Genomic DNA, 143,376 nt, shown 5'->3' on the forward strand with positions numbered 1-143,376 from the left:
CCTAAAACATCTGACATTTGCTGGGAGGAAAAACGAGGTAATTTTTCTTGTCATGAAGGATCTATCAGTGGTCCATGGTGACACACATCGTATTTATTTTTGCGCTGTCTTTGGTAACTTTCCTGTTGTGGATGTATTTGTTTCTTGCCTGTGGACTAAGAGTAAATAGCCTGTGAAATTCCAGCCGAGTCGCAGATTTTGCCTGAGACCCCATTGCTCTGCCTTTTGCATTTTTACCTGCACTTGTACAAATTCAGAGTATAAAGCTATGAAATGAGGACCCTGATGCTCTGCACTCACCTTGCACTTTGCTGCAAATTGATGACATAAATTTCAGGCCAATGAATAATGTGGGCAATGGAGTTGAAGGCCAGAAGATATAACAGGAATTACTTAGATGATTTCCTCCATAGCTCAGGTCACACATGGAGTGATTCCTAAGCTGGAGGACATTACTCTTCCCATTATGCAAGGCATACTGGTTCAAAAGTTCAACTGTTTGGCAAAATTCACATGCCACTCTTGTGCTCTGTGTGAGGAAGGAGGATATATTTGGATCTTGCAGTAAGATGTCTGCGTGCTGAAAGTGTGCGTCATAAATCTGAGAATTTGCCCCAATACTTGAGCCTATTCCTTCCTCTGAGCCAGATGTCTGAGGTTTTTTGGAAGAATCTGAAATGTCCATAGAAGATAGAGGGGTGGGGTGGTGGTGGGGTTGTTGGTTTTCATGCAGAGGGGAGTGCGTACTGCTGCTGTCCCTCTTCTCAATTTTTTGTTAGAGTGTGAGTACAAGTGCCATGGTAACATCAGGGATGTCACCTTTTTCTTTTCTTTGACCTGACTGGAACTAAAAAGTACCGAAAAGCCCAGAAATCTGCATTGTGGTCAAATTCTGCAGATTCGGCTAATCTATTGAGAATTGAGATAAGGCTTTGAGTGCAGTCCAGCACTGATCTGAAAGCAAACATGACTGAGGACAGTTACGCTTCTGGCTAAGCGCTTTAATTGCTGAAATCAGCCTGAAGCCACCTGTTACTGTGTTCTGGGTCAGGATTTTCCCCTAAATAAGGTCTGATTCTACTAACATTTAGAAGGCTTTTGGTACTTTTTTTGGCCAAGAACAAGGATTAGTAGCTGAAGCTAAAGGCTGTGGTGTTTCTCCCAGCCTTTATTATGTTAATACAGAGAGCATGCATTAAAAAAAAAAAAAATCAGTGGATAAAACTTCTACATGTCTGTGCCCAACCTTTGGAGGACAATACAATTTTGACCTGAATTCTTCAGTGCTTTAGGGGGTCAGCAGTGCTTTTAGAAGCCCTCCAGGACAGGGTGGGGCTTGGATCTGCGAGATCCAGGAAGACAACAGAAAAAGGAATATCTTGCAATGTTCCAAATTCCAAAATCAAATGTCTCCAACACAACAGCAAAAGGGAAGCAGAAGCATACGAATGGTTACAGCCAATTCCAGACTTACTGGATGCATCCTGCAGCCCTGCCTTCATTTCAGCCTGCCACACACAGACCCAGCGATACAGAGCCAAGCCAAGTCCTGAGATCTCCTTGCTACCAGAAATGATTTGTAAACCTCTTACTGAATCAAAATGTTAAATGTAATAAAGAAAATGTTTTCTTAAGCAAGCTGTTCGCAAGTCAAGACCAGATGTATGCTTCACACTGGTTAATATCCAGCATGACATGGCTAAGCAGGTGTACGGATATTAATGTCTTCATATTAGGATGCACAGTAAATATGATTCTAGCAATATCACAGGGACCAATTGGCTATTAAGCTAGAGGCTAATTTTTTTTCTTTTTTTTATGTTGCAATAAATCTTAGTTTTCTACAAAGCCTCGGCAAATATTAAATCAAATCCCTTTCTTCTCATCCCCCCTCCTTAGTTATTGATTGGGGATATTATATATCAACTAACCACAAGGAGAGCATGCCATAACTCTGATTGATCGCCTGTATATTTCTGGCACTAATTCTGTGACAAGCGCATGCTTTGCTGCCCACCCTTGTCTGTGCTTTTTGTCAGTGGCCTTCTCCCCTGGCCGATTCATAGATTAAAAGATGAGAAGAGCATGATGTATGAGGTCTTTCTAGGTGACCTTCTGCCTGGGGAGTTGGGTAACCTACTGCACAGGGCAGACAAATATTTCCCTCTCTCCCAGAATAATGTTCCTCTGTGCAAAAATATGGCTCTTGAAAACAGAAGGAAGAAAAAGAGGAAAAGGGGAGAGCAAGACAGAGAGAGGGAAAGGAAACAAGAAATGCTGCTAGGCTTAGGGTAGGAACGGTGGAGGTCTTCAAACAGGGTATGATGCCTCCACCACTAGGGTCATAGAAGTCTCTGTGTAAATACCAGTTGCAGCAAAGCACTGTGTCTGTTACCAGAATGCCCTGGTTTGGGATCAGTATCACCTGCTAATGTACACGACCCTTTCCCTGCTGCCCATCCCTGCAGCCCATACAAGGATCTCATTGCTCTTTGGCTCTGAACCTTTGCTTCCCTATTTCTCTTAGAGGGAGGACCCCAACTCTCCCGGCAAGTGTGTTTCAGATCTTTGTTGAGAACAGGGAGGCTGATAGAGAAAACCATTTCTTGCCCATGGTTATTTTTGCCATATTAAATAACAGAAGGAAATGCTGTTAGGAATATAACATAATTCAGAATCATCCCTTAGCAGATTTCGCTTTGGTGGGATAAATTTATCCCTGTCATATTTCAAGAGCTGTCCACTGCCGATTCCTAATGAATCAAACCAGCTCTGAATAACAATAATTTCTACAAATCTGCTTATCTGGGCTAAATGTTTATCCCTTTAGCTGTAAACCTCTTGATCCAAAATCATTGTTATAAAACATATGCAGGGAGTGTCTGCAACAAGCATGTAATTGAAAGGCACTTACTAGCTCAGTTGTTACAATGCTCAGTAGAAAACCGGGAACGGGAATTAAAGTGCCTGTTACCTAAAGATTCTCCTCTCCAAGATAGCACATGGGAGGCTTTAAAATCACTCCTTTAAAAAAAAAAAAACAGTGTAGGGTACTGGAGGAGAGCCATTTGGTGAGTGTGGGACACAAGCAATTTGTGCGGTGTGATAATACACCTTCTGGTGGGATGAGCGTATACTTGAAATTCAGAACCAAGAATAAGTCATCAGAGACAGGAAGAACATGGGAGGAAACAGTCTAAAAGAGAAGTTGGAGGAACATTACTCTGAAACGAAAATTCTTGGGCTAGGTGGCTGATCGAAAAGCAAGGAGGAAAAATGCTGACTGTGGTCTGTAATTAATCTGTTGGGGATGGCTAAAAAGCCTCTTGCTTAAATTGTAATGTATAGAGTAAAAGGATTGATCAGACTGATATATCTCAGATTATAGTTTTTGGCCCAGAAAATCATAAAAAAAAAAAAATCTATTTCCAAGCAAATGCAGTGAAGGAAAATAAAAGGGGATGTGCAAAGTGCAACCTCTTAGCTGGCGATATGTGAAAACCATTGTGGCAGTCCTAGAAGAGACAGCCAGGGATTATTTTTCTAAAATGTCTCCTTTGTCTTTTAATTTAAAGCTCATGCACTACGTGAGCTCCCAGGGCCCCTTTCAGGATCTCGGTGTGACACTTCTTGTAGCAATCCGAGAGAAAAATATTGCAGTTTTCATTGTGGCCCAGCGGAAAGGGATGGCATGGGAGGAACCAGCTTAGTGCATCACCACAGAGAGCTTTAAAGGGTGAGCCCCATGTGGGATGGGGATTGCAGCATCACCCATCAGGCTGGGGATGTACCAGCTAAAGAAGAGCATTTCACTGAGACTGGGGGCTCCTAGAGTGCTAAAAAAATGCCACAGCAAGTGCTGCTGTACTTGCATGGCTGTAGCCACTCGGTGACATTGATCACCAAGAACACAATGGGATGTGAGGTGGCCAATGGCCCGTTTCTCCCATTATTTCAGGTAGACTGGACCTATGTTATTTACAGCTCCAGAAACCAACAGTCAAGCCTTGGCTCTCATTCATGTGTGTCACTTGGTAATTTGTCTACAGTGGATATTGCTTCAGTAGCATTCATATAAACAAATTAAGGGAGGAGAAAGCAACAAATGCAGCTTAAGACTAATTCCCCTCCACCCACTGAATCACTGAGGGCCTTTACGAGTGTTCACAGCCAAATTACACTCCGGCGCACAGGATTTAATTTGCATCTGCCAACTTCAGAAGGGGGATTTAGTCGGATAGGGCATTTGCATTCCATAAAAGGAGCTGATCTCTAATTAAAGTAATATCATGTTGGAGTTTCCACAGTGATAACTGGGAAGACAAAACTCACAGGACCAGGCAGGAGGAAGGAGCAGGATCAGTGCAAGGGAGGAGAACGTCTCCCTTTAAAAAGCCAAATGCATATGAGCATATTTCACAGTGTTGGGAGGGGTTACCTGTTCGGTAGAGAGTAACATTTACCTTGTACTTGCATACCTGTGCAAGGTCTTGGCACCATTTCTGTGGCTTTTGCACTCAGAAATGCACACTGCTTGCTCTGCTGGGAGTTGGGCAAGGTGGTGTGGGCACACTTAGTGCCACAGCAGTGACCTGCTGCATGGGGTGCTTGCAGGATCAGGGCTGTCGTAGAAAACTTAAAAAAAAAAATAATCTCAGTAGTTCTATATGCTCCAGCCTTTCTTTGTATGTGAAGTGAAGATGCCTTTGATTTTCACTCTTCAGCCTTGATTAGGACACAGCTTGGTATACATCCACAACTTTGGTCACACCAGTTTAGCAAGAGTGGTATGAGGGTTTACAGTTAATGAAGTAGGTCGGAAAGCGCCCATGTGTCTCTTCATACCATCATCCCACAGGACGATGCTGAGTAGTCCTGACAGCCAGATTCCATTGAGCAAGTACAGAAAAACATCCATCAACAAGCTAAGCAATGATCCGTTTAAAATTTTTCTTTGGTTATGCTGAATCAATACATATTTTTTTCTAATTCCTGCTGAATGCCATGTGGAAATTCTTTCAGGGCAGCTCAGGCCACGGGAGATAGAAGTATTTCTTACCTGCCATCAAACATTCAGGAAAATCAGTAAACTGTGGCAATTATTTTCACAGATCGATAGATTTTAAGGCCAGATAGGAGCACAATAGCAATGACCAGCTCTGATATCCTGCTGTAGAAATAGCAGAGTGATTCCCTTCCTGAGCCCAGCTCCATGTGCTTAAACCATAATGTCTTCTAGTAAGACATCCCAGCTAGATTTAAAGACACCAGATGATGGGGAATGAACACCATCCATCGGTGAGCCCTCTGATAATAACTCACCCTCCTTGTTAACACTGTGCTCTTTATTTCCTCTTTAAATTCTTCTAAACTTCATCTTCAAAATATTGTAAGTGGTCTGCTGGGTTGGTGAGCTCCTAGGACCAGATGTGAACCTGCCAGAGGCCATCCTTGTTCCGCAGCTGATTTTGGGCTCTGGTCAAGTCCCAGTTTACTCTCTGCAGCAACTTGCAAGTCCCTTCTCAGGACATGTTCCACTTAAGTTGATGTCTTGCCTCTGACAGCATGTCTGGGGAAGACACAACTCTCTTTTAAGGCAGAATCAGAACAGTTAGGTTCTGAAATGGTCATGCCTCAGAGGGAAACATGGGCCACATGCTCCAGTTCCTCTCAGAGGAGCGGTGGTCGCACGGCCAACACTTGCCATGCCCCTTATCGACCAGGCATGTGGTCAATATGTGGTCAACTCCCTCTGGGTCACAGCCCCGTAGGGTCTGCTCACAATCACAGGACCCATTCAGCCCCAGAATACTGTGATGGGGTCCCCCTGAGCCTGCCCTTTCCTAGGGCAAGAAGAGCTTACACCTTCAGTCTGTCTTGGTAGGGCAGGTTCTCCAGCCCTTTGGTCAATTCGTGGCCCTCCTTTGGACCCTCTGTCCATGTGTTTTTAGATCACAGGGACCAGAGGTGAGGACAGCCTCTCACACACCCAATCTGCTGTGTCTGCCACACCAAACAGAGGTGCTAGGGCATGAACTGAAGTCCTTGGTCAGACAGCAAGTGTCTGTTTGTCCAGGCAGCCAGGACAGCAGGAGGTACACCGGGATGTTTCTGCTCCAGCCCGGCTCCTGCTCGTGGCTGGTTTTCCCCCAAACCACAGCCGACAGCGAGATCAGCAGAGCAGCCCCGTCAGGCACAGAGGGAAATCCCAGCCTCATTAAAAGCAAGGAGTTTTGTTTTTATCTCTGATGAGACCAACATTTCATTTGGAAACTTTAGAGATGAGAATATTCATAGCCTTGTTATGCATTCTGCACACAAAAACTCCAGTTTCTAATGAAAAGCCCAGCTCCAGATCACTTTTACATAGCTAATTTTAATATCATTTTTTATTTATTTCACAGTGAAGTGCATCTGGCTTACAGTACTTACCCAAGTAAATATCCCATTTCACCTCTCTCCCAGGAAACAGATGTACATAGATCAAACCAAGAAAGACGACTGTTTATTTTTTCCCCTGTGACTCAATCCTTTGCATATGCCACAGTGTGTGGCATTTTCCAATCCTCAAAGAAGGCAAAAACACACATGACATTAAAGCTTGCTTTCCCAGAAGTTAGTGTTTTTAAGATGAAAGCACCCAAGCAAAATATCCTTTGGACAGAAATAAAACAGGTAACTTTTCAAGCTAATAAGAAATTTGCGGTCAAGTTCTGATCTCCATTACAGCGATACACATCTGGGCTAATTTCCTACACAAGATAAAAGCCCCTGCCGTATCTGGTGGGTGAAACGAATTCTCTTGTGAGATAAGCCAGTTTTTAATAAACTCCCTTAGCAATCAAAGCCCCCAAACCCCTTGGGATTTGCGTTTCCCAAGCTTCTGAAAACAGGTGGAGTGTTTGTGGGGCTTGGGGCTTGCTGCTGGGGCGAGGAGTTGGTGGGTCCCAGCTCATGGACTGGGTGTCCCCATGGGGGTGAAAGAATCTGCACCCATGGAAACCTTTGAGAGATGGGTTCCCCTTCAAATCAGCTCTAGCAGGACAAGCAGAGCCCGTTCAGTTTTGTGAATAAGACAGGCAGACCCGGTTTCCCCAGGAGATAAAGGCAAAGCTCGCGTTCTCTCCTATGTCTTGGCATCACCCAGCAGAGAGGCACAAAGAAACGCCTTCCTCTGCTTCATCCCCCCCGAAACAGCATATGGAAGACAGCAGAAGGGGAGGGAAGACCGTGTTGTTACGGTGCCGCAGGGCAGCCAGCCTCGGAAATGGCGGGGTTTAAATAAATAAATAAAGGGGAATTGTAATCATGGCTCAGCGAGCCTTCAAAACTATCCAAATGTACAAACTTCCTCGCGAGGAGGGGGAAAAAAAAAAAGGCAACTCGTCAACATGCTCTGCATGCTAAGGCTCCCGTTGTTCCAGCAGGCTGCAGGCTGCTGTAGGAGATTATAAAGCCAGCTTGATTTCACAGCAGGATGCAGGGGGACGTGGAGGGGAAAAAAAAAATACCTGTGCAATTCCAATTAACATAAATTAGCAGGGCCTGCTCTGCGGAAACAAACAAACAAACAGCATTGGTGGGAACAAAGGGCAGTGCAGGGCCAGATTGCTTCTTGTTTGCCATTGAAGCTGGGAAAGAGCAAATGCCAGCGGTGTCCTGGGGGAGGAGAGGGAAGGTGAATCCAGCCAGCAAAATGCCTCCAAAGCTCTCCGGGTTTGTAGGGTGTGTGGGTGGCTTAGGGTGTGTTCAAGCTCCCTGGTTCAGCCCCAGAGCATGAGGAATGTCACCAGATTCATCCCACCTGGGTTCAGCTGTCCGAAATCGGATGCCTAAAGCTGAGCTGGTCACTCCTGGCTTCTTCATCCATCGTAAGGAAGAACGCAGTGTCCCCAGGAGGTGACATCTCACCAGTCCCCTGCCAGGTGCCAGGAGAAATTCAGCCTCAGGGTCTGCCTTTGAGGGCTCTTTGAGCACCTGTGGCTCCAGCTGTCAGCAAGAGGAGGAGCCAGGCACATCAGACATTGTGGATCTAACACCAGGCATCTGTTTGCATCTCCAGGTGCCTCAGCACCTTCACACACCTTGCCGTTCCTCACTGGAAAGGTGAGACGATAGCAGTGCCCTTCTTCAGATCAGGGCTGGGCACGTGAATGCATGATAGGTTGCAAAGTGTTGGCAGCGCTCCTGGGGCTGGAGGGCTGGAGTGTGAGTGCTGCTGAGTGCTGGCACCCAGACAGAGCTGAGCACGACCCGAGGCTGGGGCTGAAGCAGGCAGATGCAAACGCTTTGCCCAGATATTTGAAGGGAAAGGAGCAGTGACAGGAGGTGGCAGCCCGGACAGGCTCATTTTGTGCCCTGTGCCTTTCCCAGGGCCGGAGCTTCAGTTAGGAGCTAAGCTGCAAAGCCTGGAGGGTTTGTGAAAATAGATTGTCTGGCAGTCTGGAGATGAGTGAAATCAGTTCATATGCAGTTCCTGAAAAGCCCTAAAATATGCAGTCAGATGGCCTCACACCAACCTTCACTCCAAAGAAACAAAACCCCGTGTATCTCATTTTCTGCAGTATCAGATTCCAGTGCCATTCTGACCCTCAGCTTTACCCCACTAAAATCGGTGGTTTTCAGTAGCTTTATAGACGGAGCCCACGAAATCAGGCCCAAGTGTTCCAGTGCCTAGGTTCATATCCTCCGATGGAGACCTCAGCAGTACTTTATTGATTTACAACCAGCAGGATCAGGTCTTCTTTTCATGCGTAAAATATAAAAATTACTGCTTTCGCTACCACTTGTGTTATCTCCAGTTAGCTGCACTGACATGATTTGTTCTCCCATAGTCTCTGTTGCATAACTAATTGTAGCCAATAAATATAAACACAAAAAATAATTAGCTTAAATCAGCTAGCAGCGCGCGCCAAGCACATCCATTCAATAATGGAGAGGACACGCAGATTTCCTGAGATTAAAACATTTCGTTTTTATTTCAGTTTGGTGGTTTTTTTTTACTAAGTCCAAGGAGCTCTGGGTACAGGTAGGGGATGGAGGTGCATGTGAGAGGGCTGTAGCTATAGTGACGTGCACCCAGATAAACCCTGTTGGCTCTGTGGGTATTTCAGAGTTTAATTCCGTGTCAGCTCTGTTTATCACTTCTTTCCAGGAGATCCTAACATTTTGACATTCCCAGAGCATATGTCTGAGAATTAATGAAATATCGAAACAAGTCCCCAGTAAGGGCTTCCACTTGCGAGGGGGGAAGATGAGCAGAGCCCCTGATGCTGCTGCTTGTTCTTAATAGCACTGAAGCTGCCACCCCAAGGACTAGATTGCTGGCGCTAACCTAATAGTGGTAATTAATGGGGACATAATATCATTTCCGTGAGTCGCTTGAAAACAAAAACGGAGGCAGGCAGGCTCAGGAGGAGAGGGGAGGGCAGGAACGGTGCCAGGAGGAGTGCAAGATGTGGACAGGGGCTGGGTGCTGGGTGGCAGCAGAGGTGCCCAAGTCCTCAGGGCAGCTCTCAGTGCCCATCTGTGTACCTGCTCCTTCGCCTTTATCAGACGGGTTAGCAGGATCAGTGCCCAAGTTCTGGGCTGTCACCGTCAGTGTGAATCTGGAGACACGGGCTTTTTTTTTTTACCTTTACTGTTTAGCTTCTAGGCAACACCTGCCATCACCCACTGATGGAAAAGTGTAGTTATTACCTGAAGGGTTCCTGGCTGCCCTGCTGCCCTACTGGAGCACAAGGCTATCCAGTCACAAAGCCTACATGGAGCGCTGCCAGCATTTGGAAATGAACTGGGCTGTTCCAGCCTTTGCACAGAAAAGCCAGAAAATGTGACCGAGGGTACGTCGGGCTGGGTGTCTGAGGCAGGACCCAGGGAACCCACTGCTTATTACCTCTGCAGCCCTCCTGGTATTTCAGTAGCTCCGGCGACTTGGAAGGTAGACACAAACTTTCTGAAGGTGTGGGATCAGTAATGCTGCCTGTGAGGTATTGTCTCCATGAGAGCTATCCTTTTACGTTTAATTTTTAAATTTGCTGGGTTTGTGGTTATTGCGTCTTACATCACCGTCTTTATTTCATTGGCTTTATTTCCCTGGGGCTGAGCTTCGCTAGCAAAGTGTCCACCTGTGTGAAAAACACAGCAGAAGCCAGGTGTAGGGGTAAGTGTGCTGAGCTTCTTTCTGCAAGCTAGGTGAGGATGATTGGACCTCTAGATAATCCCCAAATGTTTCTAAATTTGTAGTTAATTCATACTGGTGTCCATAAATCCGGCTGTTTCTCTGAAGTGTCCGCACTCTGACTGCAACAAGAGAAAAATCAGAGGAAGGCGCCTTTCTCCTGAGAACTTCATTTACTCCTCATGATCCAAACCGAGAGGTGAAAGAAAGTGTAATGAAGCTTGGCCATGAGCTCTGAGGATTGATCCAAGCCTCTTTTAGACTGACCTTGGCCGCTGACAAGTTCAGGGCCAAAGTAGCAGTGGGTTATAGGGAAGGGGAACGCGAGGATGGGGATGCTGGGGGTCAACAGAGCCATCATGTGCTCTATCCTGCAAGATATTCAGACTTAGGAGGAGTTTCAGCAACATCCAGCAACTAGTGGGAAGTTTCCAGTGGATCTCAGGCGTGTGCTTTGTGCTGGTCCTGTCACAGGAAAGGGTTTTGCAACTCGGAGGAGCAGCTGAGCTCTCCCCAGATCCGCAGCATGTTGCTGTATCCGGGCAAATTCATTCTGGAGGCAAAGCTGTAGGTTTGCAGAAAGATCTGGGCCCTGATTATTTATGTCACGCTTAAAAGTTGGAGTTTTCTCAAGCAGAATTGAAACATTGCACAAATATGCCAATTTACACATCATTTTCTATGGGAAGCCGAATTGTTTCATTTCAGCGGTCTCGTTTCATTTCAGTGGTGTCCTAAATCTGTTGTTTCAAGACAGTAAATCTGTGGTTTTTCTATATTATTGTTATGCTTCATTTCATTTGATCAGTTTTATTATATCATAATTCACATTGTCTCATACTTTGGATTTCATATCACAATGTTTAGGATCATCTAAACAACATTTTTACCTCATCGGAATGATAAGTTTTGAAATTAGTGAGCTCGGATGATGTACCCGCATTGAAACAAGCCACCGTGTGATGTCCAATGCAGAAAAATTCAGAATTCCCACTACACTGTTTTTTTATTATTATTATTATCATTTGGACTTTTTTTCTGAACCAGAATGAAGTCTTAATGGGACATGGTAACATTTCCCAAACCATTGGAAATCCCATTGTCAAGCCAGTGACAATCCTACCCTGCAGTTGGTCTCACAGCGTCCCTGGGACGTGCAGGGAAGATTTCCCTGTTAGTATCGGGTTTGTGAATGACTCCTTGGGATCTCACCACATATCCCCCTTTCCCCAGCTATCAACCTGTTCACACGTGGGTGTATGATCATGCCATCTCTAAGGTGAAGCACTTTGCAGGTTTTGACAGCACTCTTTTTTCTTTTTGCTGTAGCAACTTCGTTCTCCATAATTTTACCATCTGCCACTAAGAACATGGGTAAGCCATCCTTCAGCACGGGGAGAACTGGGAGGGGGATTTTTGGTTGCAAGACTGGGATTATGAAGGATCCACTCATGGTTCTTTCCAAAACCAAACCCTTTGGGCAATGTACAGTGCAGATAAGGAGCCCTGCCCTCGTGGTCTGGATCTCTTACTCTGCGGGAGCCCTAGGGCAGTGCTTGCACACATAAGCAAAATTGTGCTGTCAATTTCCAAGCTCTTCAGATTATGGGCAGATTTAAAAATGTGAAGTCGTCAGAGCTTTTTAGATTTTATATTAGCAACTTGCATGCAAATACATGCAAATAGATGTAAATAGACAGACACTTCTTGCAACCTAGGTTATTAAAGGAGCTGCCGCTCATAAGAGGATTTTCATAATAAGGCTAAGGATCCCACAACATCCATTAAAACACAGTTTACTGTAAATTACGCTAAATACGGGGTTGTTATCCCTGACAGAGCTTTGCAAAAGGAAGGAACAGGGAGGGAAGCTGTTCCTCCCCACATCATCTCCTGTCTCTCTCCACGTCTTGCAGTCTCTTGGCAGTGCTAGCAGGGCAGCCCAGTGCAGAGGAGAAGACAGTTCCTGTGGCTGCAGCAACCCCTGGGGCAGGACCCACCAAAAAAAGCCACCGCCTGCTTTTCACAGCAACATGCCAGGAGCTCAGCTGTGCCTGGACAGGTCTGGTGGCCTCATGGCAGGAGCCCCAAGAGAGCAAGTGACAGGGGATGCTCTGCTCTGCCGACACAGCCACCACCTTGCAGCACTGCTGCAGTCTGCGTGCTCTTTCTGCAGCCCATTCCCTCCTTCTTTTGGCCTTGAAGCACCCACCAGCAGCCCCAACCCATGCTGCGTTACCAACACCTTCTCTCTTCTTTCCATCTCCCCACGTCCTCTGCCTCGCCACACACCACTGGGTAAACATTTGGGGGATTCACCTCATGCTAGCACTCAGGCAAGGCCCCAAAGCCCCCAAAACCTTCCCTTGCTTAGGCTGCGACCTCTCCTTGCCCTGCACTGAGACGGGGAGGGGGGGTGGGGTTACTGGCTCCAGCTGAAGTCCTCCCAGTGTCTCTGGGAGTGAACACGTGGGGAATCAGGATCATCTTTTCTACATTTTGTCTAATAATCCATGCAGAATAGGGTTATATTGACCTTCCTAGCTGACCTTCCCCTCCTCTGGGAGCAATGGATCCTTTTCTGTTCTGACCACTGCTGCGCCCAGGAAGGGGCTGAGCACACTGCAGCTTGTAAGCACCATTACCCAAAGCACAGCCTGAGAAACAGCTCCTTAAAAGCAAAGCCTGACTTATTCATCAGGAGGAAGCAGGGCAAAGTAGAGACCCCACACGAGCCTTCCTCAGCTTGGTTTCACCCCTCCATCCCAAACCCAGATGGGTCCAGTTCGTTCCACCTCCCCGAGCGAGGAGCTCAGCTTGGGTTTCACGCAGCATTTGCTCTTTCCCTCTTGAATACCATGTTCCCAGTTGCTCAGGTTTCTAACACACCGTGGGCAGTTTCTGTCTCCAGCCAGCCAGCCTCCTACCACCCATCGTCTTTTTTACCGTGGGCTATCGACTGCATGGGGAAGAAATACCCTTTGATGTGAGGAAAGGGTAGGACACTGTGGGCCAGGTGGAACTTGCCCCAAATCCCCTCCCTCCTCGGCAGTCCAGCCGTTGTTCCTGGTGCTGCTTTGAAGCTCAGTACCGGAGGCTTTTTTATCTGCCTCTGCTTTACCTTTCTTTGCTAATTCTTCAGGAAATGTTTTGCAGCTTTTTTCGATTTAACTCTGAGCAGTCTGGCAGGAAGTGATATGAAAGACAAATAGGAAGCCAGGTCACTGGGGATAAAAATGAAGCTCAGCCCCAGTTTGCTGTAGCTGCAGGTAGCTGGGGGAGTTCACTGCCCCAGACTGCCCCAAAGGTCACGGGGAAGAAGGTGATGACTCCAGGGGGTTATTCAGGACACTTGCAGTGACATCTCCCTCTGAAATGCCTGCAGAAGGGACTGTGGGCTGAAGGCCTGTGCAGATGCTGTGCTGCCCAGCAGGATGCAAGGAGAAGCTGCTGTAAAGTGTCTTGTGCTTGTGCTCATAGCTCTCGTGTCAAAGCAAAAGCTCCAAAACCCTCCATCTTCCCCCAGAGACACAGGGACACCACCCTTGCTGCCTCTCAGCTGTCCCCTGCAGTGGCAAAGATCTCAGGTTCAAACAAAATGCCTTTGGAGAGAAGCTCTTTTATTAACTGGCATGCCTATTAAATTACCTTTTATTGAAGAAGAACCCAAATCTGGGAACTCAGGTAAGACTTATAAGACGAGAGGTGCCAGAAGAGGTGAGAAGGAGGGATGTGCCACCTCTGAGACAGCCCTCACCAGAGCCAGAAGGACCTGGCAGTGTCGAGTGCTGCACCCCACTTCTTATTGCCCAATTTGGTGGCAGGTGGGGTCTCGTCTGGCCTTCATTTATGCTCTGCCTTCCTCACACCTTTACAGGCCACACTGGATCCTGATGGGATGAAGACATTAGCCTTCCCTGCTGCTCTCCACAGGAGGCAGAGCAGAAGCGTATGTTACGGTACCAAAGCAGCGCTGCGTGCGCGTTGGGGAGCTCGCACGTTTCTTCCTGGACGAGGCATCTGACAGCAGGGCAGGATGTTACGGCGGTGTGAAGCTGTCAGAAAAACTTATTGCAACATTGTGCACGCACAGCTGGGGTGGCGGGAGCCACGCTGACCCGTTTAGTTTGCAGCGGTGCTGTGGCTCGGAGACAAGGGGCATCTTGCTGTTCCCAGGATTTTCCAGCACGTCGGTCCTGAGAACCAGGCCAGCACATTGTTCAGAGGGACAGTTAATGCAGCTCTGCATGGCACTTCCCTGGCCCTGCACGCTGCTGTCACTGTCTGTAGCCACATTAGACTTTGTCACCTGAAGGGGATGAAGGGGGGTCCCTGCTCTGCTGCTTCTAGGTCTGGGAGCAGGGGCATCAACAGCAAGCCCTGAGGATCTAGCAGGGAGAAAGAAAAAAGCAAGGAGAAAAGGGGAGCTGAGAAGACAGTAGGAGAGGGAGGAAGAGCAGGGAAGCCAAGCAGCAGCTACCAAGTCCACCGACCAAAATGTCAGGAGCTGCGGGCCGCAGGCACCCAGCAAAACCACACTAATCCTGTCCCAGTGCAGCAGCGTGCAAGCGCTGTGCAGTACCCGCTGTTCTGCAACAGATGTTTTCTCCTTCAAAACTATCAGATCACTTATGCAAACACGGTTTAATCCCTGCAATGCCCCACTGAGGCACTGTGAGATGATTTTAAGAGACAGTAGTCCAGTTGCCCCACAATCAGGAATCCCACCCGTGCTGCACATCTGCTGTCGCACAGGGCTTGCTTGGCAGCTCCTGTCCACTATCAACATCAGCAGGCTGCTGTACTGCCCCATGGCTCATGATTTATTCATGCCCACAAGCTCCATTGGCAAGAAGGGCTTTGCTGTCCTTTAGAGCAACAGCACAATGGATTAGAGTGACAGGGAGGTTTCCGGGACCCCACACGCTCAAGGAGCAGTCAGAAGTATTTGCATGTTGGCTCTGTGCTTGCGAGGGAAGTCATCTCCTCTAGAGCAACTTGACAGGTCACGTTCCAGTACGCTTGGCACTAAGGTGACCTCCCACCTTGGCTTGCTCCTGAAGCACAATAGGAAGAGCCACTTGTCTCACACCTTTCCCCTGTAGTTTAAAAATGAGCTGTTAGTGAAAGGGAGCTTTAACGGACTGTTGAAAGAGATCTGTAAATCGAAGGAGCATCTGCTTAGGAAATTGTTGGATCAGAGTCAGGCTCAGAAGCAGCCCTTCAGCATGGAGGCTGGGTTCACTGGATGAACCAGAACCTGTGATTATAGGACAGCTGCCAAGAATTACTTACCTGAACAAACGGTCAAGGGACAGAAGAGTTCCCCATACACACACTCCAAAGATATTTATTTTTTTTTCATAGAGAAAATCAAGCATTGCGAAGTGATCAGTCACAATTTAGAAGTATTTCCATTTTGAAAAAATGCTCAGCCACTTTCACAGAATTCAGGCTGCTTGCCATAGTCCATCTTGGGTGTCCTGTCATGTTCTTGAAGGCTGAGTAGAGTACATGTCATTTAACTTTAGCTATCTAAAAGTTAGGTGTTTGCACTGCTCAATTCAAGCTGCCCCAGAGCTGAAGGAAAGAAAGAAACCAGAAGCAGCCACAGATGTTTTAATGCCTCTGCCTAGGTCAGCACAACAGCTGGGCCCCACACCCTTATGTAAAAGTCCCTTCAGCCATCTCATAGATTGCCTATGCATCAGGAAAGATGTAGCAGTAAATTCAGGAGTGTGTCAATTCATATATTTGGTGTATATAAGCTGTAGGTGAATGTGATATAGTTGATTTTAGAAGTGGCTAGATTCTGGTTAGAAATGTTTGCCCTTGAGTCTTCTGTTACTAACAAAGTCATAAGCCTCTGTACCTTTTTAAACGCTATAGGACTCAAAGACACATGCTGGCTTAACACGATTACCCCAACTTCCAGTCCTCTTCTTTAATCACTAGACTTCACTCCCAGGGGCTATTTGTAATTCGCAGTTGGAGTTTATGCACTTCCTTTTGAACAAAGAGATTTGATTTTTTTTTAGTTTTAGTTTCCTTTTAAATTCTGACAGGTTGAAAAAAAGTGTTTTGCACGAGAAGCTGAAATTTCTCATGGACAAGGAGATGCTTCTGCCAAGCTGAACAGAATGCCTATATGAAAACTGAAGGGAAAAACTGTTTGCTGTTCCTGTAATTATTAGTAATTCACTGTTGTTATTATCATCACTGTCCAAGACAGTGCTTCATTGCAGCAGACACTGCACAAATACAGAACATCAGTAAAAGTAAAATAATTTAGTGCAGTGTACTGCATTCAGTAGTAAAATTAGAAAAATATTTTTTTTAACTCAAGCTCTTGAGCATGTAGCCACATTTCTATTTCAAGTCAAAAAGCATTCAAAACTCAAAAAAAAAAATGTGTAAGACGTCAGAAAAAAAGTCCTTTCTGCTTCTCCAAATCTGCCAATTAAGTATACTGAGTTGAAGTTAACTGTTTCTGAAGGCATTTAGTGAAAAAATCCTACCTCAGAATTAAAACTGTGACACAACCCAAATCACGAGGCTGCTTTTGCCAAAAAGTGCTCACCACACTTTCCAAAGTATCGGTTCTGCTCTGGCCGAGGTTCAGGCTCAGCTGGGTGACATTTCCAAAAAGTTAAAATGCTGTTGTCAAACAAGGCACATTTTTCAAGCTTCATTCCTTGTTTATTCCAGATTTGGATTTAATTCCCCTTTGATTGCACTGCTGATTTAAGGTGCTGGGAGGAAATTTCAGCTTTATTTCACCCAGAAGCACCAAGTAAAGCATCTGGCCTACCTAAAGTACCTGTCCTAAGAGGAGATGGATTGCCCTCTGAGCCTCCTGATTCTCTCCATTGCCTGTATAGGTAGCCTAACTCCAACTTGGATTTAGATGACCAAATTAGAGCCAATAAATCTTACCTTTAGTGATGCCAAGCCTACCCTCTGGCTGACGACCCTTCTGCTCCACTTAGCCTTGCCACTGGGCTGGAGGGTGCCCTCGGGAAACTCATTGCTTTTCCCTTCTGCTGCTCATCTGCTCTGTCCCAGCCTTCTGCACCTCTGGGGGCCTGTGTTGGGTCTCCTCATACTGCAGCGAGTTACAGCAAAAACTGCAAAAAAGGCCCAGCTTGTTAGTTGTCAGCTGAAGTGTCATCCGTGCCGCTCACCTGTGGTGAGCTCAGAGCTGCAAGGACATGGGCCACAGTAGGACAGTGCTGGATAATCCATGCACACGTTCCTCTTTACCTCCAGCTGGACTCCCAGGGGCACCTGGTGGTCTTGCTGTTGGCACCTACAATGAAATATTTAGGCTGGCTTCTGTTCATGTCAGGGATGCAATATATTATATATTGCCACTCTCCTCTGCACTGGTGCAGCCTCACCTCAAGTACTGTGTGTGGTTTTGGGCGCTACAGTATAAAGAGGACATAAAACTGTTAGGGATTGTCCAAAGGAAGGCAACAAAGATGGTGAAGGGTCTGGAGGAGAAGACCTATGAGGAGCGGTTGAGGCCCTTTGATGTGTTCAGCCCAGAGCAGAGCAGGCTGAGGGGAGGCCTCATGGCGGCCTGCAGCTCCCTCACGAGGGGAGCAGAGGGGCAGGCGCTGAGCTCTGCTCCCTGGGGACAGTGACAGGACCCGAGGGAACGGCATGGAGCTGGGACAGGGGAGGGTCAGGCTGGGGGTTAGGGAAAGGTTCTGCACCCAGAGGTGGTTGGGCGCTGGAACAGGTTCCCCAGGAATATGGTCACAGCCCTGAGCCTGCCAGAGCTCAAGGAGCCTTTGGACACCACCATCAGACATCAGGTTTGGTTTTGGGGTAGTGCTGTATGGAGCCAGGAGCTGGACTCAGGGATCCTTGTGGGTCCCTTCCAACCTGGGCTATTCTGTGATTCTATAAAGGCTATTGCAGAGCAGAGGTTCACACGTATGATGTGTTACTGCCAAGGGAGTTTGCAATCCAGAGAGGAGGCTGGTGTCATTTCTTGGTAAGATGAGGCCCCGCACAGCACAGTACCACAGCCTCTGAACAAAATTTGAGTCAGGTGCAGTTTCACAGCAGTTTCAAAGCTGGTCTTGGAGTCTTGTTGGAGCATTGAGGTTAAGTTCTGTGCTCCTACAGGGAAAAATACTTTTAATTGCCATGTGGGATGAGGCTGCTTGGCCTTTGATGGCTTCTCTGAAAGATAAATTTCAGTGGCTCCAGTTACAGCAAAGAAAAACATATCTAAATACAAATGATACATTTCAGTTTGTAATCGTGCATTAATTAAGGTAGCCAAGCAATGGCCACATTTTGTCAGTGACTAGAACATATAACAAGCCTCTCAGGTAATGAGTTTCACTCGCATATACAGCAGTTCTCTGAAATAATGAGCTTTGGAAACAATCTGTAGGTGCTGACTAGATATTGATGTTATGAACTCGATGACCCTGTTCCAGCAGGTCGTGTTTTTCACACAGCATCTTCTCTTCAGGTACATGCTTCCTCTCATCAGGGTAGTAATTCAAACACTGCAGTACACTGACACGATCGGAGACATCCTGCTTTGCTGCCATGCTGTACAGCCAGAAGCAGAACCTCTCTCCAAGTCTTTAGCCTTTTGGGTGTTTTGCAGGATAAATTACAACCTGGTTCCTAACCTGTGGGTTTTCACTGCTGAGATTAAACTCAGTCACTTGTGCAGAGTCAGAATTTAGGGAGACCCCAGTCACATTGCAAGGTGGGGTCAGACTTCAGCACTTCTTTTGGTCAGTCGGATGTTGGTGGTTTAAATAAAAGGGAATCCAGCTCTCTGTAGCTCCTCTTCTCTCAAACTCATCCAATGTAGAGTGTGCCTGTTATGGAGGGACTTGTGCTTCGTGTGTTGGTTCCTCAGTATCGTCAGATCCTAAGGCTATATCGCACTGAAGGCTTTTTCCTGCCCAGTGTGCTTAACAGCATGCCGTCCAGGGGAAAGGCTGGAAAAGTCTCTTTTGCCCATATCCCACCACATTTCAACAAGAGCAACTCTTCAGAGACACCGCCAGAAACCTTTAGGAGGTGAAAATGTCCATTGGAATCACCAAGACTGGTTTGATATTTTCCCCCGTGAGGAAATTCAGATCAAGATGCTTTAGAGTCAGACACATCACCTGCCTCACAGCTAAAATAGAATCAGCTGAAGAGCTTAGTAACCTGTGGGATCTGCGCCTGATTTGCTTTGATTTACTGCAAGTAGCTCCTGGCAGAAACGCAGGCTTTGCTACCATCCTCCCTGGAGTGAACTGATGCATCTGTACACGTGCAAGAGAAAAAAAGCATTTAAGCACTGGCTTGCTTGACCTTGGGAGGATGGATGGCTCTTTGATCATTTCTGAGCCCAGTTTCACCCAGTGTCCTCCCTTCTCCCAGCAGACAGAGGGAGCATTTGAATGTGCTCAGTAAGCATAGAGCAAAGGAAAAGGCTGGAACGGGTGAGCAGAAGCTCCCCGGCATGGCGCTCAGCCTTGGCAAGCAAGAGGGGGCAATGAAAAATGTCAGAACAGCCAGCAGCAGGGCTCAAACCCAGGAATTCCTGTAAAGGGATTACACAAGGCAGGAGCAGATGGACTCTCCTGAAAAACAAAACCAAGCGACCAATACTGCGTGTATGCATGCTCCTGCAGAGAGGAGATGTGAGCAGAGGAAAGAGTAAGGGCTCTAATCTGATATATAGAGGCAGTTGGAAAAAATTCAGGGCTCCTGACCCAGAGCCCAGCAGTGCGCAAGCAATATTTTTAGAGGGGCCTCTCTAACTTGTTCCCACTCTGTGTGCACCAGAGATAAGAGGGAGAGAGACTGGGATCCGTTTATTTAGCTATGTAAACAACTCAGCTGACAGCTAAAATTACAAGCTGCTAGTGAAAGCACTGGCTTATGTGTTGATCCACCATATACCCATCCCTATCTTGTTTCCTACTGTGCACATAGCAAAATTAAATAAAGCAAGAGCTAGAGTCCAGCCATCCTGAGTTACAAAGGCTTGTCTACACTACAGAGACAGGGTTTGATTATGAATACTCTGAAAAGATAACATATACTTTAATTAAAATGTTGTTTTTTTTTTCTTTTCTGCACCACTCCTTAATCCACAGAGGTATCCTTTGCTTGAATAAGCTGCCTGTTGCTGTGTCTCTGTAGCACTCTCTTTCTTTTTTGCTCTCTCAGTAAGAAAAATCTGCCTTTTCCAGCCACATCGCAGAGGATAATGTTAATATAGAGACGTGGGGACTGTATTCCCCTCCGGTGTAAACAGAAATAACGTTGATGCCATCAGTATGGCAGAGGCAATGTTGACCAGTTTAAGTCCCAGTTTGCAGGGCTGTGCAAGGCCAGCCTGCCAGGAACCCCCAGCACCTTGTACGTCCAACAGCTGGTGCTGCCCTGTCCACTGGGGTTAACAGGAGTCTTTCCTGCCCCACAGGGCTCCCGTCAGTGCACAGGAATAGATGAAGGTCTCTCATGGTGAGAATCGGTTGTTCTGGTGTCTTTGTGGGTGTATTTTTTTTTTTTTTAGTGTAGTCTTCTTGCACAGAGAAAAAAACAAGCCCTTAAAAAGGCACTGAGGGAATCACTCAGGTTAGACAATATTGCAGTTGAAAATGCAACACTTTCTTTGATTCCCATCAGTTTCCAGGTATTTACTTAATTTTTTTCAGCTTCTGTTGGTCTTTCCTAACCTTGCTATTCCGTGAAAATCTGTTTAAGACTTAGTCCACACCTTATCCTGGAGAAGTAACAGGTATATATGTTGCCACTTGCAACACAGAATTTCTTAACGTTTCTGAAAAGCCCATCAGTGATGGAAATTTCACCTTCCCCAGACTGCCTGCTCTGGCACCTTCCTGTCCCTGCCGTTAACAAGTTGTTCATTCCTATCATGAATTTCAATCCACTTTTGTTTGTTTTGTCAAAGACGGACAAAGGGATTGTTTCCTTCTTCTGCAGAAGCCTATTTAGATGAAACAAATCAAATTCAACTAATTCTGAATTTACATTTTTTGCAGGGGAGGGGTAGTCCCTTCTGTATTTGGTTTCTTTAGAAAAAAGAGATAATGCTTTTTGCCTAAACAATGAACTTTTTTTGTCATAGTTAGCGAGCATTTCCAAAAGGAAAACAAGGCATTTTCTGACAATGGCCCTGTCTTCATTCATCACAGTTGCCAATCCGAAAGCTCTCAAAGAGCAGAACGCTTACTGGAGAACAAAAGGAGAGCCCTGTTTTACACAACACCGAACACAAGTTCGGATTCTCAAGCAGCGGGACTTCTGTTTGCATAAAGGTGGAAAATGAATGCAAGGCTTGTGGCACTGCCTGTGGTCTGGGCTGGGAGGCAGCCCTGACAGAAGCCCATTCTCCTTTTCCTGTGAACGGAGCTAACTAGGTCATGCCTCCAGCAGCCAGAAGTTCATCACCCAACAATGAAAGTAGCAAGCTGAAAGAGGGAACATAATGAGGAAAGAAGAGGGGTGGAAGGAGTTCAGATGAGCAAAGACAGACAGGAGCAGCTGGTGGGTTACAGATGTTTGAGAAAATGCGTTTGCTATCTCTAAAAAAACTCAAAAGACGTAGATAGCTTTTGGACTGCAATTTTATTTTTTGCAAAACTTGAAGTAAGCCAAAAAAAGAAATAAAAAAAAAAAAGCCTTATTTTTCCGATTGGGCTCAAGCCAAGCAAGAGGGAGGAAAAAATGAGAAGGATATGCAAAGAACCAAAATGTTCAGTGATCAAAATTGGAGATATTTTAACCCAAACAACATCTTTCTGCTAAAATTCTCACTTCAGTTAAAAAGCTGTTCCAAGCTTAAATATACACAGAGTAGGAGAGAGAGAGGGATTTTAACTAAAACTATTTTAACTGGTTTGGTATGTTTTCTTTTACTGGTGTCTTCCACTCTTCAAGAATATGGAGAAAGATAAAAAAAAAAAAAAGTGTAACTCCAGTGAAATGTGAAAGTCACACGAATTGGATATATCTGTCATGATATGCTTTTCTTGTGAAACACCAAGAAAAAATCCAGACTGAAAACCACCTGCAACATATAACGATGCAAGGAGCTGACAGAGTATGGAAAGTCCTATTTATCTGTCTGTAATCCTAGTTAAAATCATTAGTGAGGTTTTAACTTGCCCTGCCACAGCTTTAAGTCTCCTAATCACATCAACCCCTGAGCTTTGCTAGCCATTTTGGAAAGATGATTTATCTTAGGATTAAACTGTAGTCGTCCTCCTTCTACTCTAATTTTTAAAAAGCACCTCCTATGAACTAATAACAAGAAGCCATTCTTACGGTTCAATTTCCCAGCCATTATTATATTAAGAAATATCATCTCAGTTCAAATGGCTTCAATTTTCTAATCCTGAATAACCTAAAGGATGAGGAGTGACCTTGCTTTATATCAAATAAAATGTAATGCAGTGGCAGAGTTTAAATCCCAGACAGTTCATCAGCAAACTCCAACATCACCACGTTTCTTAGTGAAATGAATGTCTGAAGTTGTCCAGAATTCAGCAGAGGGGTGATGAAGGGAGTATTACACCTCTGTCAGCGGGGGCCTGGTGGCAGTACGGATGTGTCTGTTAGACATCGGTGTGCACTGGTTGGAGTCCCCATGGAGCATCTGTCTGTCTGGTGCAGAGGGCATGGGGCAGGGTCCTTCGGCTGCTGTCAGTCCTGGCGCTGGGACAGGAAGGCATGCAGAGCATTGTCTCAGCTGCTTTTGCAAAGAGATTGTCTCTTCATCATGGCACCCATGTCCACAGGGACAAGGACATGCTGTCTCTCTCAACCTTCTCAGGCCTATCGTTACCCATAGTGGGTCTGTGACGTGCTGGAGAACAGAGAGATTCACAGTAGCCAAAAATCAATCCCATAGAACTCAGTCCATGCACAGGATTCAGCTCCGGGCCCTTAATTTAACAATCACGTCTCCAACTTCTCCCACCCACTTCTCCCAATGTGGACTCCTGCCCCAGAGACAGCCTTACCTGTTCCCTTTGTCCAAAACACCTTGTTGTACAAAAAGCACTTTTCTAAGAGTAGATTTATCAAAACAAACATTTCCACTTTAAAAACTTCTCTTCCTATCATAGGAAAAAAAAAATCCCCAACAATTCCCTGCAAGCTCCACCTCATTTCTTCCTAGTTGCTCTTCCTGCCCTATCCCATGATGCCCAAGAAAGCTATGTATAGCCACTCTCTTAAATTTTCCTTTCCAATTCTGATGAGAACTATTTCAGCTAAAAAAGAAAAAAGAAAACCCAAATGTTTTTCCATCAAAAATATTGTATTTTTTTCAGGGCATTGCATTAGCCAGAAAAGGAGTAGAAATGGCAAAACGCTATTATCAGCCTACAAAGAGTGATGAACTACCTATATTTGCTAGATGCTTGTTCAGAGTATGCCTGAGGTCTCAGACATTTGCTAGGTGTTTGTTCTCTCCGTATGCATTTCAGGCATCATGCAATGTTGTGCACACGTGAAGTGAGAGGCAAGGGCAAGACCTGAATGGTTTACCGTAAAAATCATTTGGCTGGGAATTTGATTTCCTTCAATTTTCAGAATTCTTTTCCACTAGGGAGCAACAACCATATTGTAACTGAACTGACAATCATAGTGTCTTACTTAAAATGAAATTGTCAAAATATTGTGTCAGGAATCCTGTATAAAGTGATTTCTTAGGCTGTCACTCATAAGTGCCATCCTAAAGAGTCTGGTTACTATTAACAAAGATACTCAACACATAAATAATCTCAAAAAATAAATAAAGCTAAAGTTAGGAACAGCCAGAAATGCTAATAGCAGCAGTAATCTAACCTTTGGGAAGATGTTTAAGTAAAAAAAAAAAAAAAAAAAAAAAAAAAAAAAAGCAAGAAAATCTAAATTTAAAAACAAATCTTTTGAAACATACAAAATCTAATATTAACGGAGCTAGCAAATGCCATTAGCTCTGTCTTCCCATACCATCTAATTATATGTTTGCACTGTGCAAATAATGATACTGATTCAATGTGCTCCACTTTATGCCCACTTTTATAGTGCTTAATATCCTCACAGGAATGATAGTGTTCTAGCAAACTGAGATCTTCCATACCTGCATTAGGAAATGAAGAGCTGGAGCAATACCCAGAACGCAAAAGTGCAGTGAAGGAGACTTTGGTTTCGCATGGACCCAACCTCGAGTTCTCCAGAACCCCTCTCTCAAAGCCTTAATCCAAGAAACAATGAAGTTGTGAGAAGGGATTTTGTGCATAAAGGTCCAAGCCCAGGATTCCAGAGCTTTGGGCCAGGGTTTTGTTTTTGTAAGATACAACCTTGTGTACCAAAGGCTTTGTTAAAAACCATCATTAGCAGACGTAGCTTCGTGCTGGGTGATATTACACTGATTTGTGCCACTGCTAGTCTGGGTGGTATAGGGGTGAAAACCCTGATCAGGGTGAAATTAGCCCATGCTTGGACATGTATAATTCCCTGGGACTGCTCTGAGCTGTGTGCTTGATGTTTGCAGGAGAAGCTTGGTTTTCTAGATGCAGCTACTGCAGCTAATGCTTCCAGTGCTTCCAGTCCCAGGATAGTGCCCACTGTAGCTGCCAGGGTGAGCCTTCACCCCATGTAGAGCAACAAAAAAAGATGTCAAAAAGGCAGGGAGAAGGAAACCTACACCCTCCCTGCGTGCCAAGCCTTCCAAATTACTATAACTACAACATTGTCCTACAGACTGACAAGGTTTCCCCGTCAGCTGCCAAGCTGACCTTTTCTCAGTCACCTTTCACCTTGGTGGCCAGTGCGATTTTGCTGCCTTCCAGCCAAAGTGGTGTAATAATCGGGCAATGTGATTTAAGTAATAAAGAAATTGCTGTACATGCTGTTTGGTTTCTGGAGAGCTGGGAATAGCAAAGGCTCAAGTTGCAGACAAGTGCATTAATCTTTTCAGCTTTCCTGGAATGAAACATCAGAGGCTTTAACCTATTCTTTATTGCTATTCCAATGCCCAGGATGGTACTTTTAAAAATAAACTCCCGAAGAAGGCAGGAGGGGAAAGGAGGAAGGATCTTGAAAGCTGTTCATTAACATACTGTACAGCAAATCCTCAACCTCTGAAAAAATGGAGCTAATAAAAAATCAGTAATGTTATTTCTGATTATTTGATTAAGAGGCTGGCAATATTCAATATTCTTCTGGAAGCTCTGGCTCCCAGGGGTAAAAGAGATTTCAGCTTCTTATTTTAAAGAAAAGATAATGTTTTGGACTTGTGAGATTCAAGTCTGAAACCACGAAAGCAGTTCATGAAGACCAAGGAACCCACTGGAAAGGTAAAACTGAACCTCGCTATTGATTTGTATTTACGTAATCTCACTATTTTTAAAGCACATCGCCCTTGTGAGCTGGGGCCCTGCCCGAAGGTTTTTGGAGACTGGTGGTTCTGTCAGTCCTTCCTGGACAGGAACCTAATATCGAATTTTCTCATTATTTTAGCTGTGTTTACCACTATTGCTCACCCTGTTAGTACCAATGCAGATCATATAAAATATATTTCTAGCTGCATGAAGGGTAAAAGGATTTATGTATACAACTTAATGAACTTTGTGAGCTTCTGTCAATGGTATGGTCACTAGTGGGATTAGAATTTAAGACTTTCTGCTATAAAATCCTTGGCCTGAGCCACTGGTGTTAAAGGAGGGCTCTCAGCAGCCACTCGAATATTAGTCCCTGAGATCTGTGGATTCAGCATGAGCCAGGGAAAGCAACAGTTCAATTCCTTGGGGTGGGACACAAAGTCCATTCAGGTTATTTCTGGAGATTATAGGCACAATTTTGCCATCTGAAAAGAAGGGCTTGCTCTTCTGTGGAGGTGGAGCCAAGCAGAAGGTGAGTTAGGAAGCTCAATCTGTTCACATGCTACTGCTGCGAGACCAGCAAAGCCTTGGGAAACGTGCTCAGGCAGGAGGGTTTTCGGAGACGGCAGACCTATCGCAGAAGTTGCAGCATCTCATCTTTTAGCAGAAAAGATGAAATTATGTGTGTTGGAGGGTAGCGAGAATGAATATTCCCGAGCTTGTTAAAATTCCAGCCCTCATCTTTCAAAGGCCTCCGTTACTGTTTCAGACATCCATCAGCCGCTCAGAATCGGGAGCTGTCGTAGCTGGCTGTAATTGCAGAGACGAGCTGCCGCAATTACAGCACCTGCTGCACCCTCATCCAAGCAGGTGGAAGAATTGATGATGAGAGTTTTTGGTTTTCCAGCCTCCCGCAGGGGTTTCGTAGAGGTATGTTTCCAACAGGTCTACGGAACTATGTTCTGTTGTGCCACACTGATATCTGAGAAGATCCTCAGTGGGATTATCTGCTTAGATCTGAATAAAATTCTGCCTGGAGCTAAGTCTTTGTCTCAGGGGAGCACGGCAAGCATGGAAAGGGAGTTTGCAACAGAACTGGAGAGCAAAGCCCAGGTTTTCATCTGCTGTCCTCAGCAAAGGAAGCCAAGAGCAGAGAAACAAAGGGATGGGTTGCGCCATGAAATTCGTATTCCTAAAGAAGTCTCCAACTCCCTGCTGGAAGTTATTTCTCCATGGCTGAGATGGGGTGGCTGCCACAGTGTTTGCTCCAAACACATGGTAAGGCAAGGCAATCTCAGCATCCCATCCTCAGTGTACCCTCAGTCACTTGAAGCCTGCGGGCAGTACCCTTCTGGAGGCTCGGGAGGACAAGCGAGTGTTCAGGAACCCCGCTCTTCTTGGCTCATCTCGGCAATAGGAGCCCTCGGAGCCCTGAGAGCAGCCCGTGATCAGATCTGAACAAGCGCAGGACACACAGTGTAGGAGGGCTGTGATAGTGTCAGAGACCTCCACTGGCTCCTTCCCACACCACTGAAGCGGCAGATGGCTTGGTTTAAAGGACACAGCTTGCCTGGTAAAGAGTGGGAGTCTGTCCTGAACAAGCCAAAGCCCTTGTTAGTATAGATGGTTCCTACAGAGCTGCAGAGAGCATCTTACCCTGTCCTAAATGCAGCTTTTGAGTTAAGTAGGGTAAACTAACTACCTTCAGGAGCTGCCTCTTTCTCTGCTGGACATTATAAAAGTTTAGACAGCAAAATCAGAGAGATTTAATTTTTAGGAGAGATGACCTGTAGATCCTTGTAGATCTGCCACCAGCTCAGCAAGCCCATGAGTGCAGCTCTTGCTGACTTCTTACAACAAAGCAAGAACCTCAAGTCTTTCTACATTGGGCTGAAAAGAGTTAAATGAGTTAAATCCTTGCTTTCACCATCTCCTATGCAAAGCCAAAGGTACCTTCGATGCCCGTTGTAATGGAGAGTGATTATGGGAAGTAAATTTTGCAATGGAATTACCGTAATTGTATCTTCTGTTCCAACAGGTATTTTGAGGAAGCCAGCATTTTAGATAATTAGTGTTATTTTGTGTAAATAGCGGAAAGAATACAGGAGGAAGCAAGGTGGTTCTCTGACAGGCATGTGGTAGCTAACAGTATGGGTTTGACTGAACCTGCTGAAAAGTTCCCTGCGAGAAGAAAGTGAACTGGCACGTGAGAGCCTCTGCAAGGCAGGCAAGTGGAGGGTGTCTCCAGCACTTCAGGTGTTTGATTTAACCAACAGCTACTGCAGTGCACTTTTTTCTCCCCAAATTCAAAGCTTCTTGGTCTGACATTTTAGCTGCCTCAGGCCTTCTCCATCCCAGGCTCTTGTTCATGTGTCAACTGGAACAATTAAATACAATAGGAATGGCGTTTTTACTGGTGTTTCTGCCCTGCCTGTGTCGAGAATAAATGAGGCAGACTGAAAATAAAGGCAAAATAAAAGTAAAGTATGATTTTCATCCTGAATCTCTAGTGAGGTTTGAATTGTGTTTTCAATAAGATTCCACTCTGAACAATTCCTGCTCTTTCTACTTGATGCCGACTGTCTCTGTAATATCATTTCACACTTCAGTTCTGTAACCTTGATGTTGCAGAGGGTAAAAGTACCCATGTGAGCCGCGTGGGTCAGGTAAGCCAATGGAAGCAGAGATGCAGCTTATCCAGGACAATTCATATGCAAAAAAAAAAAAAAAAAAAAGACAAAATTCAGCTTCATACAGAGAATAAATGAACTTTAGATAGACTCGAGCTGACACATCCTTGAAAACTGTTGAGCCGTGACAGGTCAAGGCATTACCTCTCATCAGCCGAGCTGCACAGGAGTTCTCCCCCACCCTGAAAACTCTGGCTTAGCAACATTTCATGGAGCTGGCACCTTGCATTTGCAATGGGATGGGCAAAGAACAGCCAAACAGCTGCTCACCACATCAGCCAATACCTTCCCATACAGAGCGGGGAAAAACAGCCCAGAAGCCATCCTTTGATGGCTGCTGGAACTTCCCGTTTGGCAACATCAAGGTTTCTACAAACAGGAAAATGACACAGTCACTACCTTCAGTGCAGGTAGAACATAAATAAATGAGCAGGATGCACATGTGAGACCCCGAACCGTGCAACGTTTGGCATCAGAAAAAAGCTTTCCAGGTATAAGTATTGTCATGTCTTTTTCACATACACATAGGAAAACAAAAAATCTCTCCCTCAGGCCTTCCAGATTTTGGAGGAGTCCTATTTCCAAGCATTGCTTTAATCTGGTGCAGAGAACCTGACCCTCTTGTGTAAGCACGGGGGAGTTCTGGATTTACAGACCTGTCCTGCAGCTGCAAACCTCCCTCCTTTGTGCTCAGGCATAGCGGTGTGGCCCAGGAGCCCTCCTAGGGACAGTGGTTGTAAAATTTTCCCTTTTACAGAATGTTTCCTAACTTGTGAGCAGCTTGGTCATTGAAGTCCTCCAGGGTGTCCATCTCCAGGGGCTCCATCATGCCCAGATGCAGGCATTTGAGTTTTCCTAAACCTGGGCTGTTTCTTTAGAAAAAAGAGCCTCCAGCCTCTGGTGGTAATCTCTCCTCGTGCTCCTGGCGAGAAAGCCATTTGCACACCTTGTTTCGATCGTGCAGCTAAATGTATGAGGTTACGTGGCATAAATCTGGGCTGAAGTGCAGAACCCCAGCCCCTGAGAAGGAAGTCCTATCAATTTCAGAGAATTTCTTCATATTGTCTTGGAAAGAAGCCAGTTGAAAATGCCTGAAAATCCTGAGGACACGTGGTGTCCTTGCACTCTCTTCTACGTGTAGACAAAAGCAATAGGGGGTGAGCAGAGAGAAACCACATGTATCTTAAAAATAAAGTGAAGACCTGAATTTCCCATGACAGCTTTTCATTCCCTGGCATGTACCGCTGCAGGTAACAGCACACCAATGGGCTGGAGCTCGCCAGAAGAGAAGTACATCTTTTAAGTCAAATATTTGTCATGCCTGTGAGAAATTAATTGCTAGTTTTGCATAATTAACTTCCTAGCAGGCTGCTTCTCTAAAAACAAAATGACCTGAGGGACAGTAGAAAATTCTGAAATTTTAAGTAAATAAGTGATTTCAGTTAAAGAGATCAATGAGATTAAATGATTCGTTAAGGGCCTCTTGCAGATTTTGAGGAACACTTGCTGGAAAAACCTGAGCAATTAGTTGTGGGTTTGTGTGTGGGTTTGTGCATGTTTGGGGGTTTGCTTTTTTGTTTGTTTGTTTTGTTTTGTTTTGTTCAGATTTGGTAATCTCTCCCCATCTCTCCCCAGCAGACATGAGGAAGAGGTTGGGGAGCAGGAGACACAATCGGGGTCTTTCTTACTCCCTGCAGGTGGCCAGGGGCATGCTACAAAGGGAAGGCTGAACTACCAGGGGAAAAAGGTTCGGTCATGACAACAGCAGAGCTCTCCAACTGGCATGTGAACTTCTCTCTCACAGTGTGAGTGTTGTAATCTTGTATGCCAGGGCGTCAGCAGAGGCTGGGGATTTATTATTTTAGACCATGGGAGTTCGAGGAGTAACTCCATTACCTGGCAGCAGCAGCGATGTCCTTGTGAGCCAGACACGGCACAAGGCAGGGCACGGGGCTGTGTTCTGCAGCATCAAGATAAGCATAAATAATACAAATCATTTGATGTGCTAAAATGTATTTGTAGACTTATAAGCAGAGTTTGTATGAAGCCACTTTTACAATCATAGAACCAGTTTCAGTAGACAGGAAAGCTTCAGGTTTGCACATACAGTTTTCATGCTGATAAGTGGGATTAATACTTTTATAATTATCGATCCATAATTTTCTGTGTATGCACTTAGTAGCAACACACTGCCACTAATGCACATGCAGGCACACACCCATATATACATATTTACTCCTATTTACACACAAAGAGCTTGAAACATACTGGCAGAGATCCTGACCGTGCATATACACTGCATGTGGACGTTGTATTGTTACCGCCCTCCCGCTGCACATGTTCCAGATGCAGCTGTAGCTCTGCAAAGAAGAGCCGTGGCTGTGATGTGTCCATTCCCAGCAGGTCTTCTCCGTCTCCAGCTTTAAATCCCATCGCCTGACTTTAAAGGCAGTGTGGAGCCGAACCTAGCAGATAGCTACTGCGCGGATGTCCCACGGTGCTGCTGCCTAAATTTTGTGTGTCAAAGGAATTGTCAGAGCCAGCTAAGTGACTTAGGAACTAGAAACGTGAAATATTTCGGAAGTCTTACTTACAGGACACTGTCTACTGACAATGAAATCTAGGGCTTAAAAACAGAGCTTGGATCTTTTAGATCTCATGAGATAGAATTTGTGGTCCTAGAAATTAGGGAAAAAAATATTCTGACCTTAAAAAGGAGTGCACAGCTCTGAAAACATGGAGAGTAAATTAATAGAGAACCCTAGGATGCCAAGTTTATGGTCACTTCTTGGCTGTGTGCCTAAATGTGAAAAAGATATGTTCCGTGAATATCTTCTAATTAATTGCCTAAGGAGCTCAAAGCTACCAAACAAAGGGAAAATCATTTTTTTGAAGCTTCGTAGCCATTCCTTTTATGGGTCCTGTTAAACAGTAACATCTGTTTGCAGAGCTGCAAGGCTTCCTCCTCTTCCCAGCCATGGTCCCTTCTCTGCTTTTTCTCCCTCTATTCTCGGGCAGTCCCTATTTCCAGCTAAGCTCCACCTGAACTCTGTCTCTTGTTCCCTGTGATCAGCTGGTAAAAGTGTGCTCCCAGGTGTAGTCTGGCCACAGAGCAAGTGGATTAATAACTGGGATGGAGATGTATCTCTTCTGCTTATGTAGTAAAGAATGAAACAAAAACTAATGGTTATTTTCAGATAGCCTGACAGTGATTAATTGCTGTTCCAGCAGATGCTCCAAATAAAAAATGTTGTAGCTCCCTGATTTATACTGGGTGCAGAGCAACTAAGAGGAAACACATTGCAAAGATGGGGAGGGGGGCAGCTCCTACCCCAGCCGACATGCCACGGGGGTAACCCCCAGTATTGACATTAAAAACAAAGAGTCCAAGGTGCCCCCCTGCTCTGTCAGCCCTCCTGAGAGGGGGCAGAGGGGAAGGCAAGAGGCTGCAGAAGAGGTAGAAAGTCTCAGTCCAATTGATGGGAACGTAAAAATGAAAGGGAGAGGTGAGGAAGGCGTGGGGAGAATTTTATGATGGCATCACTTGTGTAATAACACTGTGGGATTTTTATGTTTGCAGATGGGAAGAGATAATGGCCTGCTTTATGAACGGGGAGAATCAGTCAGACATTGCCACGGTCGTACCAAGAATGCGGACTGTTTGTTTGATATAGTGTATGATTAAGGGACACGACAGGGATATCTAGAAACCATCATGTAGGCAGCTAACCATCCATCTTTCTGACTTGTGTGCACAGCAAATTACAGAGCCCAACTTGAGTGTGTTTGTGTGCAAACAGAAGCTACAGAGCTGGGCGCATTCAGTTCTTAGGGCTGGTTTGAAAAGCTGCAGAAGGGGAGAACAAACCCTTTGGGCAAGCTCTGCCGGAGCAGAATGTTCCTGGGGAAGTGATGCATCAGGGCCTTACACAGGGACATGCCCACGGGGCCCTGGATGTCCCCAGAGGAGCCGGTCTGTGCTGGCCAAGAGTGACATCTGGAAGTGGGAGAGCTCCTGCAGCAGCTCGTTGGTGATGGCAGCTCCTGCCTTGGCTGAGCACAGAAAGGCTTTGGGTACCATTCCATCCACCCTCTTGTTCCCTGCATCCACCTTCTCCTTACTGGAGCTGAAACACCTGCATGTGCACTAGGGCACAGCGTGGTTCCTACTGTGTATGGACCTGGTCTCACACCGGTGAGAGGTTTTCCAGGGGCCGTAGTCACCTCTGCGTGCATTCCTGCTGGACCGGAGAGACATGGATCAAATTTCCTGCTTTCCCCAAGGCATGTTTGCTTTTCTAACACTCTGCTTTAAAATAAAGTCATCCAGATTCTCCTTTGCCTCCACTGCAGGTTTCTCATCATGGTAGGAGATAAACTATGGAGAACAAAATCCCTATTTGATCATAAGAGCATTCCTAGGCTCTTTCATGCACAAGTCTTTTTAAAAAACCTTTCTCGTTTCAGAGCTATTTTCTGAGACTTGAAGAGAAAAAAACCCAAACCTTATAAATGTCTCACAAGCACGTTGAAGGTCCCTATTAACTTTTCTGCTTTTCCTGCAATAATTATTTCTGTCTATTTTAATTTTGCCTTGGTGGAGACGAACTCGGAGGCTGCTTCAGACGAAGGCAGGCGTTGCCCCAGGCGCTCACGCAGACCGAAACGCGGAGCCCTTGCTGCTCACACTGCACCAGCCCGTGGGGATGCCAGGGTGGAACAGTGCAACTCCCCCGGCATCATCCTAAGTTTATTTTAAAGGCTGAAGAGCCACAGGCAGAGCCTGGCTCCGAATCCAGCTGCCAAGGGTTCAGATTTTGGCTCCGTCATGACTTAACTGTATTCATGGCAATTAATTTTAGCAGTCAGTTTGTATGCACAGAGATTCTTGGGGAATCCAAAAACCCAACCCCATTTATCCATCTGCACTCTTGAGCCTCATCCTTGTGCAGTGGGACGCTGACCCAGCTGGGGCACGCACCCCCCACAGCCCCAGTAACCAGGCAATGATTATTCTTCTGGAGGTGCCCCAGCAAAACCTGCCAAATGCTGATGTTGTGCAAAACTGAAAATTGCACCGGTGCTGAGGGGGCTGCCTAATTACAGCACTATAATTAGATAGGCGGATGGGCAGATTTCCTCTGGCCGCTGCCTGGTGGGATGGGACCTTGCAGCTTTACACATTCTCCCCTCCAGAGCCAGCTCGAGGCTGGCTGTGCTGCATGTGCTGGAGCTGCCACGAAGGAGCATGGTCACTGTTTCTGTGCCTTCCCACACTCTTCAGTCTACGAGCAGGGCACACAGCTCCCCTGCTGCCCTGGGGCTTGGCTCCGAGCTCCCTACTAACAATGCTATGGTTTTTCCATCTCCCCATCTGTCCTGTAGGTAGGATCAGAAATCAACTGGAGGAAACACTAAGTTAACAGGGTAATAAGCAGGGTTGTTCAGGGGATGGATGCCACCATGGAAAGGGGCAGGGAGGCTGGCAGCTTGGAAATGTAGGAGCATGAGGCTGTCTCTGCACTCCCTTGGCCTCGCTGCCCCTACTCCGTGCTGCAGCACGCCAACAGGACAGAGGAGACTGGGGCTCAGCTGGAGGAAGCCACAGCCCATCTCTGGAACTTGGTGACACTCTCAAAAACCCAGGGACAGTGAGCCCTAGTACAGAGATGTGTCTAGAGTCCCGACCTCAGCCTCCATGCCTGCCCTGAAATAATTTCTTCATTTACTGAAAACACAGAAGGGAGGAAAAAGTGCAGCCTCTCGGAGCTCTCTGCTGGAAGAGCCACAAACTATTCCTGTTCCATCTGCTTTAATGTCAGGTGCTCGCACAGCAGCGGGTATTTCGCTGGCTCCTCTCTGATCACTCTCAGACAGGGCAGGTTTCCATCAGAAGCTATTTGACAATTTGTCTTTAATGAAAGACCTGGCACATTACATCGCTATTTTGCTGTGAGCCTGTTATGTGGCAGCCTCAAATTCTAATTGCTCTGGCTCCTTTTAATGTAGACTCACAATGTAAGGCTTGTTCGTAGTACTAAAAAGGGAAGGGACTTCCCTTTCCTGTAACTTGTGCTCTAGTTCTGTTTCAGGTTTATCTTGTCAGGATCTGGCATTTCTACCTTTTTAAGGTCTACCTTTTTTAACTCTGATCTCCTCGCTCCCCCCTCCAATGTACTTGCTGTTTTGAAAACAAAATGAAACAAAAAAGAAATAAAGAAAAAATACAAAGACAGAAGTGATAAATTTTGCTCAGGCAAATATATCCTTAAGTAGTTCACTCCTCTTCCCAAAATAGACCCTGTCCCACACAGGCTGTCTCCTGCTCCCTGCCCAAGCGGTGGTGCTTTGCTGCACCTGCAGTCCCTTCCTTGCACCTCCAGCAAATTCACTTAGGTGGTAACTCCTTGGTTCCTTCTTTTCTCCATCTACTTGGTATCAAATGGAGATGGTGGCATTAGAGAGCCAGAGAGCCCCTGCCTGAGGGGAAGATTTCTGCTCCGCTGTGCTCGGTGCTGTACAAACAAACCCAGGGCAGGAAGATGCGCCCTGCCAGGCTCTGAGTCAGCTCCCAGGGAAGCCCATTGCTGGCTCCAGCATGGGCAAGAAAAACTTTGGGATAGGAAATTTCTTGAGGATTTCAGTGTGATCTGACCTTCTAGTCTAGAAGTTTTCTAAACTGCATTTTTTTAGTAGTGGGCATGAAAGGAAGGATGAAAGCAGGAAAGGTTAGATGAAAAATAGCAGTGCCCAGCTCTGTTATTTTATGATTGCAAGAGGCTCTTCTGTCTTCAGAAGAAATGGAAGGAAAAAAAGAAGGAAATAATAGCATGCCTCTTCAGTGGCAGCCCAGCACAAAGGATGATGTTAGCCACAGTGCAGGTATGGTGGACATCAGTCACGTTGGCCACCATGTGGCTGCTGGTGCCAGGCGGACATGTGGAGAAGGTGCCAGACCTGGGCTTGCGGCTCCTGTGCCAAAGGAGCAACGTTTGCAAGAACTATTCACCTGTGCCTTGCCAGGAGGCAAAGGAGAGAAGTTCCTCTTGCCTATGGTAGCACCAGCTGGGGTGATTTGTATTCATGGGACATGTGATGGGATTGCATGTCTTCGAACCCTTGGCTGAGGTCCTGGAATTTTTCTGCTATGGTACCTAAGGAAAGAGAGGCAGAAGGGCATTAAATAAGATCCACTGACCAACATGGGTTTTCCTGACAGTAGCATCATGAAGGATCTTTTGTAATACTGAATTTCTGATGTCATGGAAGACATTTTTACTCCATGGTGAAAAATTGCATCAATCTTTTCCTCGCATCCTACCAGCTCTGTAGGGGCATAGCAACCCCAACCAGAATTAGAGGTGTGAGCACTGTCTAGTCTTGGATTCCATCCACATACCAACAAAGCCAACTGCTGATTGTCTGGTGCTAAAAAAAAAAAGCAAAATACATTCAGGCTTTATTTTCCAGCAACACTTTTGTTTTTCCTCTGAAAAAGACAAAACAGAAAGGGTCCGTTTTATTAGGATACCATTCACTGTTGAGAAAAGATATTAGGAAAATAAGCAAGCGGTGCCCAGCTTATGACCTTGTTGTCCACACGAAGATGAATGACCCAAACCTGCTCAATCCCTGATTATGCACCAGCTTCCACTGGAGAAATGTGTTTGTTCGCTTTCACTGGGTGGACGCAGAAAGGCAGATCACGAGACAGGCCAGCAGAGAGAGAGAGATGAAAAAGCGAGAGCAGCCCGCTTCCAGTAAATGCTCTCAGACTCACATTTTCATTAGTCCTAAATTCAATCACAGTTTAAAGGAAGCAAAAGATAAAGAGCTAGGGAACATTTAAAGGATTCTTCAGAGGGAGAGAGGCTTGCTTCACCATTAAAAACCTGACTAGAAGTTATTGTTATTATTCTCAGTGCCGCTGTGCCCAGAGGCCTCAGTCAAGATGAGTTTCCCATTGTGCATGTGTTCGAGGGGGGCTGCACGCATCAGCTGCTGTGTGGCACCGCTGGAAGTGGGCACTATGAGAGCTGCTGCAGTCCTGCCAGGAGCTCAGCACCCAGCAAGGGGCTCTGCTCCCCATTTTCTGCAACTTAAGTAGGTATAAGTGACAGAGGGGTTAAGCCAGTACAATAATGGCATCAACAATAGCGACGGCAATAAAGCAAGAATTATTATTATCATCACTGTCTTTGCAAGGGAAAGATGCTGAGGGGATGCTGAGGAGTCTGGAGCACCCAGCTTCTCACCACTGCTCTGCCCAGGTGCCCCTGTGGGGCTGGGGCTGGGGCAGATCGCTGCCTCTCTGCTTGCCCTCACTTACTTTCTCTGCATTCAGGCTAAAAGCCTCTCTTTCTGATGTCCTGAGCACATTGGGTCACTTCAAAGCACAGTCACCTCTGTACTCCTGGGTGGCAGTGCAAAGGAGCTGGGCTCAGACTGTCCAAGTTGCTGATGGGTTGGAAAATTGGCCAAAGAGCCCTGCGGAAGTCACTATAAGAGCTTTCAAGTTTAGCCCCCAGGATTAAAACTGCAGCCCCTGAAACCTTTACCAGCATCAGACAAGAAATCAGTGGCAGAAAGCAAACCCTAAGCTTCTTGTGTCAGGCTGGTTTGTCAGCCTTGGGCTCCAGAAGACCTTTGATGAACCCTCCCAGTCCTTGGTCCCACCCCTACACCAGATGCACGTCACCAGCATCGCAGCAGCTCAGCCACGAGCCACACTCCGAGGTGCTCTTCACCAGCCCATGCCTTACACATCCTCCAGCATTCAGATTGTTAGAGAGTTGGTATTGGGGTCCCAGCAACAGAGGGACATCCTAAGGCTCTCGGCATGTCCTGACACCCTTACAAACCAACGTGACCCTTGAGGTTGCAATGTAGCTGTATGTTAGATCCAACTGACCACCAAAAGCTCTGGGATGGTCAAACACGTGCCTGATAGACCAGTCCCACTGCCTGTTGGCATTTCTGTAGTTTCCAAGGAAACCTGGTGCTTGTGAGAGAGGACAGACAGATGGGTAGTGTTTGACAAAGGAATTCTGTGATGCTTCACTTTTAAACGACTGTTGCTGCTACCTCCTCGGCCTTTGCCCCTTTGAATGTGAGCTGTTGCTGCTTTGCACAGATGGGGCTTTCATGGGAAGGAGTGGGAAAATCCCAAAGCTCTCACGTGCCTGTTGCCCTTCCTTCCCTGCTCTCCACAGATGAAACAAACAAAACAAAACAAAGAAGCTGTGGCAGCTGGGGCTGCTTCTAATTTTAACGAGGTTTCACCTTCAAAGGAGCATCCGTCGCTGAGCAGCAAAGAGCAGCGTGCACCGTTCAGAAGCAGTTTTGCGGGGACGCACAAAGAATCCTGCCTCTGAACCTCTGACAGCTTTCACTGCACACAGCAGAGATCAGCTGGAAAGATTTATTAGCCAACTTCAAAGCCTGAATTGCTCAGGAAGCTTTTGCTCTTGCCTTATTACTGGAGAACTCTCCAGGTCAGAAACCTTTACTGGGGAAGAAGGGGTTTTTCTTTGGCTGTTTTGTTCTACTGCTTCTGGATGTGTGAATCTAATGACATGACTAATGTCTTCCAGCTTGATAGACATCAGTAAAAACAGATGGGAGAGGACTCAGGGATGTCTAGACTGAGATTTGTCTTGAAAATGAAGGCTGGACCCGGTCCCTAGATAGCAGAGTGCAGACCACACTGCGCTGGGCACAGAGTGCATTCCCCTCTCATTTCCTGCACAGAGAAACGCAGGTCAGCCCCAGCAGCCCTCTTGCTGAATGCCAGCAAGGTGCTGATGATTCATTGCAGAGCAACAAGTTGCCAAGACAGAGGAGGTATCTGCAGTGACACCAGGAAAAAAGATAAATGGAATAGCATGGAATGACAAAGGTCCTTCAAACACATCCCAGTGGTGGTTGCAGAGCACAGGTCTGTCTGAGATGGTCTGCGGTCCGAGCAGGCTGGTGGTCAGTGCAATACCCTGCCAGCTTGTCCGTGTTTTCCTCAGGAAGGAAATAACATGAATATAAATCAGACCTCAGTTTGTAATTTTCTGATTTTCCTTTGTTCCTATTTTCGTTAAAATCATGTTTTTCTGAAGTGACTTAGAAGCCCCTCTTCTGCCCATTTTCAGGGGAGTTGGGAAGATCAATGACAAGGAAAAGCTGCACGTGCCACCAGTTGCCTGCTTCTGTGGTCACTGAGGTAATTGTGATGTCAAGACCTTGGGAATCCAGCCTTTGGGCTCCCTTTGAAATGGGGACTTTGTCTCTTCAGTCATTTTGGACTTTCAACACCCTAAGTCTGTAAAGAGAAATAATCCATTGGAGTGTAAACTGGAATCTTTAGAGTTTTATCTTTGTGCTTAGCATTTGTGACTGGACCCTGGCAGTATTTATTAGTCCCTCTTCACAGCCTCACTCTTTCTCATTGAGTCACGTGGACAATATTAAATGGAAATTCATTCTGTAAACTCTGCCCTATTAGGCCTGAAGCCTTGGGGATCAGAGCAGGCTGTAATTATGGCCTTTAGGCGTGAATTACCACATGCTGAATTAGCAGATAACTGTAACAAGGTAGGTGAGCAGGTCTCTAATGTCAGGGATCTGAGGAAGGCTGGGTCCTCTTATCACAACAGCCCATTCAAGAGAGTGGCACTGCCCACCTCTTGCTTATCTGTTGCCTTTGGAGCTAGGGAGGATTAGAGAATGCCTCTCTGGAGATAGGGCTTTGTCAGATGGCTCTTGTTAATCAGCCAGGACTGATGGGCTTGCAATAAAAGTGTGATCGTGGGCATCACCACGGGAATCACCACTCCACCTAAGCCACTGCACTATCAGATGCAGCCAGGGCCATGGGTCTCATTAGAGAGTGCAGAATCCCTTGAGCAGGCTCCATTTGTGGGGCTCTCTGTTCAGTCCTGCTAGGTTTAGGGCTCTCTTTGCTCTGATAAGGAACAATCAATAGCTCCTTAATCCTTAAGGTGCCTTAATCCTTTCCGGGGCAGTGTGGATTTCCTTACCTAGACAATGGGGAGGCCTCTCTCCAAGGCCTCTCTCAGTGAAGGACCGTGGCAATGAGTTCCACCCCTCACGTTGCAGCTGCTTAAAATCCTTTCCCTATAAAATGGGGTAAAAGGAAAAGACAGAAGTGTGATCTGAACTCCAAAAGCCAGAAAAGACCAAATTAATCTCCAGCATCAAAAGAAGCCACAAAGTGCAGCTGATCAAAACCCACCACCAAACCACCATTGGTTTCCAAATTCAGCTTTTAGGAACTTCACAGGTTTTTCTCCTGTCAAAACAACAAGCCCAGCTCCGAGTCCCTTGATCCTCAGACTAACTCTTAGGCCCGTGAACCTTCATGGTTGTTGTGGCCATCCATGCTTCACTATAACAGACTGGTCAATGCTTCCTTTTCCAAGGAGTTCCGTGGTGCTGCCTTGTTCTCCACAAGGTGCAGAGGTAACCTCCTTCCCCTCAGGAGAGGGACTTCTTTCCAGCCTGCTTTTCATCCTCCAGCACAGGAGAACTGACACTCTTATTTCACTGTATTTGTGCTTCAACCACTGTGGGACTTCTGGCAGTTCCTCCATCTTCTCGCCAGTGTTGCTTTAGGGCCTGGAGAATACATCTCACCGAGCATGAGATGTGGCACCTCAGGATGTGAAAGCCAAGCCCTGTGACAGACAACATCGAGATGAGGCCTTTTGACTCCAGCAGCCTCCTGGTGATGTGTGATCCACCCCTGCCGGCAGCTGCTCTGAGTTTTGCCAGGCAACATTAACGAAATTTTGCCTCTTTACCTCCATCCACATGGGATGTTGTAGCTCTGGAGGTCCCCTGTCAGCCCCCACGGGGCCAGCCAACCCTGCCTCGGTAGCAGCCTTTCCCTAGGACTGAAAATGTTGATTCAGTACCACGGAGTGTGTGCATCTCTAGGGGGAGAGAGGCAGACACACACACCATGTCCTGACTTTAAATGCATGAGTAACTTATCAGAGGTGATAAATGGGGATTTGAATTCCGAGATGTAACTTATCTCTAAATACATATCTTCCTATTTAGCTGCGTTTACATCCGCCCGTATCTCACTGACTGCAATGTGCCTTATTATATAGCAGTGCTTCCTTTGATGTTCTGAAAGGCTGTTTGTGCTAGTGATGAGAAAAGCAAGGTAGAAGCAGGCTTTCCAGTGCTGGAGTTTTCTGTTGCATTCTCCTTTTGACTGTCTTTCATTTAATGCGTCTAATAAATGGTAGTTTACCGGAATCAAAGAATTCAAAGCTTCTGTTCTTGGTGATGAATACAAGGAATAAGAGGCTTTTATACCCTGTGAAATCTACAGAAAGACTGAGATATGGGGACAGCTTTCCTATACATGTCTCGTAAGTGAGTGCTTATCCTGAGATAGATGCAGTGATCTCTGCAAGAAAATCAACATTTCCAAGCAAGCACGGTGCTGGCACTAATGCTGAGAGGAAGTGGAATCTCAGCATCTCAGAGCCCATTGTGTGCTGACCTGAAAAGCTTTTCAGCGCAGTCAGGATGGGATTTTTCAGGTATAATACAGATCCGGCTGCTGTTTTTCATTGGTTACAGATGAGTGTTTAATTTAAAGGGGGTTTGAAAGTCCACAGACATTCCCCCTTCACCCCCAACCCTTGGCATGAACCCTGTTGAAGTGAGATATCTGAAGCTGAGCAGGAAAGGATCATCAGAGCTGCCTTGGGGAGAGCGGAGATCTGGAGTCAGTGCTCGCGGTGGGAGCTGGTCAGGGTCACCAGCGACTCCGGAGACCTTCATTTGCTTGGTACAGCTTGGGCCTGAGCTTGGTCACATCGCCCACAGCCAGCAGGGACATACCCAAGGGAGAAATGCTCACTCCTTCCTCGAATTTAAGCTCAAAGCTTATCATGCAACTAATCAACAGAGAGAGCTGAGAAAACAGGAGCATTACCCCTCTCATTGCACAAGAAGAGGCTCAGGTTCAGGGCTGTTGTCCTGATGGGAGCAGGGTGTTGTTCCCTGCTCAGGTCTCAGTCCCTCGTGCCTTTGGACACTTAGTCCCGCTGGCAGAGCTGACCCCAAACTGCTCCTGCCTCCTGGGTTCTCACCCAAGCCATGTCCCACAACACCGATCACAGTCACCCCCTTGAGCACCTACCTGGCCTTCACACTGCTGTGCCGGATCGAGCGCTAGCTGGGCTGCTGAGCCACCCTGTCATGGTGCAAGCTGTCCCAAGAAACAGCCACTAATCCCAGTGCAGCGCTTCAGGGATTAAGTATCTATCTCCCCTGAGGTGGGGGAGAGAAGTGGATTCGGTCACCTCGTGTGGTTGATTTGGTGAGAGGAGCTGGGCACAGCTGATTTTGTCCTGATCGGTCTCAGGGGCAGGAACAGAGACTGCCCAACCACAGTTGGGTAAAACTCACAGGAACCTTCCCAAGGCGGAGGGAAGTTTGTGGCATCCCTGTATTTCTCATTCCTTACATAATTAACTTGGTTCATTTATCCTAAGTTTAATTTTACAACAGGAAAATAGTTGGGTTTCTCTATAGATAGATGAACGGCTGGGTGGTGTTTTTTATGAACCTTCTCGGTGAAACGTGCCTTATAAATTATTTCCTAGAGCAAGAGAATTTGCACATTTAAAACAAAAAGAAGGAGCTGAAGAATTAGTATTGGCTCCTTTGCAGCTCTTGTTTGTGTTCATGCGCTGAGGGCTTTGTCTCTCTGCCGTACTTTCCACTGACTCCAGATTACCGCCTCAAAGCACAAAAGCATTAACACGGCAAGACTCCTTCTTAATAACTCTGCAGAATTGTTCTGCAAATGAACAAAGATAATGTTGGCCTGACAGGTTGAGATTGGGCGGCTGATGAAGGCTGGGGCTGGGAAGAGAGATTTCTCCGATAAACTCCAGCATCAATCGGAGAGAGCAGCTGGAAAAAGAGTAATAAATATATTTTCTCCTTTTACATGTCGTAAGTTATGAATATGAAGCTTCAGCCTCTTTCCATTACAGCATGAAGCGAGTCACTTATCCTGAAGCTATCTTGTTTCAAGCTTCCGCCTGCTGTAGTTATTCAGCAGAGGAGCATCACGCAGCATTGCAAATGTCAGCCAGAGCTGATTCTTACAGCTCTCCTCTCCGCCTTTCCCTGGGAAAGTTGCTACCCAGAGACTGCAAACACTCGGCTGAACCGCTTGTTTCATTCGGTGGTGTTTTTTGTGGCCAGGATTCAAGGCGAGTTTTGACTTGGACAAACAGACTGTGCCACAAACTGAATGATCAAAACGGAAGGAAAGGGAAAAGAAAACGCATGCTTTTGAAGTACCTGGTGCAGCGGTCTGTTTTCTCAAGCCTAATGCTTTTCTTTACACTGGCAAAAAATCAGGGAAAAGGTTTGCTTGGCGTTACAGCAAAAACAGTGGCCAAACTCTCCATCCCCCAGCAGTGCAGACACAAGAGCTGCCTGAAACTCCAGGACATGCATAAAAAAATACATATATATATATATATATATACATATATACATATATATATATATAAGGTGCACATCAAGAGCAAGTGTTCACCAAGAGATAGCTGTAACAGAGGACAGCTGGTCTACTAAATCCCTCTATTTATTGAGAACTTCTCTCTTTTCCCAGCTCACCTGTGCCTGTAGGCATTTGCTGACCTGAAGAAATGAAAAGCATCTTCTGCTGGGGCTATGTGGGTTGGGGCTTTTTTTTTTTTTCTTTAAAAATAGAAAAGACAAGCTCAAGATAAATTTTCTGACAGGAAACAGGAAATCTACCAAAATAGTGACTGATGTATTTTCTGTTTTATCAGATATTTGGTCTGAAGTCAGGGGTGCTGGGGATCTGTAAGTACCTCCACATCTGCGGGACACTGGGTGAAATGCTCCTCAGCATATTCTGCATTACCCCATGGTCACAGCAAGTGCCTCAGTTTCCCCAGCTGGTCTGTGGCTGCCTTGTGGTGGAGGAACGCCTTGTATCTTGTATTAGGTGAAGGTCATCAAAGAAGTCAGAAAGAAAAAGAAAAAAAAAACAAAAACCTCTCTTGGAAGAGTGCAGGGAAGGCAGAGAAAACAAGGAGCGGTTCAGCCAAGTTCTGAAGGAAGCAATGATCATGCCTGAAAGATCCTCTTTGCTCTGGAATTGGTATTTTATCCCAGAGAAAAGGAAATTAAAATATCAACTGGTTCTGGTGACGGTCTCCGCCAGGCCCACACCTCTTCAGGAGAGAGATGTGAAAGCATAAGCTGTAGGGCGTGGAGAACCCAGCTGCTGGCTGTGGCTTTCTGCTAAATATCACAATTGGTTTTTAAGTCTCATAGCATAAAGCTCTCGTTCCTGAAAGCGTCTGATTACAAGAGAATTTCTTCTCTCATTACACGGAAAAAAAAGCAGCAAACTCAAAGCTTTCATGTATGGGTGTAGAAAAAAAGCTTGGCTACTTCATTCAAGTAGACTTATAAGGGTTTAGAAACCAAAGAAAACGCAGAGAGCAGACAATATATATTGTTTCAAAAACTTCATGATTTTCTGAAGTTTGATTCTTTCTTTTGTGCAATTCTCTGTTCTGCAAAACCGAGCCCATTTTGCTTGATTTCAGCCAATTAACCCCAACATACCTCTTGCATTTGGCCTGACTGCCCGGCACAAGTCCATCCCTGGAGACTCAAGGCAAAGCAAAAGTGGTTTTGTTGCTTTACCTTTTCTGTATAAAACAGAAGCTTTGAGCAACAGTTAAGACCAAGTAATTACAGACAGATATATAGCATTACAATTCAAACCTGCACTGTAATGGCTCCATAAAGTCACCTAGGTTTAGATATACATCAAACCATTTTTCACATTGCAAATGAATGCTTTTTAAGAGCTATAACTTTCTGGGAGTTCATGAATTTCCTGGATTCATAGCGCTCTACTAGATGGAGGAAGGCACAAGAGAAACTGCAGTGCAGAAAGAAAAAGGAAGGAGAGCGGCAAAGGGAGCTGAAGCAGAGAAAAAAATAAATCCTCAGAGATGAGATTTCGAAAAGCTGCTTGAAAAAAAGCTGGATAATGTATGACATACCCTATAAATACCACTTTGCTTTATCACCCCTCCTCTTTCCTAGCCCTGCCCAAAGATTTTGGGAGCCTAATCTGAAATATGAAGCCTTTAATGGCCAAGAGCATGCAACTGTGTCCTCTACCAGTGCTGGAGTCCTTGTTGGGGATGTGAGTAGCTGGGTTTGCAGTTCCCAGGCTGTGCCCACACCTACGTGTGTTGGCCACACTCTGTCTTGACCCTGAAATAAGGCAGATGCTGAGCACCTGCACACTGACCTGAAGCATTTCATGGACTCTCCACCCCACAGAGGCCACCGATGAGCTGAGACCAGCACCACAGTCCTTACATTATTTATAAGAGTTTGGGGGACTGTAGAAGTGATGGCTAAATTAATGCACAGGTAATTTTCTGCTTCCCTCCTTCTAGACCCACTCTCAGTCTGTGCCACCTACCACATCCTCATGTCCCCATGACCTGGTGGCAGCAGAGCACGGTGCTGCTGAGCAGAGGGCCAAGACTTCTTCCTTTCAGACCAGATGGATGATGAAAGCCGGCTATTATTTCTGCATTTTTAAAGTGAAAGGGCACCGATATGTATTGTTCATGCTGTAATTTCCTATCCCAAAAAGCATTTTCAACCAGGACAATTTTGGCAATTAGGGGAAACCTCAGAGAAGGACAAAACAGACATCTCCATGCCCGAGGAAGCGCAGGGTGTGTGACTCATGTCGTACCATCCCGCTGGAGTTGAGTCATTGTGTTGGCAATACTGCACAAGAGCAGCAAACTGTCTTAAAACTGAGCATACTGTGTGCTACATATCAATGGAAGTGCTTTTACTCCTTTCTAACATTCCCTTAAATTCTCCTCCACCCTGTTGGCTAAACCAGCAAATCCATCTTTCTCATGGAGCTAAATCAAGATTAAGGGGGCTTGATAGGTAATTATTTTTAATTATAATGTGCTTTTTTTTTTTTTCTTTCTGAGTTACAGACATTGGCTTGCTATTCTCACACAGGGTTGGGAACTGATTTCCTGCTGATCTCAGTGAGGAGCACAAGCCTTCGTGTCTGAAGGGAACAGAATCGTCTTCTCTTTACAGATACAGCTTGAACCATACCTGCTTTATGAAGCCAGGACCTGGGGAAAACACATGCCTGGGAACCCTCGTGGGTGCTGCAGGGAGCCAGCAAGGGCTTTCATCTGCTGCTGCGAATTTTGATTTTTCTAAATTCTAATTTGCTTAACTAAGAAGAAAGTCTTTCACCTTCTTCTAGGGCCATAATTCGCTCCCTGGGGTTGGTAGTACTTTTTCGAACATAATGTGGGCTATTTTCTATTGTCAATCGACAAACTAAGGAGACAGGCAGAGAAAAAGAATCCCGCAGAGGCATAAAACTAAGATAAACAGGTGTGAACAGGTAATGTATGCTGATATGGTGAATGCACTCGAATCTGTACATTTAACAGACCATGGCAATAGGCATCTATCTTTCCCCCTACAGCTTTTTCTAAATGTGCCCCAGTGTCCCAGGAAGAACATTGCTTTTCATGGGAGGGCGTGTAATGAAATGCCCTCATCCTGTTTTAATCAGTTTTGAATGTGGAAAAGACAATCATGATCTGAGAACGGCAGTGTTTCCCTTGCATGTGAATTATGTGATACTGTAGCTTCATTAACATGCTTTACAGTCTTATCTTTATTCATACTGGCAAATTAAATTAGCACTGTCTTTCAAATCTCTGTCTATTTTTCCCCCTAGGCAACCACCAGCAGCACAAAATAAATGACAGTAGCGGGAGTGGATTGCTGTGCTCTTGACGCTAGTCCCTGGATTTTAAGCAAGCATCCCTCCAAGAAATCATATTTGTTCTTGTTCCAAGAGATGAGCTGCATTACAGCACGCTTGTTGCAACTACAGAGCTCCACATACTGGCACGGGACCTAGGCCAGCACATGGGGCACCAGGCTGGCCACGTGGAGCCCCAGTGGTCCTTCCCTCTTTAGTCTCCCTGAATTCAGGCTGTATTTTGAGATTTGGGCAGGTGCTCCCTTTGTCCCTTCATGTGCCTGTCCCTCTGTTGGATCCTTTGAGGTTTTGATAGCAAAGCACAAAGCACAGTTATGGCGAGGATGGAAAGTCAGAAGCAGCGAAATTCTGGCAGCACAGGCTGGTTTTGCTGGGTGGGAGGTTTTTCTTCAGCTGATGCTGAAACATGGATAGGAAGGTGTAGAAAGTCTGTTGCTAACCTAACCCTAGCTGTTCGGGGGGCTGTTTAGAGGAAGCATCTTATTGGGAATGTGTAAAAGGTGGGAGGAGGTGGATAAGACTTTCCCCACCTCTGTCTTCAGCGTGCAGCTACCTGAGCTGAGGCCTGGAGTGGATTTGTCAGCTCTGCAGTCAGGCATAAATGGAGCTTCATAACTTTGCAAGTGCAAAGCATTAGGAGTAAGTGATTTTACATTAAACACTAAATATTGCAGCTATTAAAGAACATTCATCATCCACACAAGGTGCCTGAACAGAAATGAGCTGTAGCATCTCCTGCAACATTGACTGTAAACACATTAAAAACCATCCCGGTGCTGTCAGTCACTTGAATTTCAGAGGGGAGACCTGGCTCTCCGGGGAACAGCAGCTCACCAGTGGTGTGAGGTGACCTCAGAGCCACAGTACCACCAAACTCACTGCTCTTTAGCTCTGTCCCTGGCTGTGGTGCCCCAGAAGGGATCATCCTTTGATGCTGCCACCCCCATGGGAGCAGGCAGCAGTGAAAGAGTAGGCTACGAGATGCCACCCGGTGTTATGATCAGCAGCAAATGGCCACCTCGCTGTTGCTCCTAGCTGGCTTGTACCACAAAGATATAAACCCCAGGCAATGCTGTGCAATTACTAGTGATGGAGATTATGGGGACACTGCAGCCTTCTTCTCCAATCTCATGTGAATAAATCCCGGAAACTTTGTTCCCTTTTCCTGAGCAATACCTCTGGGCTGTACGTTGTTAGCACCCATCCCGAGAGATGGCCCAAGCCTCCGAATTAACAAAGTTTTCATTTCCTTCTGCTTTCTGACCCCAGGTCAGCCAAGACCAGCCATGCATTGTGCTGGGAAGATTGCTCAGTCCAAGATGGTGCTTCAGATAAGAGTTTGGATGATTATGATTAATATGAGTGCTTTATTTGTCTGACAGGTGGACTGATAAATAGATATTGTTGCTAGGACTGCGTTCCTTCCTGGTATGATAAACAGTACAGACAGCCTGAAACGCTGGTGCTTCTTGGAGATCCGTGAAACCAGAGGTCAGGGCAGCGTGTACCTTGCCCTTTGATTGTACTTGGATAAAGGACTTCAGTCCTTTAAGTGAACAGTGATGATTTCATCACGACCTGACATGTCCCTAGTTTCCAGTAAGGAAAACAAACAAAACCTCACAGTTTGAGAATACAGCCCAGACATGCTGAATGCTCATAAAAGGGCAGAATCCACAGATCCAATAGAAAATGTATCTTAAAATGTCACCAGAAACTGTTATGATCTTTGGTGAGATTCTTTTCCCCTTTTATCTGATCTGCATTTATTGTTCTTTCTGTCTTTACCTTACAGGAACAGAAAAAAATTTGGAATTTGTCCTCAAGCAGATACCGTGCCTGAAGCTGCCTGAACTCCCCATAGCTGCTGCGTTTCCCATGAACCAGGTGGGCACGTTTCCTTGCTCTTCTGATCCTTCCACAGCTCCCTTGGCCATCCCACAGCCAAGAGGACACCCACGGGCTCGGAGCAGGGAGCACACCACCAAGCTTTCAGCTTCAGCCCTGAAAACCCTCTTGCTGCTCTCCACATCCCTGCTCCATGCCATGCACCCCTGCATTACCAGGACTCACCAACCTCCTCCCTGAAGCCCTGGCTGATGTTTTAGCCACCCTCTCCCTTGCAAGGTTTATAAACCCTTTGCCAGCCCTGATGACTATTTGCTGCTGGGCTGGCTGTGCATGGGGACCAAAGGTTGGGAAAGTCTTTTTGCAGATTGCTTCAGGAATATGCATAAGGGAATCTCACAGTGATTTCTAGAGCCTGCTAATCTGTATAACTCAGACTTCAGAGAAGATTTGTGATGCTCATTATAGCTTGCCTATCTTATTGGAGCAGCTCATTCACTATAGGCTCTTGCAAAAGTGTCTGGGAGCCTCCCATTTCTTAATGAATTTTTCCGCCTGGTAGTGGAGGGAATGCTGATATTTCATTGCACTGAGCAGGGGTGTCTGGAGATGGAGATGGATGGAGCTCTGTCTAAGGAGACAGCTAAGTGAGGGAAACCTGGAAGTCTGCAGCAGAGCTTGGGAATCTAGCAAGACTAATGTGCAAACACAGGCACTGTTCTCCACTCAGGCCATGCATCATTGCCCGTTGTCAAAATGTGAGCTGATTTAGGTACTCTGTATGATGAGGAATAGGTCTTCTCAGCCATAATTAAGTTGGTGTGTGTTTTTTTTTTTTTCCTGAGGTTGATGGCATCAAGATGAGATCAGCTTTCACCTGTCGTGTGTTCCTCTCTATTGACCTCTAAAGCTATCTAGATGGCTGGGTCATATGTACAAACTGAGACTGGGAAAAATTGGTACCAGATGAAAACCCCCAAAGCACAGGTGGGATTTTTTGCTCTGATGTTCATCTCACTCCATGCCTTGGGGCCAGCAGGAGTCTGAACAAGCTGAAGGCTTTTAGCTAAGTAGCTTTAGACAAGTTCAGACTCTTTAGTGCTGTCTGGCCACTAGAGACAAGAGACATGTCCTCTCCTTTCTCTGATTAGTTAAGGGTGTTAGTAGCTTAGCTCTGAGGTTAAATAGCTTTTCAGCAAATGTTGGAAGAATGAAAGGTTCCTGTTTTTCTAGGAGCTCTGTTGAATACCGAGCACTCTCCAAAGGTGATGCTGCTGCTTTTAAGAAAAGGAAAAATAAAAAATAAAAATAAAAAATCTCAGGCACTGGTGATTGCCCAAAGAGTAAATTAGTGTACTTTTGGAGTTAGACAAAGCTTACCAGGGTCTGGCCTTTCTGGCCTGCCCATACCACCAGTTAGGCTCTCTAGAAGGGGTTGGGTGATGGGGAGAGGTGGGCAGGTTAATACCCTGTTACTGGCTTGTTACCACCAGGTTTAGGATAAGCTTAGTTGCTTTTTGCTCTTTGAACAGCTGAGTCTCCCCCAGTGATTTGGCTTTAAGGGGAGATTTAAGTGTTCAAAAGCACTATTTACATTTCAAAAACTGATCAGGACCTGGTGTGAGATCAAAGTGGAAAGTGGGGTTTAGGTGTATTGATCAGATGCCCAGGATGCTGGGGCTTTCTGCCTTCCTGTACCTTGTAAAGGATCAAACAAGAGTTTGGAAATATAAGAACTGTCAGCATGAGTTTTCTTTTGTAGGTAGGAAAAGCTTGTAATCCCAGGTGTTTCAGTGCTTACCTCAAAGAGAAATAATTGAGCTACTTCCCAGGTTAATTAGCAACTACACCTGACAGGGTCCTCATCCCTTCCTGCCCAAGCCTCCTTGTTGAAATGCTGATCATTTACCAGTCCTGGCAACCAAATCTGGTTCATTGGTGGAATTCTTTTGTTCTGAGCTCACGTTTTATACCAGCACTGCTCTTAGGCATAGATGGAGCTCAAGCCAGTATTCTTCCCTAGCCACAAGAGGCCATCCACCAAAATTTGGATGGGTATGAGACTGGTGGCCCAGTGGGATTGCACTAAAATGAAGCCTCTCCAAGTGACCTGCAAGGGAGGAAGCTGTCCAGCAGTATGTGAGCAGCCAGTTTTGAAAGTGTGCTTTCATCCTGTGCTTCATCCACTCTGCTGATACAGAGGAGAAGGGTTGGGGCTCCTCTGGTACATATCAGACTGCTGATTTTCTGGCCTGAAAGCTTGGCAGGGTGATACTGATGGATGTCAGGTTACAACACCTGCATGGCCATCAACAGCAGGCAGCTTTCTGCCTTAGCCAGCAGTGCTGGAAGAGGCCAGCAAACAACCTTGCATTCCCTTCTGTTGTGGTAAGCAATAATGCACGTTTAATGGAGTGCTGCTATTTTGCACAGGTAAGCCGATGACACCCAGGCTTCAGCCCCCGGGCTTAAAACAGCCACCAGTGCATGCTCAAGCCTTGCTTTGCAGCGTGCTACTTTCTCTTTGCTGCATGCTCAAACAGCAACCACGGGCGTCTGGCAGCAGGAGGACTGCAGGAAAAGTCAGACAAAGCATTCAAGTCCTGCTCAGGTGGATTTTAGCCAAGCAAGAAACTGTTTGACTGAACCAGTGTGACTATTTTCCTCCCGTAGTGAAATGACAAAGTCTTTTTCCTTTGTGCCAAGCTCCTCATGGCTGTAATAAATTCCTGTGCAGAAGCAGAGCATGGCAGGGCAGCACCGGGGGGCTCTGCACCTCTCCCTGGAGCAGGAAATCTGTCGTGAGCTGTGTTATCAGAGTCGCTTGGAGCACACGCATGGAGAGAATAGCAGAGGTAATTGTTTAAAATCCTGCAAAATAACATGAATCTGAAAGCTGCTTTCTCTCCTGCTTGGCAATGAGTCAAAAGGCCATGCCTGTGTTATGGTGTACGAGAAGAAGTTTTCTGGGTATAAAGCAGGAAATACAACTGCAGGGACGCTGCTGTGATGCTGGGTGAGTGGCAAATGGTGCCAGTAATGCAGAGTGAAAGAGGGGAAGGAGAATTTGTCATGACTCCTAATCAACAGCTACCAGAGGATGTTCTGGAAGAGAGGTTCACCTGAGAAGCTCTCGATGCCATGCAGAAACAATGCTGGTCAAAACTGGGATGGCTGCTACTCGTTAATGTGCTTTTTCAGGAAGGTGTGAGAAAGGCGAGTACAAGGACTGACAAGCTTCAATCCTCCTAAAAGCAGGAAGATGTGTCTGGTGCAGGGCTGGCTTGATTTGTTTTGGAGATGCTGGGCGGATGGCTCCTATTAGCTGTGCCCTGGGGGTTGATGCTCCCCGGGTCAGAGTCTCAGCTTGCGAGCCACAGTGGTCTGCTCTGCCTCTAAGAAAATGCTGCCAATGTCACAGATAAATACAGCACTGTGGGCTTGGAAAAAATATATATATTTACTTGCGAAAGGCAGCAGCAGAGAGTTTACCTCCTTCTGCAGACTTTTCATTGTGGGAGTCCCCCCAGGGGATATGAAATTAAACTGCTGCCTCCGTCTCTCGCTGGATGAGCGTTGGCAGCAAGGCACAGAGGAGGACATCAGCTGTGCAGCGAAGGGCTCTCTCGCCACTGCCATCGTCTCCTGGGCTGCTTTCCTGCTGTGCAGCCGCTTCCACCAGCCATGAACAAATGCTCTCACAAACCACAAGCTCCAAGCTGCAGCACTCTGGCCGTGATGGGCACGGGGACAAAGCAGTATGGGGACATGGGGTGGATGGCTGGGTCACAGCAAGCTCATCCCAGGATGCTGGCAGCATCATTTCTGCTGCTGGAGCCAGTGATTAGAGACCCATCAGTTCACACCGGGGGAGATCCCAACCCCTGAAGTGGTGACTTGTAAACGTCTCCTGATAAGGAGCTTCATCCCCTTCTGCAAGACCCCAGTGTGACTTGGAGGGTCAGGTACTTGGAGGACAGTCCCCAGTGCTCCTGTGCTATGGGGCTAAGCAAGCACCAAGCCATTGGCCTCCCCTGCAACCACCCTGCCTGAGCCTCTGGTTTTGGGGTGGCCAGCCTGAGCTGTCCTCCGGGCTTGTGCTGCTTTCTGGAGGTGGTGAAGGGTTCCCAGCTCTCAGCTGTCTCCTGCGGAGCTGCTGAGTAATGCTCAGGCTTGTGGAATGGGCTCCCTGTGTGACTGGTCACCTAATCGCATGGCATGGTTCATTCCCTGGCTGGGTGATTGCCCAATAGCTACTCAGAACGACAGGCACTCGCACTGCATAATCCCAAACCCTTGAGATGCGGGGATTTACAAAAATAAATCTTTAGCTCTTGGAATGGTTTCTGTAACAATCACAGCATCGCAAAGCCTAAAGCCAGCCCAGCCCTTCAGCCTCTAATTGCGCGGATTTTGTCCCTGCTGTAACAGCCAGTAGGCAAGGACTTGCTGGTCACAGAAACAGGTAGGTGCCATCTCACAACCACAATTAAATCAATCAAGCCATGCTGCAGGCAGCAAGCAAAGGTCTCAGTGTCTGAGCCCTGCGGCCTGAGCAGACACTTACCTGCCCGGTGCCGAGCCTGCTCCCCTCGTGCTGCACTCACCCTGCAGTGCTGCTCCCCGAGCCCCCTGCCCTCCCCTGCATGTGGCTTGTTTTCATGTAGATTAACGGGGACTTTGGGCTGTGGTTGAATAATTGATCAAACCCATCCAGGCTTTGCAGACTTGAACACAACATTTTACGAAGTTTCGTTCCCACACAGCACTTCAAAGTCGAGAGCTGTGCTGCACGCAGGCGTTTGCTGTCTGATCTTCTGGAGTCCTTAAGCTGTGCATCATTTTGTCAAATCTTGTTACGCTGGGCATGTTGTAATGATATGAATGCATTCAACAAGTGGTTTTCCCTTATGAAAAAAAGGACTGCGTGCTTTAGTCCCTTTTCAAATGGGTTCTTTTGGGTTATTTGGAGGATGTTGACTTCTCTTCATTTAAAGAAAACAAAACCTGAATCTCTAGCTGCAGTGGAGGACAAAGGTCTCTGGCTCCAGCACCAGCTGCAGAGGACACAATTTCAAGTCTGTTTTGCATGGCAGGCTTTATAAGGAGCTCACGAAGGATTTCAGGAATTTATCCTCATTCACCCAGCTGTGCTGCGTGGGGTGCATGCAGTCGTCTATGGGTGTGTTCACACACATGGCCATGTCCCTGGCAGGGGCCGTGGGGAGGGGGACAGGGTGGCAGCGGGTGCCCAAAGTGGCTCCCTGTGCAGTCTGAGCCATGAGGTATAGATGGGTCACGTATGTAGATGCATGTAATTGTTGAGGTCAGATATCTATAAATAAGGTCTAATGTAAACCAAAGAAACACTAGGAAACCTAGGCGTGAGCAACCAGTGCATTTTGTGTGCATCATTGCATGTGTCTATGTATTTAAGAGCCACAGATTTGCACACTTGGAAGCTTTTATACCTTCTGTGTAATTCAGGCAGGGTCAGGAGTTTCATCCGGGTTCTGCAATGGAGGAGCCTGCAATGGGAAATTGGAAGTTGCCTGTATTCCCTGCCTAATCCCTGCGCTACCCTGCAGCAGACCAAAGCTGCTTGTCCACTATGCCTTGATACAGGCAGGCATAAAGTGACCATGTAATCAGTGAAGGACAGGTATTGCTCCCCTGGCTGCTGCCTGGGAGGCACACTGTGAAGGAGAAGAAACATCCTGGTTTTCTTTCTTACCTCATGCCGATCTTGCTTTTCCCCACCTACAGCCTCTGGTTAAGCATTAGGCTTAGATCAGTGGTGACTTGTTGTTGCTCTTTAATTCATGCAAATGTTCTTTTTAACTAGCTTGGAGTCTTAAACAGCCCTCTGGGGAACCTTTTGTGTTTATGATTATTGAAACAAAAGTTTATTTCCTTTAAGCACAGAACAACTAGGGAATAAAGGGAAAGAACCTGTTTTCTTTTCCTGCGTGTACTGTAAGCGTAAAGGTCAGAACCAAGCTGACATAGCAGTGGGCATCGCAGCACTCTGAATTCCCCAGAACAAAATAAAGAAATAAAGCCATAAATGATTTAAAATATATATTATATAATTATTATTAATATAATAATATATGTATAAATATATTATATATATAATATATATAATATATATCTAAATATATGATAATGTATAGTGATATAATATTAATATAATATTAATATAATGTATACTAATTGTTATTATTATAGGACTTGGCTTCCCAGTCATGCAGCAGCACAAGGTTTTACCTGTCTGTATCTGGGGCTGTAAAGGGCTCATGGTCCCGGTCCTGATTTCTTGTGTAGTCCCATTCCTGCTATGTCCCTGCCTTTAGAGCATCCCCTGCTCCCTGCATGAAGCAGCACAGCAGTGTGCTGGGTCCCGAACAAGGATAACTGTTGTACCTGGCTACGTGGTGGTGCGATGGCTGGAAATGCTTGATCTGGTGCTGGAAGGCCACACAAATACACCATGAGAGGGTTGTTCACCTTGAGAAATGGATCTGAATCCTTTACACCCAAGGTCTTGGTAGTTACAAAGCCAACTTTCTTCCTCTTGCACAGTGGAGATGATGTGTTTGTGGGCCGACTGCCTGATCTCTGCTCCCATGGGGAGGGTTTCAGCATCACTCATGTGGTGGCAGCGTGGGCATTGCTGCTCGATGAACTGCCTCCGATGGCCAGGTTAAATGTGCTTTCGGCCTCTGATTGGATTTTTTGCTTTAACTCAGCTAAGGTCAGTTTGGGCTGGCTCTGGCTCTCCTCCACCTGCCAATGGCCACCAGCAGCTGCCAAGAGCCAAGTGTGAGATGGAAAGCATGCAGTGCTGCCGGCTCTGAACGTTCCCATGGCTATTTGTGGGGTTTCCTAAACCACCATGACCTCTTGCTAAGGCCCTCTCCAGGGGCTGGCCTCTCCCATTAGTTTCTCTAGGCCTGCAGCTGTACAAATCTCCAGATCCTACAGCAACCCATGGCAGAGCTCCATGTCATAGTTTCATGAGAACAGCTTCCACTTGCTTTCAAGCCTGCTGCCTGTTAATTTCAATTAATGTCCCGTAATTCTCTTCTTACGGGCAGCAAATAACTTCTTGTCTTTACAGTCCGTGACTGTTGGGTTTTCACAGATGACTTCTGTTTCCACCTCCCCACTTGTCTCATCTCTATAAACTTGTGCCAGCACCAGAAGAAACTGCATGGAGCCAATGTCCGAAACTTCCCAAGACAGCCACTGATAGGGTTGACAGTCTTATTTTGCACTGAATTAACTGGGCTCAGCATCTTTCCCTGTCTTCTCAGTATGCCAAAGTCAAAGACAGAGGCCCTTTGCTCACAGACCATCTGTGTAATAGATCACTCTGACACCAATTCACTTGTTCTTTGTGTAATACGTTATAATCTAGCCATTCAGACAGACATGTAAAAAAGAAAACTAACATGGCCTCTAAAATCAATGAGCCAGTAAATAGAGGGCTATAAATAATCAGGAGAGAGGATTTAATTAGCAGCAAAACTCACTTGCAGTACACTGGATGCGGATGGCAGCCTCCAGTCTGAAACCGCCTCACGTGCTCTGACTTCTGCTGTCAGTCGCTGGCGTGGGCTCAGCCGATGTCCATAAAGACATGCCCTAAATTGTGATTTGGGAGCGTTTTGCTCCCCAGCACTGCGCTGCGTGACAGCTGTCCTGCAGCTCTCCGTGCTGATGCTGCTGAGAGCAGTGCCAGGCTGTGGGCAGGCAGGGACTGAGGGAGCTCTGCAGAGCATCTCAAAGCCCAGCTGAGCAGAACTGCTGGCTTCCATGCCTGGGCTTCCCAACGAGTGACAGGGACAGGAGGAAAGGGGCTGCATTCCTGAACGTGCTCGGTTAAGGAGCAGTTTCCTCACTCTGCTGGTCCCTGTCACAGATTATTGGTGGCACCATAGATGAGGATATTTCAGTAGAGAACCCAAAAGGAGGTTAAGTTGTAACCAGTCTAGGGTTTGAAGCATCTCTGGCTTGAAATGAAGGCAAGGTTTGATAGATCCCAAGTGCATTCTGGTAGGATCATGGTGTCTGCATTTCAGGCAGAGCCACCAGCTGAACACAAATCGTTTCAGGAAAGAAGCTTTCCACAAAGCCCTCTCTTTTGGTTATTTTGTGCCTGCTTCTTTTCTTACTCATAAGTCAGTTTTTTCCTCATTGGTTTCTACTTGTAAATTCACGTAAGATTTTTCAAATGAAAGAAAATGTATTATTGAACAGCACCACCCCTAAACTTCTAAATCCTGAATTCACTGATCTGAGGTGTACTGTATCATGTAAAGAGTAATTTTATTATTGAAAGAATTATTCCATTAGGTCAAAGCAGATTGTAAAGATCCCTCTCCTGTGTTTTACTGCCTTTATTGAGTATCCAGCCATATGCCTTTTTAGTATCCACGTGCTATTTGGTTTCATTAATGCTTGCATCTGCTGGTGATTTGAGCAAGGGCCAAAGGTTGAAAATTGCAACTCAAGGATCCCATACTACTAAAAGATTTTATTAGCCATAAATCTATTATAAAGTGCCTGTGTTGACAATAGGGAATAATATAATCAAACCTCTCTCCCCACCAGTGACAGCCCTGCATTGCTGCAAGGATCCACATGAATTAATCTGCCTTGTTAACCGTCCCAGAGTAAGTGCCTTTCAGGAGAAGAAAATACTTGAGAAAAATACAAAGAAACATCTGTGCTCTTACAAATACACCCCGCTTTCTGGAGGGGAACTTGTATAAATAGATGATGCTCCATTCCTGCATGATTCTCCTGGGCCGTGCGCTTTGTGTCATTGCTCTCTCTTGTGCAAAGCAAGTTGCAAAATGCTTCAGTGCAAGAACAGAGGCTGTGCACTCGCTGCGTGGTGATTAAAGAGCTTGCAGGGCAGGTGAGCTCCCATGCTTCAGGCCTTACCAAGGTTTTCATTTTGGTTTTTCCTTAGGAAAACTTGGATTGACTTCAGTCACAGCTTGCTTGAGCAAAGTGAGATAAAAAACAAACTTCCAGAACTTCCATACAGGTGACCACACATGGAGAGAGAAGGGACTGTCCTGCGTACTACTGCTCCCAGAGGTACATCATTTGCAAAAGGTTAGGGCTGGGAGGAGATGAGTTTTGTGCTGATTTCCAAGACTCACCTGTTCTGTTTCCACCTCTGCCACAAGCTCTTTGGGTGACTTTTGCTCCAATTCAAGCTTGCATGTCAGGACACACAAGGACACTGATCCCTACTGCAAAAGGAGTGGGTGAAACTAAACTGTCCAATGTTTGTGGTGCTTTGAGATCTCCACGAGACATAAGCTAACCAAGTAATTGCACCTGGAGGCCGGTAATTCTCTTTTTTAAAAGATGTGGCATTGTTCCTACAATGAAAGCTACGCCAGCATGGACACTTCCCCCTCTTCCCCGTAAATGTCATAGGAAAATGTTACATTGCAGCCTACCTGACAGCCCTTCGCAGTCACCCTTCAGTGTGAGCAAACCTCTTTTGTGTCCCATGTCCCTTCCCTTTGCAATCTCTATAATCATAATCCCAAACTGGAGCACAAAGCTGCATGGTATTTCAGGTGCATGCCGAAATAAAAGTCTAATTGCCATCAAGATGATGGGAAAGGCAGCTCTTCTTGAGTAACAAAAGGAGCAATGACGAGAGGACTAAACGCTGCTCTCCGTTACTCCTCTGAATGCAGAGAATCTGGAAACTTGAACAGCACTGTCTGAGACATATACCAGCACAGCATTTTAAAAGCTTGCTTTAAGAAATAACATTAATGTGATTCTGAGACAGAAAGCTACAAAAAAAAAAAAAAAAAATAGTTACTAATTGGTCCTGCAGTGCTATGTGGCCAGGCTGTAATTGCTTAAGAGCAGAGGCTGAGCAGCCCCGTAGGTGCAACGAGCTGCCACTCGTGCTCTGCATGGGACTGTCTGTCCCAGGACCACCGTGAGATCAGTTTGCATTGAACAAGAACTGTGTTCTCAACCTTTCCCAGTCCTAAAATTCAGGTTTTTATTTTCAGAATAGCTCCGGAAACTCCATGCAGCACGGGAGCAAATGATGGAAGCTTGCATTGCTTTTATATCTCAGAAACACTGGCTTGTGCGACCTCCTGCCGGCAGTGCAGCTGGTCACTCTGATGGAGCATATGGAAGCAGTAAGTTCATATCCTTTCTTCTTCTACCTGTCACGCTGTGATTGCGCTCAAGAGAAAAATATTTCATTGTCCAGTAGCAAAGGCTGCCATTATTGCCCAGCCTCCATCTGTCCATTAGCTCCCCCAAAATTATGTGAGACGGAAAACAACACCGCGAGTCCATGGCAAATGATGGGTAGAAAGTACACAGGTACCTCCCAGGAAATTTTCTGCAAATTTTCAGAAGTGCTGGCACTCTGCCCCTATCTGTTTGTGAGCACACAAAATTAAATGTAAAAGTTTGTCATGTGGCTGACCACTCCTGCTCTTACAGAACCCGAGAGCTCTGTATTTCTGGCATGAAACTGAGACTCTGGTCTCAAAATGTCATGAGCAATGTACCAAGACCTGTTTCTTCCTGCCTGCTAGCACTGCCAGCATCTCACTGGCTGATCTGTTCTTTATCTTAACTCTTGAAGACAAAGCAGCAGTAAAAAAAAAATAAATAAATAAAAAAAATCGTAGCTTGGGTTTTGTTTTCTCTCTGCATCATTTGTATTTCTCCTATATCAAATTTTGTTGGGACCATTTCATGCATAAACTTTATTTTTCTTTTGTGCCAGAGAGAATCTGAGGAATGATTTAATGCAACTCCCTTTATGAATCTCATTGTGACAGCAGCCTGTCATCGCTGCTTCTGCAGGGACAATGCGAGGGAGAGAGGGGAGTGCGAAATATGTCAATCAAAAGGGAAAGATAGGCTTGGGCTTTCATAACATTTGACTGGGCTTCAGAAGATTCACAGACTTGGCGATCTGGAGGCAGACGGCCTGCTTGCTTTTGCTCCTGGTACTTGCTCCCCGTTGATGGAGGCGGACATGCAAAATTCAAAGCAAGGCTGCCCGGTGGTGGATGTTTGGGATCTGTGAAGCCATGCCAGGGCTGGGGGAAGAAGTTCTAGGGATTTTGGGGAAAAGGGGAGAAGTAGATGGGGCTGGATGGGATTAGGATATTGGCAACACATTCTGTACTGGATGCAGAGGCCGTGGAAGTTAAGCTGTGCCTTATGTTTCAATTATTCTATAAGCTTTCAGCCACCCACAAGCTCATGCTTTAAGTACCCTTTTGAGAAGGCCTGAGTGAAACAAGTCCATTGTATTTTAGAGTCACTTACTGCTGGGTTTCTCATGCTGGTGTTATGGTTGGAAAATAAATGGTTTCTCTCTTCCTTTTGCAGAAAGTTGCAAGTACTTTCAGCAGTCTTAAATGGAAGAATAATTTTCAGACTCACAGTAACTTCTCTTTCTAAACCCTTCTTCCCCAGAATTACTCTGGACGTGCATCTGAAAGGATAACTAAAAATAAAATATTGTCAGTTGTGTCGGGATTATCTTAAAGGTGTTCAGAAGCCAATGAACTGAGCTTAAAAGTGAGATTGTTGCTGCTATTGTCGGTGGACAGCAATTCAGTGCACTTCTCAGCAAGACCTAAAAGCTAATGCCTCTTGTCTGCGACTCCCACATACTGCTGTGTGCTGTAGCTGGGGGGTTAAGCACTTAAACTTTATTTAACAAAGGCTCACTTCAACCATAGATTCAGACTAGGGGAGGAGAGGAGGAATACCTAACTTTCGGCTCTGGAAACTCTTGAAGCTTGTCTTGTTTCTGTACCAAAGAGAAGGCTACATGGAGGAGACGGAGCATTTAGAGCTGGAAAGGTGGGAACAGCAGACAAACAAGTACGAACTAAATAGGCAGATTTATTAGGCATGTTCGTGCTATCCAAAGTGTCTTAATCTCGCTACTTCTATCATCAGCAATTCCCCAGGCACTCTGGAGCAGTCTCTGCTTCTTAGGGAAATTTCACATTTTAAAAACTGCTTATGCAGAGAAAGAAAAAGACCCTTATTTTTAACTTCCCCTAAAACAAAGTAGAAGTTGCAAAGAATCCAGCAAGTTCTGCTTTTTTTAGAAGTACTTCAGTTTTAACTCTTAATATCAATTGTGTTAAATTCTGTATAAGTGAGATTTTTTTAGAGATGATGCGTAAACAGTTTTGATAGCACTAATTTGAACATTTTAGGGTTTTTCCCCTCAAGTTTCCCTGCAGAACCTTTACCCTCATTGTTTTTCTTGGGGAAAACCTTCTAACTAATTACGTATATATTTATTCAGGAAAGCGTTCTTAATTCTAAGGTGTGGAAGAAGGAGGGAGTCCATTCTTTTGGTTGGGGAGCTATAAATAGCCATTCACTTCCACATCAAGCCGTCATCTTGCTACAATTCATTTTTGGAAGCTTTCAAATCCAAGTCCTTTCTAAGTTAGGGTTATGTTACACATCTCCAGAGATTGCATCCCAGACTGCCGTAAGCACAACCAAAGCTGGCTGCACTTTGCATCCAGCCCCCGGGGAAGATGGCTCAGTGCACGGGGCCATGCCATTTTCTTTTCTAATGGTTTTTGAATCCAGAGCTTTTCAGGCAGATCTATCCAATTTGGGTTCTTGAGACGATTTCGCTTTTACTTTTCCTGCTTCTTTGCTCTGCTGGTATCATCCGCTCGGTCAGAGGTACGTGAGAACACAACGGTTTGCTGTGCTTGGAAGCAGCTCTTGGTTTTAGCACCGTGCTGAACCTCGGTCTCGTGTCACTTGAAGATCTCTTGTCAGCAGGAATTCTGTGCTCCAGCTCCTCCGCCGATCCATCGTGTGACCTCCAAGGTCTCTCCACGCCACCCCTGCTCCTGAGCACACGCCTTCCGTGTAACGCAGGCCAGCATCTCCGGCCCCTCTCTTTTCTGCAAAAGTGCCCTGAGATCTCTGGATGAAAAATGCTTTATAAAATTGTTGTTCTCTGGAGAGCAATAGAATTGAGTGAGAGCCTTTCTGTTGAATTTGTAAAGCCAACTACAGCTTTTAATGGCAAATTAAGTCTTTACTGCAGGACTCCATAGGCTGGTGTATTACCATTCCCAAAATACCTGGAATAATCCATTTCTCTAAAAGCCTTAGGACACTAAGTGAACTGAATGAAGCCCCTACAAATGTAAAAATAGTCTAGACTGTGCTCATTTCATTTCTTTTCCAGCAACACAAGGCTTATTTTCTCCCTGGTTTTGCTCCTCATACGGGTCCACAATAGCAGGAATCTGCTCTGGCTGTGAGACAGTTGCCAGATTCGTTCCTCCTCTGCAGTGCGTAGAGCCCCACGTCCCTGCGGCCACTATCTTGAATCCTGGCAGCTGGCTCGGGGTGTTGGGCTGAGCTCCAAGAATAAACACTTTCTAAGGCATTAATCTTTATAGTGATTATCTACGGCAACTACTTCATCTGGCTTTTGGAAATCAATCTGGGGGGGGATTTTTTGTGTGTGTGAATTTAATTTGATATAAAACTCATGGCTGCCCTTTAGAAGGACCGGTCCTACTCCATGTGCGAGTGGGACGAGTGGGAGGTGGCAGTCACTCGAGCAGATATTCAGAGGCCATTTGGGATTGGTTTGATTGCAAGCTGGGCTTGTGGAGATGAGGACACAAGGATAAATCCTCTCCTCTTTGGGAGGTGCAGAGCAGGACACAGGGACATCATTGAAGAGGAAGGTGTTCGCTCTCATGATCCTCTTGTTGCAGTGGGTTGAGCCAAGAACACTGTCCCACGCAGCCCCAAGAGCTCTTTTGGCTCTGTCACCCCCAGCAGTAGCTGAACCCACAATCCTGAATTCACACTGAGTTCACAGCCCACCCATGTCTCTTCTGTGCAGAAAGAGCTTCTAGCAACTGGTCCCACCTGAGATATCCAACTGCAGTTGGTCTGAATCAGTTTCTTGGCAGAAAACATAGTTTGTGCAGGATGACAACTCACAGGGCAGTGCTTGGCAAACCGCATCGCCCTTGTTTTCAGGGCACCTTCACGTCTCCTGCCCGGTGGCTTCAGCCTGGGCTATGGGGGCTCCCCAAGGTGATTCCTCACCATCTATCCCTCCTGGTCCTGCGTCTGGACTGGAACTTGAAGGTAAAGGGTGGATTTTTGGCACCTGCAGCACTGAACCAGGCCTTTCAGCAATTTTTCTTTCCTCCCTCCGGCCCAGGAAAGGGAAGGGATCAGAGAAGTGGGAGGAGGATCAGAATTTAAGTGCAAACGTTCAAGCTGCATTTAGCACCTGTCTAATTTTTAATATGTGCTTAGCTGCGACATGATATTAGGCACTGAGGTAAGTGACAATTTATGCAGCATTTCTAGATTAGCTGTAGCACAGAGAGTAGCTGGCTTTTTTGGCTTGACGACTGCAATGGAAACTAAAATCACTGCAGTCCCAGTCAAGAAAACTGTATACTTGGGGAAGGACAATGTCACAGGGCTTTCTGCCTTTTTGTTAAAATGAAGGGAATTTCAAAGCTCAGTGTTTTGAAAGGAGAAATATTTTGATCTCTGAAACATGTATGGCACTCAGTTTTGGGAAGGCTGAGAGTACAAGGAGGTGAACCAGAGCTGCATTTCCCAATTAACAGATGCTGTCTGAGAAGAGTCCCAGCTTTTACCCACGCCCAGGGCAGCTGCCCCTTAGCATGGCCAGCCCCCGGGGTGATACTGAGTACATCTTGGTGCTGTTTTCCAAAGATGTAGTTAGATCTGTTCCCAGCACAAGGCACTAACTTAGACAGAAAGCCAATGTGCAGAAGTGAAAGACCACCATTTCGGTCAGAAAGGACCGAAGACCAGCACAGCCTCATCCCAGTGCTGGGATGTACAGCTGCAAGGGGCAACAGGAGCTGCACACGGCTGCTTCTGGCATCTTATGATCTGGCTTCTTCCCTGGGGCTCAGGGTTTCTCCCTTCATTATTCCAACAGCCTCTCTCCTGCTGTCATCCATCGACTGTGTGGGTCCCTGGGTCCTTGTAGGAGGTGCAGGGAGTGGGGTCTGGCTGGCCCCTGGAGCCTGAGGGACCGATTCTGTTATCTTCACCTCTGCACGCGGAGGGGTTTCACTGCTCACGCTGAACAGGAGCAGCGTGCAGAACGTTGCCAGGACCCAGCAGCCGTTTCCAGAAGAACATCATTTCTCTGAGTCCTGCCTAGATCACAGAGAGGGGAAAATCATTGATCTCCTGTACATGGCAGCTTATCTCAGGGCACTGTGGGTGAAATTTCTTTCTTATCTGAAAGGCCATTGAAAGACCCATGCACTGCTTGTTTCATATAAAACTTCAGGCAGATTTTGGTCAGTGCACACAGTGATTTTTTAAAAAAATTGTGCTTTTTTGTTTGTTTGTTTGTTTGTTTTGTTGTTTTGTTTTGTTTTGTTTTTCTAGCCAGCATAGAGAAAACAAACCCCAGCCCCGGAGCAGAAGATAAGCAGCAGAATGCCCTTACACCTTCTGATTCATACAGCTTAGGTTACATCTCAAGCGACCCAAGGCCAGGGTGAGTATAGATCTGAGCTGAAAGCAATGCTGCCCTGTTAATAACATTGATACACAATTTCCAGCTGCCTGTTAAGAGGAGAAGGGTGTTTTTCAGCTAATAGGATGTTTTTTTCATGTAAGATGCCAAGCGACAGTTCCTTCGCAATGATGCACAGTGTTTGGTCTGGCACAGAAGGCTGTCTGATGATAAAATGCCTTTTCCTCCTCTTCTCCCTGCCCCACTGAAATCTGTGTTTGATTAGCACCTACATCTTGTCAGAGCTGGCACCACAGACTTAAGAGCAGGGCAAAGTGCCACCTCAGCAGATGGACGTCAGTGCCAGCACTGCTGCCCACACCAGGGAGGGCTCCGGAGGTCTGCAGCCCCCCGAGCCATCAGGCTGACAGTACCAATGCTCATTCCCGCTGTGGCGAAGGAAGTGACAACTGTTCCCTCTGAAAATTAAGTTTCAGGTCGGAATTGGAACAAGCTTCTGGCCCAGGTCTGCTTTTGGACTGGGCTGGGTTCTTGCAGCACATGGTACCTTGTCCTGCAGCACCGTTCCATGGTGCCTCCTGGTGCTATGTGTAATAATTCCTGCTTCCTGAAGGTCTGGCTTGATTACATTCCTGGTAAAGAAAGATGTTAGGACCTCCTAACAGCCCCTCCTTTGTAGCTAAGCTACAAGGGGACACACTCTGCCCCAAGCCATCCAAGTGAAGGTGGTTGCTTGCCTCAGATTCCATCTGAATCACCCCAGGCCTTTTGCACCGTGCAGACAGATGCCCAGCCACCTTTCACATGCTGTCCTGCCAAAAAGCCACCTGAGAGATTTTTGATGCTCCTGGGTGCAGAGCTGGAGCTGCTGTTGTCCTGAACTGTGAAATCACACACGTAGCATGACTGCATCATGCTGCCTGCACATGTGGTCTGTGCACATGGGATTCATGTCATCGGGTCCCATAGACTTGTACCTGTTTACATTCATCAGGTGGTCTCAAACCAGCTCTTCACTTACAGGGGCGTGAGACTTTGATCCCCCAGCCTCCATCTATGGGTTCATGGAAACGAATGACTTGGGAAGCCCGTCTACCAGTGCAGACGGAGGCAAAGATGTCGTTGAGTACCTCAGCCTTCTCCGTATCTGTCATTGCCAATTACTCAGATATAGAAACTTCCTCCTAATATAAGAAATTAGCCATCTTTCATTGCTTACACACTACTATTTTCACCCCTCAGTCTATTTTCACAAGTGTTAAAGGAGCATGGTGGCCCTCGGGGACACCTCCTGTCACCCCAGTGCAGCAGCTCAAAGGAAGCTGGGTCCTCTCTTGTGCTCTTCCTTGAGGCTCTGCACAGAAGGGATGCCACCTTGGGAAAGAAGCACTCACAGGTAAGCCTGCGAGATGTCCATGATGTTTGGTGGCTCCGAGCTAATGGCTGGGATGGAGCCTGAGCGACAAGTAGGGAGCTCGCCAGGCACTCCTCTGACGCTGTTGGTGAGCTCGGATGGCACAGAGAGAAGGCACGCTGAGGTAGCCACAGGTCTGTTCTGGCCGAGGTGGATCCACTTCCATTGGTTCCTCCACATCTGGTGGATCCACCTCCATGGGCCCCACGGTGTTTGGCAGGAGGCTAAGCCAGTCCTTTCCCAGGACTGCCCAAACGGGATGCCTTCCGTCCTGAATGTTTTCTGGCCAGGGTGCCGAACCAGGAGGTCGTCCAGTTCCACCCCTAGGCCCCGTGCCACTGCCCAGTTCATTTCCATGAGTGGGTCCCACGCTGCCATCTGGTTTATGGCCATGGTTGGGTCCCATGCTGTGTTCTGTACTATGGGCATGCCTTTGCTCCCTGCGGCTGTCCCACTGATGTTCCTGCCTTCTCCCCACACTGCCACTGTGCCCCTGGTAAGGCCCAGGCCCCCTGTCGCTGTACAGCTGAGGGGCCGGCCTGTTCCCCACATCGTTGCGGTGCCAATGATAACGCTTATACATGTCCATGGGCTTGGCACCAGAGGTCCCCTGAGCACTGGTGTCTCTTGTGCCACAGGTGCTATCCCTCTGCCCATGACACTTCTCAGTAGCTGCCTTCCTTCTTGGTGCTTCCTTGGATGGCATTGCCGTCCTTGCACACCAAGGAGGGCCGCTTCTCGCCTTGCTCCTTCTAGCCTTCTTCCTGCCACGTACGCTGGCTATCAGAGGCGCTAATCGCTGAGCAAGTGGTGGGCCAGCTGCAGGGGTCCCCTTTTACAGGGCCCGGAGCAAAGGTGGGGCAGTGGTGGCCACTGTGACCTCAGCGAGCCTCTGTGATGGAGTGGCCCATGCGTGGCCAAAGGCAGCTGTGGCTCCACACAGGTCTAGCCAAAAATTCATACCATATAACTAAGTGCACAGTCCAAACGCTTCCTGAATTCTGACAGGCTTGGTGTCATGACTATGTCCCTGGGGAGCCTGTTGCGGTGCACAACAACCCTCTCAGTGAAGAACCTCTTCCTGATATCCATCCTGAACCTCCCCTGCCACAGCTTGACACCATTCCCTCGGGTCCCATCGCTGGTCACTAAAGAGAATAGGTCAGAGCCTGCCCCTCCACTCCCCCTCCTGAGGAAGCTGTAGGCCACAGTGAGGCCTCCCCTCAGCCTCCTCTTTTCCAGGCTGAACAGGCCAAGATGATCTCAAAGGGCTTTTCCAACCTTAATGTTTCTATGATTCTGTGATCATTTAGGTCCTGGTCCTTCTGGTTGCAGTTGTGGCTGGCAGAGTACTTTTTGTACCTGTCCTACTCTAGATCAATATCGAGGTTGGGAGTGGGGCTGGGCAGGAACTCTGCTGTTATTTTGGGTCGTTTTGCCCTGTAATCACAGCAGCACAGCGTGGCAGCAGCACAGAGAACGACTCCCCCTTCTCTCCCTGCCACCACACTTATATAGGCTCAATCATGTTCTCACTAGAGGCAGTCGAGCCACATTCATTGCACAGTTTGTTTGTGAGCTTGGCATTTTTCATCATTTAATAATATGCAGCAAACGGTTTTTCACACTCTTAGAGCAGCCCCATAAAGCACTGCAACGAGCTTTGGCAGTGATTTTACTCAGCACATTTATTGCATCAGTTGTTAAATAGAGCTGTTTGTGCATCTTAATCAGAAACCTGCCCCTTGTTTTGTTTCCACTAATAGGGGAGAGGGGAGTTGGGTACAAAAAGGGCTTTGGGGAGGGACCACAGTTGCTTCAAATTGCCATATCATAGCTTTGTTGAATCTCTGCTGGAGGTTCAGCCCCTGTGTTTTAAGGTACAGGGAGCTCTGTTGTTAATTAGGAGCAATTTTAGTCCTGTTTTAGGCAAATGACCTCATTTTGTATAATAACAGTGTATTCACACTGGTGCTATTAGCAGTGTGTTCACAGGGTGTCCAGGCAGGCTGTGGCTGGATGTTACTGGGTCTGGAATGGTTTTTGGCTCTCAGTATCACAAACTTCTCAGCATTGCTGGTGTCCCAGGTGACTAAAGACTGGCAAGGAACAAGCACAGATCTTCATGGCAGGCAATGCATGTTTCTCCAGCTCCCCAACATTTCCAGCTGTCTCTGGACTGAGTGTTGGATGGGGCTTGGTTCTTGTGTCTGGTTGGCCAACAGTGGGATCAGCAGCTGGGACCTGGGCAAGTGGTGGGAGCTGCTGTCTCCAGAGAGCAGGACGTCTTTTGCTGGGTGTTGTAGCCAGCTCTTACCCTCTTTATATAGCTCTAACCACTAGATGGAGGCACAGATTGATACTCAGGGAGTGCAAATTCCACCATGGAAGTAACTATAATCTCCCATTTTCAGAAATGTTTCCTCCTGGGATCTCTCAGTTTACCTATAGGGTCTACAGAGTTCACTAGACAGGCAGGCTCATTATAGAGACTAATTCACCCATTGTGAAAGTAAAAGGAAAGAAACAGCAAACACCAAAACAGCAATGCTGGTATGGGATGCTAACATGGGACCCACTGCTCCAGCATGGTGCCAGCAGTAGTTCTGGACGGACATCTCCTAAGACTGCAGTGACATGGCCCCTACTCCTGTTCTTGCCCTCTCAGCTGCCTCTGCAAAGCCTCCCTGCCTGTTGCTGGTGGCTGTTTTGGCTATGGTCGCTTCTGCTCTCCTGCACACTCCAGTTGGGTGGCAGTAGGAGCATCTCCATCACCTATGCCATGGTTAGTGGTGCTCTAACTCGTGGCTAGCGCAGCCCAAACCAACCCTTCAGAGGCTTCTCTAATGGGCTTGCACAGGGACATCCACACAGCAGACCATGGCTTGTTGCCTCCCTTCTTTCCTCCTTTCTGGACAAAGAGTGTGGTCTGAGCATTCATCGCATGAGTAGGGCTCTTCTTTTTTGAACAATATAACTTCATGCAACACCCACGTAACCCTTCCAGCATGAGCAGCTGAGGGACAGCTCCAGCCTTCTGGAGCAGAGTTGTTCAGAGCCCAAGGTGAGCTGCTGGCCAAGCTGGTCCTCTCCTGTCCTCTGTGAGCTACAACAGTTTGATGCATATCAGGAGCCTAGAGCAGCATATATTGGTAGGGGAGCCACAAAAATGATGAAAAGGTTTTGAGAATTGTGCTTGTGAGAGACAGGCAGGCTCAGGCTGGAGGAAAGATGACTGTTTGGAGGCAGGAGTGCTGTTTGCAACCAGAGAAGAAGCTGTTGCGGGGCAAGTGGGGAGAAATTATCATCATTAGTCACTGACAACAGCATGAGAACTAATGGGCTGGGCTGCAATAGGAAAACTGCCGGTTAAGTGCTAGGAGAAACATTATAGCTCTGAGCAAAACTGGTGCATTTCAAGTGGGTGGAGAGAGTCCACAGCATCCCTGCTCCCAGAGATTGCCAGCACTGGGCAGACCTCTCTCTTGGAGAGAAGAAAATGCCAAGCAAAGCTCCTCTCTCAGGTGCAGAAGACACTGATGAAGCAGGAGCAATGTCCCCCTTCCCTGCCCACAGTGGCCAGCAATGAGGCACGAGCACCTGTCCTGAGCTGCTGCCACCAGCACAGCTCATGTGAAGAAGGGGGAACACCACAGCTGGTCCTGCTCCGAGGCAAAGGGTCTCCTCACTCAGGCTTTGCAGCTGACATCCTTCTGCCATATTTCATCCGCGTTGCTTCGCTGCTTGTGGCATGGTGCCTGCTATTTTTGCTACAGAGCAAACCTCATTTAGAAGAAAATCCTGCTGCTGGAGTGCTGACACAAGATGCTAGAAGGAGAAAGCACCACGGGTAGTCAGCATAACCCCTTCCCCGGTCGAGAGCACTTTCCTTTCCATGCATAAGCCTTTTGGCATCAGTGGAATAACTGGGACTGAGATCCAGCTGTTCGACATGTCTGCCCTAACCGAGCTGCATGTGCAGCATCAGCCATGAGTCTTTTTTGGAGGATTTTCTGGCCAGCAGCTGAAAAAGCTGCAATGCAAATGCCAGCCAGCCAGCCAGCAGTTCCCACGATCCAACCGAACAAAGCTGACAAACTTCATTTTTAGCTCTCATCTCAGGACCACACGCTGCAAAGCACGGGGAAATTAGCATCATTAGTGAAGAAACACAGCAGGAGGACTTGGGCCAGCTGAGACATCAACTCCTGGCTCTGAGGTTCAGCTCTCTGGCAGTGTCCAGGGGCAGAGCTTCATTCAACCCGTGACCTAAAGGGACATTTTATGCTTGTCTCCAAATCAAAGCTACACCTATACTAGCAGAGACAAAGCAGCAGAGTCTTGCAGAGCGTCTCTGTTTCCCCTGGAATAAAGAATTATGCCAGTATAAAGTATTTCTGTAAGGGAATGTGCTACTTGCATAGTTATTAATTCATTATTGGTCATGGCCAAACTCACTCCTCTACTAAGTCATCTATTAAATGAGCCAAATGAAATTTATTAACACAGCGTTGATCATTTAAGTCTTTTAGCATAAAGAAACAGGCATAATGGAATGGAAGCAGAAGTAATAATTTCTTCCCCGGCTTCTGGTCCATGTCCTGTGCTCACAGAGCCCTGTGTTATGGCTTTAATTGTTCCTGGAGCTTCTTCCCTAACAGGCATGGCAGAGTGGCTGGGGGGGGATTTTCTGGATTTTTGTTTAAAGACAAAGCGAGTTTCCGTATGAACCCGGCCTGAAGTGATGAAACTGAATGGGAAAAATAGAAGCAAACCTTGAAATAGCTCTGAGGCCTGGCTAGCCAGGAGGAGGAAGTTCTTATCTGGGCAATACTTCGGGTGCTGCCACACTGGCACTCAGAGGACAGTTGGGTAGCACCCGAGGAGGATCTGAGCCCTTGGGGTGCTCCCTAAATCCAGGGGAGCGGAGGCCTTGGGGCCCGCTGGGGTAGACCACGGGGCAAAAAGCCCCCTCGCTCCTCAGGGCCAGAGTCAGCAGCAGGCACAAGGCAGCTCCTTGCCTCCACTAGAGGTTGCCCCACTGTCACTTTTTCGGATGGAAGCTGCACATCCCCAGAGGGAAGTGTCTAATCACCGTTTTGTACAATTAGACTCAGCCTTTATGGAGCTCTGATCATTTATGTACGCAGAGCCGAGTTTGTTTCTACTGGAGATAATTTAGCCTCTAGGTAGATGGGGATTTTTTTGCGTGTGAGGTTTTTTATCCTGAATTTGTCTGATGGGGAAGTGCTGCTCTGTTTCCTTCCCGCTGCCCCCCAAATTAAGAAGAAATCATAAATATAGCTCCAGGTGAGGCAGGTCTGAGGCAGCAGCGCTGCAGACCAAAGGCCCTCACCTCTGAGAGCCCCGCAGACGGGGAGATGGCAGCTGAGTGATGTTTCAAGGATCTCAGTAGCATCTAAATCTTGCATTTTACCACGTAAAATGGCAGACAGGTCCCTGAGTGTTAGGCCATGTCAAAGATGCCCAAAGCTCTCAGCTCCTAATGAAGTTAAATAAGATTTAAGCTTCATGGGTCTAAATTACTTTAAATGGGACTTACAAGATTAAGCCGCAGAGACGCGGGGGAGCACAGCCCTTCCTTTCTTCCCATCTTTAATTCAGCGTGGGGACAGACAGCGGTGACAGGAGCCTGCTCGGCGGGGGCTCCGCCGTGTCTCCAGGAAATGTTCCTCAGTGCCATCCGTCACCCGGTGACTCAGCCGGCGGTGTGACGAAAAGAGCAGCAGCAGCGCCTGGCCAGGTGGGGAGCGAGGCAGCGGCTTGGTGCAATAGAGCTATCACGGCCAGAAATCTCCGTCGGGTCCCTGCGGTGCAATGTGGTGTTCAATCTAAGCTGGGGGGAGAGGGGAGGTACCAAGCACGGAGCACCTCAAGAATGAAAACATCAATTAATCCCCTGGTTTCGCTCCTGCGTCAGCGCAGTGCCCCGGGGAGCCTCCTCCGCCCCTCACCAGCAATCAGCCTATATCAAAGCATCATTAACTATTGTCAAGTCAAAGACATTTTGATTATAAACGAGTCCTAGTGCAGACTTGGAAGTGTTTTGCCATTCGCACTGCGCAGTCCTGACATGAAGCGAAGCAGCACATGAATTTCTGTCCCAAAGGCTCTGTGGGATTTGCCCCATAACTCCACCTCCTTTGCTGCTACCTGCAATCCAATATTTATTTATTGATATTCAAGAGCTCATAAAATGCTAGGAGAATAACTCTGGAAACACCATTAAGAAGTCGTGTAGTCCACCTCTCTACCCACAGAAGGATCAATTTTAATATCCACAACAGATATTTTTCCTAAACTGCGCCTACAGACCTTCAGTGATGGAGGTGGTATGTTCTCCACAGGCATCTTTTGTGCTTCACCATCCTTACCGATATTACTGCTACATGGTATTACTATCTGAATCTGTCTCCATGCAATTCAAATAAGCTCCCTCTTGTCCAGCTGATGAAAGATTTTGCATTTACTGGACAAGAGGGGTTGTCACAATTCACCATTGGCAGGTTTACATTTCACTTCAGTGGAGCTCATGAAAGTCTGCAGCCTGAAACGAACATTGATTTTTCAGAGTGTGTCTGGGTTTGCTTTTTGTTATCGGGATACATCTTGCAAAAGTTGAACTAGAAGTTGAAACATCTCTCATATTTATAAATCCAAACCTCTGGGCACTTTGCTGTTGTTATTGCTAGTGGGCATAGTGATGATTTTGGTTTTTAAAATAAGATATTTAAACAGAAATTGACTTTTTCCATGGAAAGTTTAATCATGACACAGTTTTTCTATTTTTTCAATCCAAATTTTAAGATGAAAATGTCTGACCAGCAGTAATCAAAAAGGGCTTAATGGAGTGGATCTGTCTGGAGTGTCACAAGTTTTCACTAAAACTTTCCAAAGTTAGTAGGGAAAGGAGGTCTTTGCCCCTACATTCATCCACCAAGATAAACAACCTGATCTCTGAAGTGCCAGCCATGCAGGGGCTCTCTTCAGATGCCTTCTGTGAGTAAGCTCTCAAGAAGATAAATGGAGGTTTCCCAGCCAGCAGCTTCTCGCTTCAGAGAAGCAGTGCATAGGAAAGCTCCGTGCTGCACTGGGCTTTTCATTACTTTTGAGTGGCACTTCTAAAAACACAGCTGTAAACATAAATTCCCCTCATCCCCATTCCCATGCTTTTGGAGGTAAGGGCAGAGGTATAGGGCAGAGGTCTTCTCCCCATCCTTGGTCCAGTGGTTGGGACAGGAGGATGGTTTCTGCACAGGACATTATGGTGGCTTCTGGAGGAAATATGTCCTGTGTTGTGAGATATTGCCCGAGAGAAACTAGGCATGGGTGAGGCTAAGCTATTGAGCTATGTCCCATCTTCATCACAGCTGCTTGTGTCCCAGAAGACCATTCTGGACTCTCCCAAACCTTAAACCAAAGACTGAACCTCTCAAACACTCATTTTCTGCTCCTGGCTTTCTGTTGCTACCAACAATCCTCTTCCTTTGTATCCATGCCTGTGACAGGAGAACTGCAGGGAAACATTTTCTTGAAAATGTTATGAAAAAAAGAAGAAAAAAAAAAGAAGAAGAAGAAAAAGAAAATCAGTTATTTGAAGTGGCTGGATTCTGGAGTGTAGGAGCTTGTTTGTTATTTATTTGGATGAAAAAAAAGCACAATTCATATTGTTCACAGCAATGAGGTGACAGTAATGGTCCAACATATGCAAAACATATGCTTTCCCATCCGGCTGCAGAAAACAGCCCTTATATTTTTATTCCAAGGTCAAGAATTTACCAGTGTGTGCAGATAAGCTTGTGTTCATCTTCAGTGAGGAAAGACTGGATGTGAACAATTTCAGAAGCATCCCCTGAGTCTTATGCAGGCAGATTTCCCCAAAGAACAGCTTCTCTGAGCTGCCATGCACCAGGCATCTTCTGACAGTGAACCACGATGCATGTGATCGTGTGCCCTCCTGGATGCATTCACATAACTCATGCTCCAAAACCGGGTGCTGTGCAAAACAGGCAGAGCTGCGATAAAGTAGGAGGGACAGCAGTTTGTACTCAGACAACTGCAGTTGAGATAATTTGGGGGCCATAATTACCAGGGCTGGATGAAGGGCTGTGAAGCATCTGGCCACTCTCTTCTGCTGAAGACTCTCTTCATGGCGCAGGGCAGCAAGGCTCAGGGCAGACCCTTGAGTCTTGCTGCTCAGCAATGGGGGAATTCTTGTCTCTTCACCACTGATGCTGACCATGAAGAGGGTTTAATATGTCTCAACAGTGTTTACTACAGAATAAGAAGAGGTTATTCCCCTTTTCTGCAAGGATGAAGGAAAGTCTGTCCCTTCCCCACCAGGTGCTGGAATCATGACTCCAGCAGCTTTCACCAGAGGAGACCCATGACTGCCACTGTCAGTGGCCCTGCGTCAGGAGCACAGTAGCTTATAGTTCTGCAAGCCTGGACATCTTCAGACATCAGTGATTTCCTTGTGACCAGGAAGAGCTCAGAGTGCAGCTCACCGGGCAGCTCCAAAATCCAGAAAGCCAGCAGGAGGCCCAGGCCCCACTCCAAAATTGGAATGAAATTTGCCTGGGATGCTGCACTACTCAGGGAAGTTCTGGACTGCCAGACACTGCAAACTACAACACAGAGATGTAGGACAGGATCCTTGCTTCTGACAGTGCCTGTCTCCAAGTTAAATTATCCCGTTAAACTATTGCAGTTTGCTTTTCTCTTCACTTAGATGCTGAGTGGAACAGTTTCCATCACATGGCTGTGTAAGTGCATGTATCTTTTCTCCCATTTATGAATGTCTGCTGCCTGATCCTTTTTTTTCCATTTCAAGAATGGATTAAAAGAGTCCTTTTAAGAAGCTGGAGCATGTTTCCTAGACTAATGCAGCCCCAACCAAGCTGTGCTTTCATCAAGGTAGTTCAGTCTTCACCGCAACATCTCTTAGGCTTATTAAATCAACCTGGTCTCCTGAGGGATACTTTAAATGAGGGTAAAATACCACATTAAGCAGTCCAGGAACTCATTTGATTTAATTTCATTTTTATTTAGTTTCTTTCTCTGTCTCTTCTAAGACATAAAAAAGAAAGGTTTGGAGATGTTCTAAAGATGCTCTTTTAAAGCATCATTGAATATAATAATTCAATGAAGCTTTAAGAATCTGCCTTTCTTAACAGTCACAAAAACAGTGATCTAGCCTTTCTTTCTACCTTTTCTCTTTCCTTCTTTTACCGCATAGATGTGATGGCACAGAACTGTGACAATGTCTCTTGTTACTAAACTTCCATTAACTTTTGCAAAGTGCATAGTGGAGCACATTTGCAAGAATGCTGTAAAACATTAGACTAAATAGTAAAAATAAATTATACTTGTCAAGTAAATGAGCAAAAGACACTGCTTGATATATTGCCCAGCTTTTTGCTGAGGGAATTCCATATATGTGCAGTACAGATTAACTTGCCAAACTGTTGGATTTAAGTTTTTGTTTTTCCCCAGCAAGCTTCTTGATCGTTAGTGCAAATTGATTGAATTGTGGAGAAGGAGACTGGCATCATGCTGCGTGCGTGTGCCTGTGCCTGTGCTGGTGTGGTGTGGTGTGCACATCTATCTCCAAATAAGTTTGATAAAGGCAAAGAATCCAGTCCAGGAATGGATCTACGGGAAATCATGTTTTAGCTCTGCTCTTTCCAGGGTGACCTGCGCACACTGCTCGACACCTGAAGTGGCGATGCTGCGGTTGGATGTGTCTCTGCCTCCCCTACACCTTCTTCCCACCTCACGATGAGGTTCTCAACTGCTGCACACTTTCCCCCACCAGGCACAGTGGGTCTGTCTGCAGGGAAATGTGCTGGTAGTGATCAGTACCCTCTTGATGGGCTAGAAATGACAAGACAGGGAGAGACCCGTGGCTTTTCCATGGGTCAGCTGGCCTGGAACAGCCTGAAAGGTAGAAGAATAGGAAGGATGGGGTCACTGACATCAGCCCATGGGGACATTTTGCTTTTTCTTTTCTCTTTGGCCCCTGAATTGCCATTCAGTAGCTCAAGTGCCTCATCTGAATTCAGCAGCTGATGGTCCTTATCTACATTTCATGCAAATCAGCCCAAGGACTAGATTCTGGCTGCTTTCCAGTTGAGGTTAAAAGTCTCTCTGTCTCTTGCATGCCCACACCACCCCTCTGGTGGACTTCAGAATCGGTTAAACACACGCATGTCTTAGCACAAATGACTTCTGAACCTTGGCTCAGGAGGCAAGGTTCAAAACAAGACTGTGCAGAACTACGCTGCTGTGTCCTGGGCTTAAGCTGCCCCCCCCCCCCCCCGAAGGACGAGAAAGTGTTTTTTGGGGGGGCTATTTGGGCCTGGATGAGCCGTTTGTCCTCAATTCCGTGTCTCAATAGCTCTCTGCTCCCAGCCCTGACCTGTGTTGCTGCGAGACCCCATGGATGCACCTCGTCCTGCGGGGGTCCCATGTCCTCCCCAAGCCTTGGAGTGTTCACAAGGAGACGGTACATGTTTCAGCTGCTCCAAAGCACAGCACAAATGAATGCATAAAGCATTGGCAGGAAAAAAGTTGTGCTGCTCCTAATTCATTCAGCAAATCACCTGCTGCTCCGTGCCTCAGTTTTCCCAGTTTTTGCCTGTTTAAGCTCTTTGTTTAGTCTCTCTCTTTGCATGTTTGTACAGTGCCAAGTACAGAAGGTGCCTGATTTTGCTTTGAGTTCTGAAATGCTTCCATAAGGCAGACAGTAACTCTTCAGTGGCAGTGTTTTAATTGCCAGGATCCCTGAGGTTTCTCTGCATACCCCTAGCAGAAGCCAGTGCACAGGGCTGACCTCTCCTGGCTCGCTCGTTGTGCCTGGCAGACTCTTTTCAATTATTTTCTCCCCATGTTGCTGTTTACATTTTGTGCTTGCATCCTTTGCAACATTTCCAGTCACCTTCCAGCAGCCTGAATGCCTTCTAATCTGAAGTATATTTCAGCCTTATCTCTATCAAAGCAGAAGGGTAGGGGAGGCATCCTCATTCCAGCTGCTCTTCAGCGACCTGATCCATAAGGAGGCTGAAGCCATCAGCTGCTCATCTCGGCTTTCACCAGAGTTTGAGTAAGTTGCAGACGATTCTTCTGTCAAGAGCACTGAGGACAAAATGAAACTTTCTTTTTTTCAGGGCTGCACGTTAATCTCTTCTCAACGTGCTTGGAAATGATTGCGTGTCATGTTTCATTTCAGGCTGTCAGTGAGTTTACTCAGTCCCCTTGCAAAGAGTCCTCCTGCGGCAATCCGATAGCTGCGGTGTGTGATCACAGGGCCAGGTGCTTTGCCGAGGCAATTGGGTTGGTCCCCATGTACACCAGTGTTAACTGGGACTGGAACTGGGATTCACTCTCTTTGTAAAGCATTATCTCAGTTGCCTCCTGTGGTTCCCCTTGTTCTTCTCTTACTTTCTCCACTTGTAAGTGGGGATTAGGACTCCACTCTGCTCCTCTCTTCCCCTTCCATCCATACAAATCCATCCATTTCTCTCCTTGGCTAAATGGATCCTGAGCAACAAATCCCTGAAGGTCTCAGTGGCTTTATCCTTGGGCATGGCCTGGCTGGGTTCTGCTGGTAGAAGAGGTGCCTGGCAGTGATGGGTTACAGAAGAGCCATTTCTTTTGAAAGCAGAGGGAGGCTTTGTGTCCTTATTTTCCATCTTCACGTTTTCCAGTTTTTACCCAAATCCACCAGGTTCTGTTTATTGTCACCTGGAACATTTGCTGAATTTTTTTTTTTATATTAATCAAGCCTCTGAGTTACAGCAAGCCACTGCAAACAAAGCCCCACTGTCACACTGACAGTGAGAACTCACTTCTCTTAGGCAGCAATAAAGAAGAGGTGACAGAGAGCTGAGTGCATGGAACAGGCACCCCTATATACACACATAACTGTGTAATTACTACTATCGTTGAAATGATAGGTATAAAGACCTAGTTAGCAATGGAGCCGGCTCATTAGCATAAAAACTACAAGCACAAAAATGCACTGAAATGACAAATACAAGGAAGCCATATGAGATTTGCATTAAATTAGTGACTGCGTGCGAGATGCTATTTAAATGGCAGGTGACTAGAAAATTTCTTTCCCTTTTAGTGTAAGAGGCTGAAATGTTCATTTTCATGGTAAACAGTAACTACACATTGATTTCTAGCTTTAAAGCATCTCTGCAAAAAGCACTCACAGTAAGTGGGGTTGGAGTTACTGAAATCAGAGGACTAGCTTGCCCTACATGTCTCTGGAACTAAGCGGCACAGCTTGAATTTCTTTCTTAGACTTGTTAAAAAAACTGCAATGACAACAACAACAAAAAAAAACTTGTGTCTGGAGGTGGTAAATCAATTCACATACAATTATTTGTGAAAGTGATCTGATGAATTATTTCGAGCCAGAAAGAAGCATGTGTGAGGATGATCGTCAGGAGCTTGCAGCGAGCTGAACGTGCCCACTGGCTGCTCCTCCTCGCCTGGGAGCACCCTGCCTTTCTGCAGCACAGAAGATTGGGGTCACATTGGACAAGTGGTGGATCAAGATTGCTCCTGCAGCTTGCAGGTCTCATTTGTGCCAGGCAGCCAAGTAAGATCCTAAATTTGGGTTAGAGAATAAGGCCCCCCACTGTGCATCTCTCCCCTGACTGCAGGAGTCCTGCGGCCTGCTGGGGCTCTTTATGCCCCAAAAATTCAGCACAGAGTCAGGGCATCCCCAGGGTCTGGCACAAATAGGGCTTCCCAGGACTTCCAAGCTCTCACCTCTGCAGCTGATATGATGGAAAGCCAGTGGCCTCTGTGTTGCTGCACCCCTGGGAACCCTAGGGCCAGCGCCACCAACCACCATCACACCAGGAGCAGGTTGCTGACAGGAGAAAGCCTCAATGCTGAAAATGCAACTGAAAAATCCTTTTTCTCCTGGTATCAGGGCAATGGTTGAGGTCCTAGAATGGGGTTGGAGTTGCTGGGGGGCTACACAATGGTATGGCTGCTGAGCATGGCCACCCTCTGTCCATTGCAGAGGCAAGCTCCAACCTGAGGACTTACCCCTTGTACCTGAGAACACACAAACTGCAGGTTAGTGCATCAGTTGGAAGTTAATTTGCAGTTAATGGCACAGGCACAAGCTCAGTGTAAAGGCAAGTAAATCAGTGTAACCGTGTAAATCCCAGCTAGGTTTCTCCCAGGCATAGACTGACAGAGCAGCACGTGCACACCAGGACTCGTAACCATCGAGCTGTGCTGCTAGAATTAACTACCACAACTTCCTGACACAGGAGGGCTTTAAGTAAGAGCTTTTGAAAAGGTTATCCTTTGATTGAATGAAGTCGTACCCTAGCGCATCACTAAATGGTAGCTATGCTTGGAATGAAAAATGTCACTTCTTCCTCAAAACGGACCCGTCTGGAACTGGTCACCAGACAGTGACACGTTAGAAGACTTTTTTTCTCCCCAGGTTTAGCTGGTGGTCTCTGTTTGGTGAGTCGCTCAGGTTGAGTTCAACCATGTAATTTGCAGAGAATTGTTTGAGTGGCTTAATATGTTGTGAATCAAAAGAAGGAATTCTACTCTCGGTAATTAAGATGGAATGGGTAATTATTTTTCTCTGTCTGGAAGTTCACTTTCTAAAGAAGGAAGGAGGAGACGGAGCTTTCAAATGCTTTTATTCATTTCGCTGCAGAAGTAGTCCTTATTTGTACCCACAAATGTTTGCACACACTCATTTGTGTCTTCGCTAGCAGGCGCAGAGTGCCTTTGAAAACTGAGCCTACCTAATGAAAGGAGGCAAACATGGGCTGGTGCCGAGCAGCAAACATGCAGCTGCTCTGCTCTATCTTTCTTCTACAGGTTCTCCAAGCGCTTGACAAATTTTAAGATCAACCACAAGAAATGCTAGCGGGCAGGGAAGCGTTGTAAACCATTTTTAAATGAGGAACTTAAAATTTGCGCTGCAAGGCACAATTACTCAAGTCGCTTGGCTGATGAGCAGAGGGTACAAATGGGGAGCCTCAAATTCCCAGCCCATACAAAGCAGCTCTTCCAGCTAGTTATTCTAGACATGTCAGCAACACGTTTGACCGCTCTGGTGTCTCTATTTATTTGCTCATTCTCTGTAACCTCAGCCTGCCAAGCCGTGTATCTGTTTGGGCTGCTGTCAATCACATGTCAATTTTTATTTGCCTTGGCTCAAATCAGAGCTGGTGTTTTGACAAAAGGCGGAGGGAAGAGTGGCTGTCAAAGCTCCGAAGGCGAGAGAGAAAGGCAGAGATCTAAGACGTGGAGGGGAGGAACGGGGTATTTATTATCACAAAATGATGCATCCTTGTGCAAGAGATGCAATGAGCAGGGAGTTGCAGTGAGATCGGAGCTGTGAGTTTTGCGGGTGGCTTGTTCGTGCCGTTTGAAGAGGTGCAGCCGAGGTGGTGGGCTTCAGTCTACAGCAAAGCAAGGAGATCTAAGCAGGACTCCAAGGAAAATCCCCCATTGCATTCCCCTTGAAGCCATTGCTTTGCCAGCCCAATCTGGGGACCTGCAGAGGGTTGCGCCCTTGCAGCTGGAGCTGTTGCACACCGGTCACCTCCAGCTGCGGTTTTCTCCCTCGTGCTTGGGGGACCCCTAAGCCCAGCCCAATTTGGGGGTTGAAAGAGGAGTGGTTGGGTGCTGGCATACGAAGCGATGCAGTGCCGTGGCACAGGGATGGGAGTCCCATGGTGGCAGGGAGGGTTGCTGGAAGCATCCCATGTTGCAAGGGTGGCACCGAGCTCCCACTCCCTGCTGGCTGCAAGCAGCTTCCCCGGTGCTTTCTGGAAGCTGAAAAACCCAACCTCGTGTTGACTTCAGACTCAGGTGGCTTTTCTCCTAGTGGGGGTTTTTAAACCTGTATAATAATTACTTTGAGAGTCTTCACAATTTCTCCTTTTTTATTTTTTCATTCTGAAAGGGACTGTTTTCCCCAAAAATTTCACATAAAATACTAAGGAAATGCAATAGCTTTGGGGACCACTCATATATTTTGGTTTTAATGACTGAAATGTCTCCTTCCTCTTTCACTTTTTAAAACTGAATGTCATTATAATATCAATAGGTAAAAAAAAAAAAAAATCTAAAATGAAAAATAACTTCAAAATGGAAAATCAAAACAATTCCACTCTGTTTTTTTTTTTTTTTTTTTCAAATAAAGTGTGATTGAAGTTGACATGTTCCTGAGCAACATCTCACTCATCATAAAGTGGCATTTTCTGTCAGAACAACGTTTTTTCACAAAATGAGCACTCAGCTTGGGATTCCTGTATAATGACATTAAATGTGAGTACGTGGATCCAAACGTAGAGAGGAGACACAAATTATAGCTAACATGGACCAATGATTATTCTTTTTTTTCCTACAGTAAAACAAAATAACCTATAATCAGCCAGAATAGCCAGAGACTTCTGCTCAATATCTTCATGAGCACAGCAGATACAATTAGAAAGCTGTAGCTCTCTCTTGAAAATAGGGGCAATGAACCAAAACAATTGAACAAAAATGGGTGCCAATAAGAGCTAAAAGACTACGTGTTTTTGGTTCAATGGCCAAATGGAAAAAAAAAAATACATTTTGAGTTAACCTGAATTGAAAAAAATTTCAATTTTTCCAGTGAAGCAAAAAGTTGAAAAAATTAATAGCAGAGCACTTTTTTTTAAAGCTTTTTTTATTTTCTGTTCAATTTCTTTTTCATCCAATTTTCAGGGACATTTCAATGTCTATTTGATCAATCCCAATCTACAGTTCTGAAGTAGAGCAGCACAAGCTTTGACTGAAAGTTTTTTGTCTGCTGCTGAGAGGGGTGAGGAATACCATGTTGTAGAGATGGGAGTTGTATGAGTCACACTCCAAAATAAAGGGTTGATTCATCTCACCTGAGGATCAGTTCTCCTGTCCTTGGTGGGACCACATTATTTTGTGCTGGCAATTGTCCATCAGCAGCACTGGGGACATGGCATGGCCTCGCAGAGCAGGAGGTTGAGGACAGCCCTCTTCCTTCTGGTTACTGGAGGCTCAGGGAGGTGCTTGTGTTTGGGAACATCTCACAGTGGAAATAACCGGACCAGATGCCAGACTAGTCATCAGGGAATTCTTTAACACTGATTTTTATTTTTATTTTTTCTGCAAAATAAGCGGATTTAGTCACAGCAAATTTTTTTGCTGAATCCATATGGATGTTGCCGAATCTCCCATTTTAGACTATTCTGAAACATTTAGAAACCTCGGATTCAACATTTAGCAGAACTTTGCTTTTTCAAGTTTCCTTTTAGAAATTGGTTTACATTTACCTAATCTGTCATCAAAAGACTGGGAAGCAAAACAGAATATCTCTTTCCTAGCTCACCATAAAATGTATTTAATTCAGAATTTGGTGTGATAAAAAAGTAGAGAAAATGCTTAGTTGTTATGAGTCTGCTTTCTGTATATGTATGCAATACCTGGCCAGCCAAAAGCAAAACCCCTTTGCCACCCAGAGCTGGCCAGGGGAGCTGACAGGCTGGACTGGGTATTCTTGCTCCCTGTAATGCCGGTGCCTCGATCCACCTGCAGCCCAAGCACAAGGAGCACAAGAGATTAAATCCCAAGGAGCCCCAGGGAGCGAGCTGATCTCCTCCAAGACCGGCTTAAGCCTTGTGGTTTTCCAGCACTGGCACATTTTTAGCATTTTAGGCAGCAGTTATAAGAATAGATTTTCTTGCTCTCCGAAGAAATGCTCAAGCTTTCTGCAAATCCTGCCCAACGTAGGTCTCAAGGGGCTCTGTCTCCTTGTGGGGCCTCTGAGGCCATGGTGTATGTCCCTCACCCTGCAGCAATGTTCTGCAGTGAGCCCAGAGCAGCTGGGCTGGCTTGGCTGCAGCCCTCGCTCCTGTCGCTCATTTGTGCCGCTGGAAGGATGAACAATGCTGATTTTCACATGACAATGTCTTTCTCCAACATACTCACTGAAAGGTGTTTGCCCAAATCCTCCCTCTCACTGTGCTCTCCTTTCCACCCTACCTGCGGCACTTCCCCATAGCAGTACTTGGTTTCCCAGCAGATGCCTCCGTAGCTGGGTAATTCACCTAATACCCGACTTATGGCAGAGTTTTATATCAGATGCTCTGTGCGGCAGGGAACATAATAGCAGCTGACTCTGTTGTAATAAGAAGAAAAAAAACGAACCCCCTTGAATTGGATGTGATGTGAGTGTTTTCTTTTCAGTAAATCAAGCTGTTATCTTTCCAAACTTCTTCTTAGCACCCTCCCTCCCTAAATCCTCCAAGCCTTCGTGTTTTTGAATATGATATTCCTTAGGGTACATAATTATCAAGAAGTTGCATACATAATTTAAAGAGACCTTCTGGTTCTGTGCCTGGATGGGCTACTGACATTTCCAAAGAAAATTTAGCTAAGCACTGGGGTAAAGCTCCCACTGTTCTTTGACAAATTCAAGATCTTCATTGTTTGCAAAATAGTCTGACCTTAGCTTTACCCTTACCACCTAGGGGAAGGGGAAGAGATAGCTGGATTATATAAACTCCATGAAGTAAAACCAAAAAGAAATAAATGAAGGCCTGGGTTTCCTTTGGAATGAGGGATAAGCCTGCACCAGAATCAAGGTCTGGATGAGGGCTGGGGTCCGATGCCGGTGCTGTAAGGCTCAGTGGTCAGGGGCAAGGTCTAGATTTGCTTGACAGTTGCACCTAATAAAGCTTAAGTCACTCAGCTGGTAAGGAATTAAGGACTGGGACCCAGCATGTCTGGAAAGTTCTTCCAGAGTCCCAGTTTGAGCTCTGAAACCTGAAGTGCTGGGGACTCCAAAGGATGTAGGAGTTTTTTATGTTTTTGTATAGTTCACCCGATTTCAGGCTTTATAACCCAATTTTGCACTTAATCCTGTCCTACAGTGGCTTCTTCAGCCACAGCTGACATTTGGAAGGATTTTAACTTGCTGCTTTGCAGGCTGTTTCTTGCTTGCTTGTTTTCAGAGAGTCTTTCCCTTTATAGTAGTTAGCATTTAAATGGAAAGTGGACGGGGGAGAAAAAGCAGCATTTTGGTATCTCACAAACCAGATGCCTGAAACAAATCATTGCTTCGTGGCCAGCTATTAGTGAGCAGGGATGGATAAAGAGATGGTGCAAAACTTCTAAGTCCCTTTGCTGCTCACAACATGTTTCTGAGGAGCTTTGCAGCCTTTGCTGGACCCACAGAGATGGGATAAAGTAACAAAAATCAACTCATTGCCCAGCAGGAGTCCTGAGAGCAGCAGGAGGCATAGAAACGAGGAGGGATCGAAGATTTAGGCTCACAGCTCCACAAAAATAGGCAATTTTGACCAAGGTGATGTACTTGCAGAGAAGCAGAGGGGTGCCAGTCACTGGCATTTGCCTTCTTGGCTAAAGAGAGAGATGTCAAAACCGAAAGGGTGAGTGAGTCACAACTGCCTTGGGACCCCTTTCGTATCTGATGCCATCTGATGTGTTCATTAGTGGCATGGATAGCAGCACGGAGATCAGGGTTATGGAGCTTGTGAGCTATATAATGAGGGGAAGAGATCCAAATCTGCTGGAGGACATGGTCTGTGTGCAAGGCAAACATGACAAATTGGAGAATCAAGCTGAAAAAATGAAGATGTGATTGAATAAGGACGAGTGTCAAACCTGCACCTAGGCAGCATGATCCATAACTGTGGGATGGAGAACAGCTGGCATGGCAGATGTTGCACAGGAAAGGATGGGGAACTTGTAGTTGTTTTCAAACCATGCACAATTCAGAAATGCCAGGCATAGGAATTTAAAAAAAAAAAAAAAAAAAAAAAAAAAAAAAAAGAAAAGAAGGAAAAAAAACACAGGCAAATGCATGAGGAAGTTTAAATAACAACATCAATTGCAAGGCACATGGGTGATCCTTCCACCAAGGTCCGTTGTGTTTCTGTTTTTTAATTCCATATTTTAAGAAGACTGTAGACCAGCAGGAGGAGATTCAGAGGGTGGCAATAGGGCCAATCAGCAACCCTCAAAACACGGCCCAGAATACAGTGAAAATGTTCAGTTTAAAGAAGAGATGGCAAGATAAGTCTTCAAACATGAAAAAGACAAAGAATAAGATAAGAATTTCACTCTTCATGTCCCTGGTGAGGAAATGAAGAGGAAACGGGCTTAAACTGCAGCAGGAGAGGTTCGGGTCAGGCACTAGAAGGTCTGTATTGGAATCTGGTGGTGACAACTGCTAGCGTCGATTGCCTGGGGAAGGTGCAGAGCAGCCTCCACTGCGAGGCTGCAGGAGGCTGCACAGACGTCTGCCAGGAGTGCCGTGGCTGCACTGCTTGCCTTGGGCAGGGAAAGGACCCAGCACCCTCCTGAGACCCTTTCTGCCCATGTTTTTACCCATGGCTTCAAGTTGCTGATGTTTCCCAGCTCAGTAGGACTTCTGGACAAACCCTGCTATTGGAAAATAAGCTCTTCCCTGCTGTTTATCGGAGTGAGCAAGAAACCATTGCATCAGAATTTCAAATGTAATTTTACTGAACGGTCAGCACCTGAAATATCCGAGGCTTAAATATGGATTCAAACATAATCATTTTGGTTCTCAAAATTGCCATAAATGCAGATGTCTGCGTGTTGTAAAATGCCCAGCAGAGAGTAACAGGCTTTGTTTAATTCGTGTGCTGTGGGGCACGGTTCGCACTACAAAATGCAGTGCAGGTTAAACACACAGAAATAGAGGTTACCCACCCTTGCTCTGGGCACGGAGTGTAGCTGTACCTTGCTACTGAGCTTCTCAGCATTTTGCAGACATGAGAAGGATTTTTGTTTGGGTTTTGAGGTTATTTTGCATCACTATTCAACATACAACTTCTTTCTCTGTTTCCCATTCCTAACTCAGGTACAAACTATTGAAAAAATAAATAAAATGTGACCAAAGATAGGAGCTTTCTCAGCTAAAAAAAATGTATTCCCAGTTTGACCTGGAAGGCTTATGAAACCGCATGTGAGATAAGGCTCTCTCCCAGAAGTCCAACCCCCTATAGAAATGCAAAGAACAGAGAGCTGAGAGCTGTTCAGATGACCTGGAGAAGATGTGAATCAGCTCTAGATCTTGGTTATTAATCTTGGTTATTAGACCCTCAACTTCTACAGTAAATTATATGTATGCCTACTTTTAACCTAGGTCGTGCAGCTGCCAGTTTTATGTTAAAAAATGTCAATAAAATTCATCCCAAGAGGACTGGGTAAGCTCTGTAGAAATACTTGGGATTTAAGATTTGAGATCCATGGGAAACTCTGACATTCTGTATTAATTTATTTCCTGGCCATCCAAATAACCTAAAAATAATACAAATACTATAGAAATATGATTACAAAAATAATAAAAAGCTCAAACTAGAAGATTTCAAAAGTAATGAAAATTCTGACCCTATTCTTCCAAAGTTATTGAAGCTGCTCTCTACTCCTGTCGAGTCATTTTGTTTTGATGAAGTCAGACCTCTTCATGTTGAGACTATAACAGAAGACTTCACATCTGAAATTCTAAGTTTCCAACAATAAAGGGCTTCTGGAGAATAAAAGTTATAAAGGAAACTGAAACAAAACCAGAAGTTGCAATGAGCCATTCTTCTCTTATTGAAGCCCTTTGACATCTTTGAAACTAAATGAGAAAATGGAAACAAACGGTTTCAAAATTTTGAAACCAGAAACGTAACCGTGAGTGACGTGTCCCCATGAAATGTTTAGATTGTGGCAAAACTGTGTTTTCTGGTTAAAACTCTTCACCTCAAGTGTCTCTACCAACACAAACGCTGAGCTGCATCGACAAACTGGCACTTGAGGGCTGACCTGAGTCCAGAGTAACTGGGGGAATGAGGCACCCTGTTTTCATTTTATGCCACAGGGACCCAAGTACAGGAGACAACGTGGGCCAGCAGAAACCAGTGGCAGAGCTGGAGGACAAGAAAGGAAAGGTGAGTGTTGCCAAACATCACGAAGGGACAAAGATCCCTGATCTCCATCATCTTGCAGGAGAGGTTCTTGGAGTGATGCACAGTGGTTGTCACCACCACATCTGCATCCCGCACCAGGCAGTAAGGAGCCCATTATTGTTCAAAAATCTCCTAGGAAGTCATTTTTGTCTGCACATTGGAAGACTGAGCTAAATGCTTGGAGCTATTAGCAGACAATTAAAGCTAATGTTGCAGCCAGCAGAAAGATCCGGGTTAGTCACTTTTCTCAATTTAAATCTTTGAAAAAATTTTCACAGTTCTAATCAAGAAATAAAAGAGAAAAAACATATAGATGCATATACATATATATATCAGAGCATTAACTTTGATTGTCAAATCAAGTCAAAAATTGCTGAATGAAGTAAATATGAGGAGAAATATAATAGGCTATTACCACAATATGGCTTGTGGCTTTCATTTTCAAAAGATATTCACGCAGCCCTCGCCCCCACACAACACGCTTTGGGATGTTTAAGGGAAGAAAACAGTGATATTTGAGATTGGTAAAATAATCAAGTAAAAGGCATAAAAAATCTGCAAAGAAGCAGTTTGTAGGGAGCTGTGTTTTAGACTGGGCGTTTGTTGGGGATTGATTTGTTGAAGGTCCTTTTTCTGGAGACAAAATAGAAGAGTATGGCATTCATCTTAAGGAAGAGAGAGACTAGATTAATAAAAATGGGTGGATATATGGATCATAGGTAAGGAGAACATGCACATTGCATGTAAGGAAGATAAAAGGTGGCAAAGAAAGCAAAATGCAGAGCAGTGCACAAAAATACACTGAGCTGTTTCATTAGACGAGTGGTTAGGCAAAGTAATGACAGTGTGAGAAAAAACAGAGATGTTCCACGAGGAGCTCATAGGTAGGCAGACACAAAATAGCATGCTGCACAGTTTAAAATTTTCTTTGTTGTGTGAGCTGTCAAAGAAACAACCTCACTGCCTGTTTCCAATGGGAAGGTTTGGATTGTGGAGGGCATTGTATTTTTTCACTGGATGCTGACCACAGCCCTGTTTTTTGGTGCTGTACTTTTAGTTTTTTGGCTCTCTGTACTTTGTTGTGATGTTGCCAACAGGAGGGGAGATGTCCATGTAGAGGTCTGGCTAGGATAAGAAGGGCTACAGTAAGACAACGAGGCAAACAAACCCTATCTTTGGAGACTCATTGTCTGAGCAAGGATGAGAAGGGTTTGTTGCCTGGGGTCTCTTGGGAGCTTTCTTCAAGTCAAAGCTCCAGAATTATCTGACGTTGTCTAGGAGACAACGTATTGTCAAACTTGGCTCCTTTTCCTGAACAAAACAATTCTGTTCTGGATAGCCTTGAGCAAGAGGCTTTGCCAGCTTGTTCATATCAATAGTTCTTAACCATGCATCTGTACAGCACAAGCACACTGGAGTCCAGGAGTTATCTGGAGACTCAAAATGGAAAATTCACTTGTCACTGATTGTGGTTTCTTGCATGGCAAGTTGTTTCTGCCAGAAGGGAAGGCAGACCAGCCTAGAAAGGACACCTGTATGCTAGGACATCTCTGGCAAGCCCCAGATCTCAGGGCACAGACAGCAAGGGAGCAGGCACAGGGCAGCACCCCTAGGTGCAGCCTGGGCTGCCTCTCTCCAGCAGCTCATGCTGCACGGTGAGCTCATGAGTCCATAATGGGTTCCTGGAGGAGTGAACCAACCCTATCCATGCGAACCCTCCTTCCCTGTCACTGAAATTCGTGATGATGGCTCTGTTTTTGCACCTGGCTTTGCCAGAATCTGTTTGACAATGCGGTGCACCTGGCTCCCAGGATCTCTGCCTGCCAGGCGTTACGGTGTGAAATCACAGCTCAAGGCAGTAGAGGTTTCAGTGCTGAACGTCATTCCCACAGCTGGCTGCTCCAAGAACCTGAACGTGGGCAGCAAGACTCCCTTCCTGTTCAGCACGTTGCCCAGACACTGTAGGCTGTGGCTTAGGCCAGGTTTTCCATTAGTACATCATGCCTGGATTAAACTTTAGAAGCTTCTGCAGAAGCTGAAAGTCAGGATCAGAGCTACAGCAAGCAGCAGTGTCAGGGTCAGTGATTTTGTGAGACGCAGGGGAGCAGGGTAGAAACCACAAGAATGAACAATTTGATCAGTTCTTCAGAAAACACCATCCATGCCTGGAATAAACAGGCGTGAGCACCAGAGGCCGCCCTGCAGTCCGAGCGGGGGCACGAGAAGCTTCTTGGCAAGTCTCCAGGCTTCATGGGAGAGATGCAGTCCTTAGCAGCTCTCCTATGGAGCTGTGGGAGATGCGGTTTCATTGTATCAGCACATTTCAAAATGTCAGCAGCAATTGGAATCAAATGCTACAGTGCTGTAACAGGCACAGTAGTAGTGTAATAATAACAGTAATATTATTATGGAGTTAAGTGGCTACATTAAGACACTGCACTCACAGAGCACACGTGCTTGAGAAGCTTGCCCTGCTGCTTGTTGAATGCCTTCCCTTGAGACATTAATGGTGATGTACTGTGCATGGCCCTCAGGGTGGCGTGGACAGTGCTCAGGAAGTGCTAACTATCATTGTGTTTGTTGCCTATCACCATCCAGCCCAATTAACCTGACTTCTCTAGCCTCAGCTCTGCTTCCCTGCCACCACCAGCTTCTCAGGGAGTTTATTTCTCTATTTCTGTGAACGTTCTCCCTGCCCTATGGAGATGGTTCCCCCTAGCTCTGGGTAAAGTAGCCCACCCCTTCTGCACCCTCCACAACTCTCTTAAATTCACTGAAATAGGATGTCTGTGACCACAGTGCATCACTCCTCCTCCTCCTTTGCCCCACCAAACATCCCACAGCTGGTGCCTTCTCACTGTAGCCCAGCTCAGCCCACGCCTGGTGTAGGGTAGAAGAGAAAAGCCACACAGCAGGCTGGGGCCATTTCAGTTGTGAAAAATGCATGGGGAGTGGGCCACAAAAGGTGGCTGGTTTGACATTCCCAGCAGTTCCCAGGTGTTCTGGAAAAGCACGGAGGTAGAGCTAAAGAAACAACAAAAGCAACAAAATGCAAATAGAAATGTGACTTGCAGAAGGTGCAGAAACTGTAGCAGTTCTTCTGTCCTGGTCTGGGAGAAATGGCATAAACATGGCCTGTCCTGTGGTCCCTGCCTGTCAGACCACACAGGCAGGAGATCTGACTCTTCTGTCTTCCCCAGCTGGAGGAGGTACACAAAAGGAAGGGTTGAATCTTGCATGAGCAGCTGCAGAGGCGTCTTTGCACTGCCGGTGCTGGGAGCTGGAGCGGAAGCATGGGCTGGGTTTGGGGAGCTGGCCTGTGTTCAGTGCACAACACTTCCCCACCCAGCAAACGCACAATTCACTTGAGAGGATGCCAAGGAAGAAAATGATATTCCTTGGTTTGGATATCACACTAAAAGGGTTGACGTCTTTGAAGGGAACATAGAGGAGTAATGCGTATGAATATGTCTCACAGAGGTAAGCTGCAAAACCACACAACTCTTCACCAGACAGAAAAAGCACATGGTGAAAAGGGAGTTGGAGCATCCTGCTGACCTGTGGAAAGACCATACTCAAATGTTAACAAGAAGGCTGACTTCTCTGCTGCCAGACAGGCATTTGAAGGGCAGGCTGCATCCATCCTGCATCTATTCTGCAGGTCGGCGACCTGCTGTTACATGCAAATGTGGCAGGGAAAAGGTCAGCAAAGGAGTAAGTACCAAAGGGCTGCAAGAGAAGGGAGAAGGGATCCAGCTTAATGTCAAGGGCTGAAATGAACCTCGTGTCTTCCGGGCAGAAAGGCTGGCAGCCTGAGAAATGACTCTTATTTACACCTACAAGAACCGGTGCCAGACACGCAGATGATGGGATGGCTGGGCACAAAGGAGTGAAGTATCGACCGGTGGATTCTTCAAAGATGGGAATAGCAGAGTGCTATCAATCCAAGTCACTAAGGAAAGGAGAGTTAACTGTCTTGCACGCACTCTCACTCACACACACACACAGAGACCTGCAATTGCTTCGCCAGTTTGGCTCCAATCTTCCACTGACTCATAATCCGGCTACTCGATCATTTCTAAGTAAAGGGCTGTCAGTGCATCCCACCAGCTAGATCAAACAAGTGCTTCAGCCCCAGAAAATCCCACCAAACCTTTCTGTTCATGCAATGCCAAGATCAAGTTTTCATGTTCCCTTTGTGGTCAGTGCAGCAAGAGATGAGATCACCAGGAGGTGACCGATCCTTTCCTAACAAAGGTGTTGAAGATGCTGTGGCTGAACTGCCCCCGATACATCTGGGTTCCTCTAGAGAGCCTAGCTGGCCAGCTTTGACATGGGTTGGCATTACAGCCGTTGATCTTGTTTTCCAAATCCTATCAGTAGTCTTCATTCAAGAAAATTTCTTTTGCCAGTTCTTTGCATTTCAGTGTGGCTGCAGGAAATTGAAATGTTTTGGGGCTACTGCATTGGCTGTCCCAGAAACCACAGCTTCCCTTGCTATGTCTTCCATTGCCTTCCTCTCCTCTGCGTCTCCAGACCCTGCCATAACACAGCAGGATCGACTCTTCCTTTCTCCCATCCTTTCTTAGTTTCCTCCGTTTAGATGACATGAATGTAAGGATTACTCAAGTAACTGCAAAGTTATAGGCTCTTTTCCACCATTCTGAATGTTGCAGCTTTGCTAGGATCCGTGATTTTTAGAGAAGGCAGCTGTGCCCTGTCCAAGCACAGCAGCGCCCAGGTACCTGCACCACCATCACTGCTCCCGGCCTGGGGTCATTCTGGGCAAGAAGTCCCACTTATGCAGCATTTTCACCCTGCTATAATCACGTGTTATTCCCATGGGATCAGCATACAAATATCCTGAAGGCATGTTATCCTCAGGAAATATCTCTGAAATAAAGTCATGGGAGCAGGACTAGAGAGAGATGTAGCAGACTGCCCCAATGAGGTTTCGTTTGGATATTAGGAAAAATTTCTTCTCTGGAAGGGCTGTGAACCACACTGACAGCAGTCAAACCCACAAGCCACCAAATTTCATTGAGCTACGGCAATGCTTTCCATACCAGAGACCTGCAAGCTCTACCAGCATGACCATGAGCTAAGAGAGTCCCAGAGTGCTTCCACCCATGCGATGCCTCCATCAGCTTCCAGTCAGAAAATGTCTTCTGTACTTGTTCAGTCCTCTAGAACCAAGAACAATGCCTAACCCCTGTGGGATCCTGCCCCTGGACAAATCCTCCCTTGGCCTGGCAGTTCAGCAAGGTAGCCTCACTCCACTGCCTGGGGAACACGCTGCTGTTTAAGACTTGCTGAGCAAGCCCTATGAAAATTAACACGTTGTGCCAGAGAGACAGTAAGGGATGATTAATGAACACAACCAGTGGAAGGGGGGAGGAAGGAATCGGGGGAATAGATTTGCTAAATTGACGGTATATAAAATGTTTGTTCCTGCCTGAAACAGCAAGGTTGGCAAACCCCACCATGGGCCAATAGCTTGGGTTAAGTGAGAAGGCCACAGACCCGTAAATTGTACATCATCTATATTCAGATGTACAGGCTTGTAGCCTCTCTGGTCCAGTGAGCCCAGTAATGAAAGACTTTAGAGCTGCCCACAACGTAAGATCAAGTGCCCTGGTTGTTCTAGCTCTGATAAGATTTTAGATTAGAATTAATTTTGTTAATGACATTTTCAGCACATACGTCTCCTTCTCATTCAAGGGTTATTGTGTGTGCTTTCTGCAGAAGTCAGAACCTTGAGGGATGTGCAGGAGAGACTTTTATCCCATGAGTAAAAACAGAATAACTAAACAAAGCAAGGAAGTATTTGGTATCAAAAGATTTGTCCCAAAGAAAAACACAGGGTTGTGCAAAACTTATCCAAAACATTCCTAGTGCTATTTTTATCACATGATTTTTTTTTCTCAGGAAAGTTGAAATGGAGTCTACCAAGACATCTTTTTTTCCCCTCTACTGTGTATAACTCAAGAGGTTGAAAACTTTGTATCAAAGCTTTTTTTTCTCCCAAGTTTAGGAACAGGTATCTTCTTGGCAGTGGGTGTGAGCAGATCTGTATTGCTGATGAGCAGGGGGGCTCAGCTGCTAATTTGTTACTGCAGACGGGTTCACGAGCATGAGCACAATGTTGTCAGAACTCAGAGGTCTCAATGGTGCTCACTCCTAAAAGGAGTACTCTTCCCCCAGGGATGAAAAGTTCAACAAGTAAAACTCCCCAGATGTTACCGTGTCCTGCACAATGCAGAGCCTTTCCCTGCTCCTGCAGGATGGGCACTTCTGTCCCTTCCCCTGCCGCCTTCCTCCAAGCCACCAGCCTTCCCCAGGTGATGAAGGTTGGGCAGAGATTCACATCCACAGAAAAATGCCTCCGGGAAGTCAAAACTCAGGGGCTGGAGGACTCCTCCTTTGCATGTCTTATTGGCAATGACTTTCCTCATTCATTAAGGCTGACATCTGCTATTGATATCAATTATGATAATTAATGAAACATTTCACTGGCTGGGGCTGGCATTCTGTCAGCAGTTTCATGCTGAAGGCTGGCTGATGGTATTAGCAGTAGCACAGAGGAGTTATTCAGGTAGCTGTATTGGATTTGGAGAGCAGTGAGATCAAAAGATCTCATCACCATTGGTGCTAGGACCCCCTGTGGAAAGGCAGATGGGAAGGAGAAGGAACCTGTAGAGACATGATGGATGGGCCACCTGCACTAAGGCAGCAATGGGAGGAGCTCCAAGAAAATTGTTTAAAGTCTTCCCCTTACCTGTTCTGCCTGTTGATGAATGGTCTTACAAAAATTACACAGCCTCAAGGCCTGGGATTTTCAAACAAGGCCGAGTGCAGGGCTCTGCTTTCTCTCTGTGTTGGACACCTGGATTGCTTAGATACCTTTGAAGTTCCCTCAAGGTGCCTGCCTGCATCTTGCCCAGAAGCACCCTGACAATGTAGCTTTGCAAAATCGAGATGCCCAGGTCTGTTTGCAGAGCAATAAACGCTGGATGCACACAGGAGCCATTCAAGGCACATCAATCATTAGGTAGGCTAAGGACAGAGCATTGCATTTCTGCAGTGGAGCTTATCTCAAAGACCCTGGGGTGCTTTTGAAAACACTCCCTGCCATTCCCTTCAGCTCTTTCAGCTCTCCCAACACAGAGAGCTTCTCCACAGAGAAGCTTCCAGAGGAGGCGTCCCTCGCCAGCACAACAATTAGTTGTTCCAGGAGCTCAGTGGGCAGCCAGGCCCCAAGCTGTCCCAGTGCTCTTTGTGTGGCAAACACAATGGACGGGCTTTATATGCCTTGCAGAGGCATAACACATCCCTTGCATCTCAGTAGAGCTCCCTTGTGAAAATAAATAAATAAATACAACAAAACAAAACAAAAGAGGTTCCAAAAGCATGTCTCATTCCTTTGGACTCATCCCGGCTATTCTTGCTCTCCTCTGAAGACAGCCTGTTAAACCAGGGTTGGTGATGTCCCTCCCCCTCTGCATGGGGACAGTGGCCAGGAGCAAGTACCTCAGACAGAGACTCTTTCTGCTATCGACTGTGGGAGCAAAACAAATCCCACACCTGGTGAGAGGATGTCCCAGGGGACCTGGGTGCAGAGCACTGGGAGCAGCAAGGCACTGCAGGGCTGTACATCAGCACTGGGAGGACGTGGTTCATTTGTTTTTGCAGAGCTTAGGTGTACAGACTTAGGGGTTCGGGTTCCTCTAAAGATGCTCAGCAGAGTTTGCTGCTGGGTAGAAATGGGGAGATTAGGAAGGTGGTCCCAGGACAGCGAGGGCTTATAAAGCTCCTTCCATGTCCAGTCAAGGCACTTGCGGGGTTCTCAGTTACAGTCTCCTTCTCACCATATGAATGTCTGACATTTCATAAGCTGCTTTCTCTTGACAGGCTAAGAGAGATAATTCTGAGTAATTTCCCATGAGAAGTAAGGGTCGAGTAGGGAATCATAGGGGTTTCTGCTTTTTTGGAAATGTCTTGGAACATCCTAAAAAAAAATGTCTGTAATTTCAAGCTTGTAACTTCCTTTAAAACTCTCCTGTCCTCTTGACTTTACTGTTGTTTTAAAGTTCTTCTGACCTTTATTTTCTCTCTTTAGTTTCCTGAGTAATAAGACTGTAAGGAGCAATATGGGATTTGGGCAGCTTTTTTTTTTCCCGCTTGAGACAGAATGGTATTTGAAGTCACAAGGTGAACGAAGCAAGCTTTAAGCTGGAGAGACGCTGTAGCAGTCCTGGAACTGACTGATAGCAAAACAAGCAGTCAGTTATTAGAAGACACAAATCACTCTAAAAGATTAAGTACTGAAAATAATAGCCATGCAAACCTTGCAGGAAGGGGGATGTCGGAGGCAAAGGTCGTTAATTGGCTGGTGAAATTTTGGCTACAAGTTAGGGGGAAATTGTCTTCTTTAAGCAAAGAAAAAAATGTATCTGTTTCTATTCTCAATGGCAGTGGTGGTGTACAGTGATTGCTGTTATTGAATGTTTCTAGGTTTGGTGTTAATTCACTACTCCAGCGGATCCAAAGTAATCATTCTTTCTTGCACTTTTTCTGCTTTATTTTATTTACATATTTGACATTTCTGTAGCGCTCTTGCTCTCTATCTGAATATGAAGCAAGATTAAAAATGCTCAGCAATTAAGAACTCTGGAGATAAATGCAGCATATTTAATCTCAAAAATTGCTTGTATGGGCTCATCAGGTGAGGTGCACGAAGGGATCAGGTGTCGATGTGGAAGCAGCCTCTTCCCCTGCCCTACCAACACGCTGCAAAGCCATCCACTTAGCCTCATCACAGAAACAGACAAGATCCAGCCAAAGCTAGAAAATGCTTTGGGAGCCAGGTCTGAAAGAAGCTAGTGAAAAACTCATTATTAATGTTTGTTTTTCTTGCTGCTGTTGTTGTTCTTTTTGTTGTTGTTTGGTTGGTTGATTCATTTGATTTGTTTTTTTTAAGTGCACCTAAAGGCTTGGGGACTGCTCAGGAGTCACAGCAGCACTGTTGCTTGAGGAATCTCTCCATTCACACAATGCTGTGAGTCACAATGACCCTATTTTGCTCAAGAAATGCAGGCCAAAGTCATAGGACTTCACAAAGCTTTGCTTATTTACTTATTATTTTCTTAACCGCAGAAATGTGCATCCTAGAAACTCTTCAGAGTTTCTTCAGAGTTCTCTTCTCTTCTGTCATGATGTATTTCTTTGAGATCTGCATCATTTACCCAAATAGAGATGATCCTTTTGATCCTTGAACAAGAAATCCTGCTCTACACTACACTATGGGCCCTGATTTTCAGAAGAAAATTGAAATATTAGACCAGTACCACCGCCCATCAAGGTTGTGCCATACAGCTAGCAGCATCTGAAACTACAGGTCTTTAGGTAAAAAAGACCTGGAGGAAAATGACTACATTGCCTGCCAAATACACTAGTTAAATTGTTTTAAACTCTTCTGGCTCAACCCTTTTATTCAGAACTGAAGTGGTGCAAATCAGTGTAGCCTACTTTGGTTCCAGAGTTTTTCTTTTTACTGTGAAATTGCAGCAAATGGCATGAATTTCTAGGGCATTACCTGCTCTGTAGGGACTCTCCAGAGTACTGCCAAGTTTCGTGTGTTCAAAGTAGAGTAAGCAGCAGAAAGTTATTCTAAAACACACCAGAAATAGCCACATGGAAAGGAAGTTGTAAATTCTCCTCTTCCTCTTCTTTGCATACCAGCAAGCCCAAGGACAATTAAGCAAACTTTGGGTGACTCTGCTCCTAACTAAAAGTGTTTACACAGTGGTTTAATGAAGTTGCATTAACCCACTTTAAATCCCCAGCCTTAATTAATTGCAATTATTAACCAGTGGATTAAATTTCTGAGCACCCCCTGCAGGGATGAGCCTTAAATATAAAAATCCTTCAGAGGTGTCGGGTTTGTTCCACAAAAGGCAAAACAAAAATCTGGGGGGGGGGGGGGGGGGGGGGGGGGGGGGGAAGAGGGGAAGGTTAACCAAAAGAAGTCTTCCAAAACCTACTTCAAATGTTGGGTAGGGGAGCATACCTGGAGGTCTGGACAGCCTCTCAGGCTCCTGCAATTTGTTCATACTCTGCTTGTTGGGACTTTGCTCCTCTTTCAATTCTTTATTGCAAAGCAAATCCATGTCAATCTAAATCTATTTTCTTTCTGTTTGTATTGAAACTGAGACTAACCCAGACACTTTTATGAAATATTGAAACACATGGATTACTACAAATATTTTTTCTTCTAAAAATGCACATACTGTTTGTAATTCTATTTTTCATTGGCAAATCCTTCAAATAAAAGAAACTTGCCAGCTCCAGAGAGGCAAGTGTATGGTAGTTACATATTCATTTATCATTTCATGCTGTTCAAACATGTGCTAAATACTTTATAGAACAAATAAAAGACAGGCAGAAATCTTTGCCCCAGTGAAAACAGGAAAAACCCAGGGATTTAAACCAGAATCTCATTCTGTCCATTTCAAAATATTTCTAAACTAAGGCTTCTATCAGTGTGCACACATTGAATACAAGCAAATTCCCATCAAGGAGATAAGACCAAATTGCAATACAAGGGCCCATATACTTGACAGTTATTAGCTCTTAGTCTGAAACATAAAGTATTTTCTACCCTTGCTAATACTGGTAAAATTGGTGGTATGTTTATTCAAATTTCCCTCCCTAAGTATATGTATAGCTGTATATATATGTATATTGGGGTTGACTGGAGTGATTTCCTAAATCAAGTAGAATTAATTGAGTTGTTTTTTTTCCTGGAAAATGCAAAAATGTTTTTGAAAAACATAAAAAAAAATATTGTGTGCTTTGAATTAATTAAATGGCCCAGGAATTACTTTATTTTCAATTTAATTATGAAAAAAAAAATGAAGAATAAAAAAAAAAAGTAATGAAGTGAGGTCACCTTTTTCTGTCTTCTTCTGTGGTCTTTGAGGATCAGTTCTGGAGAGTGTTGCTGGTACAGACATGGGAGAAATAAAAATGCTCCACTGTGGTTGCACTTCAGATTGCAACCTAAGATGCATTTTTTCTTTCTCACCACAAGGATACAGCAGTAATCATTACCTTTTATATATATATATATATATTTATATATGTGATATTCCTTCCCACTCATCTTTTTGTTTGAACGTCTGCATGAAAAAATGTAAAACATTCGAAAATGTTGTTAAGGGAGGAAAAGAAATCAATGTATGTGACCTTCACTTGGCAGCCTTCAAAAGTGGTAAAAGCCATCAGAACCAGGAGGCCTTTGGTGTGTTTAGCTGTGATTTGTAGCTGATCTCCTCAACTCCCAACAACTCCATGAGTTTCATGCATAATGCAGCAGCAGTTTTGATTGAAGTCAAAAAATCTGCTGACAGAATGTAGTGTCAGGCATCTGGGGAGATGTCTAATTAATTATTATAATTGACATCCACACCAGATGTCTGATATATGACAGTCTCTTTGTTGATAAAAGGTTTTGGTAATTCTGTTTGAACAGCACTTTCAGAACAATATGTTTTCCATTTAGGTCACAAGGAAAAAAATATGATTTATTTTTTTCAGGAAATTGAATTCTGTCGGATAGCAGCATTCTTTCGTCTTGCCTTCCAACCTCTAACCAGCCCTGAAAATGCATGGGATGAAGGATGCGATGGAAAAACATTCATCACCGTGTTGACCACTGATCAAAAGCACTTAGCTGGGAAGTGCAGGATCTGCCATCATCTTTTATTTTCTATAGTCACAAAGCAGAGTAGCTGATCTGACATCTGTAAAAAAATAATAATAATAAAAAAGTGAAAACCTCAATCAAAGAGCAATTCTCAAATGGAAAGCCGATATGTTAGGCTATCAAAGAGGGTCAACAGCTTTTTAGTTCTTTCGAGTCATTATAATACTTCTAGAGCTCCTTGTATTGAAAAGGGACAAAGTACACAGTAACCTGAACCTTTTGGCCCCAAATTCAAACTAAGTCTCATCCCAGAAACTTTTAGTAGTATGAAATAGCTTGTCTGGCTTTCTGCCTTAGTAATTCACATTCTTCTGCATATTTGTGTTTTTCTTTTTGGCTTGGGACTGCTGAGAGAAGTTCTTCTTATGGCATGTTCGCTCTGGATAAAAGTACAAATCATTTGGAAAATCCAGTTTTATGAGCTTTCCAGAGTATTTGATGGATCACAGAGGTTTCATTTCATCCAGTCTGTTATACCAGCAGGGCTCAGATGATGTTCAGTTCATTCTCTTGCTTCATGAACTCGTAGGACTATCTTCAGCCATCTGCAGAAGCTGTCTTAGCTCTGACTGGAGGTAACTCTACAGAGGGCAGAGAGGGCACCTGCTTCTTTCCATCACTTTAAACTGCTTCTTTTTCTTCAGCTTTACAGTAAGTCTATGTGACTTCTGAAAAAAAAAAATACAGAAATGTTCTGCCCATGCTTATAGCAGATGAGAGTCAGCTCTGAAATAGAGCGTACCAATTGTCAGGACCACATTGACCTGCACTCAGGCCAATAAGCACTACTCAGTTTTTAACCCATATTAATGAAAGTGGCAATCTGGATGCCTACTTCAGTGTAACACCTCTTTAAAGTAAAATAAAGCTGTTTGCAACCACACTGGTTATTCTGTGCCCAGTTCTGGGCACACCGTGAAATTTTCCAAACCATCTGGTGGGCTTCATCTAAGCTTGATGTAAGAGTAGGGCATTGTCATATGAGTGCTTGCAATATATTTTGAGCCATTTAAGAAGCTACCTGCTCGCAGCTCCAAATTGTGGCTGCCTTAGCTGGGACATTGTCTCTGACATCCATTTTGGTGCAAAGTATGACAGATTGACTTAAATTGCCTGTTAAAATTCCCTGTCTAGAAGTAACCAAATATACTGCAGATATTTCAAGGTATTTTGATGCCAAAAGAAGCAGATAGGCACTAGTCAGCATTTCAAAGTCTGGAAGTACTAATTTGCATCCTAGATATCCAATTTCCTTTCCAGATGTGGCTTGCAGATGCAGGGGTATGCAGGCATCTGACCTTACAAAGACACCTAAACACAAAATGATTTTAATGGGAATTCAGGCACTTGGTATGGGGCTTCGTTTTACATTTCTTCAAACATCTGAAATTTAAATGTATTTTCGTAGCTATTTCTGAAGAGACTCTTTACAGTTACTGAAGAGATTTATAGTTATTATGCTGTATAGTTATATATGATATCCCCCATGCTGTGTAGGAGTTAAGTGCTTTGATACCTTTGCATGTATGTCCCTAAAGGTTTACATCTCTTCTGGAAATAGGACATAGGCATCTATGTTACCTAACCTTATGTATGTATTTTCTGAGGGTGCCAAACTTAAAGCAAAGCTTAACATGAGAACAAAGCCCTAACATGAAACTGTAAGAAGAATTATCATCCCCCCCAGCATGAAGATGCTGAATTTCCAGTTGAAACATCAGCTTTATGCTGAGTTACTAGCATTGTCTTTTTGTTTTATGGATAGCCTTACTTGCTTAACAGAATAAAGGAAGATAAAGTACTTGCATGGATATGTATTCACTGCTGTTCTGTTGGTAGTGATTTGAAACCTTTCACTCCTGTGATGTTAATGTCACTTTTAATATTGCAAATTTGCTAAGATGCCAAGCGAACAGCATTTAAATAATATCTTTAGAGGACTGATGTGTTTTTCGGTGAGAATAGTTGTGGCTTTTTTACTAGCATCCTTGCAAAGTATGTAGTCTGCACCCTCCTGCTTTAATTCCTGATATAAATGTAAATGGTAATTTTAACATTTTAGATACTAACTTGATTTCATCTGATTTTGGCAAGACACGTGCCATGTATTTTACAATTTAAAAATCAGGTTTGAAAATGTCAGCTTTCATGAGCAGGCGGGCTGTGTCATTTACAGCACACCGAAGGCACGTGGCAGATAAGGCAAAGTGGGGCTAAGGAGGCTTTTAGAGATGATTTGCATAAGAGAAGGCTGCTGGGAGGGAATGGCTAAACTATTGGGAAAATGGTTGCCTCAGTATGGATGTCTAGATGAAATGCTGTTGGATGGCTTCTGACACTACAACTGAATTGCACCTTGGCTACTAGCTGTGAGGGACATTTCATAGCTGGATGCAGCAGCTAGCATTAAAGCCTGCAGGCCCTTCTCCTGTCTCCAGCAGTTCTTCACCCTCTCGGTGAAAAACCTTTCTCCAACACCCAGCCTGACCATCCCAGATCCATGCCGTTCCCTCGGGTCCTGTCACTGTCCCCAGGGAGCAGAGCTCAGCACCTGCCCCTCCGCTCCCCTCGTGAGGGAGCTGCAGGCCGCCATGAGGCCTCCCCTCAGCCTGCCCTGCTCAGGGCTGAACAAACCAAGGGGCCTCAGCTGCTCCTCACACATTTTGCTCTCCAGACCCCCCACCATCTTTATTGCCGTCCTTTGGACTCTCTCTACCACCTTTATGTCCTTATGTAAGGGTGCCCAAACCTCCACACAGCTCTCAAGTTGAGGCCACACCAGCACAGAGTGGGACAATGCCTTCCCTCAAGCAGCCAGCAGTGCCATGCCTGAGGCACCCCAGGGTATGGCTGGCCCTTTTGGCTGCCAGGGCACACTGCCAACCCATATTCAACTTGCCATCAACCACAACCCCAGCTCCCTTTCTGTGGGGCTGCTCTCCAGCCTCTCATTCCCCAGTCTGTCTGTACAGCCAGGTTTGCCCTCTCCCAGGTGCTGAGTCCAGCACTTGCTCTTGTTAAAATTCATGTGGTTGGTGACATCCAAGCCCTCTTATTTGCCTAGAGCTCTCTGGAAGGCTTCTCCACCCTTGAGAGAGTCAACAGCTCCTCCCAATTTAGTGTCATCCGCAAACTTAGTATATGTTTGAGTCCTGCATTCAGGTCACTTATGAAAACATGAAAGAAAACTGGTCTTAAAATGGAGCCCTGGGGAACCCCACAAGTGACTGCCACCAGTCTGAAGTAACCCCATTCACTATAACCCTTTGACCCGACCTGTCAGCCAATTGTTCATCCATCACATTATGTATTTATTTATGGATGGGGAGGACAGTGTCATGGTGAGAGTTTAAAGAGCTCTAACAGCTCTGGTTTATTTGTTTGTGTTTCAAAGGATCAGGAAGCATGGGTGGCACCAGGGTACCCATCACCTCCTCCTCACATCCTGCTGATGCTGAACAGGTCGCTCAGTGAGTAATTAACACCAAGAAAAGGACAAGGAAAGTTTCCAAGGGATGCAAAAAGGCACAGAGAGCTCATTTCTGAGTACAAGTGCAAAGTCTCCCTGTCAGACAGCCACTCCTGTGGACTTTTGGTGTACAGGCTTCTAATTAAGAAACTAGAGGCCTGAAATCACTTGCTTTTATCCTGCAGTTTTTCTCTTGTAAGGATCTCCTGGGGTTCGGTTAGTCAGCACATTGAGGGGATTAGAGAGCCCTGGGAGATACCTTCAGAAATACTAGGGAGCTAATTAAAGCAGGCAAGGGGAGTTGGCCGGAGAAACAGTTTCACAAATACACAGACATTTAAAGGCACCGGCAGAAAATGCAAGACAAGGAGAAAGATGGAGCTTTAAAGAGAGGCAAACGGAAGAGACAGAGACAGAGAGACCACCTGCAAGCAGCAAGAATTATTAGCAACTTTTTTCTTCACCAGCAGCCACGTTTTCCCTCTAGATTTTGCCCACAGGGACAGCACTGTGGCCATTATGGAAATATTTCCTAAAACAACAGGAATCTGTTGCTCACTTCCAGTCATTAGCAGCTCTATTTCTCACATTCAGCTTCTGTGTGAGCATGCAAGGCAGTGGAAGCTGGTAACACTGCCTTTCCCTTTGGCTGCTGAATGCTTCTCATTAAGAGATCCCGCTTTGCATAACTTGTTAGAGCACCAGAAAATCTGAAACATTTGGGCTCACATTTTGCTTGATATTTGTTTGCACCAGGAAACAAATTGGAGTAAAAGTACAAAGTAACATTGGCTACCTCTGAGAAAGGATTTGGAGGAAAATAAATTGGCTTGCTGCTTTATAGAAATACCTACCATGATTCATTGAAAACTCTTGCTATTTGGATAAGGAACCTGTAATTTGGAGGCAAAGTCTCCTTTGTACTAAAGATTTGGCTTTGCCATCCACGCAGCTTCCACTGAGCTGTAAGCCAAAAAGAAATCCCAGTTTGCATGGCCATTGTACGGGCTATATCTGCTGGAGCCTCTCTGTCCTCTGTAATGATATGGAACAGCCAGGCTTAAATCCAAAGAAAGAAGGGGCTTAGGAGTCCATGGAGGTTTCTAAGACCTTCTCAAGTTGGCAAGAGTCCCATAAGCTGGACAGGAGATCTCCAGACATCCCTTCCCACCACTGCCTCTAACATTTTATTTATCAAATAGCCAAGTCCCACTACTGTCTCTTCTCTCCAGGGGCCAGTCTGCCAAAAAGATAAACGGCCTGGCAGTGCTGCGAGCTGCTGCATTTGCCCACACACCAAAACATGATGGAACAGCTCGAGGCTTTAAAATTCCTGTTTAAAAAAAGGTTATGAGGGGGGAGGAATGAATGCCTGTTGAGAGCTATCTAAAAGCAAATTGTTTGTGCAAACAAACAAACAAAACAAAACAAAACAAAACAAAAAACAGAAGCAACAACAAGGGTGCTATCCTCTTCTTTGTGTGCTGGAACATTGCATAGCCCATAAGTGGGTCCTGAAGTGGTCTCCAGCCCGGTGCCGACAGTGCCTACAGCTGGCACTCAGCCCCAGGGAGCTGTTGGCTTGATGTGCTTGCCAAAAATCCAGCCATGACTCAGAAGTGCTAGGGAGAGTGCACGCCATGCTGAGAGGGTCCTGGGCAGCAGGGATGATGGAGAGCCAGTAGCAGCAGAAGGTCAGTGAAGCAAACCAAATTTGAGAGGAAGGGTTCAGTCTCGAGAGGCTGAGAGAAAACAGCAATCACGGCAGTTAGCAAAATAATAAATAAGCCCTCCATTTTTTGTGAGAGAAATGGTCACAGCTGAGCAAATGCCTAGCAATGGGCTGTCTGGTGTGAATGATGGATAGAGAGAAGAACAAGGCTCGATGAGGTTTCATGAGCAAAGTAAATACATAAAAGCAACCGCTTGGCAGGAGAGCTGCAATGAGTGGGATATTTGGAGGTGGTTCTCTGAATGCATGCCCCTTAGCAGGGAGAGGCTCTCTGCTCAGAGCAAACTCATGCAATTGCACAGATTCGGGGAGGATGAAACCTTCTGGGTCAACTTTTGCAAATGATTTTGGCTAGAAAAAGAGAAATTTATAAGAAAAGAAAAAAAAAAAAAAAAGAAAAAAAAAAAAAGAAAGCTTTTTCATCCTGTTGTTTTCAAACTGGAACATTTTGACTGTTTCAAAACACTGATTTCACTTCAAAATGGACTTAGATGTTTGAAGAGGAAAAATAATCACACAATTCACACTGAAATGAAGAGGTTTTGTTTTGGGCCAGGCAGACATTGACAGCTTTAACCTTCGGGAGGTTTGGAGAGTGGCTGAGGGCTGTAGGAGGTGCTGATTCATAGACAGAAAACATCCATTTGTAATAAGACCCAGAATTAACTATTTTTGCTCCCTGGAATTTTGTCACAAAATATTGTGGGTTTCAAAAGCAAGTGGGCAGATGAATGGGAAATGAATCCATGAAGGGCTATTAAGTACAAAAACATTGATAGGCGACTGCAAGCTTAAAATGTTTGGGAAAATAACAAAACAAAGTGCTCACTGTTATTCTACCCATTCTACCCATCTCTTCACGTCCTCATTAACCACTTTGAAGAAAGAATCATGGGTTACCTATACTTTTGGTCTGACCTGTAACAGCTGCCCTTGTATATTATAAGCTAAAACCAAAAAATGCTCTTGCTTTATTCCTTTATTTCCAAGCCCAAATTACATCATGTACTGAGTCATTTCTGCTGATACTCTAGCTCCTGCCAGGATCAGACCTAGTTCGCACTGACCTCACTTCTAAGCCTCACTGTTGCTTCACGTTTTCATCTCTTATGGCAAAACTTACACAAATAAATTAGTTTTTCTCCCCTGCTTCTTCTCTCTTGCACCACTGCCACCATCATAAATGATGGGCTGTCTCTGGTAGCTGCAAGTATCACCTGGGACAGGGACACAGCTCAGCAGCATTTGGGGAGAAGAACCACTCTACAGGTATTGGTGGAGGAGAGAAGAAATCTTCCTACAGGGAGCTCAGATTTCACAACTGATGAATTTTGATCCGACCAGGGCTGTTTTCCAGCTCCCACCATTAGTTTTTGCCCCAAACTCCCTATCTGTCATCTTCAGCTCCTAAAGGAATGGTGAATTCTTTGGTTCAGCAGCCAAACAAAGCATGCAGAAAAACAAATACATTTCAAAGGAAATTAAATGTATTTTCAAGGGTTATTAGCAAAAATACACAAAAACCTATTTTGCATCAAGATAAGCATGCTGTTTGACCCAAAATGTCATGCTTTGCTGCGTTGGTAGCTTACTTAGCCCTTTTGTTTAAACTCTCCCTTTTCACTTGCAAGACATTTTTTTCTGCAAATACTGCCTTTTTCCTTGGAGCAGTCCACTTAAGGCTTTCTCCCACGAACCCCAGGTGCAGCAGAGCACCACGCTGCTGCCTGCACCCTGCCGGCACCCTGCCTGCACCTTGCCTCCCAGCCTCTTGCTCTGCTGGCTGGGGTATGCAGATAGACAAACTGCCTGTTGAGATGCAGCACGTTATCTAAAATTGTTATCTCCCCGTCTTCCTAGTCCCTAGGACCTCATTTGCTGATGACAATACATTAGTGAAAAGCTGCACTCATCCCTTTTGTTACGATTAAAGAAATGTCAAGCCGTATTGTGTTCTGCAGCAGCGCATATCTGGTGTGGTCAGGTGGAAAAGGGGGTGGCAAACCCAGGGGGGGTTCTTATTCTCCTGCCCTTGTATCAGACTGCAGTGAAACTTTAGAAGGGAGTCTTGGTAAGCTCTTGTGGCCACAACAGAGGACACATGTCCCAGGGAGCTCTGTATTACAGGGATCTGTTGGACTCATGTAGTGTGTACATCTAACGCTGGTGCATGTGGGAGAATTTCCTCTTAAACACAGAGCAAGGTCATTTCTTACCTTTTATGTATACAGAAGGGGTACGCAGCCCCACTTGTGTTTTTCCATATTGTCTTAATTCTGCCCCCTTCCTGTAGCTGCAGGACTTGCCTGAGACTCACCGAGAACTCACCTTTTCTGCAAGCCTGTTTACTCCTGGAGATCCCCAGTGACATGAATAACTCAGCTCTGGTTTGGGGCTTCCCTGCTAGGAGGGTCCCCTGTTCCCCTTGAAGGTATGTCCCAGAGTTGGTCTGGCTTAGGCTGATGGCCATATTGACTCTGCAGTGAACAGGACAACACAAAGTGACTTATGACCTTATTTCTTTTGCCTGTAAATTTCTGTTTCAGGCCCTTACAGGACATAGGGTAGAGAAACTACCATATAGTTTTTAACACAGTTCCTCCCTGTGCTTCACCATCACTGAAGGATTTTGTGGAAGGAATTTGATGAGGCAATTCCAGTCCTCCAAGGAAGCTGTAATTCAAGAACCAAAACTTAGTATTGTTTAGGCATCCGTTATTCTGAGCAAACTTTTGATCACTACCTTCATGACATTGTAATTTCTGCAAAAGCATGGTCAATATATGGCTGTACAACAAAATACCATAGCATTACAAGTAATGGCATTGTAAATAGTCTTCTCAACACCCTAACCTTAATATACAGCCACAGTACGTTCAGTTGTTACAGTACCCATCACAGCAGCATGGTAGCAGGCCAAATTGCTAGCATTTGGTAAGCGTTACCAAGAGACTCACAAGCAGTAGGAAAGTGCAATGTTTTTCCATGCACAGAATGAAACAGATGTCTTCAGCAGTGAAATCCTCCCCGTGCTGAGGACAACACAAGCTGGCACTGAGAGCTGGGCTGGACGGCAATGGCGAGAGCTTAAAATCTTCTGTATCGGGTCAGACTAAAGATCAGCCCAGGTCTCCCAAAGTCAGTAGCAGGGGCCTAAAGAGAGCATCAAAACAGGGTCTGTATGATTCTATGATTCCCCAAAATATTGTCTGTGTGTCTAGTAACTCATCCCACGGGGATTTCACAAGCCAAATGTAAGGTCATTGTTTTTCATAAACCTCGATCATGTTTTTGGTTCCATTAGTTCACCCAGTAGCTCTTTGAACGCGTACTTATCTGCATCCACAGCTTCTTGCTTCTACTTCCCTAGCAGGGCAAAACCAGCCTTTCAACAAGGGGCTTACAGCCCCCAGAGGGGTCAGCTAGGAAGGACATTTAATTCAACAGTGAGGTGAATGAGCCTACAGGTGGATGTATAAGTAATAGGTAGAGAACCTCTCCTTCATGATGGTGGTTGTTACGATGTCCCCAGGGGCCAGCTTTAAAAGGAGACCCTTCAAAGGGTTAGAAGGGCAAAATGCATCAAGGGAGGCTGATAGGACACGGAATAGTCAAATTCTTTTTTTGAGTCACGCAGGGGAACATGGTTTGATAACAATCAGAGCATTTGCAATCTCTCAAAAGGATTAGAAATGTCAGTCAAACTCAGGGCAGGGAGGTGTTAGTGAAAATAAAATTAGAAAAAAAGTAAAATAAAATAGTAGGGAATAAAAGTAGATAGGGACTGCTCTAGAGGAGTTTGCTAAGTGCTTTCATTGACTTCCACTTTGAATCGTGAACTGAGTCCAAAGTCTATATGGTTTTGAGAAGCCATTTCCTTACAGAAAGCACAAATAGCAACTAAAAGATGCTATTCTAAGAAGCACTTGTCACTGTATTCATTCAAAGTTGCAACAGTGAGTTGTGCCAGGAATTTTTTTTTCAGCCCTGTTAATTCTCTGTCAGCTCTATCCTTCTAGGTATCTAGCTCAATCTCAGACTGTGAAACCGTTTAAGAAATTGAAAAGCTTTTGATTCTTAAAAAAGGCAGTAATGCAAGTATGAAAAATATAATTTGGGAGTGGATGTAATAACATTCCTACAGGCATTCAAGCAAAGAAAAATCCTTCTGGTGAAATCTACCCCTTTCTAGAGCAGTTCAGGCTTAAATGGGATATAATTAGGTAGAGCAATTGTGCTGCCTTTGGTCTCAAAAATGGACTTCACCCTTAATAGGACAAAAGATCAGTCAAAACTACATTTTGAAGGAAAATTCATGTTTTCAACAGAACTGGGTTTTTAATGACCAACCACCTCTAGCAGAAAATGTTACTATTTCAACAGAAATCCCAGCTATTTTTTGCCAGGAGCACAAATATTATTACTCATAAGAGTGAGCGTTGGCTTGTGTGGCCTGCAGAGCTGGTGCTTGGGAACCCACCCACCCAGGGCTCCTCTGGTGCTCCTCTGAACCCCAAAGGATGGTGACATGTCTTGGACCACCACGACCACCAGCATGGAAAGGAGAACAGCCACCTGCAGCAGCACCTACAACACCCAGTGCAAATGAATTGTTTTCCCTATGGAATACTCACATGTACAAACATTCAGATATTTGAACACAACATCACATTTCTCTCAAAAGCTAAAAAATAAAGGGGGGCATTTTGGAGTAGGCATAAGGAGAACTTTGAGGAAAGAATCACAACATAAAACGTGTTAACAGTGCAAATACAGATATTGTATGCATTAAAAGATATAAAGTATTTTATATTATACATGAAATAATATCCATGTATCATATAAATATCAATATTGTGCATACCATAATTTGCATCTATTTAAATAAATAACCGTATATACAGTAATATAAATGAATGTATTTTGGTATGCAGTAGGCAGCCCAGATTTCTCAGACACCCAGAGCAGGGATGACGACAGGATCTGGCCAGGTCAGGTGAGCCCTGTGCCGGGTTTGTTCTCAGTCCCTGCAGCCCCTTAGAAGGCAGACACACTGCCACGTGTGCACACACACACGCACACACTGTGATCTCTGCTGGGGATTTGGCTTTGATTTTTACCTGTTTGCTTTAATATAAAGTAAAAGGTCATCTTAGAGTAACATTCCACATTATTCACTGTTTATTCTCAGTTGGAGATGCAGCATCTCTCTTATCTGACATTTCCACAACAAATTAAGTTCCTCAGACACCTTTTAAGGACGCAAAATGATTAATATCTAACACAACTCTGAGATATAATAAACTCTGCCTATCACTCCTGCATCTCCACTTGTGTGGTTTTAATGCATTTCTCCTCAGGGCAGCTCTGTGGTAGGGCAGCCCCTCTTACCCTTATTTTACATGTCAGGAGGGGATGCACGGACTTCGGAACTTATGAGGCTTACCTCCTTTAAACAGCCCTCACCTTTAGGAACATCCTGCTCTCCAGCACCTGGTTACAGATAGGACTAGAGCAACAGTGTGCATTAAATACCTCTTCATTTCCTCCCACCATGTTCCCTACATCCTGTAGTTCTGTCAAATTTCTCTGAACAGGGCCAGAAGGCTGAAAACACAAGGAGACACCCAAAAAAGGGGTGATCCCACATGACTCAACTTCCTTAGGAAACCAGCCTGAAAACAGCAAGAAGCATTTCCAGGCTCGAAGCACAGAGAAGAAAAGATCAACAGCAGCACAAGCAAACAGCCCAAGAGGCAGCAGCCCCCCACGCGTTGTAGCTCGGAGCTGGAAGAAATTGCCAATCAGTTTTAGAAAATGTGCAGAAACTCAGCAGCTTTGAACGCACTTCAGAAATGCTGAAATTAATCTTGTTGAAACAATAGATGAAGCGGCAAAGGGAGCAGCTCTCCCCCCCTGCATCCAGGATGAGGTGTGGCAGGACGTGCTGCTGAGGATGCATCTGCCCTTTCTTTGGGCTCGTATCCAGCCTGGATCCAGGTACTGGAATGAGGAGTCAAGAGTAGGGCAGTCGTGTGATGGAGGTTGAATTGTGCTGCTCAGTGAGGAATAGCTGCTTTTCTCCAACACGCATACAAGCACAAGGAGCTTGGGAGTGAGCTAACACAGCACAGCCCACAGCACTGGCAGGTAATGTAGTTAGCCAGAAAAAACATTTCCACACTGTAATTTTGGGGCCAAAATCCAGTTCTGTAAAATTCCAAGCACTCTGTGGGGAAGACTTCAGTGTTAACACAATTTTCTGTGCACAAAAATCAGGAAGTTCAGCATTGTGTTTCTCACCTCATTTCAGGGAGTTTTTGACATTAGTGGTTCATTGCTGCATCTCCACAGCATCTTGATGCCAGATACATCACCCATGGCATCGTGGCTCATTAGTGTTGGCTTGGTGGTGGCTTCTAGACCAGAAACATTTTGCTTCCAGGTTGGAGGACACACAGACACATCTCCTCTCCTCTCCTCTCCTCTCCTCTCCTCTCCTCTCCTCTCCTCTCCTCTCCTCTCCTCTCCTCTCCTCTCCTCTCCTCTCCTCTCCTCTCCTCTCCTCTCCTCTCCTCTCCTCTCCTCTCCTCTCCTCTCCTCTCCTCTCCTCTCCTTTTTTTTGAGGGAATTGGAGGTTTTCTAGTAAACAAATGAGGGTCTGCCTAGTTAGGAGAGATTTCGAAAAGCTCATCAAGACTAATTCTTAAAATGGATAAACGAAAACATATTAAACAACCTATGTAGACACACTCATTTGGAATTAAAGGGTCTGTAATTAAGTTTTACTTAATTCACTTTTGAAGTGACTTGAGCCAAATTGAATTAAGGCCACTTTAATTTTAAATGAAAGTATCCAGACCTGGATTTAATGTAATTTAACTAATCCACTTGCAATTCACACCACTAGTTAATTTTGGATTAATTTCCCCTTGTAAGCAAGCCCTTAAACAGACCACAAGAAAGCAGCTTTATTTTTTTTCCCTCTTCCATCTAGAGAGGGAGCCACAGAACTTCTTTTTCAAAAAAAAGAAAAAAAAAAAAAAAAAAAAAAAAGCACCTCTGCTCTGTGAAGTTTAACCCCTTTTCACTCTTTTTCACCATGCTTGGGGTGAGCTTCATGAAGGGTGTGGAAGAAGCCTCCAGTGACCCTCAGCTGAAAGGAGACAGGGATGTTCCTCTGATGTTGCTCCTCAGCAGCCATCAGTGATGTCCCCTCATGCAGGACTTCTTCATGCAGGACAGCCCACCTTCAGGAGAAGGTTTCATATGGGGGAAATAAAATTTGGCAAATGGCTCTGGGAAGGCAGCACTGAGGTTTGATGGCCTGGCTTGAATGGAGGTCAGGATCCAGGCAGAGTTTTTGGTCAACTGAAGAAAGGCAGATCCTTGGGTTTTGGCAAGGCTTGGGAGAGGTGCTGCATGCTACATGGTGGGACTGGAAAGAGTCCAGCCAACAAGCTCTGTTAATTAATGCCATTTACAAAGCTGCATAGGTCACTTTTAGGAGCCTTGAGCTGTGGCAGCAGCATGAGGCGATGATGTTGCCACGGGGCAATTAAAATGAGGGATCTCTTTGAAGCTTCTGACAACGACAAGCCATTAATAGAGCAACCAGCACATGAACAAGCAAGTGTGGGGCTGGAACGGATGTCAAGAATTAGAGGAGAAAAAACATTTGCAATAGAGAGAGAGGGTCAGCACAGCTAATGCAGATGGCAGATACCCAAGTCTTGCTGCCTCTGATTTGAAGTGCAGAGTTTCAAATGCAGCTCAGTTCATCCCAAGGCACTTAAGAGTGTAGGTAACCCTACAGTAGGGCACAGAAACCCCTGACAGCTTGGGTTTCATGCAGAGAAGTGCTGTGCTCCCATCAATAATAACAGCAGCGATAATTTTCATTACTGCAGCGTGCAGTGGGCATTGTCTGTTCACGCAGACTTTGATAAAAGGAAGATGTTCTCAAATCAAGAGAAAACAGCAGGCTTCCAAAAGGATTTAGGGAGTCAGAGAGCTCGTCCTCCTCTTAATCCCCAAGGGACTGATAGATCCATGCATCCCTTGCGTCATCTCCCCATAAACCCACCTCATGTAACACCTTGCACCTACCTAAAGCGCTAGTGAGATCCTCTGGCATCTGTGCATCATGGTGGTGTGGGGAGGAATGAATATTTCATGCAGGCATTGCATTTTCTAGAGTAAGGAGTAAGGTTCAGGAGATTTTACCAGGAATAGAGCCGGCAACTAAGCTCATATGTTTTTCATCAAAACCAGAGCTTTTATAGGTTTGAATTCAGAAGCTGCTTTTCTTCTCAGCCACAAGCCAGAGCAGTTTAACAGAAATCCTGCCTGGGAGGTGCAGCTTGGCTCCAGGGTGCCTCCGCCCTTCCCTACAGTACCTTTGATTTCCTAAATCAAACTACACTTCCCAGAAGGCCCCTTCCCCAGCAGCGCCTCTAGGCAGGCCCATGGCTAGGGCTAGTTAGAGTTTAGTTTTTCAGGTACTTGACTTTTTCCAGCAAGACAAGGGAAAAGACACATTCTCTAAAAATTTCATTTAATCAAAAGAAAATCGATCCTTCTGGGAAAAGAAAAAAACAAAAAAACTCAGTTGAGATGGAATATTTTCAACCAGCCTAATGATAACTATCCCACAGCTCCCTAAATCTGGCTCCCTGCCTTTCACATAAGCAATGACTGGGTAGGAACTCCTGCTGTCAGCATTTTACTTCATTTGTGACCCACCACCTCTTTTCAAATAAATTCCCATTGAATTATCTGAAGTGAACAGAGAGCAAGGGGGGAAAGGAATTCAGGCTTGGAGGATAATACAGAAGTTATTTCAGCTGGAAGATCGAGTGCATTGCATCCATTTAAAAATCATTTAAAATGGTGAAAGAGGTGTTTTGAACTCAGTGGGAAGCTGATGACTGATTTGAATTCGCATTTGCACACCCTTTTACTATGAAAGACTCTCTGGAAAATAAAAGCCCCCAGCAAGATCTCCCAGGATGCAGTGGAGGTTAGGAATCAAAGCAAACTGGAGGTGCAACACAGCTCTTGCACCTACACTCCAGAGCCAGCAGAGGTGCAGCTGTCCTGCTGTCTGCCCTGCAGGATGCATGTCTTGCACCCAGCCCACTGCTGCTGGAGACATCACCGCAGCAACCTGCACAGCCCCAGGGTGATGCCCAGAGGGAATGTGGTGGGATGCACAGCAGAGCAGGCTTTGATGCATTTACCACCTTGGTTCAGCATCCCAGAGCAGCAAGGAAGGCATTGTGCAATTTATGCCAGAGAAGGTCCTGCTCTCCTCTTGGCCATTCACTGCTGGCATCAGCCCTTATTTCTGTCTTAGTTTTCCCATCTGTGAAACCACCACGGTGATATAGACCCACTTTTTTGTGATTAGTTTGAGCTCTCTGGATACAAATTGCTAATAATGGCAAATAGTCATGAAAGTAGTTTGAAGAGACATAGATAATTCAGTTTGTTTTGTACTGTAGCTTACTCATACTGCTTATATATACATCTATATATGTTTCTGTTTCTTCTTAAGATTCATTTCATTTTTAAGTGCATGGGAGAAGAGCCCAGAGTTCAGCTATACATCACTTGTTATTGATGGTTTTTAAAAGTAAATAAGTGTATGCTATTATGATTTCATCTTCTGTGCAAGAAAGCAGTGTTCTGCGTGCGCATTACTCTGGGAGACCTGTCGTGTTTATATCCCTTATGCGATACGTCTTTGTTTTCTGAGGCACAGAGTGTCTTCTCCATTTCACAGCACACTAAGGATTAACACCCAAACTGCAAAATGCATTGTACTTCCACTGTTAATCTGTCAAAAAAAAAAAAAAAAAAAAAAGGAAAAAGAACAACAAAAAAGTTTCACTCCCTTTCACTGCCTTTCCACATCAGTGACTTTTTTTAGCATTTTGGAAGGCATTTGAATATTTCAGTTGGGCACAAAACAGGTGACAACATGGGCCAGGAAATGGGTGATGTCCTCGTAGGCCTCCAAGCTGTAGCAGGGGTGATGCAAACTGTCTATAACCCGCTTTTCATGCTGTACAATGAAAGACAAATTCCTGGTAGCAGAAAACAGCCTTTGACTGTCAAAGCCAAACCTGAAGTCTCTGTTCTTCCCGTAGAAGCTTAAATAAATGAGTTTGTGCTGCAGTTCCCATGTGCAAGATGGGTATTATGGACCCCTCCAGCCTCACCAGGGTTTTCTGTGGGGCTTGGATGTTAGGAAAAAATGGGGTATGTAAACAGATAATACAAGGAGAAAATGCAAGCTCCAGCTGTTTTTTTGTTTTTTGAAAGAAAAGAATGCCTCCAGCTTAGGAACGAGCAAAAAGTTCATAGTATTTTCTATGAGCCTGGATTCCCACACTGGGGTTTGGAGTGAATTTTACATAAAGTTTGTCTGGAAATATTCCAGCCTGCAGCGGAAAATGAAACTCTGCAAAGGTACCGACCCTCAGCGACTCAAATCCAAAGCTGGGCTGAGGTTTGCAAAGCTGCAGAGGGAAGCTGGACAGCAGAGTTCACATTAATTTTAATAAGAATCGGGCATTCAGATCCTGCAAATGATAGCAGGGGCTATCAACCTTGAAACCTGTACAAGCCCCAGCCAAGCAGTGCCACATTTCTGCAGAACTCCAACAGCTCTAAATACCTGTCAGAGCCAGCAGAGACCGAGCGCGGTGCACAGCCGGCCACACACGCACCTGCTCCCACAGCATCGCTGCAGCCATACAGGCAATATGGGAGTATTTCTTAGCCTGCACATTTAGAGGTGCTTTTCTGCCTACCAGGAAGTGTGGATTATCTACAAAGTGTGTTCATATGGCTAAGTAAGGGCTATTAACATGCAAATTCTACTTCAGCAAGTTTTTATGCTGATTGCTAGACCTCTTTTTTGCGCAGATCCTAGCAGCATATAGCTTTATGTGTAAGAATTTCTTAATGAGCAAGCTTCAGCACAGTATTTGTGGCAATGCTGAGAGGTGCTGTATTTATCAGTGGCTAAAACTCAGGTTTAGAGGCTCAGCCCATTCCTGAATTCAGGCTTTTAACTCAGACTTGTGCAAGCAGTTAAAACACTGGCTAAACTTCTGTAAAAAAATCTCATGTTGCCACAGTCTCTCAATGTGAGATTCCCTACTGAAATACCACAAAAAATGTGGGTTTTTTTTGGCTGTTTTGGTTGCCCTCCATGAAGAACCGGGTATACATCACCAACTGAAATCTGTAGTAAGGCCGCAGCCATGGGTTCAGCAGAGCTCCATAGCCACATCCTTCAGTACCCAGGTTCAACACCAGTAATGAGGGTGATGGCTATTAGCTTGTCACTTGCGGATAAAAAGGCACAAGGAAGATGGTAGCGAGTATGCCGGTGAGTAAAATCACTGAAGGTTTTCAAACTCATCATTGCTCAGTACCCAAGAGGCACTTGAACATTTAATGAAGTTCCTGGTCATTTCTTAAATCCACATCAGTCCAGGCTTCCTTAGGATTAACTCTCCACTTTTCTCTGATGATTTATATGAATATTAGTAAGAGAAAAAGCAGTGAGACACCCTCCTGGACAGTGAGGCAGAAGACACATGAGGATGAGCTGAAAGGTGAGGTCTGCCCTCAGCCCTGAGGCCTGTGAGGCTGGCCAGGAGGTGCTCCCCTCCTCAGCAGGCCTTGATGCTCCAGGTTGTGGGGCGATCAGGGCTTTACTACCAGTCTTGCCCTGTGTATCTCCTGTAATTAGGACATACCCCTTGGGTATTTTATCCTCATCATTTAACTGAGTAATCTGTGTGAGGCTCGTATCCCAGTCAAGGTCTCCAAGTGATGTTTTCATTCAGGTGGGAACCCCCCGAGTCCCCAAGGCCTGCTGGAGCTCTCTGGAGTATTGCAACTGAGCGCTGCAGGCCAGGTCCCACCTGGTTTCTCACCACACTTTGCCGTGTGGGTCACAGCCTGGGTTCCCCTCACTGACAGCAGGCCTGAGCATCTCCCAGGCTTCCAGTGGGAGCAAGGAGAAGGCACCAAGAGCTGGAGGGGCTCAGTCCACAAAGTAATCCATTCCTGGTTGGAGTGATACACCCAGTGTCAGACTGGGAGCTGCAGCCAAGGAAACAACTGAACTGTGTTTTGCAAATCCCAGGCGAACACCATAACAAACAGAGCATATTCCCTTCTTGCTGGCACTTGCTCGGGACAGGTTATGTGTTACATACAGCTCCAGCAGTTCTTCTGATACAGCACTTACTGGAAAGACACTTTCCTTGCCAAAATTGCCTCTGCTTGGATGTCAGCACTCATTTGCCGAGTAGTGTTGCCTTTAGATGTTGTTCATATACTTATCAAAGTCATTTTCCCCCGAGCTTTCAATCAGATAGCCCTGTGCTGAGCAAACAGGAGGAGACACTCCTTAAGTCCTCAATTACATTTCTTTTCTCCTCTTCAATTCCAGCACAGACAAGAGGTGATAATACCGAATCTTTCAAATATTTGATATACAAAGAGAAGAGCTTGTTAAAACGAGACCAATTAATGCATTTTTAATCCATATTTAAACACATGCAAAGATCCTGAATACTAATGCTGTCATTTAAATTCCAGGCGGGGAGGGCTGGCGCACGAGGCTGCATATCTTTCAATCTCTGCTATCCTGCCTTGTTTGAATCAGGCAAGGTCGACTAGGCACTGCTGCTTGTAATAAAAAGGTGTGTTTAGGCTCCCTCCGATTTTTCTAATCACCTGATGATGTTCTTGCAGCTACTGATCATGTTGTTATTATTTTTTCCCTTCTTCCTCCTTTTACTCCCGAAGTTGAAGGACGTTTTGAATCCCCCTGGGTGTGCCTGCTGCTGGGAGAAAACAACCACACAAATCGGTTCAGCTTCTAATGTTTCCCTTAATAGTACAACACGTTTGCTTCCCACTGCTCCTCATGCAAATTGATCAAAACCTTGATTTTGCATCTTTTTATCGCCACTGTTGACACCGCAGAGCATTCAGGTGGGCCACGTACGTAGGCAAAGGTTATTTATTTGAGGCATCGCTTGGGTTTCTGTCAGACCTCGTGGCCCTTGCAGCCTAACTTTTGCATATATTAAATCTTTGGCCCAAAGAACTTACAGTATGCATGGAAAAAAAAAAAATGGAGATAGAGAGAGAAGAGAGAAAACAAAGTTAATGCAGTCACTAGTAATGACTGTATCATCGCGTAGGAAGTTACCACCTGCCAGCTGAACTGCAGCAGCAAATCACATGTGCTCCTGCATGGATGGTGATGCCAAATCGGATGTTAATTAAGGAGACCAAATATCTGTTTTAAAGAAATGCAGTTTGGTGTATGTGCATGGCCAGTGACTGAGGGGCAGCTGATAACTTGTCATTCCCAGAGTCTCGATCGCTTCTGTCCATGGGAATAGACCCAAAGCTTGTGAGAGGTATCATAAAAAATGGGTAACAAAAGAAGGAGAAGCAGTGACATCTGTTAAATTTGAGCCAGTCCTGTAGCCCGTATTGCCTCCTGCTGCGGTATGGTATATTAACGGCAGAAATGAGTGTACCTAGAAGCCATTTGCCAAAAAAAATTTCATCATAACATGTTGATTCATCAAAGCCAGAATATTTCAAAGTGAAGGACCAATTTCAGTAGATTTTACATTTGGAGAAAAATTGAGAAAAGTTTTTTAAATTATCAGTAGGTCACCGTGACTCCCAGAAATGGAACTATTATATTTTGCTTCAAATTTGCTTTTCACTTTGAAATGTAAGTTCAGCTACAGGACGAAAAGAAAGATTGAAATGGAAATGAAACCTTTGGAAATTACCAAACTGAGACATTTCTGTGAAACCAGACAGGGCTTTTTTTTAATTACTTTGTTAGAGTTTTCTGGTTTTTTTGAGCCTCATTTTAGATTTTTAGCCTTTCAGGACAAAATAGGGAAGAAAAAACTCCTAAAATCTGGAAAACTCTTGAGTGCAACATTGCTAGCAAGCGCAGAAGGGGCTGTTGTCTGGAAACCCTCCAAATGGGTCTAACTGCGAGGCCACCTCTTTTAATCGGCTACCCCCTGCTTCCTTGAGATGAGTGATTATCCTGTATTTAAAGCTTTGGCCTTGAACTTGCAGTAGGGGATGGTGTCTCTCAGGTTTTTACCCTTTCCTTAATTAAGAAGCTGTATTAAATATTCAGAAATTCTGCTCTGCGACTTTCCTGGGAAGCACAAGGGCATCCTGGAGAGACAAATCACTTTCTCATTAACACCTAGCCAGGCCACTGCTTTCCTTTCCTTTTTCTCAGCTCTGGCTCTGCTCCTCCAGGACCACAAAACTGCCAGAGAGCAGCAGGGAGTCTTTCCTGAGCTGCTGGAAATGCTGCAAGGGCTTTCGCTGCTGCCAGCAGAGAGGGGCCAGTTTGCGCCAGTTAGAAGATGGGCTCGTCAGGTACAGGAGCAAAGGATGCAGCAGCAAAGCTAATGGGGAGATTATGTTTTTTTCCAGGCACTTCCAAATGCTGCTGACTCTTTTCATGCATCCACACGGTGGTTTTATGGAGGGAGGGGCTCCTATGGAAATCCCAGCTTCAGCCTCATCAGCATGGCAGACACCCCACCAAAACTACCAGTCTGCTGAGACAACCACCACATCCCTTTTTTGCGTGCTGCTTGTCACTAGGATCCTAACAAGACCCTATTGATGAGGACCGCCAGCATCGCTACAGCATCTGCAAGCGGAGAGCCAGCTCGCTGCATCTGCATGGGGAGCCGACAGCGCGCTCACTGCAGCAGCCTCCGGCACCGCGCCTGGCCAGGGTGATTTATTTGCTGCCGGTGGCTGGATTAAACTGTTCTTTCCCTTTTGTTTTCCATCGTGGCCTGTCAGTTCTGCAATACCAAAGAAACAGTTTGGAATCGAGCAGGGTCCCTGACCTTCTGCATTTAATTACCAATGAGAACGGCGCGGGCCATCAGTAAAGGTGCTGAAAGGCAGGTCTTTATTGGCTCTTGGCTCCTTTTTCCAAAGAAGTGTTAGGTTCTGGAGGTGATAAGTGTTAAAAGTTGCTCTCATGTGGCAAATGTTTTTTCATTAAAAAGAACAAAGAAAGAACCTCACAAGGCTTTTTTTTTTTTTTTTTTTTTTTTTTTCCTGAAGGGAAATGAAGCAACCGTAGACCCAAATCCTTGTTCTCCTTCTAGCAGTCCCCAGGCAAGGGGCAGCCCAGGGATTACACCCCCGCAAGCTCACACCCCTGAGCTTTGTCCAGAATTTTTAGCGCTTTGGTGCCCAGGGCAGGCAGCCAGGATGGCCTGGCTTCTCCAGCCCCTTTCGTGTTCCTGCTGCAGAGCTGCATCCCCTGGGAGCCCCGTGGAGCACAGCAGCGTGTCCTTCGCAGGGCCAGGAGGACAGAGAGCAGCCAGCCCTGTGCCATTAGCAAGCCCACGCCATCTGTGCCCTGTTAGTCTTTCTTAACGAGACTAAATAAAGGGTTGCTGGTCTCTATAATGAGGTTGGCTGGAGGCAGTAGCAGCTGGTGATGGAGAAGGGGAGCATCCAGGCTCTGCAGGGAGGTGTTGAGGCTGCTTCTGTGGTTTGCATTGCCTGGTAAGAAGGATGAGAGATGGGGTAGTGCTGTGTCATGAGGCGTTATGTCATTTGGCTTTGGAGAATAAATGTTCTTGCCTACATTTGACCTTGTTTGCTTGAAGGAACCTGGGTGTTTCTTGCTTAGGAAGAGTGGTCTGCGAAGGGTTCACTGCAGCTTGCTTGAAAGTAGCAGATACATAAGAAGGTTAATGGTGCATCAAGAGAACTTCATTTTAGGTTCTTTAGACACGCAGATTTAAATGATGAATGTGACAGCAATAGGTCTGAGACAGGTGTGTATTTGGTGTGAAAGACTGATGACTGAAATGCTTCTGCAAAAATAAAATTAATAAAGGCTGTTCCTGAATCCTTTTATGTTACAGGCAGGGTGCAAAGGGGCTGTATTGCCACCTGCCAGCCCAAGGTTAGGGCCTCCAGTAGAGCTACCCCACCGGTTTGGGTCACTGGTGCCTTTTACCCCAGGCTTTGAGGAGATTTCCCATCCCTCTGTGTGAGCTAGCAAGAAAAAAGGCAGGGGTGTAGCTGGCCTACTAGTGTGTTAGAGCCAAACCAAGAAAGCAGCTCTGACACTGCAGAAAGCAAGGTTTGGGTTGTAGTGCTCCAGTTTTGTCGCAATACCCTGTGGGACACCTCTCTTAAATATAGCATGGAACCTTGTTCAATGCTAATGACAGCTTTAGGCACACAACTGGAATAGCCACAGGGAGTGGAGGCATTTGGCACAAGGCTTTCGACCGTCCTGAGAAGAAGCAGATGGGGAAACACTGCGATAAGTGACTGGTGCTCTGAAAATGTCAGCAGCTGCTCAGAGGCTTTCTCTCACTGAGTGTTTGCACAGTGCTGGGACCCGCAGGACCTCAGTCTCTGCTGGGGTTTATGGTGCCGCTACCACAGCTGGGCATAGCTTCTGGAGCCACAAGTCTCATGGAGATGAGCACAGACCATGCAAGGGCAGAGTGAGCATCTGGATGGGGAAAAACACAGTGTGTGAGGTTTGGGACCAGCCTTCGGATCCGGTGGGGCTGCAAGCTGCGGTCTGCCTGCTCTTGGTGGTTTTGTTATTTTTCTTCTCCATACCCAAGGTGTGAGGCGAAATGTCCTTTTTCCTTTGCCAAAGCTGGGGCCCAGCCCCTGTAGGCTGTAACTTCTCCTCTTACTGGGAGCTGCACACTACTTGGGGCACCTCAGTCATTATGTGCAGATCCAGCTGCTTGTGGTCTCCAATTAGCTGCAAGTCCAGAATGCCAATACCCTTTTTCTTTGCTGCCAGAGATAAAAGAAAACCCTTCTGGCCCTTCCTGCAGGAGGGCAGAGGGTCTAGGACACCCGATGTGAGTTTCATCCTCGGCAATAGAGGACAGAGGCTTGCAGCTTTGTTATCTTGCTCCTGGAGTCAGCCTGCTACCGGGGCTGGTAGTCCCAGAGCTGCCGGTGACATCTCCTCCCCTGTCACTTCGGTTTCTTCCACCAAGAATCAAATTTGGATTTGAAGCTGGGAGCTGCGCTCACAGCCCTGGTGTGCGTGTGATGTGACAGCCCTGTCCTGCTGCCGGTGGTGGCCTTGGCCACCCAGGGGGGCTCCAGCAGCCCCTTCCCCACGCTCCCCCCGAGCGAGCAGCGGAGCTCCTGAACTGCTCCGCGCTGTGGTGGGAGGGAGCGGGCATGCGCAGAGGCAGCGATAGCATCTGCTTTGTAGCAGGCAGCAAGCAGCGGGGTTATTGTTTGTTAATAGATTGCTTTTGAAAAGCTGCTCATATGGGACCAGGCGAGTTTCAGAGGTAATTAAAACTCTGCCTATGCAAAAGGCAGGATCTGATTATTTCCTTTCCAGAGCAGGCAGATTAAACCAGGAAAGTTTTTCACCACTTCTAAGAGTGCGGGGTTGCTTTGAATGGAGTTCATCGAACAGCATATAATAAATAAAACTCTTCATCTTTTTCTCTTACATCCAAAAAATTATTTTTTTACAATTTTCTTCCTTGGATTTAAACAGCAGGGCACATGTGCCCCCACGAGTACTGTTGCTCCAAAGCTCATTTCTTAGCTAATAGCTTTCACACCTGCTTCGTCTCCTCTTGGAAGACTTTTTCTGCACCAAGACTCCATCCTACCTGAAACAAAAACATCAGTGGATGGGTAAAGAGGATGAGAAATAGTAGCGAAGTCTCCTTATCTTTTTTTTTTTTTTTTTATGAAAATGAAATAAAATGTCTTGATTACTTTTAATGTAGTTTATAACCAGGTCAGCATCTAATCTTACAGACTGGCTGTGGGGTTGTGGTGGTGCACCTGGGATTCAGTCTCTGAACCATTCTTGGCTTTAGGCTCTGCCTGCTCCACATATTTCAAAGAGGTGACCTTTGTGGAGCCCCAAGGAAGAAGAAATTTGGGTAGAGATTCATAAATCCACCAAAGAGAAGGGGGGGGAAAAAGATGACTATATGATCTGAGCTGCGTTGGCGTTGTTCTCACAGCTTCTACATCTGAAGCCTGGCTGAAACCCTGAAGGATTTACCTTGGCTGGGGGTGGTGGAACCAGCCAGGGGGGTGAGTGCTGGCTTGTGGCTGGAAGATGTGTCCAATGTGCCTGTGGAACAGCAACAAGGCACAGAGGAGATTTGCTTGTGCCTGGGAGAGATTCCCCTGTGTCCCTGAGATGGAGACAAATGTATGCAGACCAACCAAATTCCTGCCCTGAGAGGGGAAGCCCATGCACATTTGGGAGGAGTCAAGCCTCCTAACACCATGCTTCAGAGCTTTTCGGGTGGCAAAAGCCTTTGGCAAGGTCTGCATGGACAAACTGTGCACTGTAGGACAAAGGCAGGGTGAGTCCTGCCCAGCAGCTGCTGGATCTTGCAGCCTGTCTGTGGGAATAGTGAAAGTCCTGGGATGTGCTGGGCTCCAGGGGACAGCTGTGGAGAGCTGGGCAGGCTGAAAGACCCGGTGGAACATGGTCAGTGGGAGAGGAAAATAAACCCTTAAGGAAGGGGGGATAAAATAAAATCAGTCGCTTAAGCTGCTTTTCCTGGCCACATTCTGCAGCTCAGAGAGCAGGAGGGTTTGCCTGCAAATCCTACATGAGTTTGCCAGCTGAAGCTGTGCCCGAGCAGCCCAGCTGACTACAGTGGACATGCAGGGCTGGAGTGGAAGTCTGGGTGCAGCCCACCACCTCCTGGAGGCTGAATCCTGCCAGCAGTGGTGGATTTCTAGCTGAAAATCAATGAGGAAAGAGAGGCTGGTTTGGGCAGGGACACAGCAGCAGCATCAAGACTGCTGTGCCTACTTCCATGCCAAGGTCACTCTGTGCAGCTGAGATGGTTGGCTCTCACCTACTCCTGGGTGTATGGCAGCAGTCTATGGGTCAAATGAGTTCCTGAGCTCTCAATCCTATTCCTAGTGAAAACATCTCAGTCTCAAGGCTGGGGGCAGCTTTGTGAGCAGTGCTGGTGGAAGAGGATCAAAGTATGGATTGAGCATAATGGGATCCCAAACCTTTCCACCCCTTCACCTGTGTGCACCCTCCAAGTTGCATGCTGCAGATTACAAATCCTGAATTAGGAGCCCTCTGTGAAAATCCTGCCCACTGGTCAGGTGAGGCTGTGTTCCTCTGTGCCAATCTCCTCCAGGGCTGGGTGTTTTACTGGAAGAGGTGACTTGATGCAGAAATTACGGGGTGAAATGGCATGGCCCTTGTTTCAGAATAGGTTGAGCTAGCTGATCGTAACAGTCCTTCCTGGCTGCAAAATCTGTCTAGCATGTGTAATATACTTGCATATTTTATGAGATCATGGGTCTCTGTGTGTGTACTTAAACTGAGCACACGTATGCATGCATACACATTTTATTGCTGATAGGAAATGAAACCTCAGATTAAAAGACATTAACAAAGATAAAAAGTAACAGAATCTAATTTCAATTGTCTGTGGCAGGAACCCAATTTTCAAATGATAATTACAATAATTAAAAATTCCCTTATCAACTGAGACAAAAATGCTGCACATTGGCAGGCAGAGACGATGAATAAGGCAAGCACAGACTCCTCAATGCTAAAATCAATTTTCAGAAGTTCATACAAGCCCCAGAACAATTCCAGTTTTGTTGTGCTTTTTCCTCCTGGGGGAGAAAGAGACTTTTCTCGTGCATGTACACACAAACTACCACCACCTTTTTTTTCTTTTTTTTGTCTCCTTTATCCACAAGGTCACGTTAGCTGGAACAAATGTGAAAATCTCATGTAAATGCAACTGTTTTTCTGTAGAAGTGGAGTAGGGGAAAAGTTCAAATCTGTCAGACCTTCCCAGTTTGGGCTTTACTTCTAACTATGGATTATCTTGTTTAGAATTAAGAAATGTATGTGCTCTGCTTTTGGGGAGTTTGCCAAGGAAGGTTCTCAAAGCTTTTTGTGCAGAGCGCTGCTGCACTTGCTTCCTGATGCTTTCTTCTGTCACTGTCCCCACTGTGCAAGTGAACATGAGATTGAAGTCTAAATAAAATAACAAAAATCCAAGTACACATCTGGAGAAAGTTTATTTTTTTTCCCAGAGAAGTCTCAGGTTTCCGTACATGCACTTTGCAAAGGTAATAGACTGCAAAATTTGGGTTTCAGGTAATAGACTGCAAAATTAGGGTTTCCAGATGTTTTTTTCAACAGAATAGAAATATATTGCATACTTTTTCATTTTTTTTAAACTGGATCGTGATGTGCACAAACTAACAAGCAACCAGACCCAACTGATCAAGCTCAGTGACACTCTTGGAAGGAGAGGTGGGACTTCAAAGAGATCCTGGTCTTCTGCTTTTGCATTTGAAAGGGGGCAGAAGAGGGAAGAATTGTCTGTGGCAGAGCTTTGCTCTTTGCAGGTTGCTCAGTCCAGGTCTTCAGGGAAGTTCTCACTTCAGCCTAATGGAGTTAGTCATCCCCTTGCCACAAACACTGGATCCAACATGATGTATTTATGAGCAGATGACAATTCTCAGTGCATGGCAAATGCATTAGCGCTCTTTAAGCTGTTGTAATTGTACCTAATTAGTCCAGAGAGTCCCAGAGCAGAAAGTTTGGCTCTGGAAGTCTATCCAAACGTCTTCATCGTTGTGTGAGCATTTGACTTTGGGATTTAGGGCAGGCTGTGACTCCATTTTAAGATCTTTTAGTTGTGGGTGCTGGCATTTATCGTGTTTTTTCTCATGATTCTGCAAATTCGTCCTTTCCCCTGAGTTTGCACTATCAGTTCCATACTCTGTGAGCTGGTATATCATAGAGTCCTCTGTACAGCTGAGGAAAATCCTACAGAAAGTATCTATTTCAGTATTGGATTGGCTGGTTAATTGGCGTCACTTCACTAAAGCCACATTAGTTTTGTTGTGGCTAGATTCTCTACAAGCAAGGTTTTTACTCCTGGGATAAGCTGGTTTTTAATGTAACAGTCAATGAGAAATTCATTTATCAGTGCATGTACAGGACTGTGAAGGCAGAAAACTGCTACCTGAGTTGTTTCCTTCCTGATTTTGAGAAAAGCCCAGATTGAAGGGGAACAGAAGGGAAAAAACACTGCTAGATTGAAGGTGGGCTGGCTCTAGGACTTGTTCTGCCAGGGGGGTTCATTGCTGGCTTTCTCTTCCCCCATGCATAACCAACCTGGAGACAGGCAGACACGTTTCAGCCATAACTTTCCACCCACTTGAAATCAACCTGGAGCAAATATTTCCACAAGTATGTGATTGAGAGCAGCCAGCTGAGGGCACAGCAATAAAGAGAAAGCAGCAGGAGGGAAGAGGGCTTGAAGCAACTCAAGTTCTAGATGCATTGCTGTTAGTAACTAATTTTTTAATTTTTTTCAAGCTTCCCTGGATCTGACCTCAGTGGTGGGCAAAAACCAGTCTGGGGAATAAGAGTAGAGTTTGTGCATGGCAGGAAGAAGTCTTTAATTTGGAAATCAGCGCATTTTCCAATAACAAGGAAGAACTTCCTTACCACTTCACTTTTGTGATTCCTTTCCCCAGTAGGAGGGCTTGTACATGGCTATACCCAAAAGAGTTTGCATTTCCTTTCCAGTAAGGAAGAAAAATATGGATGTGCAGTGCTGGCCCTACGCAGCATCAGATCCCTGTTGGGTGATGCAGCCAAATCCATCGAGCTTCAGCTCCTCTTTTCCCTTGAGAGAGAGTCTCAAGTCACTACAGCCTTAATGCCAGCTTTGGGATCTTCCTGCTGAGCTGCCCAAGGTGAGAGGACAAACGCTGCTGAGCTGCAAGGCATCAATAACTGCTCTGTTCCACCAGCACCATGCAGGATTGCTGCCTTGGTGGGAGCAGCATTGTCAAAGGGGGCAGAGCTGAGGGTGACCTCAATTTCCCAGCTCCAATATTCAATTATTTCTGCAAGGAAAAGATCCGTTATTATTTAATAATGGCTGAAGCACTCCAAATTATTCATTAGCAGAGGAAGTGAGTTGCTGCGATGCACAGAAGGGATGCGGTTGGTGTTGGGGGGTGAGGTGCTCAGGGCCCTGCTGAGGGGAGCACTTTACTTCACCTAATGCCAATTCCCAGCACAGACCAAGCAGCCCCTTTCTGGGGTCTCATGCAGGCACGCAGCTTGGAGAAAGACTTTTTGTTTGCTTCTGCAGGTATTTTGGGTTTGAGCTGGTGCATCAGTTACCAGGAGGAGCACAGGTGATAACTGGACCTGACCCTGTTGATGGGTGATGTTCACCCTGTGTTCTTCTGGGTGTTATATGGTTGGGATCCATGCCAGGTTAGGCTATGGGGCTCTTCTCTGTGAGCACATATAACCCATATCCAGACTGCCAGTGCCTCAGCTGGTGTTTCCTCTTGTTCATCTAGGGATGCTGGAGGAAGTTTATTCTGCACTGAAGGTCTCCCTGCTGGGTTGCACGAGCAGCACTGAAACCATGCTATTTTCTACAATAGTCAAGACCAAGTGTCCCCATTCTCAAAGAACAAGAAATAGGGTTCCCACCTGGAGCTCCCTGAGAGGTATTTGCATGGCAGATTTGTGGTGTGCTGTGAGATGCTGCTGAGTTGGTGTGGACTGGTGCTGCTACAAGCATCCCCCACCCACACATTGCAAATAACATTTTTCCACTCCAGTCAGAAGGTGAACCTGTAAAATGCTGGAAGCTGTTTTGTGAAAGTGCCATACCTGCATGTTTGAAAAGGAAAAGCATCCTTGCTTGCATATTTAATTGCCAAATTATCATATAAATGTCACATTACCTAGGATGCCAGAACTCACTGATATTTTAAATGTTTCCATGTTTTAATTCCTTGCAAGTCAACCTTTGCAAACCTCATTACAAGGGGGGAAAATCACTGATGGCATTTTCTTCACCATGTTTGGAGCTGAAGGGAGTTTCCTGAGACTTCCATGGAGGTTTTTTTCAACTGTGTTTTATTTTTCCTTTGTAGTGACAGGAACTCTTCCTATTGCTCCTCACTAGAATAAAATGGATTACTGTTAGCAAAAACCACAGAGTGGCAATGCCAGAACATGCTTGCACATTTGGGTTACTTTTGCAAAATTATTTCTGCAAAATATCCGAAAAATAAACAGGAAAAACCCATGCAGAGCTGAAAACCTTGGGGAGGCTTCATGTGAAGGAGCCTTCCATTTCAACACTCCCTTCAACTTTGTTGTAAAAACAGCTGTCTAAAAAGGATCAAAATGAAATATTTTTGAAGCAGCATAGGGCATTTTTTGACACTTCCAGTGCATTGGGAACTGCATGCTTTCAAGTCAGTCTGATGCTTATGTTTATATTAATACTTACAAATGTATGCTTGCTGCTGCCCCTCTATTCACTTCTGCACATGCCAAACCCCCAGGTTTGTGGCTCCCATCACCTCGTAGCACCCTTCCCTGAGCTGTGCATTCAGCATCTATGGAAATCCTTTGATAACTGTCCTCAAGGGGGATGGAAATGGCTGTGCTCCCTTAACTTGCCTTTCCCAGAGCCTGGGACACCTCTTAGTGCTCATTTCCACCTCTGTAGTAAGAGCAAATTGCTCAGATGGCTGCAAAAAGGGGTAGGAAATCCCAAGGAGGTCCTGCCAAGCCCTGTTCTGCACAGGTCTGGTGTTTGGGACAGCCCTTCCTTACCTTCCTTAGCCACTTTAATGCTTCATGTGACTGGGAGCAGCTGGGGCTGATCTGTCCTACATGCCCTGCCTCCAGTGCTGCTTTAGCAGCTGTGTTTCAGAGCTGGGCTGCCTGCAGAGCAGCAGATAGTTGTTGCTTCTGCAGAATTGTATCTGAGCACATTCCCTTCTTCTGCTTGCAAGGGGATGAAGAACAGGCAAGCGGAGGATGCTGTCCCAAAAATCCTGCAGTGAAGCAGAGGAAAGGTTGGAAATCAGCTCCTGGAGCTTTGAGTGGATGCAGGAGGAATGGCCGTGGGCAGTGCCCAGGGAATTCCCAGGCCACTGCATGGCTTTGCTCTCTACTTGGATCTCTATCTTCCCTCTAAGCCCTTTCCCTGATGACAGCAGGGTCTTGGTTTTGTGCCATTCTGTGCTGCTCTTCCAGAGAGCCATTCCCCAGGGTAGCTTTAGGGCTGTAACTCCAGATCCCCAACCTCTCGATGCAGCAGAGCTCCTGCTGATAGCCCTGCTCCTTGTACCTTCTGGGTGCAAGGTGCTAGTAGACAGCTGGCTTTTCTAACCTGTGTATCTTGCCATTTTTGCCCAATTTTCTTTTCTAGCCTGAAATGGAGGAAACGAACTCATATCCACTAATCCAGACATTTAAGACTACACAGCCAAGGTTAATAATCCAGTGACATCTGAATTGCACATACTGTAAATAATCAGCATCCTTCTGAAGAGCTGCTGAAGGGTTTAAAACAGGCTAATTACAGAAATATGAAAGGGAAATAGCTTTGTTGATTCAGCACGTTGCTAAACAGAAAGACAATTCCATAAAAGACTGGGCCAACTGCTGTGCAAAACCGTGCATATAACATGAATATATATGTATGCAATACAAAGTTTAGGAAACAAAGATCTTATTTCTGCTTTGATATTTTTACCTTCCTAGCAATGACTGTATTTGCCACCTTCTTGAAGAGCAGATCGAGTTCAGGGTGCTGACAATTTTGGTTAAGATCTCTTAGGTTTCTTCTAAGGTCTGTCCAACTGGCTTGGATGTGCAGAGCAGAGCCTTTGACTGCCTGGGGCTTGAGCACAGATCCCTGGGGTCTTCTGGACACCTTAATCAAGGCTCTTAGTTTGCTTCTTCTTCCACCTCCTGCTGAAGTTGTTATGATCTTTTCTGCCTTGATATTAAGGCACTGGCCCGTGCTGCCCAGAGAAGCTGTAGGTACCCCATCCCAGGCAGTGCTGGAGGGGCTTTGGGCAGCCTGGGTTGGTGGAAGGGTCCCTGCCCGTAGCAGGGGGTTGGAATTGGATGGGGTTTACTGCCTTTGTTAAGGAAGGATTTAGTACTGCAGAGCCTGGAGGGGGACAAGTAGGTCTCCATACGGTGACGGGCACTGCGATACCTGAGGAAGGGAATGTAGCTGTCAGAAAATGCCAACTCTTGACCTGAGACGTGGTGGACCCACGGAGGGTCAGACCCTGACTGTGTGGAGGGGCCAGTGCTGTGTTCTGTGGTGTCTTGAGCCCTGCAAAGAAGAGATGCTAAGAGAATTGATGGCCATAGCACAGGGAAGTGAGGGATCCAGCCATGCTCAAACTAAAACAAGGGGCTTTCCTGAGGGTTGAGCCTCTGTCGCCACAGTGTTCACAGCTTCTGGCTTCAGTTTGCACAGCACTTACGCTGGCTTTCTGCCTTGGCCATGCTGAGCGATGCCGGCTGTGTGGGATGGTGCAGCTGTGGTTCTGCGTGATCAGGCTTCCTGAGGCAGTGTCCATAAATGTGGTTAATTATTACATAATGAATAATACATCTTTGCGAAAACCTCACTTACAAAAACGCTGCGTTATTCCTCCATGGCTTCTCTCTCCCAAACAGATGATGCGATGTTCCCCCCCAAAGGAAGGTGCAGGGAGCTTGAGCTCACTTGTTCTGGCCAGGGAGCTTTACACAGCCCCATGAGGACAGGTCGAGGTCCATCCCTCCATGGTGCTGGGGGTCTGTTCCCTCTCAGACAGTGCAGAGAAGCAGCTCCCAAGGGGAGCTGCCTTTGTGGCCCATCCCTCTAGGAAAAGACAAGCAGGAGGCGTGTGGTTGCCCTCAGGTTTTATATTGGATTATGGACGTAATGGAGCCCTGACATTTCAACCAAGAGCTGAGACATTTTCAGCTGTGTGCAGGGGAAATTAAGGTCTCTGCACTCCAGCAGTGATATCGCAAAGACCAGGAAGCCAGGGGAGGTTCGTTATGCCCCAAAAGCTGCGTGTAGAACTTCACGTTACCATTTGCCATTTCCATTTCTGGCTGTCACTCTGAAATGTTTCTATGAAATAGAGAAAAGCAAGAAACAGGAGAGCTAGGGAAAAAAAAGTTACAAACAGACACCTTTTGGGGCCCCATTTATTCCTTTGCAGCTCCACCAGCTCCAGTGAAGGCACATCTGAGTACACGGATCTGGGTGAGAGCACGTGGCAAGTCCTTACGGCCCAGCATGAGAGCTCCAAGGGGAACAAAGAAAATGGTCAAGCAAGCCACAAAAGTTCATGTAAGGCCACAATGAAGCCAGACAGGGTGTAAGAACATTATTTTTGATCATGCCTATTTTTATTCACAGTGTTACTGTAAAAGCCTCTTAATTACTGGAAGGTAACTTGTAAGAGGCCTTTTGGTGGAATGCTGCATTTGTGCATTTACAGGGAGCTATGCTATAAAATCTATTATATGTAGGCTGCTATTCTTTGGACTAAAGGGAGAGGGAGGTGGGGACAGCCAGGGCTTTGTGCCTCTGTCTGCTATTGGATGGTCTAATGCTATCAGGGACTTTGGTGCTATTGTTCAGGATGTATTTTTTGCCTTTTCTTTATGGTCTAAATTCTGATGGGTGCTTTGTTCCTGCTGGTGGTCTCTGACTTGTGCTTCTGCCAGTGCAGCTTAATGTCACTTTTCCCAATTGCACTGCATTTCTCTGGCCCGGTGTTTCCCTGGGAAGCTGCATGATCAGGGGTGGACCACCCCAGTGACCAGGAATCAACCAAGGGAAGAAATTTGTCTTCTGACAAGATTGTCTCATAACTGCCAGCCCCACGCATTTCAAGTAGTACCAATTGCTTGGTGAAGAGGCGTAGAGATGAAGCAAAGCAATCCTTGTCTTTTTGCAGAAGTTTTACCGCTGCTGACTCATGAAGGAGCTCAGGGAAGAGCAGGACCCTATGGCCACAGCACCATGTACCCCGCTTTAGCCAAGAAGTACCTGGCTTAAAGCTGAAAGGCCAGAAATACCTCAGCTGGGAGGGGATGGCAGCCTCCTGGCAGGCCTGGCCAGCTCCTGTCCCCTCTTCCAGGAGGCCCTGCCACCATCCTGCAGCCTGAGCACTTCCATGGGCCTGCACCAGCCATGGGCCATTCTGCGTGCCTTGTTTTTTCAGCTGCCCTGACGTAGGTCAGGCTTTCATCTCAGATCAAAAAGGCGAAATGACCACTGGGAGCCCTCACCTGCTGCTTTCAGAGAGCCTCTGATGCACCTCCAGCTTCATGATCTCAGCAGCAGGCTGTCATCTTGCTTCTGCATGAAATCATCTCTGTGTGCAGGGACAGGGTTTGTGTGGGACAGGGCCGTGTCTAAGACACCTTTGTAAGATCAGAGGTGCCCAGCTAGGCAGAACATGTGCTGTGCTGTGTGAAAGTCAGGGTGGGAGCCCGCTGCAGCCAGGAGGCCAGGGTAGCCCAGATATGAATTGCAAAGAGAATGAAACTTTGATTTTCCTGTCAGCTGGTGTGCTCTGCACTCCTGGCACCCTGCTGATAAGCTTGTCTTAATGGTGATGGGCTACAAAGCTATATTGACCGTGTCTCCGGGCTGCCTGTCTCAAAGGGAAAGCTGTGCCTTCCCCAAGTTTTATGACTCGAAGCTGTCAGGGGACGAGGGGGAAAGCCGTGATGGATTCATTCTTCTGCCTTATCCAGTGGCTACACTGCACCTTCTGCAAATATCAGCATCTTGAAAGGCTTCAGAGAAAGAGCAAGCCCCAGATAAATCTCCAAGGCTTGCAAAGCTTTATTGCAGGTGACAATGGCACATGAAAGGGCCTTTATTTTTCTGCCCCTGCTTGGTGCTGTTGCTCCTTCCTGCTCGCCTTTCTTCCATCCCCTTCCCACTCTAACTTGTTTATTACCATTAATAGTTTTTAATAAAGAAACTTAATTTTGGATCAGAATTCACTTGAGCTAGGTGCTGCAGAAACTCAGAGCATTTCATCTGTGCATTTTCTCCTCCCTTCTCATCCTACATTGCCATCTCCCTTCCCCAGAGCAGTTCTCGGGGCCCTGCCCCAGCTTGAGGTGCCTCTGGCCTTACCCAAGCTGCTGGTCATTGCCCAGCTGTGGGAGATGTCCCAGCTTGGGGACACGGCATGGACACAACTTGGGACCTGGTCTGGGCAACAGGAGAGAGCTCCACAAGTCACAAACCAGGCCAGCTCAGCACTCAGGTTTAGAAAATGGGCTTGAGTTCATCATGTTCCTTTTTGAGTCTTAAAAACTTGCAAGCAGTCACAGGACTGTGGGACAAAAGGCTTTAACAAAAATAGTAATAAAAGCTGTGATAGCAGGAGTCTTTTCAGCCCTGCTGTGAACTGGGGCAGGAATACCACACGTGGTGCTGGTGGGGATGAGCACTCCTGGATGAAGCAGGCTGTCCCTCTAGGCACTAATCCATCAGCCAGAAGTTTTCAGGGACAGATCCAGGGTAGAAATCCTAACTGAAATTATTTGGTTTGAAGCTCTTGATTTGCACGTGCGCGATGTACAGTGCTGTTTGGGGAGGGTTGCACGGGCTGGGTGGCTTCTGTACTGCAAATTGCCTGCAAATTTTGTTGCTTCATTACTGGAGAAGGATCAGATGCAGGTTAAATGGATCAGGGCTGGGTGTCTGATACCCACAGGAAAGTGAAAAGGACCCAGTTCTGCAAAATGCCGAGTGCCTCCTCCGTTCTCTTTGAATTTTCAGGGCACCGAGCCCTTACTGGCTTTGTGGTTTATGCTATAGACAAAAGCCCTGATGACATCTTGCTCTTTTTTTTTTTTTTTTTTTTTTTTTGTCCAAATGCTATCCCTGTCTAAAAGGTGAGATGATTTCTATTCCTGGAACCCAGTGGAAATGGAGAAAACCCAGAAGCAGAAGGATGTTTGTTTTTGTTTTTTATCCATTCCTGAAAGCAGCTGGCATACAGCAAGCCTAAGGCTAGCCCTGCAAAGAGGTTTGGGGCATTTGGTTCCTGTGAAGCCTCAGGGGCCTGTTTGGCACTGTCAGGGTCACAAGTCCCAGGTCCACATCTGTTGGCAGCTGGTCCAGCTCAATCTTTTTGGTTGCCTGGATTTGCTCTTTAAAAATCCATGAGGCTTTAAAGCAGTTTCAGATCCTGTAAGGAGGATTTGTGAGTGGGAAGTGCTTTTAATTTGGCTAGATTAGCATGAACTGTGTTTTTTTTTCATTGGATGTGTCCTGTAAATCTCTTGCCTCTTGCTTTCCTTATAGGGGGAGAAAAAAAAAGTGGAATATAGCCCCAGCACATCTCCTTTAACACATGCAAATCCATCTCTGCCATCTACTTGAGAATAAAACCGAACCTCAAATTAGAGAAGCTTCAAAATCAAACCTTTTCCTTTCTTCCTCTTACACTCTGTTTCCTGGCAGGTTTTCACTGGCTCAGGGGCCGTGCCTCCTGCTCTAACACAAACACCATAAATCCAGCTCGCAGGAGCTGGGCTCACTCCCTCTGCAGCCCAGCCTCGTGCTCCGGCGCACAGCAGCAATCGCAGACGTCAGCACGGCGCTCACGGAGGCGATGCGAGAGCTCCTGTAAAGCTGGGTACACGAGCCCTTGGAGAGGAGGCAGGTGAATGTACAGCCACCCGGACTCATCCAAGGCAGTGGAGCTGTCCAGTTTTACACTGACACAGCGTATGGCCCTCGGTGCTTGATACCAGATGGTATTTTATAAGCGCTGGAATTATTTAGGAGAATGGCTATTACCCCTGCACTAATGAATTACAAATAACTCCTCCAGGAAAGACCCTTTGCTGACTAAGAAACATGTCCCTCAGATAAACTAACTGTTGAGGTTTAAAGGGTCAGCAATTTTTTTAAAATATGTTTTATTCCTAGTAAGTTAAAGGGGCCCCAGAATATCCCACTTGCCTCATTAACGAATATTACCCAATTTTTCTTTCATAGTGTAGCAGGGGGGAAGAAAAGCATATAAAACAAACACCTGGCAGGAGTGCATAATCTGCATAAATTCAAGCAGTTACACTCTTGACAGGAAACCAAACCAAAATGAGACTTTTGAAGCAGGCAACGAGGCCTCAGCAAGGATTAATTTTCATGCAGAGAGTGCATGGCTGGGATTTTAAAGAGCAGCCTCACAGATCCTGGTGCTTGGTTCCCTCTGGATGCACCAGCTGCCTGGTACAGCTCCCCCAGCTTTTCCAGCTGCAAGTCACCAGCAAAGCAAAGGGCAGCCCCTCCTCAGTGGGTTGTGGCTCCTGGAGCTGCATGGCATTGTCACATCTGTATGTCCCCAGCTGGTGTCACTTCTCCATCAGCATCAAGTACTGCAGTGACCAAGCAAGGACACCTGCACGCTGCGATGGTTTGCAAGCCGTGGTTGGCTCTGCTAGCTGAGTGTCACAGAAGGACCAATGCAGAAAGGACAAGATGCTGATTTATCCTACACGGTTTCTATCTTTTTCTTCTGCAAAGGAACCCTGTGGTTTCCCAGAAAAAAAAAACGATTTGCCAAGCTATTTGTGCAAATTCACATCCAACCTCTTCAGAATGTGGCATAATGCAGCATCTGCCCATTTCCAAGCTTTGTTTTGACTGGCAGATGTGGATTAGGAGATAACCCAGATCATCGCACCTGATCCCATGCTCTGGACTGAGCAATGCTTAGTGTCATCCTATATAATGCCAAGTTGGAGACCATGCTGAGGGCTTTCTGAGCCTTTTCAGTTCCCTTTCATGGCAGGAGTGCTCTTCATTTGCATGTATTCCCTTACCTTTCCAACTGAAGAAGGAGGAAAAAGCAGTGGGAGAGATGGAGGTAGGTTTGTGGTCTAGGTGGCAGGAAGGAGAAAAAAGATTGATTTTAAAGGCAAGTGTCCATTAGGCAGGAGAATTGCTGAGGGATGCGGGCCCAGAGCAGGCTTGGAGGAGCCCTTGCCATGCCAGGAGCACTCACAGCTTTTCTCCAGGTTTTCTCCCATGCTCAATTATCTGAAAATTGGGCCCACTCTAAGATGCTTCAATAATATGAGCGGAGGGGGAAAATGCAGAGGGATTGTCTTTAAAAGGGAAAATAAAAAGAGTAAATTTTTAATGCTCAATTAATTTCAGGTGCCAAACAACGTATTTGTAACAGAGCTGGCCTCATCAGAATAATGGAAAATCCATGTTCTGAGACATCAATTATTGATAAGGGTTAACAGGGCCATATCCATTCGGGATGGCGGGCAGTGTTGTTGCTTTTCCTTCACATTTAGTTTTCTGCTTCTCTCACTCCCTCTCCTCACCTTCTAACCCCACTGGTACAAGCTATCCCCTCCCCAGGCCCACAGTTCTGCTGGCAATTTTACCCTGGGAGAGACTGATTTATCCCCCCCCAAAAAAAAGGTGCAGTTCAAGGAGTTAAAGTGCAAACCAACACATTAATAATCTAAATCATAACAAATCCAGCAGCCTGATGTGTTTGAGCCTGAGTCAGGAGACTGAATTTAAGATCATGCATCGAGGCGGAGTTATATTCCTGAGAAACCCAAGGCAAATAGATTGCTTTTTTATTATTATTATCTTTTGTCTCCAACCCAGAAAGCAAGAAACCAGCAAGAAAAGAAAAAGGAGTGCTGAGATTTTGTCACAACCGCAGACTCAGCCTTGAATTATAGAAACTCTCACGGAAAAATATGCAGTAATTGTTTTGCAGCAGAATTAGAAATGATCGCTGAGATCCAGCCCCACAGGATCTTGGCACTCGCTGGGCTTTGAAAGCCAGTAAAGAGGGAACAACTCTGGAAGATCCTAGCCCTGGGATTACATATTTATCTGCAAATGCTCTGTAGGATGGGGTCCTTTGGGTCTGCCATCACCTCCAGGCCAGCCTCCAGCCAAGCTGAATGTGTAATAACACTTCTAGGTCTTCAATTTTGCAGCTTTAAGCCTAATGTTTTCATTCACCTTTGAATAGTTTCCCATCCGCAAATATCAGGGGAAAGGCAGGGCGCGATGACAACTAAATGGCAATGTCTGCCAAGAATCTCCTCTCCTTCACTGGGTGACGTGATTTAGCAGGAGCAAAGCATTTATTCCTCTGCAGCAGGCTTCAAAAGACCAGAAAAGGTTGGAGCCAGGGTGCAGAGGAATGGAGCTGGCTGGTGTTTGGGGCACCTAGGTAAGGAAGGGAGGTAGGAACATGCTCCAGGAATGTTTCCAGGCTTGGACCGTCTGGGAAACAGGATGATAAAGAAGTGTTTCCCAAATAATACCACAAAACACCAAAAGTCACCAATCCAGCAGTCAGCAGCACCTCCCTGCTACACCAGGCACCTCTGCTCGCCCAGCCCCATTTGCTCTGATTGTTTCACAATTCCTTTTCCAGGCAGAAAAACTCTCCCAGTTGTGGCTTCTTCAAGGCAGGGAATGAAATTTTTTCTTCTCTCCATATCCAAAAATCCATATTTGAACAAAGACGAGGACAAATTCATATACAGAAATATCGTCTTGCAATTAATCATAAAAACCAGAATAATGTAGTAATGATTACTTAGCAAGACTGAACACCCACTCTGTTCTATCTTCTTTTTGTCATGAGTTGGACAATTTTCAACCGTTAATAGGTAAAGCACAGTTTTCAATAGCTCCGACTTCCTTTTTTATTTCTCTTATTAAAAAAAATAGAAAAGAATTGTTCTTTTCTCAATTATGACACGTCCCAGTGGGTTTTAGGCATTGATGGCTGCTCTCACATCACTTGCTGGGTACATGTTTGAAAACCAAAGCAGGTAGGAAATTTTGAATGCCCCTGACCTGTATGTTAGATGAAAACTCAAAGTTTACAGTGCCACTGAGTGATTGCGTGTCTGGATCAACACCAGCAGACAGAATAGTCATATGGGACTTCTCTGTGTTTGGTGAGGGAGTGAGAAGGCAGAAGTGGGGAAACAACAGGGATTTTTTATTTTTTTTGCCAGATCGTGAAATCAGTGGTGGAACAGAGCAGTGGAACTTCAGTGGTTCCTCTCTTCTGCACTGCTCTGTCATTCTGCAAGCTGGGTTTCCTGGATTTTATTCATCACTTGTAAACCGTCCAAGAATAAAAGCCATTATTCTGGACAGAAAGCACTTTGGCTGAAAGGCTGCATTTTTTATTATTTGTGTCTGTGCAGTCCACAAATAATAAATAAAGCCTTGGGTAATTTAGCTTTAATTATGCTCCCTGCTTTCATTGCTTTGCCATGTCCCAGGTGTGCCAGATCCGTCCCCCTCTTTGGCTTCTCCATCATTTCCAGAGAAGCACAAACCTCACGGTGCACCCTCTGATGCACCCTGCTCTTGACTTACCCCAGCTCCGAGTTAACGGGGTTGGCTTTAGGAGCACTGTGCAGAGCAGCTTGGGGTTGTTGCTGACCTTTCCCTTCCTTTCCCTTCCCTTCCTGCAGAATTTGCTTGGTTTTCAACATCAGAACCATTCACGACAAAGAGACAATCTCAGCTTATCTTCCCCTCCAAAAATAAGGGAAAATGTGAAACGTTTGAAATAACCCTTTTGGACCTGTTTGAAATGAAAAATATTTTCTCTGAGGGTCAACATTAATTTCCACTTAGAAGTTTAGCTTACAAACATAAGAGGAAGAAAACAGAAAGGCTGACATCAAAAGAAGCTCTCTAATGCAAGGATGTGCTCTGCGCTGACCCACCTGGGAGGGAGGGCATTTGGTGGCTCCATTTTTTGGTTTCTCTATTGGTGGGGCTTTTCCTCTGCAGCAACAATGTTTGCAGATCCAGGAGAGCCAATCCAGCTGGCGAAGCTCTGTGTCTAACCAGAGATGGTGCAAACATCCCCTTCTTTAGGGGATGCCCTGGGGAAATTGGTGATTTTCCCCTCCCTCAAGTCCATGGCTGTAATACTGGGGAGGGGGCTGAAACCATTGGGTGCAGCAGTTGAAGTGAGGAGTGCAGGTCCTGGGTACCCAGTCACATTTTCCAAGAGAGATGCTTTGCTGTTTTCCCTCTTGCAGTCAGCCATTTGGCTCATCCCACACTTTGGGAAAGCTTCCAGGTCCCCTCAACAGAGCGCTCCCTGTCCCCAGCTCTGTCACCTTCCCTGCCTGGCTTTGTGAGCGGCTTTGTCCCAGAGGAGCGCAGCTGTCGTGGTCGCCCGCAGATCAAAATCCTCTCTTTGATGTGAGCTGGAGTCCGAGCCATGAACTGCATTGAAAATGAGGACCGTGACCTGAAACTGGCACAAGCAACCGCCCAGGACTCGGTGGTGGAATCTGAGCCCAAATCTGATGTCCTTGCAGCAGCCTGAACCGAGGATGGGCACGCAGCCACTGCAGCAGTGGCAGTTTGTGCATCAGCTAAATAATTGTGAATTTGTATTTATGCCATCTCTGAGAAATATCTCAAAATAGATCCTGAAATGATGCCTGAGAGATGTTTCCATCATTTAAATATGAAGTCTGAGCAGTGCCTCGGGCTGTCTCACGTGGATGGAGTCACAGGGTGAGAGGGGGACCCCGGTGCCATTTGTCACAGGGTTCATTTGCTGCCTTTGTGCACAGTGGGGTGTTCACAAGGTGGCACTTGCTGGCCATAATGCTCAGGTGATGATCCAGCTGAGGCTGGGGTGGCCCAGCTGAGTGGTACAACCATGGCCACAGGCACCAGCCTCAGGCTGAGGTTTGTGCCTCACCTCAACATCATGTGGGAAGCCCTAGCTCCATACCCAGCTACTTCACCCATAGAGCAAACATCTGGAAAGCAGATGTCTATTTTGTGGACCTCAAGCTCGCCTCTCAAAGCTCCCTTTTCACAGCTGGGCCATTTTCATGTCCATGCCCTTGGTGGGCAAGCACCAGGACACAGCACCACACGCAGTCAGCCTGGATCCAGGCTCCACCAGGGAACCCTCAGCCTCGCCTTGCCCATGGCCCAGGGGAGCAGAGAGGTTGTATCAGTCAGGTTGTGAGTGCTGGGGGACAGGGTCTGTCTCCTGCTGTGCTTCAGTGGTATCAGGCCCAAACTCACCCTATCCCTGCCATTTTAATGAGCAGGGACGCTTCAATGAAGAGGGTTGGCAATAGGATGCTCTTGAGCTGCTTCTTGGGAGCTGATCCCTTCCACATCAGCCCTGTTATTGGTTATTTCAAGGTAATATTATTCCAGCACCTCCGTCTAAACAAAATGAGCCTTGAATAAACATAATAGTAAACTTCATTCTTCAGCGGTGCTATGCCATGCCTTTAGCAGTCAATTCCCCTAAGGAGGCATCTCTTCCCCAGCATGCTTTATATAAACCTTAAATTTACATCTCTAGTTAAATAGCAGCTTCCAAGACTAAAGCTTCAGTCTCTAGTGACAATGAATAGAAACATCTCCCCCATTAAAATTTTCATCTTTTTTTTTTTTAATCTGATGAGAAACTGTGCTGTGCGGGCAGTTTTATAGGTTCCCCGAGAGGTGGTCAAGCTGTAGCATTAAATCTTTGCCGCGTCAGGCGGAACAGCCACTAGAGATGGTGTTTAAACACCACCTCTGTTCCCCTGTGCTATTAAGAAAAAAAAAAAGAAAAAAAAAAGAAAGAAAGAAAAAAAAAAGCCTTCCCTGCTGGATCACAAGCAGGAGACCAAACTCAGCACCTGCCTTGCATCATGAAGGGAAGAGGCAGGGTGCAGAACTGGGTGCTGCAAGCTCCCTGCTGCTGTCCCCACCTGCTGCGTGACCACCAGTGAGTCTTGTCTCACCTCCCTGAGCCCATTTTTCTCCCTTGTTTATTTAAATGATAAATGTGCCTGAGCAGGTACTGTCTCCCATTTCACATTGACCCCCAGTGTGATGCCAGTAACACCAGTGTACTGCACATAGAGCAGTGCCTGGCCCTGCTCCCCCTGTCTCTAGGCAGCATAATAATAATAATAAATGTTGTTAAAATAACATTGCTTATTGCTTAAACAGAGAAAGTGCAACGCTGCAGAATTAAAGGCTCTTATCCGCCCTGTAACTCACCTAGCCTTACGGAGCACATATGGCAGCCCGGCCACCCACTGCTCAGCGATTTCAGCAATCCAGGAGCGCGTCGGGGCGGGGAAGTGAATTAAAGATGAAGTGGCAGCTGGAACTGTGAAGTTCCTGGCTTAATATCATTTTCGGAGGAGTTCTGTGCATTTGATAATATGTGCCATGCACATGGTTATTTCCTTGAATTAGATAACAGTAGATAACACAATGATCCTAATCTCCCCCCGTTGCTTGAAACCTGGCATTACGCATCGGCAACAGAGTCCCTGCTTATCTGCTCCACAACGGCTTCCTCAGGAGCTCTCACCGGCAGCTCTCTTTATTTAGATATTGCCAAGATTGCTGCGGATGGAAATGAGTGTCGGCTGGCAACCCGCGAAGCCTGCAAGGTGTGAGGCTGGAGATACTGGCCCCAGCGCTGGAGACGAGCTCCTGCCTGCTGCAAAACACCCGCGGGCTGAAATGGGACAATAAGGGGTCGGGGGGCGAGGGGTGGCAGCACAGGCTGTGCACCCAACGGGGTGCACGAAGGGCTGGGGGGTTCCTGGAGCATTGCCGACCCTGTGAGGATCTGTCTCGTGTTATCTAGGTGAGAGCTGCTTGTCCTGGCCCCACTTCAAAGCACTGAGCAACCCCAGGCTTTTATGTATTTGTTTTTTTTATGGATTTGTTTGCTCTTTTCCCCAGCAGCCACCTGGGATTTTGGCTCGGGAGCAGAGCTGTGCCAGCACCAGGGGCAGCCCCTCCTCGATGGCAGCCGGAGGAGACATTCGCTTGTCCCACCTGGGGGACCACGACATCCACATGATCCCATCCATCACGGGGAGCCTTTTGCAGCGATGTAAGCACAGACACACACACGGTTTGCTGCTCTCCAGCTAAAGGCTACCTGAGCTCAGGCTATCCAGACCTGTAACATTTACATCTGCTCTTGGAAGAGATCACGGGGCAGGAGGGCATTAAAAATAAAGGTAAATCCTTTACCGGGCAGAAGGGTATTAAAAGTAAAGGTAAATCCTTTACCTTCACCTCCTGATTGGAAAATGCCATTCAGAAATGTGATAAGTGACTAAGTTACCAGGTTTACAGAATAAAAATCCAGCTGGCACCTCCTTGTCTTTTGGCAAAGCACAGGACCTCACTGCCCACCACCAGACCCCGTCAGCCCCTTCCCCATCCACAAGCAGCTCTCTCCTCCAGACGAAGGAGGATACATGCCCTCTCTCTCTCTGTCTCTCTCTCAGGCACAGAGGGTAGCAGAATTCTGGTATTTATGTATCGTTTTTCCCTGCTGGCATTTAATGGGCGTTTTAGTAGCACAAATAGAAAATGCTGCATATTCATCTTCCATGTCACAGGCACCGAGACGGAGAGGAGTGAAGGGAGAAGCGCCTCGGGCTCATTGTACCAATCTTGTCCTCGGCAGCAATCTCCCAGATGTAGAATAACTTAATTACCGCATATCATTTTGTCTCCTTTATTTGCTCTTTGTTGCTCTCCCCCAGTGGCCGTGCCCACTCTGCCACAGGAGCAGCAGGCAGGCGAATCGTGGCGTGATTAAAACACCGGTGGGTTTGCCACTCCCTTACCCACCTCGAGCTCCTGTGGATCACAGCTGGATGGCAGGAAAGGGGCAGTAAAATATGGACTAGACCTAAAAAGATAAAGGGCTGAAACCCTTTGTAGTGGCTGGGGTGTTGAATTGGCAAAGCAGCAGTCAGTCAGTGATGGGCTGGCCACGCTGGAGGAGGGTAAGGAAGTTGTGTGTACGTCTGTCTTGGTCAGTTTGCTTTGGGAAGAGTTTGGGCACATTTGGATAGAAAAGAGCAGTTTGAAGTCAGGAAGAGTGATTTTTTTCCCCACCTCCATCTCAGAATTGCTCTGTATGGGCTTTCCTTTTGAGCCAGCACTTAGCAGTCCCACGTGGGACCCTACGTGATGCACAAGGCACAAAATCTGCCAAAAGGTGCCCTCAGGAACAAGGGGATGCTCAGGGAAAAGCACTGCTTAGGGCCTTGGAGACCCACAAAGCTCAGCCCTGCAACTCCCTGTCACACACCAGGCAGACAGGGACACAGATAAAGTCCAATGTCCCCTGCTTTGCCCTGAGCAAGGACACGGCGCCCTTCTACCAAACCACCCTGACTCTGAGCACAGCAAACCTGCGTGGAGATGCTGAGTTGTCTTTTTTCAAATTGGCCCTTGGTGGCTCAGTGAGGTCCCAGCTGGGCAAGAGGACAAGGGCAGCTGGAAGTCAGGGCAAAGCGGTCAGCGGGGAGATGCCAGGGCAGCACGGGTGAAAAACTGCATTCCCTGATGCTCTCCAGCACTTAGGAGACACAGACGTGACCCAGAAGGCTTGGCAGCTTAAACACACTTGTTTTCACAGGGTGGAGAGCACCAGAAGCAATTAGCATGTTTAAAATAGCTTCACAAAACCCTGCTGCAGGTTTGTAAAGCAGGGGAGAAGCCAAAATCCCCAGCGGATAGGGTGCCCATCAGCGTGTCCACAGAGGGACGCTCATGGAGATGTTTTCGTTCATCTTGAGCACAGAGCTAGAGCCAGATCTCAAATCCAAATATCCGCCTTTTCTTCCACAACGTGTCATTTCCTTTCTGTCCTTAAGAATGGTCTAATTGCCAGATTGATTCCCCTAAGAAAGCGCAAGGGAGTGAGCTCTGTGCTGCCAGGTACCGGTGAGTTAAAGGAGGCAGCAAACCGAGCAGAGCTCATTTGTGCTTTTTGTCAGGGCCGTTCCCTCTGAACACCCTGCTTGTTTTAGGTAAATGTTTCATTGCATTGCGAACACACGGGTAATGAAACCTTATCTTCATAGTTTTGTGACAGAAAAGGGAAACAGAGCTGTGCTAAATATGTCATCAGTGAAGTCACTGCAGCCAAGCCCCCAAACAATGAGCATGAAACAGGACCAGCACGTGAGGTCCAGGGCTGCAGTAATTTGATCAGGAGCAGGAGGGCTTGAGAAAATGCTGGGCTCATTTTGTAGAGTAACGTGGAGCTACACAAAGCAAACAGGTAGAGAGATCAGAATTTAGAGACGTGAAGGTGGCCTTGTGGTGTCTCAGACAGGGACCAGGGACTGTAGGGAAAGATTAAATAAATCTGCTAGCGAGGTGCCCCTGGGGAGCTGCAAAGCCTGAGTCCAGCCACCATGCACGTGGCACCCCTGCTGCAATCATCCAGTAGATATGGGGCACAGAAAGGCTCCAGGACCAGCACCAGGTCATTGCATGCTCCAAATGGATGTAGTGGTTTCAGCAGGCAGCGAAGCTCCAAGCACCGTCCGCTCGCTGCCCCCACAGTGGGATGGGGGAGAGAATCAGAAAAGGGTAACACTGGTGCGATGAGATAAAGACAGTTTTAATAGGAAAAAGAAGAAAGGAAACATAATAATAATAATAATAATAATAATAATAATAATAATAATAATAATAATAATAATAATAATAATAATAATAATAATAATAATAATAATAATAATAATAATAATAATAATAATAATAATAATAAAGCAAGCGATGCACGATGTAATTGCTCACCACCTGTCGAATGATGCCCAGCCAGACCCTGAGCAGAAACCACCTCCATCCCCAGCCAACTCCCCAGTTTTATTGTCCCACATGATGCCACATGGCATGGGACATCCCTGTGGCATTTGGGGTCAGCTGTCCTGGTTCTGTCCCCTCCCAGCCTCCTCACTGGCAGGGAAGTATGAAAAGCTGAAAGGTGCTTGGCTTAGTGTAAGCACTGCTCTGCAACAACTGCAGCATCAGTGTGTTATCAGCATTATTTTTCTCCTAAATCCAAAATACAGCAGCACACCAGTGACTATGAAGAAAATTAACTCTCTCTCAGCTGAATCCAGGACAATGGAAAACAAGAAAATCTTGTCCCAGCAGTTTGGTAAGACACAAAAGAGATGTAGCTGGCGATGGAAAGTGTCTTCTCTTAATTACTCGGGAGAGAGTTTGGGTCCACGAGGAGTTTCACAGTTTGTTATATCTGCAGAGCTGGGAATTCATCCTAATAGTACAGTGGAAAAGAAAGAAATAAAAGTACAGAAGGGCAAGGGCAAGGGCAAGAGCAACAAAGTGTTGTTATTCTCTCTGAAATGTGTGAAATGTGGGGGGGAGGGAGAAGAGCAGCCCACCATATCCTGCACGGTCAGATGTGGGCGTTTAATTTTGTTGAGACCTCACTAGGGGACTGGAAGATCATTTATCCCATTTCAGCTTGCAGTTCATGTTGCAGTTTTCCATGCATGCTTGCACAGCAGGAAGGATCTAATGATTAATTAATGTTAGCACCATGGTTGCAAACTGTCATCGCAAAAGCTCTGGCTATAGACGTTG

At 45.9% G+C, this 143,376-nt stretch overlaps 4 long non-coding RNA genes across 9 annotated transcripts in view; 2 read left to right on the forward strand and 2 right to left on the reverse strand.

Annotated features, from left to right (window-relative positions):
- The first annotated feature begins 25,223 nt into the window (after positions 1 to 25,223).
- On the forward strand, positions 25,224 to 101,107 carry LOC137843033 (uncharacterized). 6 transcript variants are annotated; one of them, XR_011089322.1, is made up of 7 exons: positions 25,224 to 25,533; positions 26,327 to 26,487; positions 47,936 to 48,027; positions 56,972 to 57,102; positions 58,050 to 58,184; positions 63,472 to 63,583; positions 97,601 to 101,107. It is a non-coding gene; the product is annotated as an uncharacterized lncRNA (long non-coding RNA). The 6 variants fall into 6 exon arrangements; XR_011089325.1 differs by lacking the exons at positions 25,224 to 25,533; positions 26,327 to 26,487 and adding exons at positions 47,754 to 47,834; positions 57,195 to 57,358; XR_011089323.1 differs by lacking the exon at positions 26,327 to 26,487 and having other exon boundaries at positions 25,227 to 25,533.
- LOC137843145 (uncharacterized) lies at positions 32,143 to 40,268 on the reverse strand. Its single transcript, XR_011089385.1, has 3 exons — positions 39,278 to 40,268; positions 35,257 to 35,401; positions 32,143 to 32,485 (listed from the first exon to the last, which is right to left on the reverse strand). It is a non-coding gene; the product is annotated as an uncharacterized lncRNA (long non-coding RNA).
- Positions 101,108 to 118,351: 17,244 nt separating the features above from the next.
- On the forward strand, positions 118,352 to 131,675 carry LOC137843136 (uncharacterized). The gene is made up of 3 exons (XR_011089382.1): positions 118,352 to 118,591; positions 129,122 to 129,252; positions 129,866 to 131,675. It is a non-coding gene; the product is annotated as an uncharacterized lncRNA (long non-coding RNA).
- Positions 131,676 to 142,467: 10,792 nt separating this feature from the next.
- The window catches only part of LOC137843032 (uncharacterized), a 6,954-nt gene continuing 6,045 nt past the window's right edge, over positions 142,468 to 143,376 (reverse strand). Inside the window, exon 4 of the long non-coding RNA XR_011089316.1 lies at positions 142,468 to 143,047. This is a non-coding gene — a long non-coding RNA (uncharacterized lncRNA). The remainder of the gene's footprint in view (positions 143,048 to 143,376) is intronic.

This window comes from Anas acuta, chromosome 21, assembly GCF_963932015.1.
Source record: "Anas acuta chromosome 21, bAnaAcu1.1, whole genome shotgun sequence".
Classification (NCBI taxonomy): domain Eukaryota; kingdom Metazoa; phylum Chordata; class Aves; order Anseriformes; family Anatidae; genus Anas; species Anas acuta.